Here is a 127,753-nt window from a genome sequence, read left to right on the forward strand (position 1 = left end):
TCATCTCAGCCAAAATTTGTAGTTCAATTGCTACATCGTAGAAGTATACCCACAATTTTTCAAATATATATGATTAATTTTCATTAATTTCCTTTTTGGCATACTTCCCTATAATCTATGAATTTAGGGCGTATGCATTCTTAGTGATAAAGACAGCCATTCTTGAGACATATGATTGAAGTGGCGGTGTGTCTTTAGCGGAAGAGGTTTGGCAGGTGTTGTTTCATTGTAATCGATCGCTTTCTCACCCAATTACAGAACTCAATTTGCATCATAATTTTCTTTGCTTTCTTAAAATTTTAGGATTGAATCCTAACTCAAGTAGCTTAATGGGGTCATCAGGAGCACGGAAGCATCATTCATATTGAGTTTAAGAATAATTATATAAGTGACTCGAATATTATATTTTTATCTAAAATGCACGCACTAACTTGTTGGGAAAAACAGTCATGGAGAAAATAAAAGAAAATAATAATATAATGTGGAAACTCGAAAACCGGAGAAAAAAATCACGGTAGTTGTCAAAACCAACAACCAGAGAATAACACTGTGAAAATTGTTACAACACATAATAGACTACCCTCAACAATCCCACGGCCACCCAGTACACCCACACTCTCCAAAACAAATATCTAACTACATTTCACAACACTCTAATAAAAGAATATAAGAGAAAAATAAAAAAGTCAAATATAAGCTTAAAGTGTTATTGACCGGTGCATCTAAAAACAAAGAACTTAAGTCCAATATATAGTCTTGATTTTCCCCTTGATTCACCACTCTAAGCGATGCGGGACTTCTCCAATAGCTATTTTTCAACCTCTTTCTTTATTCAAGAAACTAGACGATGTGGGACTTGACAATCAAGCCCAACAATCTCCACCTTGATTGTTAGAGTTTCATCTTCAATCTTCATTATTTACACTGACAATCATTATTTTCTGCTTCCATTGTCTATACCGACAATCATTGTCTTCACCGACAGTCATAATTTTCATTGTTTATACTGGCAAATTAAATTATTATACTCTACCATAAAAAGTACACTACACTTGGAACTAAACCATCCCATGAATTTTCTTCACTTAGAATTAAACCATTCCAAGAATTTCAACATCCCGAAACCTTGCTGAAAATTTATGGTGCAACTTCCATGTTGGCTTTTTCAGAAGTTCATCAGTCATCGAGAAGAACTCACCACACACCTTGCATCAATGCCAACCAATGCCCGTGTATTGTTCTGAATCCCTTAGCAATAACTTGTCCTTTTGCATGGTATAGCGAAAATACCATAAAGACACATACTGCTCCACCTGGACAACCTCATGCCCAGAACACTTTGTGTAACCCTGATTGCATTAACACATCATTGACTTGATTTTTCACAAGGCAAACATCAATTTTCTCTAACCTAAACTTCACAGCATAACTCTCTTTCCCTGAATCAAATCAAGAGCTCTGATACCAGTTGTTGAGAAAAACATACATAGAGAAAATAAAATAAAACAATCAACAACACAAAAATTTAACGTGGAAACTCCAAAACCAGAGAAAAAACCACGATCGTGTCAAAACCAGCAAACAGAGAATAACACTATGTGAAAATTGTTACAACACATAATAGACTACCCTTAACCATCCCACGACCCCCAGTACACTCACACTCTCCAAAGCAAATATCTAACTACATCTCACAACACTCTTATAAAAAAGTACACGAGAAAAATAAAAAAGTCACATATAAGCTTAAAGTGCTACTGACTAGTGCATCTAAAAACAAAGAACTTAAGTCCAATATATAACCTTGATTTTCCCATTTGATTCACCACTCTAGGCGATGTGTGACTTCTCCTATAGCGTTATTTTTCAACCTCCTTCTTTATTTAGTAAACTAGACAATGTGAGACTTGACAATCAAGCCCAACATAGCTAGCTATAGCAACCATAGATTCTTTTCATCTATGTTCATCCTTGAATTCGAAACTCACCTACTCTGAAATTGCTCACCACCACATCTACAATTCCTAAACCTACCAATTTTCCGTCAACAAATTCCACACACCACAAACTATGACACAACAACAATGCTAAAAACATCACGAACTAAACCGCTTATTCTTGATCCTTTCTTGTATAACAAATTTTCACAAATTCGAATAACGACTAAAAGACATACCTACATTTAGTGGTTTGAATCAGATTACCATCACTAGAAAGAATCTATTAAAAAATTCATTTAATTTTTGTCAATCTACATAATTGAGGATCAGTTGTTGATTTGAGATCAGACGGTCAAGATTACACAATTGAAGTATAGAGTAAAATGATCTCAACCGTCAATTTAAATCGGACGATTGAGAGCTGCAACTGCGTGACGCTAGAGCTGTCAAAATGGGCCGGCATGCCAAGTCCGATTTTTTTCCGGGCTTGAGCCTTGAAAACTCTAGCCCGAATTGTTTCCGGGCTTTTTAGCCCGACCCGATAAAGCCCATTTAATATATGGGCTAGCCCGAATGGGCCGCGGGCGGCCCGCAAGCCCGAATAAATTAAAATAATTTTTTTTCAAAATAAATACTATAAGTAACTTGTTTTGGATGATTCAAATGTAGATTGTATTATAAGTGTTTCTTTTGTCGTTCTACGAGTGTATCAAATATCATCCGCTACTTAAGTAGCGGACGGTGTTTTTTTTCTCAAATTTATCATTTTTACTACTTAAGTAGCGGATGGGTAAAAATATGGCGCGTCAGAAACTCGTAGGTAGCGGTTGAGTAAAAATAGGGCGCACAAAAACTCGTATGTAGCAGATGAGTAAAAAGTGGGGACGTGAGAAACTCGTAAGTAGCAGATGAGTAAAAATAGGGCGCGCGAGAATTTTTAATCCTATATAGTATATGTATAATATAAGAGTAATGATTAACATAATGTAGTAGTTAATTTGAATGTCCAATTTTGGTATGCACAACACAACGTAATAGTTTTTAGTTATTTATTATGTTGAGTTTAACACTAAAAAGTAAAAAAAAAACATAAAAAAATGGACCGGCCCGAAAGCCCGACAACCCCTACCGGGCCGGGCTCAGGCACTAATTTTTATAGCCCATTTTTTATCCGAGTTTTTTAGTCCGACCTGACAAAACCCGAAGTTCGACCGAGCCGGCCCGAAGCCCTTCGGGCCGGGCCGCCCGTTTTGACAGCTCTACATGACGCGATTACAACAGGAAATCCAATTCCCATAATTCACACCTACAAAATAACAAATAAAACTTAACAAAACAAATAACAAAATGCAAAAATATTGGAGACACTACAACTGTTATCTCTGCTTTCTTCAGCTGCATATTATGGTAACTATTCAAAAAAGTAAAATTGATTAGTCACAAGGTGAATAAGCTAGGGCTTTTATTCATGGGACCATTTTTGTTGGACCATAATGTGTTGTCATATGTATGTAACATGTTAGTTACCTTTCTGACCCTACAGCCCATGCAGTTAATTAGTCAGTTTTTCAGATTATGTCTTAGTACTTGTTCAGAGTCTCTTCCTCTAGTTGCAACTTTTCTTTATTTTTTCTTCAATTTTATTCTTCAACTCTATGTGTTACTAGTATCAACAAGATGAAAACAAAGGAAAAGAAACTTCTGAGACAGATTTTAAAAAAAAATGTATATGATCTATCATTTCTTTTCCTTTTACCTTTCAGAAAGGACTAAGGAGTATTTATGATCTGTTTTTTGTCTTTCTTTCGTCTTCATTCTTTTGCTTTTGTTCATATTATATATTCCTTCTTCTTTTCTTCTTGATTCTTCCCACTTTTGCTGTATTATTTTGTGTTTTATTCAAAGTATATAACACTTAACAAGGTGTACTATAAAATGAATATTCAGCTTTATGGAATGCAAAATTTGATAGCCTTTTATACCCTTAAGCAAAATTATTGGTTTGTGGTTTTTTTTTTTAATTTGTTTATTACTTATTTAATTCTTGAAATTTTCTTTACAATTCATGCAAGAAGTGTTATCATATCATTTTACTTTCTTCTTAGTGTTAGAATTTTTTTTCACATTTAAATATATTTACCACTGGCTTAGAAATGTTTATGCAATCTTAGTGTAGTGATTTAACCTTCAATGGTGTTGATATATTGTTCTTCTTCAACATAAAGCAATATGTTTAGGGTTTTCCGAAAAAGGGCTACTTTCTTCTTTTACTTTTTATGGACCTGAAAGATGCTAGGGTCACTTTTTTTTTCCTTTCATCAAAACAATAGAAAATTGTCTCTTTTGGAATATTATATATTCTAGATATTTTTTTTTGATGGGTTATATTCTAGATATTTTTATTCTATTACTTTTCAAGTTATGCTAAAATGGTGAGAAGTTTTGTTTCTAGCTAGTATTCAAGAATTTCATATACAGTATATAATTGTTTTAAAGTCATTGAACTTACTAACTGTGAGTAAATGTACACCGGTAATACATTTTTTTTAGGTAATCTAGTGACTAGAAATTTCATCTTTAAAGATAGATTAGTGGGATGTTCGGGGTCGAATCCCGACCCCTGAAAATAAAATACGACATTCCTATCAATTCAGAGCTTACAAATGTTAGAAAATAGGTGTAATAATTACAAAGGTTTAAAATCGACAGACTTTTTTACAGCATCAGGCATAGGTGTCCTGACTAGTGTCCACACAACAAAAGGGTGAAATCCCCTTCTCCCACTATTTAAGGTCAATATTCATTGGGTTTTAAATTGTGATTTTTTTATAAGGAGTAATGGACACATCTTGTATCGAGTCACTTATCAATTTACTTGATTTTCCTCTTCATTAATGAAAGTATAAAATATTGGTAAAGTAATTATATAATAGAGAACAAATAAATGGAATAGTATGATCAAAATTTCCTCTTTATCTCAATGAATTGACATGTTCAAATCAACCATATTTATAAGGAGGTTAATAAGGTTGCCGATCCTCTAGCTACGTTGTGTTGCTCTTTAGCTAATTATATTGCTAAGAAACATACTCATACATTAGTCCAAGAGTTGTTGACCACTAATGTTTTGGGAGTTTCCTACTCGTCGTGTTTTTTTTTTGGTCAAATAAAAAAACAAATTTTTTCGATTAGAAATTGAAAATAAAAAAGGAACAAGTTAAATGTTAATTCAGAACTGTTGTTTCTCATATTTTTAAGATGATTTCAATTATTTGTTTGCTCGGTGTGGATCCCCCCGCTAAACAAAAGGAAATAAAGAAAATTTAGATAGTTTTTTCTTCGCTTATATATTCCAAATTGACTGAACAATAGACAATGGTAATTTGAAATTATTAATGAAAAAGGAGAAAGTAAAAGTAAGAAAACAAAAACAGAATGGTAATTATATACATAAGAACAATATAATTTCTCAAATATACTTGCTGTCTTTGCCAAATTAAGAACATAAAAGAAAAATGACGTTTGTGTTGTGTCTGCAACATATACACATGATTTAACTGACTTTGTCTTGAAGAAAGCATATGCATGCGTCATTAATCATGCGATGAAAAACTCTTGTGAGGGAGGGTCAAGCTCACAGTACAAAAGCTTCAAGTTGCCCCCCATGCATATCTCTCTGCAAAAGTTGTGTGGTCCTAATTCTTCTCAGTGGAGAGAAGTTTATTAAAAAAGATAGATACCATAACATAATTGGTCCCTACCCTATTGCTTTCCTTTCTCCATATTGTAGCTATAAAACATTTTTTAATGTTAAAATATGGATATTGTATGTGATTTTTTATATTTTTTTTTATATTTTCTAACATATATATTTTAAAATTAAACAGATAAAAAAAGGAGTGATTATATTTGAAATCAAAATTTTCATCATAATAAAAACATACTGTATTAGTTAATTAATATAATCTTATATAAAATATGAATTGCATAAAAAATATATATAAAATATGAATTTTAACTTCTAAATCCTTTCCATGTGATATCACACCTTTGCGTGTTTTTTATTTTTATCTCTTTCCCCTCTTCGATAGAGGTAAATACTCTAGCTAGATTGTGAAATCGTGAGAACCTCTTAGAGTCTTTGTTTTCTCGAGGAAGTTCCTTCAAACATAGGATTTTGACTCTTCATAACCTCTTTAGACATATAGGGCGTGCTAGTCAATTTGGTTGGGTTAAGGTGCCCGTCAGGTGGTTTCTCTGGGGAGTCATTTGTTCACTTGTTTCTTAGTTGTGTGGTATCGACGTCAGTGTGGTTGAGTATGTCTAGATGGTTAGGGTGGGTGTTTGTATCTTCAAGTGACTTGTTTAGTCATTTTGACGCTTTCATGGGCTTAGGCGATGGTAGGAGAGTTAATTAGGTTTAGTTTAGCTCTAGTTTGACATGATATTGTTTGGTCTATTCGAAAATGCCACAATGATGTTATATTTTTCTCTAGGAGGTTCTTTTCTGTTGAGCAGCCGGTGGATAAATGATAATACTCACTTCGTGGAAATTAAATAATATCTTGGCAAGAACACGAGTCATCTATGCTCTTTTTATCAGTGGGAGGTGGAATCGATTCTATGCTAGAGTCATTCGAGCGTTATATGGAGAAAGTTGTCTGGTATGGCTTTGCCTATGGTTAGTTAACTTTCAGCCTCCGACCTTTTTCTTGTGCATGACAGCTTTCTCTTCACGTTAAGGGTGAATTGGGTCTTGGTTGGGTTCAATGGGTTGTCTTGTGCATGACATCTTATCATTTTATCTATCTACCAAAAAGAGAAAAACTATAGTATAACAAATCCTAAAAAAAAAAAAAATTGTTGCCTTTGCATCTAATTAATGTGACTCCCTCCTAAATACTAATAGTAGTTGACAAAGGGTTTGGTGATCTAAAAGTAAAGGTAGTGTATTTTCTTTGAAAGCATGTGATGCGCTCAGTTGTAGTAAAACCTTTTGTAGATGTTGATAAAGTGTATTCTAGCCGCTTTTCGAAGTGTGTAAAAATGGTCCCCTTTTAAGGGTTGTTTACTGCATGTGTTCATCTGATTTTCACCCCTATGTAACTAATAAGATACTATTAGTGACAGTTTATGAATAACACCCAAACATATACAAGTGGACAACCACATCATACTCTTTCAAATAAAATTGTGTCATGCTAAGATGAGTGCTAGTATAAGATAGTATATTAGTTAAACAACCAAGAGATATTAAATGTCTATTAGCTAGAAAGATCAATTTTCCACTTTTCAAAACATCAAATACCCCAAAAATGTCTTCTATGATCACAACTATTTCATCACATTATTATTATTATTATTATTATTATTATTATTATTATTATTTGGACAATGTCAGTTTATTTTAGTAAACGCATATTGAAAAAGAAAAATATTATTCATGGCGAATGAGAAGCTGACGAATGGGATCGCCACATGTATTCCACTTAGTAACTACTTGTTGACTTTCACATTTTTTTTAACCAGTATCCCATGAATTCCACTAATATCTTAATTTTCATTGGTTAGTTTCTATTTCGTGATCCTTTCGTTAGAAACTTTCTCGCTATACATATATAGCAACATTGTTAAAAGAAGTATACTCCTGATCTTGACTTTTTTTTTTCTCTCTTGTACTTCGTAACCATCGACACCCAACACGACACTCCCAACAAACTCTACCCATTTCAGCATCAATTAGAGTGGATACCCCGCTCGTAATAGAAATAGGGGAAGTCATAGTTTTTATCTAAAAATTACAAGATAAAAGTTTCACCGTATCAAAATGTATCGAGGATGTAATTTTTATTTTCTTGTAAGGTCTCTTGTGGAGCATAGTAAGGTGTTTGAGCGGGAAATGATTACTAGTTAGGAGTGGTCCATGTTTGTACCATGAGTGCAAGTGGTGTATAGAGTCCTTACTATATTTGTCTAAAGATTAGTTCTATTTTTCCTTCTTTTCCTTTTCTCTCATGAGTCATGGGTAAGGTTAGTTTGTCGTTTTACGATTTTTTTTTTCTGTATATGTTTGTACCATTGCTTTTTTTTTTTTTTTTCTTTTCCCTGCTTGCTTAAAAAAGAAGTTTTACATCAAAATAATTGATCATCAAATGTTGGTCAAAGTTGTTTAATTTTCCACACTGCTGCAAATATTGTAATCAAATTTTAAGAGTGTTGCACCATTAAAAAAAATAAGGGTCTTGCTAAGCAGGGTCTTCGGGGCATTCTTTAACCATTCTTTTTTAAAAAATAATTTATTTAAAAAATGAAATATTTTAATTTTCAATGCGTTAACTTCACACATTTTCATAAAATTTTAACAAAAATCTACTATTTAAGATGTTTAAAGAGTGTCTGAGAACACCGTTTAACATTTTTCAAAAAAAACTCTGGGTTTAAATTGGACCCCAGCAAGTGGACGGTGGGATTGAACTCCTTGAATTAATCGGTCCTAGAACCAAATATGAAATTTTTTTAAAAAAATGTCTCTATCATATTTTATCTCTTATCTTATGCAGTTGCTCTTAATGTTCAAAGTGAAATAGGTGCGTTAGTGTTAAGAATTTAAATTGAATGAGATATTATGTTCAACCGGCCAAATTTTAATTATGAATGAAATGATTGCCCATTATGACTGACCATAAAATGATAAGATGTAGACTACCATATTCATTTGACCAATAGGGATATGTGCCATGTGGCAACACATGCACCATTCCTTTATCTTTCAGTGCGGCATGGTTTCATTCAATTCCAGCATCTTCCTTTTCCAACCTTGAAGCCTCAACTCAACTTCATCACCAACAGTTTACATAGCAAACAAATCCAAACTATGCTTGAAAACTTCAAATTTTGCTCTTCTTATCCAAAAGAACCGTGCAAATTTCATCCTTCAAACTTATAAGGTGCATATGGTATCAAATAGTGTTATATATAGTTTCTTCATATATATGAGTTAGGTAGATATATATTATCCTTTCAACTATAATAACTAACTAGGGTTTGTAGTTGTGTTTTTAACTTTAATTAACATGTTTTACTCTAATTTTTGCTAAATAGGTACACAATTGTTAGTTGTTACCCCTATCCCTTTTTTACTTTAATTTTGGTTTTCCCCTATTAAATGAAATTAAAGTTGTTGATGCAAAGTCGTAGCTCAACTGAAAAAATGTCGAAATTGTTAAGCTAAATATCTGCAATGTCTCAGATTTAAACACTAGATCTCTCATTTTTGTATGTGAGTTGTATGTAGCATATAGTTATGTTTCAATGATTTATGCTATTTATTTATTTATTTTTTGAAACATTTATGCTATTTATTTTATGCATTAGATTATTTTATAAGATTTAATGAAGTAGAGTCAATTACCCCCTTTATGTTTTTAAGTAATATTTAATCTTCTCAATGAATTGATAGTTTATTTACATATTTTATAATAATAAATTATATTTATGTTCTAGCTTACTATTTCTTATTATTTTTATTGTTGATGGTGTGTAACAGAAATTGAACAATTAAAAAGTGGAAGGACAAAATTTTCCACCTTGCAACCAACAATGAAAGACATTATAAGATGAATAAGAATTCAAAAGAAGCTGAATTTCCATTGAAACAAGAAGTTCCTCATAATTCAAATGATCAACATGAAAAAGAAAAAGCTTCACCATCATCAAGTTCCTTAGCTTCATCTTCATCACAATGGCCAAGATTGAAAGATCCAAGAATTGTTAGAGTATCAAGAGCCTTTGGTGGAAAAGATAGACATAGCAAAGTTTGCACAATAAGAGGATTAAGAGATAGAAGAGTAAGGCTTTCAGTTCCAACAGCTATTCAACTTTATGATCTACAAGATAGATTAGGGCTTAATCAACCTAGCAAAGTTGTTGATTGGTTACTTAATGCAGCTAAACAAGAAATTGATCAACTTCCACCACTTCCTAATTTTCCACCTATTGGAACAAATTTCAATTTTGGTTTTCCATCTTCTAATGAAACCAGCACCAACACTTCTCATCTTCATCAACAATTGTTGAATTTCAATAGGAACAACAATATTCATTGGGAAGGTTCAACTTCAAGTCAAAATTCTAGTTGGAAATTAAACCCTAAAGAAGTTTCAAGAGAAATGGTTAGTGAAAAACCAAATTATTGGATGAATAGAAGTACTCAAGAAGAGGAAAATAACAAGCAAGGAAGCAATATTGAAGGTACTAGTCCTAGTGCAATTGTTTTGCAAAATAATAATAATTTGTTACAAAGACCAAATCACCCTTCATTTCTTGGTTTGTTAAATACTATGCCACTTGGTACTAATTACAATTGGGGAGGAGCTTCTTCTAATGATGTTGTTAATTCTTCTCAATTGGGAGGTAATATTGGTTTAATTACAAACCAACATGATGGTAATGCAATTACATCTTTGCCACCAATGTTATCTTTATCAACTGGAAATTCTTCTCAAATGTTGTTAGGAACATCTCAATCATATTTTTCTTCAAATGTTAATGCAATGGAGATGGATCATCATCATCAACATCAAAGAGAAATCAACAGTCTTCATTATCATCAGATGTTGAGTTCATCAAATTCTCAAAATCCATTGAATAATTCTCTTAATAATCCTTCCTTTAGTTTGGCTATGATGAGTACTCCCAAGTTTCTACCAAGCAGCAGAGAAAATACATCCAATAAAGAACAAGATTTCAATCCAAAGTGATGTGATACAAAAAGACACAAATTACAAAAGGTTTATCTGAATTCTCCTCTTCTCAAATTTGCATGGTAAAATGAAGGTTGTTGTTACAAAGCTAGGTTCTTTAGTTTACAAGATATATTTGGATTTGAATAATCATTACATTATTTGTTTTGAGAGTGCATGTTTGGATTTTCTATATAGTTTCTTGCAATTTTAGGTAAACACTTTAGTTTGAATCTATGGCCTTTTAAGGGTGATTTAGGAGCTCTTTTTGATTTGATAAATAATTGTTTGATTTAGATAATACATGTGCATGTAATTTACTCTCTAATCTACAATGAGAATTGATCAATTTAGGTGAAATGTGTGCAGAAAAATTTATAATTTATTTATGAGTATTATCCAAATGTTTTATTTCAATTTTAAGACTTTTAATCCCAAACTTGCATTTTGAGACTTTAATTTGTATATTGCCCAAAAAAATATAAAGGTGCTTGCATTTGGATAGACTTTAATTTATATCTTGCACAAGAAAATATAAAGTTGCAAAAATATCAATGTTAAGAGTGTTGAATTCGCAACTTGCTCGGTTAAAAACATAGCTTGTCACTGTCGTAGAGGTGTAAAATGTTAAAAATATGTTATATAGTATCTTAGTGAGAGTTGGACCAAATTCAATCCTACAAAATCGGCTTGTAAGGTGAAGATTGTTTTTACTTTATAAACACATATTCAAGCAAGCTCGCAACCAATGTGAGACTTCTTAACACACCCCTTCGTGTCGAGCGCTACTGCCCTTGGAGCGCGGATATAAATGGTGGATGACCCGATCTGAAACCTGATAGCTGCATATCGTGGAGAGGCTTTGATACCGTTCTTAGAATTGAGACTGATAACTCAACCCTACAAAACCGGCTTGTAAGGTGATGATTATCTCTTCTTTATAAACAAATATTCAAGTCATCTCGCAACCGATGTAAGACTTCTTCACAAGTATTACATTTACTAAAAACAATGGGTATCAGCCATAACTCCTTTGCCACTTAAAAACTCCGCCAATGATGTCAATTGTATCTATAAATGGAAATCCTCGCGAGGATTGTCCCATTTGGGAATCTGATTGCGAATTTTTTTCCACCCCAATAAGGATGATATTTTATCCACCGCCCCACAGAGACTCCATCGCCAAATATTTTATTAAAATAAATTAATATGTGTATATTCTTGTATTATATATATATATATATATATATATATATATATATATATATATATATATATATATATATATTTTGTTTATATGTGATTTTTTTTTTCCACAAGATACACAATAATGTCTTTTTTTAATGGAAAATATACTATTATTAATAATCGGTCTCTGACAAAACGAATAGAGATCGGAAAAAGCTGAACTACAAAATAAAGGTGTCGTTATAAGCGGAACACCAATGAAAAAATCCAAAAACAGATACTACGTAGTGGACGGTTCACTTCTAATCCCATTCTTAGAAGGATACACAATAATGTCTTACTTTTTTATTTGTTTTATATGATTAAAATTTAACATTTTATACAACTAGTTTAGATTGAAAATAATAAAAATTTAATATATTTTTTAATGTTGATAGACACCCAGATAAATAAACTGTGAAGACCTCTGAAAATGGAGATAAAGAAAGATGAGATAAAGAAAGAACAATCCCCAAAATAAGGAATGAGGAGCATTTTTACAGTACTATTTCTTAATTCTTAAAGTAGACTCTTACAATTTTTGATAAAAAATAAAATTTATTAAAAATAATAACGATATTCCTTTTTTTTTTTTTGATAAAGAATAATAAGGATATTCCGCCTGTCTATCGAGAGGTCCCTTTGTTGAGGACTTGTTCCACAGCCTAGAGAAACTCGGTTCGAGACCCGAGCACCAAGAGAATAAGGATATTCCGATTTTAAATCTTATATAGAAGTTCGTATTAGATCTACCTGATAAAAATTCGTGACAAAAAATTAAAATCTCTCTATTTCCCCAATCCCAAATTTTAAAATCTCTCTCTATTTCTATTTATTAATTTATTTTGTTGTTATGATCCACCTTTGAACAATTTTTTGCATAACAATGTTCCAAAATGATATACCAAAATTTAGTCCATATTACATTGATCCTTTCCACCTAATGCATGATATTCTAAAATTATACCTATAATTGGTTCATATTAGATTAGATTTATATCCTTTCTACAAAATATTGGTCCATATATTAGATAGATCCTTTTCACGTAAGAGTATTCCAAATAATGATATCTATACTATAATTGTAAAATGTTAATTTCATGTATTTTATTTGAATATTGTTAATGTAGATAGGGATCTATAAATTAATTTAGTATTTTCTAATTATTTTTTATTTTTACTAAATCTAGTTTATTGCATCATCCATTAATAATCTTTGTTTTGAAGATAGATTCGTACTCATGGTCATGCATGCGCGTTTGGCAGTACATATTAAAAACAGTACATATGTCACTGTATTTTCTGGCAATGACTTATGAAAAAAGCTTACACATGAAAATAACTAAACAAAAATTTCTGTCTAAAGTAACGAAATTCAAAAGTGTTAGGAAACACTTTGACATATTAATCACATTATGGATGGATAGTACTATACGTACTTTTAAAGAAAAGAAAGAAAAGTGAGCAAAGAAAAACAAAAATTCAGAGTACATACACGTTCTGTATACTTTGTCTCTGAATAAAGTTTAGGGCTGTACATGTGTGTAAGAACTTTAGTGAAAACTGTTAATTTACATGGGAAATAAAACAGTAAACTGAAAGAGAAAACAGAATGCAAGAATGTTTTGTTATTTATTTTATTAATGCTAGAATCTTTTGTTATGTTAATTTGAATATATGTATGGTGAAATATTGGTGAAGACATGTAAAGCTTGCAGAAAATTTTACCTTAAGAGTTCAACAAACATTTATTCTCATATTAGTATCTATAAAAAAAACATTTATTCTGAATTCCAGAAGTGGTAATGTATGTAACAGTTATTAGGTGTTTCATATGATTGTTCATTAACATATTGCTCATTTTTATCTTAAAGATACCGTTCAAATATGTCTTGAAATTTTAGTTACAAGAAGTCAGAAAAATTTGTGTAGAATATGTCTGCTGCGCAAGGTGCAGTCTTGTTTTCTGTCTTCAGAAGTCAGGTTCTGCCTCCTGCGCGAGGCGCAGGGAGAGCTGCGTGAGGCGCAAACGCGTGATGCAGTTTTGCCGATTTTTTGTGAATTATCTTTTCTTGGAAGACACTCTGACTTGGATTTGGTTTATTTTAAAACAGATTTGTTTCTAGGATTTAGGCATATATTTTTCTATAAATAGTGAGTGTTTTATTCATAGAAAAATTATAGAGTAAAGATGTAGAGACAAGGATTATGGTTTGCCACCACACAAGGGCTAGGGTTTTAGAGAGGAACAAGAGGAGTTTTCTCTTGGTACAACTCTAGGGTGGACAAACTATCTTTGTGGTACACCTTGGGAAACACTTATCAAATTGAATCTCTTGGCCACGGGAAGAGATTCGGGTTTTGGGTAGAATTAGGATTAATTATTGTAACCCAATTGAGAATTTCTTTGTAAAGTTACTCTTTGATATAGTGGAACGGAAGGACTGCTCTCTCCCCAGACTAGGTCATTGTTGGACCGAACTGGGTAAACAAATATTGTGTTCTTTCTCCTCATTTATCTTGTTTACCGGTTATTATTATTATTGCTTATATTCCGCTTAATTATTGGTTGTCGTTCTATTGCTCCACACATGAAGTTTTCATTTGTGTGATTTTTATCGACGAATTCACAACAGATACCATTCACAAAAAAAAAACTGTGGCTTTTTATTTGGCCTTTTAATTTCAGAGAGAAAAAAAACACTTTGTGGCAATTATGTTATTTGTTCTTCCACATACATCCTTAATTCCTTAGTTTGTTGTCTTAGCGTGTTGGTACTTATTATAATTCTTGATAGATCTATGAGTCTATGAGAGAAGAGTAGTTGAGAAAAGTATAGAAAAGCAATAAGCAAATACTATAGATAATATTATCAATTTAAAATACAATAAATACAAAAAACCATTAAATTTATATATATGAGTCTATGTGAAAATGAAGAAGATAGAAATGATATTAACAGAAATATCTCAAAACTTGGGTTAATATAGGTAGAGACTCTTAACATTGTAGTTTCTATAAAATACAATCTTGTTATTTTAACTAATTAGGTTCAATCTATCAACTTCAATAAAGATTCTTTCTAATTTATGTTAGAATATTTTCTAATATTATGTGGGCTGCAATCAATTGTGGGTTTTGGTTTTAATAAAAACGGGTTGATGTTATTGTGATCCATTTGATGATGCTTAAGCCCGATAATTGTGATCAATAATAATGGGCTTGAACACTAATTCTGATTTGTGTAGAAACAAAGTGTAGGCCCAACTCTAGAGTCCATGATGGGTGGTACTAGGGTTGTGATCTTATATAAGATTGGCTAGGTCCCCTTTGCCGTCACGGACAAACACAGTAAGCTCATTTGTGGTTTTACCCATCAAAGACCTCAAAGACCGGAGTAAGTGATAGGCAAAGGAAGACCTTGTCAACTATATCGGTGATTCCGATATCGGCTATTCCGGTAAACATGATTGTCGATTCAAGTAAGTGTGTTCCACTACAACATTTACGCTTTTAGACAACAGTTCAAAATTGTAGCCTAAACCATGAAAATTGTTGCCTAAAAGTATAGGGAACAGTTTCCACCCGTTTTATAAGCGAGCGTTACCTATTATCTATGGTTACAGTTTTTTCGCGTTTTGGGCACACTTTTAGAAACCGTCGCCAAAGGTATCGGAAATAGGGAACAGTTGTTCAGCAAACTTTAGGCAACAATTTGTACCCGTTGCCGATTTTATTTACAGTTCACAACTGTTACCAAAAGATTAAGCAAAGGGAACAATTTTCAAGTGTTCCTGATACATATAGGCAACATTTTTTTTTTTTTTGGGTACAAAGGCAACATATTTTTAAATATGCATTAATATAGACAATACTTTTAAAAATATTTTGACTAAATTTAATATTCAAATTATACATTTGAAATAAAAATGAGGCAAAAATACATGAACTCCTTTATTCAAATATTTGTATAGTATATTACATATGCAAGGAGTACCTCCACTCTATGGTATGAGTACTAAAAAGTAGCAAACATGTACTGCTACTATAAAACACCTGAAGACTTATTCAAATAAAAAACTATAAAACACCTAAAGTCATGGTTAATGCTCCCATGACTTTTTAATACAAACTAAAACAATATTTTCTCAAAACTATAAATACAACTAAAATTGAGCAAACTGTAAAATAGTAAATTTCCTTTCAATACCCCCACAATCTTGGCTACTTAATCATATGAAGAATCACCTACAACATGCCTTATGTTACTTTCTTTAAATGATCATTATCAATTCCAACCTCTCTTTGATCGTAATTCCTTTTCATCGTATGTCTCCAATGCAAAACCTGCTACACCAACTTAATTAATCAATAGCTGAACAAAAACATAATGAGGACCCAAAACTACATCAATCAAAGATAGCATACTACCACAAACCTACTTATAAACTATTTTTGAACGTTTCAAACCCAATTGAATTGAGTTCTCGAATAATTGATGCATTTGCTCTTATTCTTAACTATACAAGAACAACAAACGATCATATTCACAAGAACAATAAACTAGTATATGTTAAAATATAATTGCCAATCTACCATTTTTTCTTTAAACTATAAATTTTATTGATCGCTAAAACCAAGGTTTTATAGCATTGTAAGGGGGAAGGGAGCACATCGCTAAAACCAATCCAATTATACCTACCAACACCCACACAAGGCCACAAAGGGCGCACACCAGAGAGAAACAGAAGCTAATGGCATCCACACAAAATACAAAATAGCATAAAACCAAATTAAACCAAGGGGAACTTGAACTCAAACACAAAATAGCAGAGCATCCAAGAATACTGTCATAGACATCCAATTATCACTACAACATTTATTGCCTCTGACAACAGCTGAAAATTGTTACCAGTTCTTCTAAAATGAAAGTGCCGCAAAGGGGTTGATCCTCCCTCTTTCATTAAGTAGTATCAGCTTTTGTATATTCTTCCAGTTCTACCAACGTTTATGTTGACCCCTCTCCTCATCATATAGTGAAGCAACTCTTAGCTATTCCTCTGGCTCTACTAAAGTTTATGCAACTCTCTGAAATAATTTCAAAATCAAATGTTAGGAAATAGCATAATATGTGTATGAATTAACTATAGTGTAGTCAAATTTATGATAGCTTCATTTAAAATCTACAAACCATGTAATAATTTTATGAAAACACTAATTGATAATTTTTGAAGTAAACACTATACATGTTTTACTTCTTTTTCTTTACAGGATGAACTTAAAAGTTACCCACATTGCATCTCAGGGTCATAACTACAACATGATGACATCAAATGGCTATGGCCTACACAAAACAAAAACATTCCTAAAAGAGGACTCGCCCATTAAAAAAGTAAAATGCTTAGAAGTAAAAAGAGATTGGAACGAATAGTGAGCATAATACAATTAGTACCTCATGGATAAAACAAATTTCTTAATTTCTTGTACATGCATATTTACAGTGAGCAGGACACGAATAGTACCTCTTGGATAACCCAAGTCAAGCATATTAAAGTAATTGAATATTAAAATGGTAAGTGTAAAAAACATCAAAGTCATCTAGAAAACAATCCAACAACGATAAACTTATTTAACTGTGATTACCTCTCAATCTCAACGGTGATTCAGGTTGTGCCACTGAAGACCATTTTCACCCTGGAACCTGCATAAAACATCTTGCAGCATCACACACCATATGTAAATTCTCCTTGAATCAAAATAATTCACATCATATAATAAGCCTCTACACAGCACATAAGCCGAACCTGCATAATCAACTTTGGTTAATTGTCTATATCGACATTTGCATTTAACCTCTCTACACCACACAAATCTAACTGAAATGCTCATGATAAAAACTTTTCACATTACCCTAAGATAACACCAAATTAGGCTGCATTACACTTAGAACAACCTTACACTTTCTTGACCCCCAATTTAATTTTTCAATGATATCATACTATAACCAAAAACAGTCATTAGGAAATTCTATTTGAAGCACCAGATTGTCCTAGTCTTGCCAATAAGGGTAATAATACCAACACTGTCAAATCCTTCATAATTATCATGCAAATTAGCATTCTTTATCATTCATAATTCAAATAATTTATAATATGTCTGCAAACCAATACCAACACTGTTACAAATATGAACTCAATCATCAATTACATCCACAATACCATTCCATGCCTAATAAACATATATGACCAATCACCAAAATCAAAAGCTCAACTCTAGTGATTTCACAAATAGGGGCTTGGTCATTACTTACATTTACGGTTGTAAAAGGCTTAAAATAAAGGAACATCACCACAATATCAGCATGTTACCTCATTTGTCTTGGTTATCATTGCTGCTTCAATATTCAATCTTCTTTGCCTCCTCCTTAAATTTATACTTCAATTTATAAATCTCTGCAGCTTCATTAATCAAGCAATTCCTTTTGCTGCAACATTCTTCATCCTTTTTGTAACACTTTTTTTATCCTATTAGCTATATACAAAATTGAATCACATTAGGTGAGAGAGATGGAAAAGGGAAATAAAGAAATAAATCAACTAAATAAGCTAATAAGGTAAAATATATCAATTTGGTAGAAACAAATCAACTGAATAAGAAAGTTGGAGTTGAAAGAAGAACACGAACCTTCGATTGGAAGCTGAAAAACCAAATTAGGGTTCATCTAGGTCACGTTTTGTTTCGATTGTAAGTTTAATGCCAGATTCGAGATTTGGGATTAGGGTTCGACGATTAAAAGACTCGAAGCATGCAGAAAGAGGAGGAAACATGTTCTTAGGGGAAACTGAGAATCGTGACTCACGAAGAAGACGACATTGTGGATCGTGACTCTGACTCACGAGTTGAAGCGAGATGAAATTGTGGATCGTGAATCACTATATAAGCAGTGAAACTAAGCAACGTGAGTCACAATCGAAGTAGATGAAATTGTTGATTTCAGATTTTTCTGTTGTTTGAAGAGAAAAGGCGTAAGATGAGGGTCGTCGTCGTGACTCGTGAAATCAGAGTGAGAAGATGTAGGAGATGGTGTAAGGAAAGAAACCTAGAGGAGGGCAAATTCGTGTTTTCAAAATAATGTAAGGATAATTGCGTAATTTGCAAGCTGTGTCTTTAATTCTGTGTTTTAGACAACATATGACAAGCGTAGCCTTTTATCAGAAATAGTGCATCAATTCAAAATCGTACCCTAAAGTGTCTATGGGGACGTTTAACAAATATCGCCAAAACAATATACAATATGTACACTTTATAACCGTCCCTATAGATTTTAGGGAACGATTATGACGAGTTGCAAAAACGTAATTGACAACAAGTATAAAGCGTTGCCAGAAACCACTTTTAGGCAACAATTTTAACGTGTTGCGTAAAAAAGTGTTGCCAGAGACAATAAATGTTGTAGTGTTCTAATTTCATATAATATATCGATCTCTAAATCATTAATTATTACATGTGGTATCAGAGCTTGTTATTATATGATTTAGAACCCTAATCTTTTATCGTGAATCATAACCGTTTTTTATCATTGAGAAACTATTATTCAGCTATGGTGTCTTTTATGCGATTGATGATCTGGGTTTATAACAATTTTCCAGCGATTATTATGGGGTTTTATGTGATTTCAATCTCTCAAATTTTTATAACCTTGCAATTGTTTCGGCTATTGCTACAATATTGTTTTCGTCAAATAAATTTGAGGATATTCTTGTTAATTTAGATACTTTGCAAATTCCGTGTCTTGTTTGCAATTGAGGTAGTAGTAGTTTTTTATTCTGTAATAAGGTTTGATTTATCAATTCTTTTAATTCCGTATCTTTTGTTGCGGTGCTATATTTTTGTGCACCTTATTGAAAATCAAGTTATGCGCTGCTTCGCAAACAAAATTAAAAGGAATTGTACATGTGATTGAATTATCAAGCCTAATCTTAATTTTATTTGTGAAAGTCGATCATATTTGTTTTCCCAAGGTTTAACGATATATGTGAATACAGTCGGCTATAATATATTTTAAACTGTATTTAGCATGTTTAGTTTTTCATGCTTTAATGTTGAGTTTGGCATTTATGCGAGAATGAAGAATCGTTTTTTTGGCCATACCATGTTATGATATTTATTTGTGTTTTGGCCATATCATTATTCTTATGCTGTGCTAAATTTTTATGCACAATATCTCAAATCAGGGGTTATAAATATTTGTTAAAATAAATTGTCTGTGTTTTGAGAGATCAAAGTCGTTTTCTGAAACCATTCTCTTTCGAACTTTTTATATCATACATATAAATTTGAATTGAAATTCATGATTCAAGACTATCATCTTGAATTTTTTTTCTGTCTCGAGGGGTTATCTTCATTGCTATTGTACTGAATATATTGAAATATATCGGTTTATGCAGTCATTACTCTAACCTAAACATAATCAATTTTGTTTTGTGTGACTGCCATGGCTTCCGATGAACTTTGATCCTTTAAATTAATTTCTCATTCATATGAACACTTTATATCCTCTGATGATGATTTGACTTTGAGGCAGTATAGTTAAATCGACCAATCTTAGGAAATTTGTGTTGTTCTATTCTGGATATTAAGTCAGGTTGAACGACCCGTTTTGCAACCTGAGTTTGCACCGTGTGATTTTCAGTAGACCACATGCTGTAGACTTAAAGTAAAATTACTCGCATACTATTTGTTGGGATCACAGTGCACAATATAATTTGTTGGCGCTAGAACAAAACTTTTTCGAATGGTATATGTAAATTTGCTGCGTACCATTGCTGTTCTCCTGTCTATGATTCAAAAAATTTATTCTGCTTTATATTTTGGCAATTGTGATGCTTCCATTTACTCTCGGGTTTTGTTTTAATCAGATTATAAGTTTTACTGAGATAATTCAGCAACTTTGAACCTATGTCATTCAAATGACTTTATTTTGTTCAATTGCCATCATATAAGACAAAATGTGTGAATGAGTTTCACAGTTTCATAATTTATACCTTTTATTTGAGTCGGTTATTATTGAAGTCATTTTATTATGATATAACGGTTTGTCTTTGATTTGTGGCTGTTTGAGATGACACCGTCAAAGATTTTATGGAAAAGTCATTGATGCTTATAGACTCTATTTGCAAGGATGAATGTCACACTCTTAGAGGTGAGTGGTGCAATTATTTATTCTCTTGTGACTTATTATATAATTGCACATAAGGATAAATTCTTTTAAGGATATTATCGACTCCTTTTGAAATAATAAATATGCAATTATATATGAAAGTTTTATTGTTTTTTCAGAATATTCTAAATTAGAAACTCTCTCTATAATGATTAATTGATTTCATGTTATATACTCCAATTTTTAAATTTTACTCTATTGAGTGGGAGTATTTCAAGTTTAATATTTCGAGAGTTTTATTCTGGAAAAATATAAATTTAGTGTGACATTGTTTGACATGTTCATTATGTGATAGAGAAAATAGTTGAATATTTGTTTAAATATTTTAACACTTTTGGATTGGTAAATTCAACTATAATTCTCTATCAAGTGGGAGAGTTCTACATGTCAACTATTTATAAATGTTTATAGAGACTTATATTGAGGAGTCCTATGTTATTTATAAAAGTTCGGGACTATTTGCTTTATATCCTCAATAATATTCAAATAAAGTCTCATATTATTCCGTTGCATAAATTATTTATTTATTATATTGAGTTGACTGTTTCACAGTAATGATCTCTTATGAGTTGACTGTTTCATAGTAATGATCTCTCCCCTCAAATACTATTTTTCCGCATTGAATAATTCAAGACATGTTGAGAATGCAAATTAAAATATAATGAGTGATCAGTTTAGATGCATTTAAATGATGCATATTTTTACTGAGTTGTATTTTGACCAGAGACAAAAGATAATGATTCCTATGCAAGAGATTTCATGCATTAATATAGGCCGTTACCACCAAAGTGGAACCGCTTATATTATTGATTTGATGAAACTTTTCTTTGTAGTTTGAGGAATGTGTTTTTTAATTATTGATTCCTATGCAAGAGAATTTTGTGCGTTGGTATAAACTGTTACCACCAAAGTGGGACCGCTTATATCGTTTGATGAGATTTTCTTTGTAGTTTGAGGAATGTTTTTAATTGTAACATGTAGTTTTTCTGCCCAAAGGTGATTATTATATGTTACGATTAAAAATTAATTTTAGATGAAGTTATTGGAGGATGTATTGATCGGAGGAATTTGCCTGCCTAAAGGTGACAAATTTCAAAGTTCAATGTATACTCATTGATTAACTCATATGAGGTTTTGACTAGGGTTTTTTATCCCTAGTGAGTGCATTCTGCCCAAAGGTGATTGTACTATTATATTGGCCTCTTATGATAATACTAATCCAATTTGGTTTTGATTCAAATGAATTTTTCCAGTTATGTTTCCATTGAAATGTTGAACATCATAGATCACTTGATTAGTGGGAGATAACTTATATTCTCTTGATATGCTTGATTAGTGGGAGTTTGAATTTTATATTAACTCCTTTTAAAAATTTGAAATTATTTGAAATTTGAAATATAAAAATATTTGAGCTCAGTGTTGTTGGGATCACTATGCCGGTGATCAACACTATTTTGGAGCTGAGGCATTATATAAACAAATATTATAGCTCAGTGTTGTTAGGATCACTATGCCGGTGATCAACACTATTTTGGAGCTGAGGCATTATGTGAAAACATAAATAAATAAGCTCAGTGTTGTCGGGATCACTTAGCCGGTGATCAACACTATTTTGGAGCTGAGGCATTATGGTATCTTAAGAACCATGTAATTTCTCTGGCTTTGAGGCATTTGAGAGAAATTATGTCTAAAATACTGGAGCTCGATGTTGATTAGATCATTATACTGCAGTAGTCAACATCATTTGGGAGCTTGGACTTGTGGTATCTTATGGACCATTGAATTTCTCTGGCTTTAATGCATTTGAGAGAAATTGAGGACTGACGAAGAAAATGATAGTATGGTTGAGATCACAGACATATCATTTTCTCGCTACACTCTACACAGATGACTAGTCGACGAAGTTTGGTGGTATTTGTAACCATGGAAGGTGTTGTATCGATAATGATATAATTACCGCTATGATTCGATATCATTTAACTTTTGTTGGACGGAGTCTTAATTAGATGTTGCATCTTGGGATCATTGTGGCCACGTTAAAATATGTTATCAACCCGAGAGTCGTTTTTCAAAATGTTTTATTCAAATTAAATATACACAATTGATTTTGCCCAAGTGGGAGAATGTTAGAATATTTTCTAATATTATGTGGGCTGCAATCAATTGTGGGTTTTGGTTTTAATAAAAACGGGTTGATGTTATTGTGATCCATTTGATGATGCTTAAGCCCGATAATTGTGATCAATAATAATGGGCTTGAACACTAATTCTGATTTGTGTAGAAACAAAGTGTAGGCCCAACTCTAGAGTCCATGATGGGTGGTACTAGGGTTGTGATCTTATATAAGATTGGCTAGGTCCCCTTTGCCGTCACGGACAAACACAGTAAGCTCATTTGTGGTTTTACCCATCAAAGACCTCAAAGACCGGAGTAAGTGATAGGCAAAGGAAGACCTTGTCAACTATATCGGTGATTCCGATATCGGCTATTCCGGTAAACATGATTGTCGATTCAAGTAAGTGTGTTCTAATTTCATATAATATATCGATCTCTAAATCATTAATTATTACAATTTAGACATTTTTTGGTTAATTTGTATATTAGAATTTTATCAAATGGAGAGAAGTGCAATAGAAATTGACTTGTTTATTTTATAGAAGTATTTTGTTTTTGTTGTAAAGTTTTTGAAAGAGTGATTGGTACAAGTCAATTAGCAAATGAAGATTATGGTGAATTTGCTTAAAAATGTGTTAGAATTATGACTCTTTATGCAGCTAGAAGATTGATAATAATATTAGTTTAAAGTTGTATTTACATTGTATTTACATCAATGACTATTTTTCATGTTATTGGTGTTTATTACAATTTTTTTTTGTTATTTACTGTTTAAATAAAAAACGACTCTTTTTTGTATGGGGCCCAACTTTAACATTAGAACAGGGTGGACCTTCAATTATTTGAAACCGTCCTATGATACTTAAGTATGAAATCGTGTGTATATTGAATATAAAATTTTGGGTTAAATCTCAATTTCTGCATATATAATTAATATAATTTTTGTTGGTACATAGTATAATATAATATTTTTATTAATTAAGTTATACCGTACAAAATCAATTTAGTCATCATATCACTCTTAAGAAATTCGTGTATTTAGTTCAAAATTTAGAACAAATAATTTTAAGTTATAATTTAAAATCAAGGGAGTATTTCTTGAGCAATAAATGTTATTTTTCAATTGGCCTGGCTAAGTACAAGAGATATATACCCCAACACTAACAACAACTGAGATTTTGGATGCCTCGCTCTAACTATGAACTTGATGTCCCGTTTTATTAATTATAATATGTTAATTACATATTTTTTTAATTAAATACGCTTGTCTTGTTCAAAAAAAAAATTAATTACGCTTGTCATATGTGGGCAACTATATTGCCTAGGTACGGTACCGGTATCCGGTACGAGTATTGGTACGCGGTACGATATTTTTAGAAAATTTAAGGTACGAGTACGTTAATATAAAAATTAGAAAAAATTATTTTTAAGTGAATTATTATCATCATGCTTTGAAGATTTAATTTTTTTGCTCCACCGTCTCAACTATTTTCATAAAAAATTAGAGATAATTGAAATATAATAAAAAATATAATATTTTAAGAGATTTTTCAACAGCCAATATGTTTTTTCCGTATTCATCATCATAAATCAACAAAATAAAAATGGGTACGAAATCGGTGCGTATCATACGAGTACAATAGAGTATCCGGTACTGGTACGTACCCGGTACGAGTACTTCACCATTTTAGGAGTACCCATGCTACATAGGTGGCAATATATCCTCCTTTGTATTGTATGTTAGTGTATGCCTTTTCTTTTTAGAGTTTATGCTTATTCTATAAAATATTTATATTACTAAGTGCCCCTAAAAGCTTGGTGCCCTGTCCGACCGCACCTCCCGAACACCCTCTGGAACCCCCTGAACTGAGGTCCAAACTCCCCCTCAATATTATATTATAGTAGAAAATAATTATCAACCTTTTATATTCAAAGGATTTGGATCCTCTCATGCTTTTTGGGTGCTGTCCTTTCTTCTTTTCCTTATCTAAGGGTGATGATTTTGTTAAAGAAGTTCCACATCGCTTGCGAGAAGGCATGGATAAGTGTTTATAAACTAAAGGCAATCATCACCTTACAATCCGATTTTGTAGGGTTGAGTTAAGCCAAATACTCAATTCTAAGATGGTATCAGAGCCTATCAATGATTCGCTTGACCACTTCGTCGGGATGCCTGCAATCAGGTTTCTGATCGGGCCCTCCACCATTTATATCCGCGCAACAAGCCCACAGTGCTGAAGGCGAGGGGGTGTGTTAAAGAAGTCTCACATCGCTTGCGAGAATGCCTGAATAAGTGTTTATAAATTAGAGGCAATTCTCACCTTACAAGCGGATTTTGTAAGGATGAGTTAGGCCCAAGAGAGGGAGAGAAAAAAAATAAATGAATGGTTGAGATTGGTGCTGAATGAAAGCATGAGAGAAATAACATGAGAAGATCTAAACTCATATTCAAAGCCTATAGAAGATCCGATCGTCAAATTATATATATTGCTTTTCTATTGGGATTTTAATCGGTGGAAATGGTACATGTAGGAAAGTAAATTCTTTAAGTTAGACTTTCTTCAATCATTTTGAATTGTTACACATTCATCATTCAATTCAATCTCCTGTAATTTTATAATTGTATTTATCTTTTTCTCTCTCATATTTGATGGTAGATATGTAACAATTGAGAAAAATTCCAATGGAGAGAATCCACTCTCATACACGTAGTATTCTCTTGTTATATTATTTGTTTATTTAAATCGATATGTAACAAAAGTATTTGACTCTAGTGATTAGTTTCGACTCTTTTTCAGTAGATCAATAGGCGAGAAGCTCACATCCGATCCATAGAAGACATAAATATTTATGATGGTTGTAAAACAGAAAAAAAAAAAACGAATAAAATGCGGTGAGCGTGGATCGAACACGCGACCTTCAGATCTTCAGTCTGACGCTCTCCCAACTGAGCTATCCCCGCCACATGTTTATTATTTTTATTTGTTTGAGTATTACTACTGATGTTGTTGATTATATATTAAATGTTTGGCATTTTTTTTTGACCGTAAGTGTTTGGCATATATAATAACCTTTTAAATGCTTCCTTCATTCCATGTTGAAATTTGGATTTTTATGAGGAATTATTTTTATAGGTGGATTCTAGGGTGAGGGCTCAATTAAGTCCCTCACCGGTGAGGCAGATAAAATACACCATCAGATTTGTTTAATGGTCGAGATTCATTAAAAATTAACATTAGAACATCTGCATATTCCCACACACAATCATGTGTATTCCTCTCTCTAATTTTGTAACTGTCTTCTCTCCCATGATACTTCAATGGTGAAATTTCACAAACTCCACCAAATTTTTCTCTATAATAAAAACCATATTTTCCCAAACTCTCTCACTGGCATCTTATAATCAGTGAGTGGGAACTCATTTTCCCCAAACATTGACACCAAAAGAGAAACATGTTAGCATTTATTATCCTTCGAACTTAATTAAAGCAATTGTAATAAGTTGGGAAGCAATATTTATAAACTACCAATTCAATCAAACGATTGTAGTGTTTTTTTATATATGTAGCAAGTTGGTCACAAAAACTAAATTCCAACTTCGCATGGCCAAAAAGATCATTAAGAGTACCGTGTATGCAATGGAGATAGAGAAACATAGAAACTGAAAAAAAAAGTTCAAGTGATAGAGAGAAAGAAATTGGATCTAGTGTGGTGATGAAATATTAGATCAAGTAGATTCATTTGATCTAACGGTGAAATTAAATGGTACACCGGTGAAGGACTTGATAGAGCCCTCACCCTAGAATCCACCATTTTTATAAGCCCTTTTTTTTATATATTATTAATTGCCTTTAACAACTCTTGTTTTATGTTGTTATTTTATATATATTGGTCTTGCTAACGTAGCGAGTGCCCTCTAGAGATTTTTTAAGCATTCTATTGAAATAAATTTTTTATTCAAAAAATTAAACACTATAATTTTTAATGCGTTAATTTTACGCATTCACATAAAAATTTTATAAAAAAAAAACTTATTACAAGGTTTTCAAGAGTGCCCTAGAGACACTATATGTGCTACGGGTCACAACATTATTATAAGGGAATATCGAAGGGAACATCTCCTAAACTTTTTTTTTTTGGAGCAAACAATTCATAGATCTTTGAAACATTTGTTTTGACGAATATTTTTTAAATATAAATTTTTTAAATAAGATATTGTTCAATTTATTTCGACAAATATTTTTTAAATATAAAATTTCATAATTATTTATAATAAATAATTAAAAGTATTAATTATCAAAGTTATATATATCGAAATGTGTGGGTCATAAAAAAGAGATTTAAAAAGGAACGGAGGGAAGGAGTAACTTATAAGTAATTGAAAATATTTGGCCCCCGGATTGTTCGCTCATAAGAACACTTTGTCAACCTCAGAAAAACAAAGAAACAAAAACACCATCTTCAATCTTTCTTCAACCAATTTCCATCAAAATGACCAAAATCATAGAAATTTTCAATGTATCACCATCTTCACAAGAACAATTACCATCACAAACATCACTTCCTCTCACCTTTTTTGACATACTATGGTTAAGATTACCACCTGTTCAAAGAATTTTCTTCTATGAATTTCCAAACCAACCCTCACTTTTCTTCAATACCCTTCTTCCAAAACTCAAAAAATCACTTTCTGTTACTCTTTATCACTTTTATCCTCTTTTGGGTCATCTCATTTGGCCTCGTGATTCTCACAAACCTATTATCAAACATGTTATAGGCAACACACTTTTGCTTACAGTAGCTGAATCTGATGCTGATTTCAATCATTTATCTGGTAATAATCTTAATGAAGCTTCACAAATTCATGATCTCTTACCTAGCTTGAATATTTCTCATGATCAAGCTTCTGTTTTGGCTCTTCAAGTTACCCTTTTTCCAAACTATGGTATTTCTATTGGTATTACTTCACATCATGCTGTTTTAGATGGTAAAACTTCAACTTCTTTTATCAAATCTTGGGCTTATTTATGTAATAAGCTTGAAATTGGAGAATCTGAATCACCCCTTTTGCCGGATGAATTTGTTCCTTTCTTTGATAGAAAAGTAATCAATGATCCAAATGGATTAGAGGCAAAATATGTGGGTGATTGGTTAAATCAAGGTGGAACAAACAATAGAAGCTTAATGGTTTGGGACCTTGAAGTTCCTGAAGGGTCAACTAGAGGATTGTTTCGGTTAACTCGGTTGGATATTGAAAAGCTTAAGGAATTTGTAGTGTCTAAACAAAAGGATAGGAATGAAAATAAGAAACTTCATTTGTCAACTTTTGTGGTATCTATTGCATATGCATGGGTATGCAGTCTGAAAGCAGGGGAAATTGAGAACAAAAATGTTATGCTGGCTGTGAATATTGATTGCAGGAATCGGTTGGATCAACCAATTCCTGCAACATATTTTGGAAATTGTATTGGAGCAAGAATGGCAACTGTTGAAACAAGTAGGTTATTGGGAGAAGATGGACTAATTGTGGCTATTGAAGTGATTAGTGAAGCTTTGGAAACTCTCAAAGATGGAGTTTTGAATGGAGCTGAAAATTGGTCTTCATGGTTACTTGAAGGTGTTGCCATTTCTGATGTCAAAACAATTGGTGCTGCTGGTTCACCTAAATTTGAGGTTTATAGTACTGATTTTGGTTTTGGAAAACCAAAGAAAGTTGAAATGGCTTCTATAGATAGAACTGGAGCTTTTTGTATTTCTGATACTAGAAATGGTGATGGTGTTGAGATAGGTTTTGTGTCTAAGAGAAAAGCAATTGAGGCATTTGCTGCTATTTTTTTCAAAGGCATTGCATATTGAGTCTTTTATATAGCGTCGTCACTTCAGATTAAATGCATGTTTGTTGTCGATTATTCTATTTTCTCAATTATTACTGGTGTCCATATGTTAATATCATGTCCGGTGGACGCGTCAGTGTTAGGACTTAATAAATTTGATGTGTATTGTACATTCAGTTGCTTAGCAGGAATAAAATTCTGTTGTGTTTCATTCTATATTTTCTTTTCTAGATTGTTTGTTGAAGTGGAATAATTTAGAGTTATTTGGTAATCATATTTTGCTGTTAGATTTTTGTGTTATGGATTATTGGTTATGAGTGAATCTGTTGGTTTTCAAGGGGATTTCTTTCCATTTTCCAGTGCCTAATTTATGTAATTCGAAAGCATGTAATAGTAGTACCTTATTTTCTAAAAGGATTTGATGTGAGTACATGAATCATTCTAAAAACTCAAGGCATAATGTGTCACCCTAATATAGTTTCAATATCATATTCTTTGATGACCCCTAGTATAATTAATCAAAGTTCAATATCTCATGTTAACTTATTTCTGCGTGGTCACACACTTCACAGTCATACTAGATCATCTAGGGTCCCCATACACATTACCCATGTTATGCAGGAGGGAATATGTGCAGAGATAATTGAACGAGCAGGCATGATCTCATACAAACCATCAACAACGCCAGTGGATATGAAACCCAAACTAAGTAACTCCTTAGGATCTCCATACATGATCCTACACCTTATCAGAAATTAGCAAGTAAATTACAATAACTCACATTCACAAGACCAAATATCTCATGGAAGGTTGGTAATATTGAGTCGATGGTTGATTTATGTAAGTGCTCCAATTTATTTAAGGTTAGTTCCTTATGTACTATGCACATGATAATAAAAAGCACATGATTCATTTTCGAGATCTGCTAAAACAAAAAATTAAGTGCATACTTGGTGCGACACAATTCACTATGATATCAAACATAAGATAAGAACTAAACTCGTATATAGTCTATAGTCTAAATCAAAGAGATAAAATGTAATTAATTTTATGTGGCTAAATGATCCAAAGAAGACAGTCTAGTAAAAAAACAAGGTGTAAACTGTAAACAAAGAGCATAACCTATAACAAATACTAAGATAATCATACCAAGTGTGATATGACATAGTCAAAATTTAAATACAAAGGTCTAAAATAAGTTGTTTCAAGTGGTAAAAAAATGAAAAAAAAAACATGCCTGCAAGTTCTGTTAAAGAAAATAACACTACATATCCCCCAAAATCCTGCTGCAAATCCAACTCCCATTCCTACATAGAAATCTGATATGTCAAAGAAACTTCCATCAAAATTTCCATTCTCCAACACTTGTTCTACTTTTGTACAGTTATTCATCAAAGGAGGACCACAAAGCTCCGGATTACCTGTATAACTAAGTGCTTCAAAGCTTTGAAGTTGAGCGCTAGTTGGAATTTTTCCTGATAAGTTATTGTATGACAGATTCAGGAAACTTAAAAAGGACAAGTCAGACAAACTTTGAGGTATTTCACCTGAAATCTTGTTCAATCAAAGATCAAGTGATTCCAACAATTTCATATTCCCCATGTCATTTGGTATCTCTCCATTAAGACGGTTTCGAGACAAGTTCAAAAACCGAAGCGCGGTTAGCTTTGAAATTTCAAAGGGAATAGTTCCAGAAAGATTATTACTTGAAAGATCAATCATTCTTACAAGCATCAAGTTGTCTCTATACTCTAACTCGTCTCCTTTCGGAACTAAGACGAGATTTTCTTTGTAGTTGTTATAGTTGAAGCTGGAACCGTAGTAATACTTTAAAGGGTTAGCAAAGAAATCATCTTCAGTACATACCCTAATACACAATTCCCAAAATAGTTATTTGGTATCAGTGGTTCTAACCTTGCTCTACAATCTACGTTGAATCTAAAAGCAAACTTCTCTTTCTCCTTTTCAACTCCTTGAATAGCTTTTGCAATACAAACACTCAAATAAGCACAAGCGAGAACAAACGATGATAATTTGTTTGGCTTTGATTCTTCTGTATCGAATAATTCCGATTTGGATAACACCCTTTGCTTGATTTTATCCAAGTCCCCACATGTGAACTCTAAGTCTCTAACGTAGCACGAACATACTCTTTCAGTTTTGGTTCAATGTAAATAATTTTTACACCGTCAATCAATTATAGCCATTAAATAATTAAAAATATTTGAATTTAATTAATAATAAATATTTCTAATATTATACAGTGAGTTAGTGATTTCTTTTGTCAACTAGTCAAATGACTAGATTCATACACGATAAATGTAAAAAAAATGAAGAATCATGTGCTCAAATTAGACCCTTTGTAATTATCTGTTAATTGAATTGTACTAATAGAACAAACAACTGTTATAATTTTTTATTTTTATTTTTGGTTACAAACAAACTGTTATAATTTACTTCCTTTAAAATACTTATACCGACTTTATCAAAAATAAAAATACTTATACCGACAATATTAATTAGTTTATTCAAACATGAATTATTTTATATTAAATTGCTGACCAAAATTAATTTATTCGAAATTAATATATTTGGTACCACTAAAACAAATTACAAACTAAAATTTATTTAAAAATAATATCTCTTTTTATTCGAATTACAAACCAAAATTCTTATGGCATGTTTTCAATTTGGTCACATCACATCCATATGAAAAATATTAATCACTATAGCTGCACTTGCTCTCTACAATCAATTAACACAAAGTCCTTCAAAAAACAACGTGCTAAAGAGATCCATTACATGTTCATTCAAAACAAGGCCAACTTCAACACCACCTTTCCCATTTTTGCTATCAGCCAAACCAATGGTTAAACCTCTATCAACTGACACTATTTCCACCTTTTCCGGCCTTCCCCAACCAAAATCAATCTCATAAACACCAAATCTATTAGACCCCGCTAATCCCATAATTTGAAATCCTTCACTTATTATAGATATAAAATCATCAAATAAATTTTCAGCTCCTTCTAGAACACCCTTTTCATTAATCATCTTTATTTTCTCATGAATACTCCTAGCAACCAAAAATACTGCATCTTCTTTTATGAAATCGAATGGTTTTGTATCAACTATATGTCCCCATACACAATTTCCAAAATAATTATTTGGTATTCGTGGCTCTAACCTTGCTCTACAATCTACATTGAACCCCATAACAAACTTCTCTTTCTCTTTTTCAACTCCATTAATTGCTTTTGCAAAACAAACGAGCGAATAAGCACAAGCGAGAACAAAAGTTGATAGTGTTTGAGGCTTTGTTTCATTTGTTTCGGATATTTCCCATTTCGATAAAACCATTTGCTTTATCTTGTTCAAATCTTCACGTCCGAGCTCAAAAGTAGCTCGGACATAGTCTTTGAGTTTTGGTTCAAAAGGGAAAATCTTCAAGCTTTGTTTGTTTCTTTTTTCATTTGGGAACATTTTGGCATTGATCTCGAACCATTTATTTGTGAATGCATCACCAAGTCCATTTTGATCTTTGATGATTTCCCTCTCGAATAAAGGTTCTAACTCTGGCAACAAACTTGGCAATTCTTCGGTTTCAATGATTTTGCTGCATAGATAAGCCCAAGCTTTGATGAACATAGTTGATGATTTTCCATCGAGAACAGCATGGTGTGTGCTTATTCCAATGGAAAAACCACTTTTTGGAAAAAGGGTTACTTGAATTGAGATAATAGAAGCAAAAGAATCTGTTGATTCTAAGTTAGGTACAAATAATTGAGACAAAGAAGCTTCATGGGGTGAGTTTTCAATGACATGATTGAAATCTGAATCAGACTCTACAATGAGGAAAGAGACACCGTCGTCATCATTGGGATTGAATTGGATGAATGGTTTGGGAGAATCGGAAGGCCAAATAATTTTACCGGCTAAAGGGAGAAAGTGTTGAAGGGTTAAAGAAAGTGATGTTTTGAGTTTTGGAACAATGTTTTGAAAGAAGAAAGAAGGGTGTGATTGTGAATTTGGGAGGGTGTAGAAGAAGATTCTTTCTACCGGATGAAACGTTAGCCAAAATATGTCAAAGAAAGTGAGAGGTAGTGTTTTTGTTGTTTGAGTTGATGGTGGGGGAACAACTTTGACGTGTTCATGGATTTTAATGTTATTGTTGTTGGAAGCCATGTGACACAGAGGAAGTCTTTGAATATATTTCTTAGCTATGAAAAATGAGGGGGAATGAAGCTTTTATAGAGAAAGTTCAAAGTGTTAAAAGGGAAAAGAATGAATATCATGATAATTAATTTTAGGAATAGAAACAAAATTATCAAGTTATTTCAAAAGTATTTAGGAATATTTATTTTAGAGTTAAATAAGTTTTGGTCCCTATAAATATATTATATTTTATTTTTATTTACTCTAAATTTTTCTTCAAAAAAAAAATTGTCGTTAACCTTTTTTGTGTTTGCTTTGTAGTCAATCAATCAAATTATTATGTTAATAATTTATAGATTTTTGTGGGAGATATTCTTATAATATTATAAAATATTTACTAAAAACTTTTAAAAAGGATTATTATTTGAAAACAAGAAGATAACTATTGAGTACGAAAAATATTTGAAGGACTCTTATTTGAAATTTTTTTGACTTATTTAACCTTTTTTTACGTTTGTTCATTCAAAACTCTTCAAAGGAACACTTGTGCAAGTTGTATAATGCAGCGTTATCTTCCTTTCAAGATTTTTTAATACTTTGATTTTGTGGTAAAAAAATGTTTTAAATCACCGATCGTTAGTTGGTTCAGTGGTGATTGGTGCTGAACTTGGTAGGGAGGACCGCGGTTCGATCCCCCACAACTGCGATCGGGAGGAGGCTGGAACCACTTGATGCCAGAACTGACCCCCGAACCAGATTCAACTGGTGGTGAAAACCCGAAAAAAAAAATGTTTTAAATCTGCTCTCTTTAGAATATAAGAAATATAAGAAAAAAAACATTTGAAAAGTTGATGCATCGATTTATTTGGTTCTAGATGGAGCAAGAAAGAATTAAACACTTTTGGTCATAAATAAACATTCTGCTGCGGCAGTTGTTTTTTGATGCAAAGGAAAAATCAACATGGTTCAAGAAATGCTTAGAAAAGTAAAAAGTTTTTGAAAAGTCTTTTGTTTTGAAAAGTATATACGACTTTAGCCTTTGATTAATTGATTTATATATTTTTTTGAAGATCTTCTTTTGTAGTGTAGGCGTGTAGCCATCTAATTGCAAATATCTTCAATTGGTTCAAAGTCAGTTAGGGGCCGGGCATTTCCAATTACCAAATAAAGAAACTGAATTATTTAGTTAAGAAAAAAGTGAATTATGATTTTATTCAGGTTAAATAAAATTTTGTGCTTATAAAAAAAAATAAAAAAAATAAAATTTTGTCCTTAAAAATATAGTGAATCTTGATTTTAATTCTCAACATGTCAATGTTATGTTCAAAAAATGAGAAGGAAATGTAAAAAAAAAAAAAAAACAAAGAGCCATGAGTTTAAATATATTGAAAAGAGAAAATAAATTCAAAGGAAGTGGGATATACAACAGAAACCTTTAAAGCTTAAACAAATCTTAGGAAAACCTAGTTTGTTTCTAGCAAGTGCCGATTCAAGCTGAGGAGGTTAAGATGACCACCAAATATATGAAGATAAAGATAATCTTATACTTGTCAAAATGTCAGCACACACATTCCCCTGTTTCTCTAAAGATGTGTAACCGACATGATAAGAATTTTCATTATTACCGGTGGCCTTGAGCCTAGGGATGTTGAGGCAAAATGCAAAATCCCAATTTGATGTTTTAAAGATAACAAACATCTTAATTATATTTTAAATGTAATTCTGATCTCATTGTTATCTAACAAGTGCTCTTGAGTGTTTTAATTAGTCAGGAACAATTAAGCTTCTAATCTCAATGATATTCATTATGTTTTGGCAAAAAGAGAAGCTTCAGGATCAGTCTGAGAATGATCTCTGGTTTAATTGCAACATTCTCCTCATGAACAAGAATAAATGCAAAAGCACTTATTTCATTAAGTCAACCATATACAAGACAAAGAAGCACTTATTTCTCATGAACAATTAAGGCAAGGAATAAGTTGGAAAGAAAGTGACTTTCCTCTTTGGACAAAGTTAATGATCAAGCATGTGCAACATGATAATTTCTCAAGGCATCATCTAATCAGGTGTATCAAGAGTGTTTGGACAAGAATTACATAGACCAATAAGGATGAGACAACACACATTCAACTCATAGTTGTCATGTACCTTCAATGTCATTATTTAATGAACATTCTCCAAGAGATTAATTTTTAATCAAGAAAAGGAAGTACATGGAAAGGACAAGTGAATAGTTATGCAAGGACATCACAGCTGCATTCCCTTCACACTACAGCTGGCCACAGTTCTGCATCATTCTCCATTTGAAGATCATGTGTAAAATTCGCCCAGATTGGAGAACAATCTCAGAATGATGCTGAGAATGACTGTCCTTTGCTTTTGAAGTTGCAAGCTCATCTACAACTGTCCAAAACGTGCCTAAATGGTCTATAACGGATATACTTGGTGAGGAAGCAAGGAACAACTATCTACAGCCCATTGCAAGCTGTCATTATGCCCTTTTATTTGAAAACATGAAGAACAGCAGGGAGAACGTTCTGAGAAAGATCAGTTTGAGCTTATCCACTCAACAATTCAGCATGAGCTGTCTATTTTGAATCAACTAGCCGTTGGAGAACTTCCTTTGGGACCAAGGAACTGAAGACTCAAGGTTCAACTATAAAAGGAAGGCTTTGACAACATTGAAGAGCAAGAATTCAATTTACAACAATCAATCTACTTGTCTTTGTGACACAAGTTTTTAAGCTCTTCTTTAAAGATCTCTTTCACTCCATATTTTGTAATTATCATACTAGGATCAGTATCCATTTTGAGTGAACAAAGAGAGATTTTATTGTAACTAGCTTTTCAACTTAGTTTGAGTGAGAAAGCTTTAGATCCAAACCATTATCAAAATTGTGAAGATTGACTCAATTCAATACGTAACTATTGATTGAGTGACACCTCATAAAGTCTAGGAAAGACTTAGGTAGATCAAGCAAGTGAAGCTTGGAAGATTGTGATCTTGGATTAGATCAAAGAAGAAGTGTATCTTGAGATCGGTAGAATCTCTTAGTGGACAATCTCACAGGAGCGTGGGGACTGGAGTAGCCCATACTATTAAGGGGTGAACCAGGATAAAATTATTGTGTCTCTTCTCTCCCAACTCATATTAATTTTATGCAAACACAAACACACACAAATCACTTATTGTTTTGTTTGCAGCTCAGAGATCGTTCTAAGATCATTCTCCTAACTTATACTATTTATTCTGAGATCATTCTAACGTATGTTTTGATATCTAATTTTTAAAAGGACAATTTTTAAAGGTTCACAATTCAAACCCCCCTTTCTTGTGAAAAACTTTGCTACTTCAAGGGAAAATTTTCTACCGGCTTTTGGTCATTTGCGACAGAAAAATCCAAAACAGAATTAAAAAAAAATATAGTTTGCAAATATATGCGGAAAAATTTTCAAATGGAGGAATTTGCGTAGATTTCAAGACCGCCACAAATTTAGGCTTTTTTATATCTATATATATAATTCCTAGATAGTTCTCCTACTATCCATCTTAACCCTAATCCACATCACCCACTTACATCCAATTAAATCACACAATAATGCCACATCACTTCCTTATATTATATCATTTTCATCTCTATTTTTTTTTGTTTCCACATCACTTCCTTATATTATATCATTCTCATCTCTATTTTTTTTTATATTATATCAATCTCATAATAAATAATAAAGAATTATGTTTCTCCAATTATCCAAAAATTAATGTCACAAGATGTTACAATTTTCTACATTATTATTGAATTTTACCTCTCCAATTATCCAAAAATTGATGTCACAAGATGTTACACTTTTCTACATTATTATAACATTTCTTAGTGACAATGAAGATGAACATAGTTGGATTCTCTTTCAACATTTATCCCATTTAAATGTCAACCGTTTTCATAGAAACAACAAAGAGTTTATAATTTAGTCACACAAAAAAATACGAAGAGTGTATACATTATTGACTTAATTACATTATAATTTTAGAGAAGAGTGAAGGTTATGCAAAAAATTAGGTTATGGGATTGAAATATATAATAACCATTATCATTATCATATTTCATTCAATTTTAGTGTGTCGCCTATGCGTTGCACTATTGCATTGGCTGGCGCACCCCACAAAAAAAAAATTCATTCAATTTTGATAGTCCGTACTCATTCTCTATACATATAGGTATATATATTGGTTGGAGGAAATGATAAGTACATCACTTTTATATTATTATTATTATTATTATTATTATTATTATTATTATTTTCATTTTATAATACTTATTGTTACAATTTATACGAATAATTTTTCAACATTATAATATAAAATACCACATAACACCTGTGCATCGCACGGGTGTGGGACTAGTTTGAAAAAAGCCGCTGCAACATTTTAAGAAACCGCTGCAAATAATAGGTGAAAAAAATTCAAAAAGAGTATTTTGCGGCGGTTTCAAAACCAAAATAGGTTACACACTGTTTCCTTATGATAATTCTTGATGTTTTAATTGGTTTTAGTTTTCAGGACTAATCATTTATAAAAATTGAAAGAGAGGTCAAAAAATATGTGACTAAAGGGCAGATTAGGGAAAAAAATGAAGCAAGCTGAAAATTGGTGATGCGGATTATGTACATAATTAAATTTGGAAAATGCTAACTAGTGTCCCCGGGGCACTAGTTAAAGATACTAATTATAGTAAAATCACATTGAAACTTGTGTAGTCAATGTTTATAAAGTATAAAAAGTGTCATTTCCAATGCAAAAATTACTTTTTTTGTATCCTTAACTAGTGCCCCGGGGGCACTAGTTAGCATGACACATTAAATTTTCTATATTTATTTTTTTTCGAAGTTATAACTGACATAAATTTTAATTATCATATACAGTATAAACTATTACTGATAAAAAATTCAAAATAATTTTTTGAACAAAAAATTCAAAATAATTATCATATGTACAGAAAAAACTATTTTACACGGCATAACTTATAACTGATGACACAAATTTCCAAATAACCATCATATACAGGACAAATTATCATTGATAAAAATTTCGAAAAAACTATTTTACACAGGATATGATATAATTGACATAAATTTTAACTATCATATACGGGATAACTTTAATATCAAAATTTACATTAATCTATACTTAAATTAGAATTTAGAACTATTAGAAAAACCTTAACTAACGTTACTTTACGAAATAGTATTTAAAAAACCTTAACTAATGTAGCGTTACTAGTTGAAAGAAAAAATTTAAACTACAAACTTATAAGCTATATGAAATAGTATTTAAAAAATAGACTATAAATTAGTAAAATACGCTAAGCTCTTTTAAAACATTGTTATCAAACGCTAAAACATATCTTCCTATCGATAACAATAATAGTCAATAGTCTATTTCAATTTTTTCATATCTTTTACTAAAACGCTAAAATATATGATGACATGCGTCATTACATGAAAATAAAGACCAATTGCAAGTGTTTTTAGAAGAATTTTGACCTATTTCATGGAGGAATAATGCATTAGTTTGAGAATATTTGCAAAGGAAAAAAGTAGCTGAAGATTGATAAAAAAAAAGAGCCAAAGTTCCTGTTTTTTTGTCTGGGGCGAAATTCTTCGTGCCCGGGGTGAAAAGTGTATCAAAAATCTGGTCAAGTTATTGTTTTTTTGCCTGGGGCAAAATTTTCTGTGACTGTGGCGAAAATCTCATTTATTGGCCTCAGCTATAAAAGGAAGTAGTAGATCTGAAATTGGGGATCGAAGATTGACCGGAAAAACATCATTTTGAAGTGTGGAAAGACATCAAGATCAACTTGTATAATCATGCTTTCTCTTACTCTTTTGATTGTAATTTCTCTTTTTACTATGTGTAACTAAATTTCCATGGTTGGTCCTTTAGGAGATTCTAATTGTTATTTTTCTTGAACAATGTGATTATCATATGATATGATCAATGAATTACGAAGTTAGTTTATTTGATTATTCCTGGTACTTAATGCTTTGTATGAATTCACGACTTATATGATGATTTCAATGATTTGTTTTACTATGACGATAGGAATGAATCATCGATCTAGGGATAATTAATCAATTAACTTTCACTTAAGACATTTTGGATTGTTAATGGAGATTTTAAGGATTAATGTTTTTATTCCTCAATTGATCATCGAGTCACCTAAGACATTAGGGATTGATGATCAAGAGAGAGGATTATGTTACCAAGACATTGAGCATAATCAATTTAGATTTAATCTAATCATGAAACTACATGGAGTAATTTTTAATCATACATGAAATTATCAAGAAAAATAGTAATTAGATGAACCAATAAGGACCAATCGATTCTCTTCATCAATTTGAATTCTAAGTCATTTTTAAGTTTATGATAAAAATCCAAACGAAGTTAAACTCTCCCCTTTGCATTTGAATTATTAATCCTAAATTAATTTAATTATTTTGTTGAGATTAAAACAATCTTTATAGATACGAACTTTGATTTTATTACTTGACGACAATTTAATACACTTGCTAAATTTTTATCAATATACTACACACATTTTTAAAAGATAAACACACCCTTAGTACTCAACCGCAATTGGATAGTAGGCAGTCCATCCTTTGCCACACCTTCAAAATATCAATTCCATTTGTCACCAAACGAAATTGTCATTGTTTTGTCACAGGCTGCATGTTATTTGCTCCATGTCTTTTTTCTTGGTGAATTTTATTTGCTCCATGTCTCTTTCTTTCAATTGAGTCATGGAAAATATAGACCGAATTAAGATTCCATATGGCAAGTTGGCAACAAGAAGAATTGAAATAGCAAAATAAAATAAAATACTAATAAATATTTGTTTGTGAAATTTTTAATAGAACAATTGTATGTTCAAATTCACTTTTATGAAATGCAAAGTAATTTAAAAAGTATAAAATATGTTTTGGTAATTAATTGATTTAATAAAAAAATGTTTAGAAATCTTTCAAAGTTTGAAATTTTAAAATTCAAACTTATTATGCAATTCACTTCTACATAATTGTATTAAAATATGAATCACTTTAAATTAAATTGTTAAGTAAACTTAATTTTATAAAATCAATTCATTCAAAATAAATATCTACAACCACTAAAATAAATAAGAAAACTCACTATCTCTAATTATATTCGACATACAAATAAAAAAATTCTTCGGACATGTTATCTATCTAATCCGATCTATATGAAGAGATTAATCACTACAATTGTGTTTGCTCTTCGGTCAACTAATGCAAACCTTCAAGAAACAAAGTGCTAAAGAGATCCATGACATGCTTATTAAGAACCAACCCAACTTCAATTCCACCTTTGCCATTTTTGCCCTCAGCCAGACCAATGGTTAAACCTCTATCAATTGATACTATCTCCACCTTTTCTGGCCTTCCCCAACCAAAATCAATTTCATAAACACCAAATCTATTAGACCCTGCCACTCCAATAATTTCAATTCCTTCACTTGTCATAGAAATATATTTATCAAATGCATCATTAGTTCCTTGAAGAGCACCCTTTTCGTTTATCATCACTATTTTCTCATGAATGCTTTTAGCAACTAAAAACAATCCATCTTCTTTTATGAAATCAGATGGTTTTGCATCAACAAAGTGTCCCCATACACAATTTCCAAAATAGTTATTTGGTATTGGTGGCTCTAACCTTGCTCTACAATCTACACTAAATGCAAAAGCAAACTTTTCTTTCTCCTTTTCATATTTGTGAATCGCTTTTGCAACACAAACGAGCGAATAAGCACAAGTGAGAATAAAAGATGATAGTGTTTGAGGCTTTGATTCATTTGTATCAAATATTTCCCATTTGGATAACACCATTTGCTTTATCTCACTCAAATTTTCTCGTGTGAGCTCGAATGTAGCACGAACATAGTCATCTAGTTTTGGTTGAAAAGGTAAAATCTTCAAGCATCGTTCGTTACCTTTTTCATTTGGGAACATTTTGGTCATGATTTCGATCCAGTTATTTGTGAATGTATCAGCAAGCTCATTTTGATCTTTGATGATTTCTCTGTCGAATACTGGTTCAAACTTTGACAGCAAAATGAGTTTGTTGCATAGATAAGCCCAAGCTTTGATGAACATAGTGGAAGATTTTCCATCAAAAACAGCATGGTGTGTGCTTATTCCAATAGAAAAACCACTTTTTGGAAAAAGGGTTATTTGACATGAGATAACAGAAGCAAAAGAATCTGTTGAATCTAAGTGAGGTACAAAAGAACGAGACAAAGAAGTTTCATGGGGTGAGTTTTCAATGACATGGTTGAAATCTGAATCAGACTCTGCAATGAGCAATGAAACACCGTCATCATCATTGGGGTTGAATTGAATGAATGGTTTGGGAGAATCAGAAGGCCAAATGATTTTACCGGCTAAAGGTAGAAAGTGTTGGAGGGTTAAAGAAAGTGAGGTTTTGAGTCTTGGAACAATATTTTGGTAGAAAAAAGTAGGGTGTGATTGTGAATTTGGGAGGGTGTAGAAGAAGATTCTTTCTACTGGATGAAATCTTAGCCAATATATGTCAAAGAAAGTGAGAGGTGTTGTTGATGTTTGGGTTGATGATGGTAGAGGAACAACTTTGAATTGTTGATGGATTTTAATGTTGTTGGAAGCCATGAAAGATTAGAGATAAATTTCTTAGCTATGCAAGAATAGAGGTATGGTTAGAGTCGTGTGGATTGGAGGAGATTTAGAGTTATGATAACTAATGTTAGGAAGTCGATATTTTCACATATCAAATAAGAGTATAATTGTTGTGCACTGTCAGTGTAAAGATTCTTTACACATACATCCAATGATATGTTGCCACATCATTTAATGAATTTGACACATCATGTGTTTTTAAATAACATACATGATGTGTCAGTATATTATTGGATGCATGTGTAAAATAACTTTACACTGACGGTGTATATAAATTAAATTCATCGAGTAATCAATGACCATGTTGTCTTAAATGTGTATCATACATCGACACGTGACACTGGTTCTCTCTTTCACAGACACACCCAATTTTATTTTTTGAGAAGGCCTTCACCCACCTCTCCAAAGGACATATTTTATATATCGAAAAATGTTATTCCAATGTGAATGGTAAAAAAGTGTGTTAATTTTGTGTCCCCAAATTTTGTGTTTAGATAACACTTCTCTTTATTTAATGTACTTACCACTAAATATAAGTAAAATTCACATTTTTATATTTAGAATAATTAATATATTTAGTTTATATTATGTATAATATATATTAATTCGATAATGAATGTGAATTTTGTTTATATTTTATTACGGATGATGAGTTGATTAATTTACAAATTTTGTGAACCTCACACATCAAAATCAATGTAACTTTGTAAAACTTTGAGGAGAAGGTTTAAGTGAAATCGACTTTAAGTGAAATCGACCGCAGTGATAGAAGATAGAATTATATTAAATAAATAATTTAGAAATTTAAGTAGTTTAGAATTTATATAATTAATTGGTCGTTATTTGAATTATTATTTAGTTTGACTCCTTCCTTAACCTTTTAGGCCATTTTGGTATATTCATTGCTAGTTATTATATATATATATTTGAAGGCACCCGTAAAATAAAATGAAAATGGTTTACTGTGCTGAAATATAAACAATTGTTGGATATTGAGGTGATGATGGAAATAGGGGTATTCAATCTTGAAAATGAATGAAAAATTGATAACCAATCACCAGAAGCAGATTTGCTGTAGTAATAGTTTCCACAATTTTGATGCTTTTTTTAATTTAGAGTCATTGGATTTAAAATATGTGGCTGACATTATTGTAAATGATTTTATAACTTTATTAATCTGAACTATTTGATCAATTATTATGTTCGAGATTAAAAACAGTACGAAAACTTTGTGTTTTATTTACGGCAAAACTTTCAATCCCAATAATAAGCAAATTACATCTTTTTAAATTCATTGCATAATTAATTTATTTGGTATATATTATTGTTCAAATACATTAAATATGCAATAAATCTAAAAAGATGAAATTTGTTTATAAAATATCATGGAGGGATTACTCCCTCCTCCACAATTATAAAAAAAAAAAAAAAAAACAACTTTCTTGTTCCAAATAATAAGCAAAAAAGACAATTTTTTTTATCATTTTCAAAATTTACTTTTATTTATTCTCATAAAATGCAATTTTTACACTCTTCTTTTCCCCATAAAATTTATTTTTTTTAAAAAAAAACACAAAGGTTTCTTACTTTAAAGTATTAGGGTCTGTTTGGTTCAAAAGAGTAGAAGGGGAGGAGATGGATTTTTATAGAGGGGAGGGAAGGGGAGGGGAGGGAAAAATTTTAATTGCAGATGTGTTTGGTTCAAAAGAGGGAAGGTGAGGGGGAGGAGAGAGATTTTAATTGCAAATATGTTTAGTTCACGAGGGGAGGGGAGGGATGATATAATTAAATCACTTTTTTATCCTTATAATTTATAAGAGTCTCATAATTTTAAAATTATTCACTTTATAAATATTTAAATATAAGAACTCAATAGACTCGAAACTCCACAAATGTAATTATTTGTTGATGTTAATTTTTTTTTATCTTGATGGTTGATTGAATCTAATAAATAATTTATAAAAATTAAACTGCACACAAAAATTTTAAGTTTAATCTTATAAAAAAAATTATATATATACATTTAACGTAATAGGCAAAGACAAAAAGTTATATAAAACAAATTAATCACATGTAACAAAATATAAACGTAGGCAAAACAATTATATGACAAAATTGTATATTCGATGCAACAGATTGAAAATTGTGTTGAAATAAGAAATATCAACGAATCCAAAAAAAAAATTGAAAAAAAATTATATATGTCTGTGTGAGTGAATAATAATTAACGTAAGCAAAAACCTAAATAAATAGCAAGTTCTCACTTTTTATAATAAAAAAGAGTTTAATTGTTGTACACCGTCGGTGTAAATTTTTTTTACACATACATCCAATGACGTGTTGCCACATCATTTAATGAATGTGACACATCATGTGTTTTTAATTACCATACATGATGTGTCGGTATATTATGGGACGCATGTGCAAAATAACTTTACACCGACGGTGCATATAAATTAAATTCAATAAAAAAGTACCAAGTCTTTTTTTTTACACAAAAAAATAGCAAGTTAACAACATTAAAAATGCAAGTAAAGATGATTTTGGTATTTAAAAATAAATATAAGGATAATTATGTCAACATAATTAAAATTGTAATAACATTTAATGTCTCTCCACCCCTCCCCTCCAAATCCCCCCAATTTGGGGGGAAGTAAACACTCGTCTAAAATGTGTTTTGAATCCCTCCCCTTCCCTCACCTCCCCTTCTAAAAAATTGAACCAAACATAAAAAATTGAAAATATCATCTCACCTCCCCTCCAAAACCCCCGAACCAAACGGACCCTTATACTTTTCTTAACAAGTGAAACAAGTAAGATTCCTTTGGTATATTCATGTATCAGTCACTCTATATGACATTGTTAACTAAAATTCATTTAAGACATAACTCAAATAACAAAACTCACTAACTCTTCAACTAAGGACCAAAAATTCTTCAGGCATGTTATCCATCTAGTTCGATATAATATGAAGAGATGAATCACTAGCTCTTCAATTAATTAATGCAAACCTTCAAGAAACAAAGTGCTAAAGAGATCCATGGCATGTCTATTAAGAACCAACCCAACTTCAATTCCACCTTTGCCATTTTTGCTCTCAGCCAAACCAATGGTTGAACCTCTATCAACTGATACTATCTCCACCTTTTCCGGCCTTCCCCAACCAAAATCAATTTCATAAACACCAAATCTGTTAGACCCCGCCACTCCGATAATTTCAATTCCTTCACTTGCCATAGACATATATTTATCAAACGCACCATTAGTTCCTTCAAGAGGACCTTTTTCGTTTATCGTCACTATTTTCTCATGAATGCTCTTAGCAACTAAAAACACTCCATCTTCATTTATGAAATCATATGGTTTTGTATCAACAAAATTTCCCCATACACAATTTCCAAAATAGTTATTTGGTATTGGTGGCTCTAACCTTGCTCTACAATCTACGGTGAAAGCAAAAGCAAATTTTTCTTTCTCGTTTTCAACTCCATGAATTGCTTTTGCAAGACAAACAAGCGAATAAGCACAAGTGAGAACAAAAGATGATAGTGTTTGAGGCTTTGATTCATTTGTATCAAATATTTCCCATTTGGATAACACCATTTGCTTTATCGTACTCAAATTTTCTCGTGTAAGCTCGAATGTAGCACGAACATAGTCATCTAGTTTTGGTTGAAAAGGTAAAATCTTCAAGCATCGTTCGTTTCCTTTTTCATTTGGGAACATTTTGGCCATGATCTCGATCCAGTTACTTGTGAATGAATCACCAAGTCCGTTTTGATCTTTGATGATTTCCCTGTCGAATGAAGGTTGTAACTTTGGCAACAAAATTGGCGATTCTTCGGTTTCGATGATTTTGTTGCATAGATAAGCCCAAGCTTTGATGAACAAAGTTGAAGATTTTCCATCAAGAACAGCATGGTGTGTGCTTAATCCAATGGAAAAACCACTTTTTGGAAAAAAGGTTATTTGAAATGAGATAATAGAAGCAAAAGAATCTGTTGATTCTAAGTGAGGTACAAAAGAATGAGACAAAGAAGCTTCATGGGGTGAATTTTCAATGACATGGTTGAAATCTGAATCAGACTCTGCTATGAGCAATGAAACACCGTCATCATCATTGGGATTGAATTGAATGAATGGCTTGGGAGAATCAGAAGGCCAAATGATTTTACCGGCTAAAGGTAGAAAGTGTTGGAGGGTTAAAGAAAGTGAGGTTTTGAGTTTTGGAACAATATTTTGGTAGAAAAAAGAAGGGTGTGATTGTGAATTTGGGAGGGTGTAGTAGAAGATTCTTTCTACCGGATGAAACCTTAGCCAAAATATGTCAAAGAAAGTGAGAGGTGTTGTTGATGTTTGGGTTGATGATGGTGGAGGAACAACTTTGAAGTGTTCATGGATTTTAATGTTTTTGTTGTTGGAAGCCATGAAAGATTAGAGGGAGGAAGTGTTGTTTGAATAAATATCTTAGCTATTAGAGGTAAGGTTTAATAGACAGAGGGTCGTGTGGAATGGAAGAGATCTAGTAAGAGTTGAAAGTTATAAGCGGGGAAAAAATGAAAATTATGATAACTAATGTTAGGAATAAAACCTAAATTATTTGCTTATGGACAAGAAAATTCCAACCCATATCAAACAAACAAACAAAAAACTTGTCGACAATTCCAAATATCAAAATATTGACCAAGTATTTCATATGAATTTATGAAAAAATAACCAAAATGACCTTTGCAAGATAAGTAATTGGATATAAATCTTCTTTTTTGCTTTTGTTGTTTGCTACTTTTTTTTTAGAACGGCAAAGGAAAGTCGTTATCAAAACATGGTACAAAGAAGTGTTTTCAAAAGGTTTAAAATAAATTGCTATAGAAAATTCGTTCATTTTGGCGGAGAACTCTATGATTAGCATGGGTGACAAAAGCAAAGATATATACGGCTTTTGCATTTGTTTTGTGTTTTCTAAAGAACATTTGTTTCTTGCGCCTTGTTTCTTTTTATGTTTCTAGAAGAAAATATACTTTTGTAGTCAATCGGATTTGGATTTCCTGCTGTACAGAAAGCACGCAGTTTCACGTTGTACTGCATCCTGACCGTTCAATCACGATCCACCATATCAAATATATAGTGGTTGCTGGATCGTAATCAAACGATCAGGATACAGTTCATCATGAAACTACGTGTATTTTATACAACAAACAAGAAATCCAATTCATCTACATCTACAATCTACAATATAAACAAATCAATCCTTTTATATTCTCAAGTACGTACACATGGCATGCTAATTGCCTTAGTTACATATACCTTATTGTCATTCAAAATGCATTCATGTGGATTCTAATATTAAAATGCTAAAAAACAACATCAAATCTGATCTTTTTTCTTAATAAAATAAAATAGAAATCTTTCGTTCAATAAATACTAGCTAAAATAATAACTACAATTTGGTTAGTGCTGGTCACTTTTGATTTTCTTTATGCAAAATGCTAAACAGTGCCCCCGGGCACTGGTTAAGCATGCTAAAATAAAAATTTTGTCTCGAAATGCGTGCATTCAATGTCTCAAAAGTACAAAAAGTTATCTTTTCAATATAAATTTTATTTTTTATTTCCCTTTTAGGTATACTTAACAAGTACCCGGGGCACTGTTTAGCATGACCCTTTCTTTATTTATCCCATGTATGAAGATGTTTTCCTAACATGCGCGCATCCGTACAATAAGAAAGTTACCCACTATGCATGTGATCATTTATTGTTTTTATTGACACAATGATCACTTATTGTTGGACTTATTATAATCAATACTCCGTACCTCAATGTATGTCGTTTTCACATTTTTAAGAAATGTAATTAATGTTGTATGTAAAATAGAGATTATGAGTTGATTTACAAAATTGTCTTTCATTTGTAATATGGAAAAAATAAATTAAAGAATTGAAAGAAGAGAGAGTAATAAATAATTAAGGTTATAATAGAAAAAATAACATTAAATGTTTGATATTTACTTTGTAAATAACTAAATACGATAAAATTTACTTTGTATATATAGACACCGTATAACATTTTACTTTGTTAAATTCTTGTATATATCTAAAATAATTATTAATGTAAATAATATTTACTTTATTACTGTTAAGTAGTGGATACAGCTGTAGAGTTTATCACATTGGTTAACACAGCTGTACAATTTATTTACATTGATTAGATTACTATTAATATTTATTTTTATTATATATTTTATATAACAGAGCAGTGCTAATCCTATGTAATTACATACTCATTCCTTCATCTTATATAATGAAAACCATGCTTCCTATATTGAAGGCTGAGTGTGTCGACATGGTATCAGAGCCTCTCTACGATCCGTTGGGCCACCTGTTATCAGGTTTTCGCTATCGGGCCACCTATCGTTTATATCCACGCACCAAGCCCAATAGTGCTGGGCGTGAGGGGGTGTGTTAAGAGTCCCACATCGATTGAGAGATGGTCTGACTAAGTGTTTATATACTAGAGACAATCCTTACATTAATATAATACTTCCCATTTGGCTAACACCATTTTGATTTATCTTATTCAAATCTTCACATGTGAGCTTGAACGTGGCACGAACTGAGTCTTCGAGTTTTGGCTCAAGAGCAAAAATCTTCAAGTTTTTTTTGTTTACTTTTTCATTTGGGAACTTCTTAGATATGATCTCGATCCATTTATTTGTGAATGTAACACCTAGTTGATTTGGATCTTTGATGATTTCCCTATTGAACGAAGGTTCTAACTCTGGCAATAAAGTTGGTGATTCTTCTTCGGTTTCAATTGTTTTTTTGCACATATAAGCCCAAGCTTTGATGAACATGGTTGAAGATTTTCCATCGAGAATAGCATGATGTGCGCTAATTCCGATGCTAAGACCACTATTTGGGAAAAGAGTGACTTGGATTGAGATAATAGAAGCAAAAGAATCCGTTGATTCTAAGTGAGGTATTAAAGATCGAGACAAAGAAGCTTCATGGGGCGACTTTTCGATGACACGGATGAGTTCAGATGACTTCCGCTAAAAAATAACATTCAGATGAGTTCAATTCTTCTTTTGGATTACTATAAAGAAAGTATAATGAATTTAGCGAAATAATTTATAAATATATCGCTATATGTATGAATTATTTCGAAGTAGCGGATGTGTAAAAATAGGGCGCGCGAGTAACCAATAGGGTGGCAAAAATAGCTCCTTTTTCTAATAGTAGTCATTTGGGCTTCAATTATAATCACACATCCTTTTGGGTAACACAATGCTTAATCCGGTTCATGTTTTACTTCAATTCGTATCATGGTAAGCAGCCGGTAAGCAGTCGATGCCCACGTATGGAACCTCTCAAACATGGAAAATTAGAAGCTAGAATTTGGCGTGTCAAGGCACATTTGCAGTACGGCTCTTTGGACGTGAAAACAAACACTCACCAAGTTCTCTTATCTTTCCTAAAATCTCAGTTTTTTCGTGGAAATAAAGTTCAGAACGTAGATTTCGAACTTGCTTAAATTTTAATAAAAGTCCATAACGTCATGTCCCGTTAAATCACACTAAAAGAAGTTTAGAATCTATGTTCCGAACTTTATTTCCATGGACAAAAATAGAATTTTAGAAGAGATAATAGAGAATGATTGGGGAAGGGAGAAAAACCTTCCTAACTGAGCATGTTCTCCCTCAGAGTTAAACTCAAACTTTTTTGTCCACATATATTTGCATCAATGTTGACACCCACTACATTATTGTCGATAGACTTTCAACTTAAGGAGTCGTTCATTTTGTAATCATTTTTCTGATATATTTGTTGGATCATGAGAAAAGTCCAGAAAATTATCATATTTGAGTTAAAAACAATTACACAAGTTAACTGGACGCAACATTTTCACCTAAAACTTTGCAGTGTGTATATGAGTTATCTCACTTATATATGTATAATATCTAACATCAACTCATATATTTCTTACTTTGACACGTACTAGTATTTGATTTATATTTTCTTTAAACAATGCCTATAGAACACTATCATGACCTTTTTAAAATACTGACTTTGTTATGTAAAGTTGACAAGTCAATGAGCCATGACTCTTAATGTATAATTTAGATGACTGGAGTTCAAACATCGATCTCCACTACTAGAAAAAGTTTAAATAGCTACGAAATTTAGAGATAGAATTTATTTTTTCTCTTTTAGAGACAAAATTAGAGATAGAAAAAAAACAATCAGAGACAAAAATTAAAATATATGTATTAGAGACAGATGTTCCTTCTCTAAATCTGTCTCTACTTGATTATTTTTTTAATTATAAATAGAAAATAATAGTTTGAGACGGATTTTAGAGACGGACTTTAACCGTGTCTAATATTTTTTGTCTCTATATCCGTCTCTAACAAGTCAAATTGTTATTAAAATAGTCAAACTTTTGTTAGAGACAGAAAAGATCCATCTCTGAGTATTTCCGCCTCTATTGTTCGTCTCTAAATATTCCCTTAAATACTTATAAGAATAATTTTAGATTGTTGCTCAGGGTCGGTCCGGAGCCAGGGCAAGCAGACCCATAACCCTGGGTCTCAAAAATTTGAGGACTCAATATTTGTTTTCAAGCCCAACAAGAAAGCATTACTCATGTATTATTGCTGAGATATAAGTTACAAAAGAAGTTAAATCGCGTAGTGGTTTGTGTTAAGTTCCTAGTGTCTTGGGTGCATGAGTTCTACTCTCACCTATGGTTGTTTTTTAAATTTCATATAAAGATATTTGATAATTTTAATAATATACATAAAATAATAAGTTTGTTCTATTAATCTATATCTATTTTATACTATACTAGCGGTTAGACAGGCGCGTTCCACGCCACGTTGTGTCTGTTATGCAAATTTATGTCAAAAAAACAGACATGAGTTATGTTATGGTGAATTTGTTAATAAAAGATTTTTGCTATTCAAATAAAAAAAAGTTAAAGGTATTGTTGATATTATGAAAAGTTCACACCAAAAGTTTTTGTATCCTCTGTATATATAAGTATAGATATTAAGAGAATACATGAGTTTTGGTATGGACTTTTCATAATACTAACAATACTTTTGAATTTTTTTAGTAACAACAAAAATCTTTTATTAACAAACTCACCATAACATAAAACACATTTTTTTTGTTAGCAATGTCCTATCAATTGAGTTAAGTTCACGACACAAATTAAATTTAGATTTATTATCATTAATAATTATTGTTCGTTCTAGGAGCAAAAATAAAAGGCCAAAGTTAAATATTATATTAAACTATTAAATTTATATTATATATATCTATACATCACAGCAGCCATTCCAGATATGTCTCAGTGGTATGGCTGGCAAGGACCAGAAAGGTTTAGGCCACCACCGTACACCATGAATAATGACTTGACTTATAACTTATAAGCCATCAACTTTGAAAGTTTGAAATAGTTAAAGTAAATTATTGAGGGAGTAATATTATAATTTTGGAACCAGAGTAGTCCATAAATTTTAAATATACTACTCCGTCTCAAATTATAAGGAAAAAAAATCACACTTATTAAGAAAAAATAAAACATGATAATTTGAAATATATTTTTGTGTGTTTTTCTTAGAATAAGTTGTATGGGAAAATGTAAAAACAAATTATTATTTTTTGTTTTCACCATCAGTGTAATCTGGTTCGTGGGTCAATTCTGGCATCAAGTGGTTCAAGCCCCTCCCGATCGTAGTTGCAGGGGATCGAACCGTGGTACTCCCTACCAAGTTCAGCGTCAATCACCACTGAGCCAATTTTTATTGGTTGTTGTTTATTGAGAAAACGGGATATAGAGAAAATTAAATACAATTTGCATTTAATTTTATGAGATAAAGATAAAAAAACATTCTTAAAAATAGTTTTTCCCTTATAATTTGAGACAAAAAAAATTAAATTTTTTCTCTTATAATTTGAGACGGACGGAGTAAAAAACATTAGTTTCAATGCAAAATTTATGTTTTATGATTTCTTAACTAGTGCCCGAAACAAGGCATCACCCTAAAAATTAACCAACCATAACTTTTTATTGAAAACACGTGTTTCTCATTCTCTATCAAGATGCATGCATACATAATGAAATATTGAAAATGCTAACCAGTGTGTCATAGACATTAGTTAAAAAAAATAATAAAATAATTTTAAACTTGTGTAATTAATCTAATTATTTTAGTTTTATTAATTAGTGTTTCAAAAATAATAGTTAGACTCATAAATTATATTCCCTCCGTCCGAATTTAATTTATAAGAAAAAAATTATCCCAAATTATACAGAAAAAAAATCAATTTTTATCATTTTTAAGATTCGCTGTTATTTATTCTCATATATTAAATGCAAAATTTACGCGCTCTATTTTTTTTATAATCAATAATCAATAAAAATTATTTTAACATTTTTCCTTAAAACTTATTTTTTTTAAAAAAAACACAAAAAATCATATTACAATCAATTATTATATTTTAGGTTTCTTAACAAATAAATAAAAATGCTTATAACTTGAGACTGAGTGTACACACCATACACCACACATTTCACTTGGACTAGTAAACAGTCATAGCAAACAATAATTGAGTTTCAATTCAATTCTCACAACCAATTCTATTTATTGAAAGTCAAACCTACTACTTTATACTTGACCAAAAAAAGTATATAAATTACATCAACATAACGAAATTCTAAAACATAACCAAATTAAACACAAACCAAAAAATCACTTTCAACAATGTCTTCATTAATCAATGGTCGCAAACCAAGTGAAATCTACAAAGCACAAGCTTTATTATACAAACACATATATGCTTTCATAGATTCCATGTCTCTAAAATGGACAGTTGAAATGAACATACCAAACATTATCCACAATCATGGCAAACCAATTTCACTATCAAACTTACTCTCAATTCTTAAAGTTCCATCATCGAAATGCGGTAACGTGCAACGTATCATGCGTTACCTCGCGCACAACGGATTCTTCGAGATAATAAAAACTCAAGAATTTGAAAATGATGAAGAAGCCTATGCTCTAACTGTTGCTTCAGAGCTTCTTGTTAAAGGAAGTGAACTTTGTTTAGCTCCAATGGTTGAATGTGTTCTTGATTCACTCTTTCGGGTTCGTATCATGAGATGAAAAAGTGGATTTATGAGGAAGATCTTACACTCTTTGGTGTTACTTTAGGAGCTGGATTTTGGGATTTTCTTGAAAAAAATCCTGGTTATAATAAATCATTTAATGAAGCTATGGCTAGTGATTCTAAAATGATAAATTTAGCATTGAGAGATTGTGATTTTGTGTTTGAAGGGTTAGAATCAATTGTTGATGTTGGTGGTGGAACAGGAACAACTGCTAAGATTATTTGTGAGAGATTTCCTAAGTTGAAATGTGTTGTGTTTGATAAACCAATGTTAGGGAAAGTTTGATGATTTGTCCACTTCTAATCACATTGTTGCCAAATCATCATTAAAAAATATTATATCTTTACCATATTTATCTTTGGTGCCAACTTGGTTGTTTGAGTTGGAAGAAAATTCAAACTTTTGAATTTTCCCCCTTCTTTTGGCTGAAGATGCAACTTGGGCCTTTCACTACACAGTTAGATTCAGCCCACCACATCTTTCTATTTTGGGAAAAAAAAAACCTCACAAAACAAAACAAACCTACAAAAGTGGAATCCAAAGAAACAAAACTTCTCCTTTCACGCGTAAAGACATTTTTGGAAATCTCTTTGTCCCTCCAAGCAATTGATCCAGAAAAACCCACACAAATTGATGCAAATCTCTGCACCCTCTCAATACAATAACCTTTCTCTGTCTCACATGTGAACAACACTGCATGTTCAGAGTTCAGACAATGAAAGCAACATCACATTCCTGATTCCATTCTCCAACCTCTCTCTTTGGTTTCAAATTCTCCCACAATTCTTCTTTGGTTTCATCTTCCACACTCTCTCTGTCTCTCCATCTCTCTTTATCTATCTAATTTGCTTCCAATTCCATTTCTCAAAGCACCAAAACCCTTAGTTCAAATATGACTGAGATTCCAAAACCCTATGTTGTTCATTCTCAATGTTTGAATCTATGAACTTTCTTTACTTTGCTGAATGGTAAATTGATTTTGAATCTATTATTTTGATTTTGATTGCTGACAATTAATTCTCTAAGTGAGGATAAAAGTGAACTATAGTTTATTGGTAAATTGAATGTTGTGTTTTCATGTCTTACTTAAAAGTCTACTTTATTTAGAGCCTTGGGCATTTTGTATTTGTATGAACCTTAAGTGTCTCATTCTTTATTGAAATGTTCATAATGTGCAAGGTATCTGCAAGAAAGCAAGACCATCAATTATAAAACCGGGACTTGGAGAATTAAATGAATGGTTTGTCTTTGAAGGCATGAATTCAGGGACATATGTAGTCATGAAGATGAATAATTTGGCAAGTCATATATTAGTTTTTTTTTTTTTTTTTACATTTATGTGAAATATATAAATTGTATTTAATTTAATGTGATATCAAAATAGTAAGTTAGCCAATAATTTTGATGTCATAGGTCCATAAAAAATTAATTTCAATGTCATACTTCATTTGTAACTTCTTTTAATATTAATTTTATGCTGAGAAACTAAGTATACTTCCGTCAAAATAATAAAAAATTCTAATTCTATACTTTTTACTAAGGATATATTTATTTACAATAACATTTTGACAATACATTTATTTATTGTATGAAACTACTACAAGACGGTGTTTCCCGTGCGTTAACTGATCAAAGTGACAATTTGACTTATGTTGGTGGAGACATGTTCCAATCTATTCCTAATGGTGATTCTGTTCTTCTTAAGGTATACTTTTCTAAACCATGTTCAAAGTAAATTGCAAATTTAGTTAATTTCACTAGTACAAAAAGTTAAATTACTAACATGAAGGGGATGGGATCTAGTAAGTTGAAGTTGGCCTAGGAGATAGTTAAATTCTAATCAATAATTATTTTAGTGAAATTCGTAGTTAGTTCATCCAAAATAATTTGTCTTTAACTGAAACTAACTAAAAGTCAATAATTATTTTAGCTCAATCACTTGATTAACTAAGAGCATGTATATCAGATGGCGCAGATGTCTTAGCTTAATTAACCAAGGTCGTAGGTTTGATTCCTGGGTTAGGCATGCATCAGTGTTAGCGCAGAATACTTGGTTTATGCTAAAAAAATCTAATTCTTATATTTGCTAAAATTAGAGATTAAAGTAATTTTTCTTTTTAGTTTGTAATAGTTTATTTTTTACATGAAGTTATTGAGAGAATTTATTAATTTATTTATTTTATATTTTTAGTCATTAACTCTCTTCTTAAATATGTAGCACTTACATTCCAGATTCAAAATGTGTCTGATGTCCGACATGACAATGACATATGCAGCTACATTCAATTATTTTCATTTTTTTTAATTATTATCGACGTCTAGGACTAGGTGTATATATTTTGTCCGAGTGTTTGCCTATGTTCGTCGTAGTTTCTCAATGATTTACTAAAGAAACATCTAATCCTCCGTTTCTTTTTCTTATTCTGCAGTGGATTTTACACAATTGGATTGATAAGGATTGCATAAGGATACTGAAAAAATGTAAAGAAGCTGTTACAAGTGATGGGAAAAAAGGAAAAGTGATTATTATAGATATGGTGATAAACGAAAAGAAAGATGAGAACCAAATTACTCAAGTAAAGCTTCTTATGGATGTAAACATGGCTTCTCTTAATGGAAAAGAGAGAAATGAGGATGAATGGAAGAAACTCTTCAAAGAAGCAGGATTTCAAGACTATAAAATATCTCCTTTGACTGGATATTTGTCTCTTATTGAGATCTATCCCTAAACACTTTTGTTGTGTTATCCATTCTATTGTTTACATGTTCTAAATCAATGTTTTGGTCTATTTTAATATTGCATTAATGTTGTATTAATGTATTACGTATTTATTTGATTTTTTTTTGGTAAAGAAAAAGGGTCAAAGCTCTATTTATTTGATATGTTATGTCATATTAAAGATAGTTTAATTTTTGCGCCTTTATTATCTAGAAGTAAATTTATCCCTGCGTTGTTTGACTCTTGATGTCTAATCTTACCCTGATAAATTATTGGTCCCAACTCACCTAACAAAAGGATACTCTAACCTTTACAACCAATAAAATCAGAATCCAGCATCATAGCATGGATTAACTAACTACGCACCTTTTATGAAGGATCATAACTGATGATAAATTTCGCAAGTGCACGAAAATCACGTAGTAATAAAAAATATCGATCCACAGGGATTGTGTGATCAAACTAGTCGCATTGTGTTCATAGACATTATACAGAAAATACACATAAATTGGGGGTATGTTGAGTAATGAATGCTAGAAAAAGTGCTTGATAATATGGAAAAGCGAGGTAGAATCATCGGAATCATCTAGTCTATAGCTAACCGCATGCAACCTACAATGTATAAGAACTACTCAAGTATTCACAACTAGATCGACAAAATAGTGAATCGCAATCTCTTGTCAAAATCCACTCTATTCGTTGTCGATACTCCCCCGATCTCTCGGGCGGAAGCTACCTACAACGAATGATATTAACGCGCGTCAATCGTTCGCTACACTCTATGCCTCAATCTCTCGACCGGAGACACTCGAGTGCTCAATACAATTCAGTTCAGACATTAAATCAATACTCTCGCACGTGACTTAACTCAAAATCATTACAACACTAATGAAGGATTGTAAAGCATTAGAAACAGACTTGAATTGAATGAATACTATAAAGAGAGTATGATCTTACACAATTGCAGGTTACATTCAATGAACTACATCCTAAACTACCTAGATTCTACCTCCGAGGGAGTTTAGCTCCTCATCGTTCTTCGTACGCTTCCTCGCTTCATCGCCACGGCTTGTGAATCCATGATCTGATGCGCTTGGAGTTCTCCACTGGAGTGTTGAATCACGATCTTCAAGTTCCAAGACCAGAATGTAGTGAAAAGATGCAGAATTTTCCAACCCGAAAACAGAATTATGCAGAAAATATATATACAGAAGGCAACCACGCCGCGCGTCAGATCTACCCCGCCGCGCGTGGTTGCAAATCCATCACTATGCCGCGCGTGATAACAGAATCACGCGGCGCGTGCTCAAGTCAGAGGCAATCTTCTTCTTCAATCAAGACTTCACGCCGCGCGTGATCGGAGTTACGCCGCGCGTGATGGAGTCAGAGAGCAATCCAGTTCCTGAACAAAGATTCACGCCGCGCGTGGTCAGATATCACGCCGCGCGTGATCAGAGTGAAAATCTTGGCTCCCTGTGAGCTCCATCACGCGGCGCGTGATGGGCTACGCCCCCAGCGTAGTGAAAATCCTTCAAATCCTGCAGTTTTTCCTGTTTTCTTGCAAATCAAGTAATCAAGCTAATGGTTAGATTTCTCTCATATTTATTGCTAAAAAGCTATTAAAATGTATCTAATGTTGCTAAAATAGGCATGGAATAGAGAGTGTGACGATTTGTCATCACAACCCCAAACTTAAACCTTTCCTTGTCCTCAAGGAAACAACTTTTACCTCAAGCTTTTGTGTCAAGACCTTGGCATTTTCCTTAAATTCACTCGAATCATACATACGTGAGACTCACCTGATGATCAATGATCCACCTGCAAACAATGCTCAATTGCACAACCGTTCCCGCAAGACATTTTCAAGTAGTTCACACTTTTTGACCAAAGCTCTATGATTTCATCACACTACTCACATGCACTCTTCAGTTTTTGGTAATTCACTCAAATCAACACATCAATGCAAGTCAACAATAATTTTGCAAGTAGTCTAAGAATTCATTCGGTTCACTTTGTGCACACACATTAGAGGTCTTTTAGGGTTATAACGTGGCTTGGCTAGGGTGGATGGTGACATTTTGGATAAGTAGTAGAAAAACTTGGAGTTAGATCCCCCTAAGGTCAAAATAATTCATAAACCAAACCCCCGTTTCCTTTGAACTATAGTGGACTAGAGAACTTTTTTCAATCTTCAAACAAAGTTTTGCAATTCTTTTGAATTCAAGGCTATCACATCTTTTTTTTTTTTTTTTTTTTTTTTTTTTGTACTTCTTTTCTATTTTCCTTTCACATTCATTCATCTTTTTTTCTTTTTCTCTTCTTTGCAAATTTTTGAAATTTTCTCAATTTTTCAAATCAAAACTTTTTGTAAGTTCTCTAGTACCCTCACCCCAAACTTTATTTGTTGCTAATTCCAAAGAGCAACCCCAAACTTAGTAGTGAGCAATGCGCATCAACCACTAATTAGGTGCCTAACCTCCAAGAAAGTCATTCCTTTTTTTATCAAAAATTTCTTAAGGTTTTGCAAAAATAACATTTTCTTTTTCAGCTCAAATTGGTTAAGCAAAGGATAAGTATAAGTAAGGGTGGATAGAAAGGCTCAAAGGTACCAAGAAACATGCCTCGTGTGTGCTACAAAATTACCAATCAAATAAAGAGACGACAAGCAAAATCGAGAGACAATACACGAGTGGATATCACACATAGAAAGGATGAGAGGTGTTTGGCTCAATACCTCACGGTTGGGTCGAATCAAAGGACCGGTCAAAAAGTGTGCGTTCCCTTCCTTTGCCTCTTGATCGCATGAGTGCAACAAGCTATTGCACTGCAAGTTTCACATATCACACACGGAGAAAATCAAGTAATTGATACTCAAGTGACTAGAAAGAACATGCCAAGATGTCGAAATAAACTCTAGAGGTAAAAATCATTCCACAATTAACAAAGGAGGATTCAAATTTAGAGTACACAATTAAAATATCCAGCCAATATCCAAGCAACATCAAATATTATTACAAACCAAACAATTAAAAGACAAAAAGTAAAGATAGAGATAGAGTAGTAGAGTAGTGGCAGCAGCAGTAGTAGATCAGAACCAACAACATCAAACCGCATCATCCGGCTGGCCAGTGAAGTAGTTTGTGAACGGGCTATTCAAATTCAAATTCAGCCCATCCACATCCAGCATTTCCCTTTCCATTGCAGCAGCCTCATCCTGCTCAACCCGGCGTCGCCTCTCGATCTCAGCCAACTCAGAAGCTCTCAAACCAGAATTGTATGCTTGTCTGGCCTGAAAGGAGTTCAGCTCCCTCGCCTGATGCGCCTCCCAATCAGTATCAATGGGATACAAGGTCCCAAAAGTAGGAGGAGGGAAGGTGGACCGATAAGTCATCGCCTCGGTGTACATGGAAGAGGCGGTATCAAAGTAGAGATTCGGCAGCCCGGAATATTGAGAAATTTCCATTTGATGCAACATCGATGCAAGCTGATTTATATCATGAGAGTACCGAGGAGGGTCTTGAGCTGGTATATCATGATATTCATTTGCCGGATCCCCTTGTTGATCCGGATGATTACCTTCTTCAAAACGATTAATCTCTTCCTCCTCCCTCAAAGCTTCCTCTCTCGCAGCATTCCCCTCACCTCGGGGCACAATAGGTCCTCTCTCAAACTTTTTGATGAAATATGATAAAGACAGAGGTCGGACGGGATGAAGATCACCTTCTTGCACATTCATGGGAACATTATTCGCCCTACACAAAGCAGCGATAAGATTACAATGTCCCAAAGTAAAGGTCGGATTCGGATGATTGGCTATCTCATGAAGATCTTTTTGTAACCAATATCCAAGATTAATAAATTTCCCTTCTACCAACAATCGGACCGCGTGCGCGTTGTCCAGCTGAATTTCGGAATTGTTGCCTACAACCCTCACATTTTTCAACCAAAATTCACCCCAAGCTCGGTGAACCGGATTGAAACTTGTTAAGCTCAACCTTCTAGGAAGAGAAGCTGCAGAATGGGGTAGCCACATTGCTCCCGGACGACACACAATATTCTTTAGTTCCTCCCTAACTTCAATCCCACTTTTGTCAATCCTTTCTCTATCACGCAAGAGTTCACACACTCCTCCAGCAGCACAACCAAGCAGATTATTTATAGTTTCAAAAGAATAGCTCACTTTAACACCCCTAACCACAGAAACATATTCCGGAAACATAGGTTGATCCGGTAAATAAGCATTTGCAAAGAACTCCCTAGCCCACATCTGATTTCCAGGATTCATTTCATCTTTAATCATCAAATTATTAAATCTCTCCCATCCCCTAGACCTTATCTCATTCCCTAACTCAGCTACTCCTTTCAACAAATCCTCACCAAAACCCTTCTCTTGATTAATAGTAAAGGTTCGAATTTGGGAGTACCTTTTTTCATGAATTTCACTGATGAAGTGGGGATGGACCTGTGGCCGAGTCACATTGCTCCGGCGAGGAGGGGATGCTTGAGCAGACCGAGAAGATTGGCCCTTGCTTGCACTCATCTTCGTTCTTGGTTTCTTCGGAGGCTCTTGTGGTGGGTTAGCATCACTCTTCTTCTTTCCCTTTCCGGTTAGCCTAGTCAACATGGTGATATTGTAAAGATTGAAATGGGTAAATTGGGAAGTTGGAGAAATGTGGGATGAAATGAGGGATTTGGAGTGGAATTAGGAGTGGGTGATATGGGTGTAATGTGAATGTGAAGGAGACGGATGATTGGAGGTGATTAGAAGTGAAATTGGAGGAGTTTGGAGAGTGAAAATGGGTTGTCAATGGAGTTTTCTGTGTGGGAAACCGTGTGAATTGATGATGGGACGGATGGAGTGGTTGAGAAGATGAAGAAATTCAAATTTGACACGCTTTCCTGTGTAACCACGCCGCGCGTGGTCCATCTACGCCGCGCGTAGTAGCAATTGTAACGGTCAAGAACTTCTTTCAAACAGGCCACGCCGCGCGTAATCACCGTCACGCGGCGCGTAATCACTTAGTCAGAGACTCCATATTCCTCCAATCTTCGCGCAGCGCGTGATATACCCCTACGCCGCGCGTAATGACTTCTGAAAACTTCCTCCTCTGTGATGAAGGATCACGCCGCGCGTGATTGTACTGCGCCCCCGGCGTGGTAGAATTCTGTTCTGCCCTGTTTTGCTTCCGTCCTTGCTTCTGCTGCACACCTACCTACATACCTCAAAAGAAAACACACTAAAACATTAAAAACCGTTGGGTTGCCTCCCAACCAGCGCTTGTTTAACGTCCCGATGCTTGACGTTCCATGCCCCTAAGGGTCACGGAGAAGAAGCGCCATCATGTGGCAAGTAGTGTGCATTCCAAGGCAATTTCAAAGCATGTTTAACCATATGATCATAAACCTGGATTTTAAAACACTGTGGGTCTCCATCGTCACACTCCATCTTATCAAAAACATTAAATGTTACCTGTTGATCATCGGTCCTTAGCATGAGTTCGCCCATCTCTACATCGATTAGGGCACGGCTAGTTGCTAAAAAGGGTCTACCAAGTAGCAACGGTTCCCACTCCCTAGTTTCTTCTATGTCTAAGACCACAAAATCCGCGGGAAACACAAATCCGCCAACCTTGACCAACACATCATGGAGAATACCTTCCGGATGCACAACCGATCTATCCGCCAAAGAGAGACTCATCTTTGTCGGCTTTGCTACAGCTCCCGGTATCTTCTTCATCATTGATAACGGCATCAAATTAATGCTAGCACCCAAATCACACAAAGCTTTTTCAATGGTGAGCGTTCCAATGGAACATGGAATTGTAAAGCTCCCCGGATCTTTCTTTTTCTGCGGTAGCTTCCGTTGAATGAGGGCGCTGCACTCTTCCGTCATACTCACCATTTCATCATCCAATGGTTTTCTTTTCTTTGTGAGCAGCTCCTTCAAAAACTTTGCATAACTCGGCATTTGCTCCAAAGCCTCAACTAAAGGTATAGCCATCTCAAGCTTGTTCAACACCTTCATGAACTTCTTGAACTCCTTCTCCCGCTCAAGATTCTTCACTTTCTTTCTCCTAGGAAAAGGCATCCTAGCATATGGTGATTCGTCAACTCCTTTACCTTTCTCAACCTTCTTACCCTCTTTTTCTTTTATCTCCCTCTGTTTTTCAACTTCTTTCTCATCCTCACTAATCTCAACTTCTTTAGACACATTTTCCTTTTCTACTTCTCCCTCATATCTCTCTTTTTCAACTACGACCTCTTGCTTATTTTCAACTTCTTCCTCAATGACCTTCTTTTTCAAGGGCTTCTCCACAGCTGGCCTTTCCGGTATCTCTCTACTCCTCAAAGTGATTCCATTGCAAGTTTCATTTTTCGGATTATCATGAGTGTTTCCACCGAAACCTCCTTGGTTTTGCAACATAGAAAACTGTCTTGACAGCTGACCCATTTGCACCTCAAGATTCTTTATAGAAGCTTCATGATTCTTATTAGAGGTTGCTTGACTCGATTTCATCGCTTCAAAGTTGCTTTGGGTCATGAGCATGAACTGATTTAGAGTCTCTTCCATCCTTGATGGAGGCCTTTGCTGCTGTTGCTGTGCACCTTGACCTTGCATACCATTCCCCCACCCGGAACCGTTGTTATTATTGTTGTACGGCTTCCGAAAATTGGCCAAGTAGCGAGCCTCCTCTGAACCCTCCGGGAAGCATCCGCCATTAGGATGGTCCTGCAAACAAAAATCACAGCGCACATTGTCAATTTTACCTATTGGAGAAGTTTGGACTTGCGGATTGGACAGCAGCTTCATCATTGCTTCCATTTGGCTAGTCATGAGCTTTTGCTGCGCCAATAGAGCTGTTTGAGTATCCAATTCCAACACTCCGCCTTTCTTTTTGGCTCCCCTATCATTAGTAGCTCTATACTCGTTTTGAGCCATGCTTTCCACCAACTCTCTTGCTTCAGTTTCGTCACGGTTTTTCAACGAACCACCGGCTGATGCGTCAAGTATCATTCGCGTTTGAGCCCTCAAACCTTGGGTAAACATTTGCATCTGATTGTGGCCATCGAAACCGTGATTCGGACACCTTTTAAGACAGACTTTGAACCTTTCCCAAGCATCATACAACGTCTCACCATCCGCTTGTTCGAAGTTGCTAATTTCAGCCCTTCTTTCTAGAAACTTATGAATCGGAAAGTAACGATCTAAGAACTTCCGCTCTAGCTGTCTCCAAGTCTCAATTGTTCCGGCGGGTATCGTGTCTAACCAATCTTTAGCTCGGCCGGTGAGAGAATGCTTGAATAACCTCAGCCTTTTGTCCGATTCGCTCACCCCCGGTGGATCAGTATAGTCGCATGCTTCATAGAAGTGAGACAAGTGTAAATTCGGGCATTGAGCTTCCGAACCTGAATACGGATTCTCTTTTAAGGCTGAAAGGACCGTGTTCTTGATGTCGAATGAGACAGGATTCGCCGGCTGAAAGCCTTGGTTTGCCAACGCGTCATTGTCTCTCCTCCCATAATCACCAAGGGTACGCCTTGGCGGTTGAGGAACCGGTGGAACCTGTTCTTCCTCCATTGTTGCTGCAGTCCTTCCTTGACAGTCCGGTGTATCCCTTAGCAAAGCTGTTCCCCTTGAAGCTTGAGCTTCCCTTGTTGCCTTTCGAATTGCGCGAGCTGTCTTTTCAATCTCCGGATCAAATTGCAGCTCTTGAGGACCTGTTCTCCGCATGCACAATGAAACACACAAGTAGAACGCTCCGGGAGAAAAATACACAACAGAAAGTAATAAAGAAAAACACAGAAAATATGAACACTAACGCCTAATTGAATCAATCACAATCCCCGGCAACGGCGCCAAAAACTTGATGATAAATTTCGCAAGTGCACGAAAATCACGTAGTAATAAAAAATATCGATCCACAGGGATTGTGTGATCAAACTAGTCGCATTGTGTTCATAGACATTATACAGAAAATACACATAAATTGGGGGTATGTTGAGTAATGAATGCTAGAAAAAGTGCTTGATAATATGGAAAAGCGAGGTAGAATCATCGGAATCATCTAGTCTATAGCTAACCGCATGCAACCTACAATGTATAAGAACTACTCAAGTATTCACAACTAGATCGACAAAATAGTGAATCGCAATCTCTTGTCAAAATCCACTCTATTCGTTGTCGATACTCCCCCGATCTCTCGGGCGGAAGCTACCTACAACGAATGATATTAACGCGCGTCAATCGTTCGCTACACTCTATGCCTCAATCTCTCGACCGGAGACACTCGAGTGCTCAATACAATTCAGTTCAGACATTAAATCAATACTCTCGCACGTGACTTAACTCAAAATCATTACAACACTAATGAAGGATTGTAAAGCATTAGAAACAGACTTGAATTGAATGAATACTATAAAGAGAGTATGATCTTACACAATTGCAGGTTACATTCAATGAACTACATCCTAAACTACCTAGATTCTACCTCCGAGGGAGTTTAGCTCCTCATCGTTCTTCGTACGCTTCCTCGCTTCATCGCCACGGCTTGTGAATCCATGATCTGATGCGCTTGGAGTTCTCCACTGGAGTGTTGAATCACGATCTTCAAGTTCCAAGACCAGAATGTAGTGAAAAGATGCAGAATTTTCCAACCCGAAAACAGAATTATGCAGAAAATATATATACAGAAGGCAACCACGCCGCGCGTCAGATCTACCCCGCCGCGCGTGGTTGCAAATCCATCACTATGCCGCGCGTGATAACAGAATCACGCGGCGCGTGCTCAAGTCAGAGGCAATCTTCTTCTTCAATCAAGACTTCACGCCGCGCGTGATCGGAGTTACGCCGCGCGTGGTGGAGTCAGAGAGCAATCCAGTTCCTGAACAAAGATTCACGCCGCGCGTGGTCAGATATCACGCCGCGCGTGATCAGAGTGAAAATCTTGGCTCCCTGTGAGCTCCATCACGCGGCGCGTGATGGGCTACGCCCCCAGCGTAGTGAAAATCCTTCAAATCCTGCAGTTTTTCCTGTTTTCTTGCAAATCAAGTAATCAAGCTAATGGTTAGATTTCTCTCATATTTATTGCTAAAAAGCTATTAAAATGTATCTAATGTTGCTAAAATAGGCATGGAATAGAGAGTGTGACGATTTGTCATCAATAACAATCCGTCAAATCATGTGCTCGAGAGTCGGGAAAAATTCAAAACAATAATATCCTGCTAATACAACAAAACCAGCTTGACAACTCCCACAATATAATACAAACTAAACATGGCAGAACTTATTAAGAAGGTACCATGACAGCAAGGGATGCCCCACTATGAATGTTACCACCCCAACATCAACATCTAACAGTTCTTAAACATTGAGAAGAAATGCACCAAGTTTACCCTACCACCAAAGAAAAATGCCAGAAGCCCAAAATCAGCATATACATTAATTATACAATGAACTTAGAAAAGAAGAATTTTGCTTATATAGTGTCACGGACGGAGTAAGTAAAATAAACTATTAAATGGACCACAGCATTAGTGTTTTAAGGAAATATCTCAATTAGAGACAGTAATTCAGTACAAGGAGAGATTTTGTAGTCTTGAAAACCTGCTTCTATGAAGAGTTTCTTCCATTCTTTCTCAGTTCTCTCTTTTCCATTAAGACATGAAATTGATACATTCATAAGGAGCTTTATTTCTGTAAGTTGCTTATCTTCTTTCTTTTCATTTATCACCATATCTATCACAATCACTTTTCCTCTTTTTCCATCACTTGTAACAGCTTCTTTACATTTTTTCAGTATCCTTATACAATCCTTAGAAGTCCAATCATGTAAGATCCACTGCAGAGAGACAAATAAATAAAGATGAAGCATTAGAAATTTCCTTAATAATAACTTTTTTGAGAAATGAGTTAATCACTCAAATAAATAAATTTTCAAAATTGCCTCAAAAAATGATTAGTCGTAGTTTTGGTTCTCCTATTTTTATTATCTCTCACCAATATATTGTCCGTCTTTTTAAAATTCAATTCTTTGGATCAAATAGTGGTGACGTGACAAACTTTTTTATTAATGCGTCATAAACTTCGAGTGAATTTATAATGTATCATTTTTATTTCATGTGAATAAACTTGTCACATTACTATTTTTGGTTCTAAATCTAAGGGACAAAATACTGAATCTTAAAAAGGGGTCAAAACATAATATAATTGAAGTAAAATATCTTCGATTAACCAACATGAATCGAATATAGCTAAAAAAATTAGAGTCTTACAATATAGCAAATTAATGTTTGAATTTCGATTGAAATAAATAACCACATTTAATATCAACACGCTTCAATTGATTCCTCAAGTTGAGGAAACTGTGGGAAAATCAAAGAAAAATAAAGGGAAAAAAAAAATCTTGGTTTAGATTTTAGAAAAGCATACCTTAAGCAAAACAGCATCAGCTTTAGGAACATATGTGAACATGTCCCCATCAACATAAGTCAAATTACCACTTTGAGATAAATTCTCAACTACCTTTGGTCTATCAAACACAACACATTTCAACTTAGGAAATTTGTCACAAATAATCTTAGCTGTTGTTCCATTTCCACCACCAACATCAACAATTGATTCCAACCCTTCAAACACAAAATCACAATCTTTCAATGCCAAATTTATCATTTTGGAATCACTAGCCATTGCATCATTGAACATTGTATTATATTTAGGATTTTCATTAAGAAATTCCCAAAAATCCGATCCTAAATTAACACCAAAGAGTGTAAGATCTTCTTCATAAATCCATTTCTTGAACTTATGAAATGAAGATGAAAATGTTGGATCAAGAGCACACTCAACCATTGGAGCTAAACAAAGTTCACTTCCTTTAACAAGAAGCTCTGAAACAATAGTGAGAGCATAAGCCTCTTCTTCTTTTTCATCTTCATTTTCCAATTCTTGATTTTTTATTATCTCGAAGAATCCGTTGTGCGCAAGGTAACGCATGAGACGTTGCACGTTATCGATTTTCGATGATGGAATTTGAAGAATTGAAACTAAGTTTGAAAGAGAAATTGGTTTGCCATGATTGTGGATTATGTTTGGTATGTTCATTTCAATTGACCATTTAAGAGTCATGGAATCTATGTGGGCATACATGTGTTTGTATAATTGGGCTTGTGCTTTGAAAATTTCACTTGGTTTGCGGTTATTGATTGATGATGATGCCATTCTTGCAAGTGAAATTTTGGTTTGTGTTTTGGTGCTAATTTGATACACTATAATTATAAGGTCAACACATTATGTATCACTCAAATCTCAATAAGAGTATTAAACTATGATTATTGACTTTTATTTAAAAAAGAGTTTGTTTAACATGTGTAATATTCGGTATTAAACATGTTAAATCAACTAAAAGTAGTAATTTTTTATTAGAAAATTATATATTTAATATAAAAAACACAATACGTCCCGAAATTTGTACTTGAACTTGGTACAAAATTATTATATTAAACTTTTTAACATGCGTAAATTTGCACATAATGGAAACACTCATTTTAAAAATACACATTCAATTATGTTTTCTTTTTTCAAATATGTGTGAACGTACAAATGGTGCGGTCAAATATTATTTGATATTAACCCTCTTATTTTTTGGGGAATAGAGTTTCACGACATAATCTTAAGTTAAACTGTGAGATAAATAAAGTCTGATTAAAATTATTTTCACTAAGAATCGAATTCGAGTTTTCCAAACAAATCATTTTAAAAAAACTCATTAATCAGATAATTAATCAGCACATTAACTCTTAGGTGTCACGTATATCACCCAATTATATATGCACACCAATATATCCCACTTGTATTCATCTCTCATACATACAGCTCTATTTTTAATTTGGGTCTTGTTAACATGTGTATTAAGACACTTGTTAAGGTATTTTAATATAGAAATTCAACATTTAATAATATAAAAAATTCAATGCTTAAGAAATTAAAATGCACAAATTTTAAATCATAATTTCTATTTTTAATTCCTTAACATGTGTCAGGCCATATGTACACGTGTTAACATTCTCCTTTTAATTTTTTTTTTTAAGAAAACAATATTGAGGATATTAAACCCTTATTTAAAGCCCATCATCATTTATATAATAATAGTAATATTGTTAATATATAAAACAGCCATATGTCCCCACTCAGCTTATAATAATGTGTATAGATCCAAATAGTGTCACCCTACACTTATCTTAAACCACTAAATGAAACAAATCTTCATTTCCATAAAAAAAATCTTCATTTCCATACAAATAATATGTACTTAGGGCTTAGTATATTTATATTTGTCATAATTACAGTTTAGGTTTTTTATTTTCACTCACTGATAATATTCCCTATACTGGAACCACTTGATGCTAGAACTCGCCCCGAACTCTGAACTATTAAAGCTCCATTCCCCTAGGAACCAAAGGGTGAAAACCCAAAAAAAAAAATCAATATCCTCTATTTAAAAGTCACTCGATTTTTATCTCTTTGTTTAATTTCTGTATTTAAAATTGGTGATTTAACATATTTTAAATGATGTAATACAACCTAATGATATTAAATGATAAAAACATACAATTACATCAGAATTTATTAAAAACTTCGGTTTCAATTTCAAAAATTATTCATTTATGTAATTTAAGTAATGAAATGTAAATAATTAATTCACCTAAATAAATCTATATCATCAAGTCGTATGTTATGTCATTTAAAATATATTAAATCATCCTTTTTAACTATAAAATATGATAAATAGACCAAAACTGAGTGATTTCAAAATATGGAAACTAATTTAGTGATCGAGTGAGTAAAAATAGAGAACTAAAATTGTCATTAAAAATTGGGAATATCTCATGCCGGCCTATAGGGGCCTACGGTGTAGCCTAGATAGGCTCAGACCAGGACTATTTATTTAAATAGAGCAGACCAAAACTTTTTTATAAGTCTATTATTTAGCTAAAAAAGTCGGGTTGTGGGACATTAAAAAAGTCTTTTAAACCAACTAAACCGGTTTATTTAAGTAAATATGAATAATATTTTTGCCACTACTATTATTATATATTAAATTTTTTACTTTGATTAAATTATAAATATATTAATTTTTTCGGTAGTTTAAATTTATTAATCTACATTAATTTTTTACATATATAAATGTATTATTATAAACTAGAATTAGAATATGATGTCATATATAGTCAAATTCTTAGAAATATCATGTTAAATATCAAAAAGTTTAATCTCATTGGTTTAGTAGTTTTTTATTATATTTAAAAATAAATATAATTATTTATTTAAATATGTTAACGTGAAATAGGATTTTAAACACACTAACATGTCATATCAACTTTCAAAAGGCCAGACACATAACTAAAAAATAATATTATGACAGACCAAATGTCAGGCTTATGCCAATATTTTTACAGACAAAGTTTAGGTTTGACAAAGTCTATCTCGACCTAACCTATTTCCAACTACATATATATATATAGGCCTCATATAGGGATGTGGATTGGATTCACTCAACACTAGTGACTATATACAGTCGGAACAATCACAGCCTTCCAATCTTAATCGGACAATCCAAATTTACAAATTATATTTTTTATATTTAAACAATTGAGAGCTAGTGACCGCAGCTTAACAGGAAAAAAAAGTATTTAGGCTGAATCTATTTCGAGAAGCATTCAACTTTGTAGGTTAGTCCACTAGTGTGTTAGATTTTTTATTTTAAAATAAAATAACCATACGCGTGTATAGCGAGGGTGATACTTCCAAGTTCCAACTTTATTTTAGAATTTTCCTTTCATAGATGTTCATCATTGGCCAACAGAGCACGTTCTTATTATATTTTAATTTTTTTTTTAAAATTTGGCATCCGACCCTTGGACCGACTAATTCAGGGAACCAATCTCACCGCTCACTTGCGATGGTCCATTTAAAGCCAAAGTTTTTTTTTTCTCTGTATGGACTTGGCCCACCAAAATTAGCACGACAGAGAATTGAATTTGAGACATTGAAAAAAACATACTCCAAAGATTCAAGCCAACACTACTAAACTAACCAAAGTGAGTTTTTTTTATTCTCATAATAGATCATCTCACGTTCTTAGCGAGCGCAATAGAAAATGTGAGTGATTGGTTGTTAATTACTACATCTAATATTTATATTTACGCACTAATTCTTTTAATATAATTATTATTTTTTATACAGTATATTATGCAAAATAATTACACATAAATAAAAGATAAATCGACGGTATTTCAACTTCGATTACGCTCCAATATAGAAAATATATGAGAAAACAAAAGATTTAAACATTATAAACTAGAACAAGTATATAAATATAGCACTAGCAAATATTTCATAGAACACACATCATCTTTCAAATGGCTTCTCTAAACAATCACATCAAAATCCATGAACAATGCAAAGTTGCTCCTCATTCTTCAACCCAATTATCTCTTCCTCTCACTTTCTTTGACTTGATTTGGCTAAGGTTCCATCCAGTAGAACGCATCTTCTTCTACACCCTCCCAAATTCCGAATCACACCCTTCTTTCTTCTTCCATAATCTTGTTCCAAAACTCAAAACCTCACTCTCTTTAACCCTCCAACACTTCCTTCCTTTAGCCGGTAATATCGTTTGGCCTTCTGATTCTCCGAAACCATTCATCCAATTCAATCCAAACGACGATGGAGTTTCTTTGCTCTTAGCTCAGTCTGATGATGATATAGACTTTAATAAAATCTTGGAGCACAATTCACCACATGAAGCTTCTTTGTCTCGTTCTTTTGTACCAAACTTAGAATCAACTGATTCTTTTGCTTCTATTATCTCAATTCAAATAACTCTTTTCCCCAAAAGTGGTTTTTCTATTGGAATAAGCACACACCATGCTGTTCTTGATGGAAAATCTTCAACCATGTTCGTCAAAGCTTGGGCTTCTATAAGTAAATCACTTGAAGAAACAAAAGCACCAACTTTGGAACCTTTTTTAGAACCCTTTTTGGAAAGGGAAGTAATCAAAGATCCAAAGGATCTTGAGAATGTTTTCATAAATACTTGGAACAGAATCTCATCACATTTTGATAGGAGCAATGTAAGAAGCATAAAGATTATGTCAAACATGTTTCAACCAATCATTAAGGATTCCGTTCGAGCCACGTTCGAGCTCACACGCACGGATTTGGAGAAATTAAACAAAAGTATATTGTCCAAATGGAACAATGTTGTAGAAGAAGCACAAGAACAAGAACAAGAACATCCAAAGAAATTATCAAGTTTTGTTCTTACATGTTCTTATGTGTCTGTTTGCATAGCAAAAGCGATACAACAATCCGAAAGCGATAAAAGGCAGAAATTTTCATTTGGTTTTCCTGTTGATTGTAGAGATAGATTAGATCATCCAATTCCCGAAAACTATTTCGGAAATTGTGTAACTAATCATATAGTTGATACTGAGCCAGAGGATTTTACAAAAGAAGATGGTATGGTGATTGTTGCTAAGAAAATTTATGATAAAATAAAAAAAATGGATAAGGGTAGTGTTCTTGATGGATTAGATACATTGATGTTTAAATTAATGGCTATGTTTGGGGAAGGAGTTAAAGGAATGGGAGTTGCTGGTTCAACAAGATTTGGAGTATATGAGATTGATTTTGGTTTTGGAAAGCCTGAAAAAGTGGAGATTACTTCAATTGATAGAGGATTAACAATTGGATTAACAGAAAGAAAGGATTTGAAAGGTGGTGTTGAAGTTGGACTTGTTCTTGATAAGAATGTGATGGATTTGTTTCATACCATTTTTCATGAAGGCATATGTTTTGATTCATGAGGCAGCAGCATGTATGGATTAATGGACTTGTATCTTTTTTAATAAGCAAATATTTGCATAGTTATAAGTTTAACATTAGTTTGTGTTTGTATTTCAATGATTTATATTTCATTTCTTTTGGCAAGTTCATTTGCTTAAGATATCTCTAATGAAATTATGGATGATCTATATAACATAAACTTTTAATCTAATAGTAAATTTTATAAAATTTATATTCGTGATAATAATGTTCATTAGACTTCGTCTTATATTATAATAACTCATCAATACAGTACTTCGTGACTGTGTTGTTATACTTATAAGAAAAAATTGCACATAAATTTTCACTTACGGATATCATACTAGTTCAAATACATGCAAATCCTTACTTTTTGTTAATCCAATTGTTAAAAATAACATTTTATGACGGTGCATAAAACATAACAAGAGTTTCTTAAAAATAACCATTATATATTAAGCTAATGAACTTGCTAAAAGAAATGAAATAGAAAAAGTTCAAATACAAACACAAAATAAGGTTTAACTTCACTTTGCTACTAACATAAAAATACAAACAGATAATATTTTCTTTTTATTTAATGGCAAATATATAAATATGAAAATACGAAAATGATACAAAAGAAAGTTCATAAAAATAAAGAGGTACCAGAAGTACACTCCACCAAAATATAAAAATACAAAGAAATAAGGAGACAAACCACCACCAAACTAAAGTCCCGTGAGCATAATTCAGTTGGTTGGAACATTGCACTAAAGTTCGAACTTGGAATTCCCCACTTATTCGTCTCAATAGATGTTTTTAGTCGCTAGACTACTTGACAAAAAAAATTGCTTATTTAAAAGAAATACAAGTACATTATTCCATCCTTGCTGCCTCATACATCAAAGCATAACCCTTCATGAAAAATGGTATGAAACAAACCCATCACATGCTTATCAAGAACAAGTCCAACTTACTTTCTGGAAATTTCTACATTCTGTTATTCCAATTGTTATTCCTCTATCAATTGAAGTAACCTCAACTTTTTTAGGCCTTCCAAAACCAAAATCAATCTCATATAGCCCAAACCTTGTTGACCCAGCAACTCCTAATGTAACTCCTTCATCAATCATAGCCCTATATCTTAACATCAATGTCTCCAATCCATCAAGAACACATTTATCCAATTTTTTAATTTTATCATAAATCTTCTTAGTAACAATTACTAATTCATCTTCCTTGGTAAAATCCTTAGGCTCAATACCAACTATATGATTACATACACAATTTCCAAAATAGTTTACACTTCCAATTACAAAAATATATTTAATCAACTTTTTTTTTAAAAAATTACAAAAAATGTCTCTTTTTTTTTTTCCGTTACCACTATTCTTTTATATCAAACAAATCATAATTCAATTAGACCCATACATCGCATGAATCAAAATTCTAGCTTTTTTATATTTTACAAACATTAACTATACAATTTAGGTTTCATTAATCCGTCTGTCACGAGCCATTAGATAGCATTATGCATTTGTAATTAACAATGAATCACTTGCTAAGAACGTGAGATGATACTTTTATGGCAAATGCTAAATAGTGCCCCCGACACTCTTTAAGCCCTTAAATAGTAAGTTTTTTATAGAATTTTTATCGGAATGCGTAAAGTCAATGCATTGGAAATTGTGATGTTTAACTTTTTAAATAAAAAATTTCTTTAAATAAAATGCTTAGAGAGTACCCCAGAGACACTCGTTAGCAAAACCCTACTTTTCTTAAAATAAAAAAGAACGTGCTCTAAACTTGGCCAATGGCTTTTTTAAGGCAATTATTTGGCCAATGATGAACATTTTTGGCCAATTATTTGTCACCACCTTACCATCAAAACCTCATGGTGCAGGGATCAAAAGTGACGTGACAATTTTTATCATGGTTTAAATCATTCAAAAATTTTACAAAATATTCACAAGTTAACTTAATACTGGCAAAAAATGCTAAAAAAGTAAATTAAAAAATATATTTGAAGGATTATTGCTTCAAGAAAAACCATTTGGTCGATGTTAGTCAAAAGACTCTGTTTATAAAATAAATAAAAAAAAAATAGTCATTTTTATCCCACAATGTAACTCACTGTCATTCTGGTTTCTCATTGAGGAAAAACTACTATATAGTCTTTGAATTTGCATTCGGTTAGTCAGTTTAGTCTCTGCTGTTAAGTTTGACCGTTAACTCAACAAAAAAAACTGACGTGACATTTTTTTGGGCAAACATCAGCTTGCTAAGTTGGCACTAAGGACGTGGAAATAACCATTTTGGTCCTTGAATATACAACTCTCTATCATTATAGTCCTTGACTCAAGAAAAAATACAAAATAATCTTTAACTCTGCAATCCGTTAGTGACTTTGGTCCCTGCATTAAAAAATACCGAAAGAATGATTTTATCATAAAATATAACTTTAATAAAATTTATATTAATTTATTTTTATTTAAAACAATACACTATTTAGAATTTCGCTTATAAAAAAAAAAAAACACTATTTAGATTTTCTGTTTTGTTTGTTCCAGCCGCCCGCACTCTTGTTCCTCGCCGCTACTCAGCCGCACGCATCACCACTGGTATGTTGTGTCGTCTCTTGCATTTCCCTTCTTTCATTCTTGTTTCTCTCTTCAAAAAATCATTCTCCAAAACCAAAACCATTCACTACAACAAAAAATTCAACTTTTCTTCTTCCACTTCTCTTGCACTTTCTTCCTCACAAACCCATTTCACAAAACCCTCAAATTTCTCATCTTTTGATCCTAACACTTTCAAAGTCCTCCAAAAACTTTACCTTTATCGTAACAACCCTTCACTTGCACTCTCTTACTTTACCCAACTCAACCAACATGGTTTCACACACAACATTCAAACCTATGCTTCTTTTATTAGAATACTATGTTATTGGAATTGGAATACAAGTTTGGATAATCTTTATTGCGATATAATTACTCGTTGTTCTGAACAAAACCCATTATTTGAAATTCATGAATTGTTTGAGAAACTTGTAGAAAGTGTTGATTTCGATAATAAAAATTGTTACTTTGTTAGAGCTTTTGATGGGTTTGTTAAAGCTTATGTTGGTCTTAATATGTTTGATGAAAGTGTTGAGTTCTTGTTTCAATTTCAAATTGAGAGGTTTAGGATTTTTCCAAGTATGTTTGCTTGTAATTTTCTTATTAACCGTTTGGTTAATTATGATAAAATCGATATGGCTTTGGACGTTTATGGTCGAATTAAGAGGCTTGGTTTGTGTCCTAACCTTCACACTTATGGCATTGTTATCAAGGCATTGTGTAAGAAGGTTGATTCTTTGAAATATGTTGTTCGTGTGTTTGATGAAATGAAGGATGCCGGGGTGACTCCGAATTCGTATTGTTATGAAGCTTATATCGACGGGTTGTGTAATAATCGTATGTCTGATTTGGGATATCACGTACTTCAATATCATAGAAAGAGGAACGCTCCTATTGAGGTTTATGCCTATGCTACGGTTATTCGCGGGTTTTGTAATGAAATGAAATTAGATAAAGCCGAGGATGTGTTTTATGACATGAAATGGGAGGGACTTGTTCTTGATTTTCATGTTTATTCTTCGTTGATCCGTGGATACTGTAAGAGCAATGATTTGGGTAAAGCTTTCAAATTACACGATGACATGATTTCGAAGGGTATAGAGACGAATTATGTGATTGCTAGTTGTATCCTTCATTGCACGGGTGAGATGGGTATGGATTCAGAAGTTGTAGATACATTTAAAGAATTAAAGCGATCGGGTGTGTTTCTCGATGGGGTTGCTTACAATATTGTATTTAATTCTTTGTGTAAATTGGGTAAGGTGGATGAAGCAGTAGGTATGTTGGAGGAGTTGAAATCTATGCATATCAATGTAGATATCAAACACTACACAACCTTTATTAGTGGTTACTGTCTTCAAGGTAAACCCGATGTAGCCTATAGTACTTTCAAAGAAATGGAAGAAAATGGACTTAAACCTGATGTTGTTGCTTATAATGTACTACTTGCCGGTTTGTTCAGAAATCGTCGTGATTGTGAGGCAGTTGACCTTTTGAGTCATATGGATAGTCAAGGTGTGAAGCCGAACTCTACTACACATAAGATTACCATTGAAGGTTTGTGTTCAGCAGGCAAGGTTGAAGATGCTGAGGCATATTTTAACTGTCGGAAAGATGAAGGTGTCGAAATCTATACTGCCATGGTTAACGGCTATTGTCAAGCTGGCCATATTGAAAACTCATATGAACTTTTCTGTGAAATTTCAAACCAAGGAGATATTGCAAAAGAAGGTTCCGGTTTTAAGCAACTTAGCAAAGTAATGTATTCTAAAGTATTAAGTGCATTGTGCCAAGAGATTCAAAAAAAAGAAAAAGAAAAAGAAAGTGCATTGTGCCAAGAGATTCAAAAAAAAGAAAAAGAAAGTGCATTGTGCCAAGAGATTAAAAAAAATATAAAGGAAATTGCATTGTGCCAAGCAAGGAATATGAAAAATGCTCGCTCTTTGTTTGATTTTTTTCTCGAGAAAGGATTTACGCCTGACGTTGTAACTTACACAATTATGATAAAAAGTTATTGTATAATGAATTGCTCGCAAGAGGCTCATCACCTCTTCCAGGATATGGAGATCAGAGGGATCAAACCTGATGTCATTACCTACACAGTTCTACTCGATGAGGGACTAAAACAATTCTATTATGGACACAGAAAAGGAAAGGATGCAAAGTACAATGTTTTGACTATCTGGGGAGACATGAAGCAAATGGGAATTAGTCCAGATGTTGTTACTTACACTGTTATGATTGATGGACACATGAAGATTCATAACCTTGAAAACGCAATTATATTCTTTAAAGAAATGATTGCCTTACGACTAGAACCAGATATTGTAACATACACTGCTCTAGTTTTTGGCTTGTTAAACGAAGGGTACACGGAGAATGCGGTTATGAAGGAAATAACACCACCCTTGCATATCATCTCAGAGTTAAAACGTCAAATTATAAAATTTAGAAAAAGGTGCAATTTCTAAAGTAGTGACTCAGTTTTGAAACTCTATCTGGTTGCTACCTAAAGGTGAAAATTGTTCTTATCGTTATTTTGTTAAGACTTCAAACTAAAAATTGTTTTTGGAGTTTTTTACGAAAATATTTTGGTTGCTTCTTGTACAGATTTGAAAGGGAAGAGAGGCACAGATCTATTACCAGAATGTCATTGTATGTAGGTATGTATCTTCATTATACTGAATTAGAATGATATGTAATTATGAATGTGTAAGCAATGTAAATGAGACGGATTCAAAAAGGTTGTTCTTGCTGCTACTTGTTTAATATAACATGAATATTGTATTTGAATTTTAGAAGTTTAAGTTTGTTGCAATTTAAATTTGGATGTCTTTTCTTTTTACTTCTTTTGGGTTACCTGGAAACAAAACAAGAATATATGTTCTACAAAATACAGTAAAATACAGTAGCAGAAGTACCTGCATTGAGTTATAAAAACAATAGTTTGTAAAGTCATTGAATAATTCTTATAAAATAGATGTTGTAATTCTTAGTTACAGGCAATTCTTGATTATCACAATTGTTGAATTACATTATGTAGTACGTAACTTACTAACTCTTTTGCTTAAGAGTTAAGACTAGTACAATGAGCATTTGTTCCCAACATTATCATTAAACGTATCATTAGTTTTCTTACATTTACTTGGTGCTTCCGTCTTTACAATACAAAATTTCTGTTAGTTCTGAATAAAAAAATTATCATTGTAGATATTAATGACACAAAAGAAGCTTGGAAGCTTGTATTTTGAGTAACAAATCTTTGGCATGTCCAGAATCCTCCTGTACTCACTAAATGACAATGCTTTTGATGGATGCCAAGGTATCATTACTTAACTTTACTTTTTGTGTCTCTTAGAGAGAAGCCTAATTTGAGGGTGGACAGCTGCTAAGTTCTCCAGAGTTTGCAATTTAAATTTAATATGGCCAACGCCTCGTTGACAATCAATCACCAATGAACTACGACCACGGCCGCCCAAAACAAGTATTAGAATTAGGGTTACTCAACCCTACAAAACTGGTTTGCAGGGTGAGGAGATGCCACTCACTTGTAAACATATTTTCAGACTATATCTTATCCAATGTGGGACTCTCAACCCACACACACACTTAGGACTGGACATCAGTAGTGTGACCCGATAACAGATGGCTGAACAGAACTTGGTTAAGTTCTGATACCATCTTAGGATTTTGGTTGAGTCAAACTCAACTCTACAAAACTAGATATTATGTATTACCAGCCTGAAGCAACACTAGAAAATGTTATATTTTCCTTTGAAGATCATAGGTAAGTAAGTGCATGCAACATCTGTGTTTCACATGTGTTCCATTTCTTAATTATGGCTGTTGGAGCACCTCGTTGAAAATGAGTTTATGTAAGATCAGGAGCGATTAAAAGATTGTAACTCGAGAATCGTAGCACGGATCGTAAGTGCTCTAACAGCCAACCACTTTTAGGCCGTAGAAAGGCAATCAGACCATATCTCGGGACTCTTTAACACCCCCTCACACATAAAATTGAACATATGGAGTGTGGCTCAATAGTGGGTGGCCCAACAGATCTTGGATAACTTTGATACCATCTTAGAATTTGGGTTGGGTTTAACTCAACCCTTACAAAACTTGCTTATAAGGTGATGATTACCGGCACTTAGATAAACACATTTTCAGGTCATATTTCATCTGATGTGAGACTCTTAACATGAACTAATGGTTGTATGAGGGACACTATGATTACTGCATCTTTCTATAACAAAATATAAAATGAATGACTAACTAAATATAAAATGAATGACCTACAACAAGAAGCTGCATTTATTTTGTATTTTAGTAGTTTTATGCTTCTTTGCAGTGTCATGGATAGACGTCAGAATTCAAAAGATGCAGAAGGTGCTCACATGTAAAGAGACGAAGGGTTCTAATGGAAAAACGTGCATACAAGGTAAGAAGTATGAGTGAAAATCAACCCTCACATAAGCAATCCCATAATGGTAACATTAGGACTCAAAATGAATTATAAACTGACACTAATTACATATTTTGCTCACTGATTTCACACAAAGGTAAGAAAACTGTTCAAGGGGTAAAATATGAATGACTTGATGCTTTTCAAGTTTTTATTTACTTTTATTTGTCAACTACGTATCTCAACAATGTTGTTTGTAACTTTAAAACAGTCTAAAAAACTTGGTTTTGAGGCTTTTGCTGATGCACTTCTTGTGGTGCCTAAGACACTCGCTGAAAAAAAGACACTCGCTGAAAAAAAGGACATTCAAGATGTGATTATTGCCCTTACGGTATGTTTCCTCTGAATTTATTATATGTCTTCACGCCTTATATGTGATTGTATACATGTGTTCATATAAAGTAGAAGATAGATTGGCATTAACAGTACACTTGCTGAATGCTTTTTCAGGGAGAGCATGATAGAGGGAATGTTGTTGGATTGAGTCAAAACACTGGAGAACATATAGACCCTCAAATGGAGGGTATTTTTGACAACTACTCTGTGAATCGCCAAGTCATCAACTCAGGGTATGGTTGAACACTGACTATTTGACACCATCAATGTGCTTCTTTTACCCCATGTCATATTTTCCTCATTTTTCGTTGGGTTTTGGAAGTGGGATCATGAAAATGGTAGTACCAATGGTGGATGGGCTGTGGACAGATTTTGGAGTTTTTTCCAGCTGAAACTAACAATACTGAATCGAGCATTCATAAAAATAATCCACTTGCAAAAATAATAACAGATAACAAAATTAACGTATATAACAAAACCTCAAATTTAATAAATACATGTTGCGAATGTAAGCAACATAACTGCCAAAGTCTAAATTGATTTATGGCGTACTGAGTGGTACTCTGCATGTCCTTTTCCCCAACCATGATAGCTTAGACACACCTTGCATGTTGGGTTAAAACTCATGGTGACCCAAACCCTCAAGTTGTACATGTGTTGGTTTGGTTCAATTATTAAGTTATGTTTTTTACTTTCAATGCTATACAGGAAAGGTATAGCATCACAATTGCTATTGGTGGATGAAGTAATTCGTGTCGGGCGTCCTGTAAGGGCCCCAAACCTCAATGACAATATTCAGGAAGGGAAGGGCTAATGAATCAAATGAGGGACTATATGCAGAAGCCAACTTAGATGTTCTTTCTCACCTGAAGTCCCTCTTTTGAATAGGGTTTGCCATGAGCTTTATTTTGAGTTGACATCTCAACAATGAGGATTGTTATGAATTGTTTGCTTACTTTGAAAATGAAGCATTTGTATTTTGTTTTCTTTTCTTTTTGAAGGACATATTAGTATGATGTCTATCATGACCGAATTTTGGGCTGCTTTACAAGTTTTTTAAGCATAATTTGTTATAGATGTTGGAAATGTGGTTCATCTTCGAAAGTTGATTTGTTTTAGTTCATGAGGAGCAGGTGTAACTTTCACCCGTAATGTATGACTCGTGTGATTTTAGTGGATACATTTTTACCAGCATCAATCTGGAAATTAAAATGATATTATATCATGCAAGTAGAAAAACCGTAGTTTAATTTGATTCCTGTTTGATTGATTTGTGAACTACTATTAACGTTGCTTTTAAATTTTATATTTTAGTGGAAGTATATAAGCATATGTCAAAATATCATTTATTAAATTATGGTGGTTATTGGTTAACTTAACATATCATTTTTTAAGCGTTAGTTTCTCTCTTGTGGAAGTAATTAACGCTTAATTGTTATTGATAGAATAATTTTTACTAACAATAGTTTGAAAAGAGTACAACAGATGATGAAGAATGAGAAACCCTCCATAGCTGTGGCACAGCAAAGATATATCAAAAGATGGAAAACATTGATAATTAAATTTGTAACTGATTAGCCAAAAACACGTACCCTTCATTTCATTATTATGCAAAATACTAATTTCTTTGTGATTTGGCCATCAATTTATAGAAGTGGAATTCATTAGGAAACAATGCAAAATAGTTAGGGTAGATCAATGTATGTCGCATGTGGTCTATGGTAGACCATCTTTCTTTAATCATCATTAGATCCGGTAGTCCTCTTTGGTACGTACCATTTTCTTTCCACATCAAATCTCTCTACTGCTGTCACTAAGCCTTTAATTTGAAAATTCTGTCTTTTTGTTTGTATCATAATATTTATCCATATTTTGAGATGGAATGAAAACCGATTAAAACCTCAAAGTAATTTAGACCACAAGGTGTGTAATGAATGAATAGGTGCCAGTGCCAGAACTGATTCAGAGACCCATATTTTGCAGTTTTTTCACTCTGGTCCTTATACTAGATAATAACATAAGAATTGTTATTTGTGCAGTTCAATGCTTGCTTGATTTTCTATACTAATATGTAGTAATGTGTTACAACCAGGCTTCCCAGATTAGTATTTGAGGTTTCAAAGAAAATGCTCATAGAATATATAGTCGCAATCCGTTGACAGCGACAGTTGAAAAAGAAGCTGGGTGGTTGCTTTTATCATCGTTATTGGTTTCTTTACCAAAGGAGGTATTAAGTTGTTGATATTCAGGGTTTTTCTTAAGCTATAATTGTTATGAAACTAATATGACTTGATAATATGAATTGTGAAAATTATTATTAGGACTGCATTTGGTGTTTTTGGTAACTTCTGTAGCTCTCTATAATTATTTTAAGCAAAAGTCTCATGTCTTAGTGTTTTTCCTTTGCCTGCAGGAGCTTAAAGAGGACGTCTTTGATATCCTTGCATTGTGGGCTACACTCTTTGCTGGGAATCCAGAAAATGAAGTTACCAAAACTGATGACTTAATGTCAAGGATATAGTAAGTACATCTTAACAATATTAACCTTTATTGTTCCTGCAATGTTTATTGTTATCTAGTATGGTTTCCGTAATCAAATTGTTTAAACTTTTTTTCCTATTGACCGAACTATTTGCATTCCTGTGTCGTATATCACTGTTAAAAGAACAGAAAATTGTTTTTATTCTAATGCATGATACCAAAGCGATACAGCTCATAATATAGGAGCAGAATTGGTTCTGGAAACCAATCTGCAGGAATAAAAGAAAAATGATCCTAGATTCTGGTTAGATATGAGTAACGATATTGATACAAATTTGATACAATCCTGATTAATACAAAGGAAAATTAGGCCTAACTCATCCTTACAAAACCGGCTATGTAAGGATGAGTTAGGCCCAAAACTCAATTCTAAGATGGTATCAGAGCCTATCCACGATTCGCTGGGCCACTTCGTCGGGCCGCCTGCAATCAGGTTTCAGATCGGGCCCTCCACCATTTATATCCGCGCAACAAGACCAACGCTGAGCGCGATAGGGTGTGTTAAAAAGTCTCACATCGCTTGTGAGATGGCCTGAATAAGTGTTTATAAAGTAGAGGCAATCCTCACCTTACTAGCTGGTTTTGTAAGGATGAGTTAGACCCAAAACTCAATCCTAAGAGGAAACAAGTAAATAGGAAATATAATAAAAGGAAAGGAAATCAGATATTTGGAGTCCCCAAAACAGGGCTATATAGCATCATCCCCCTGCAGTTGTTCCACAAATATCTCCATGCGCAACATGCTAACAAGAAACTCGAATATTGGACAACCCTTTTGTGAGTATATGTATATCTACACTTGCTGAGGTGTTGGGAAAAATGGCATGCAAACAGTCATGATGTGTGTCATCTATTTCTATCACCGTGATAAATAATTCAAAAAATCATTATTTGATTCTATTATCAGGAGATTCTAGTCATTGTACGTTCTCCAAAATACGTCTATATAATAATGGAAGAAATGGAAATAATTGGAAATGGAGAGGATCCTAACTCGTTCTTTTTATATTTGACTAGATTAAGATTTGATTCTTTCAGATTTAACGAGTCTTGATATTCTTGATAATGCTCGTTCATTGCATCATGGAAATTCATCTTCTGGCAGAAGTGGGCATCCTGACTGCTTTCTTAAGATGGTACTGGATAAGACACTTTATCTTTGGTAGTTTTACTGCTGACAGACAGTTACCTCTCGATAGCAGTGATCAAATGTCTTATTCTTTATTTCATGCTGATCATGCAGGTGAAGAATCTTCCATTGACCAGACCAAACTTTGGAAAAGATGTTCGTCATTTTGAATTTGAATTCGTTTCACATGTAAGGCCTATGATGAAATTTGTACGTATTACACAGTAGAGCTCTTCATATATTCACACACACACACACACACACACACACACACTGTGATTTGGATTCTATTTTACTTGCATCATCTTCGTTCTTTGAATGAATGTATGCATCTTGGGTTCCTTAGGCTATTGAGTATGACACTGGTGATGTTCTTGAAATTCTCCCTGGTCAAGATTCCGCTGCAGCTGATGCTTTCATACGACGTTGTAATTTGGATCGTTCATCAGCATAAGTCTTTTAAGATTAGTTAATGTTTGATTATATTAAAAATATATTGATCTTATCATATAAAATTTTATATTAATCCTAAGGATTAGCTTTCATATTTGCTTATATTTCATGATTTCTTTCCTTATTTATTAGGATTAGAAGTTTGGTGATTTCGTGGTTAGTTTCAGTATTTGATTAGTATTAGGATTCACATATATTAGAATAAGTAAGGGTTAGTTCACATCGTATCGTATCAATATAATTATACTTTAAGGATTAAACCCTATAACTTCAACAGTTAACATTAATGTGGTTTGTTGACCCTAGGGGTGTCAAAATGGAATGGATGGATTGGATAGATTTGGATTGGATTGCTAATGGATTGATCAAAGTAATCCATTAATCCATGAAAATTGCTTTTTTCGCCCCCCGTGTTCCTCTTAAACCTCCCAAAAATCCCAAAATAACCTTGGATTTGGGGGGTTTAGGATGCTATGGATTCTAGGATCCGAAATCCATTAGGTGCGGTTCGTGGGATCCGAAACAAGCCAAATATAGATGGGAACACATTTTGTGCCTACCAAAAAAATCGCCCTAGCTCCAAAGCTCCCAATTGAGTCTCCAAGTGGTTATGAAAGTGCAACTTCTGTCATATAGGCTATATAGACTATATTCGGATCCTACGAACTGAATATCAGCGTTTCCGGTTGGTAGAATCCGAAATGATGCAAAATTTTAAAAAGCAAAGAATATCGGATTGTACAGTCCAAAATTATGTTTTCCTGGGCAAACAATCAACGATGTACAAGCCAGGCATAGCCAGCCAATGGCTTGTTTAAACTGGTTTCGGATTGTGTGGTCCATATCAAACAAGTTTCGGATTCTATACTCCAAACACGTTAAAAATAAGGACGTTCGGATTGTACAGTCCAAACCCATGTTTTCCTGGGCAAAACATCACGTACAAGGCAGACATAACCAGTCAATTGCTTGTTTAAACTGATTTTCGGATTCTATGGTCCATAACAAACAAATTTCGGATTCTAGAGTCCAAACGCATTTATAGGGTCAAAATGGTCACTTTGGGGGGCCTTGGAGGAAACAATGGGGGAAAAAAGCAATTTTCTTAATCCATTAACAATCCATTAAAACTCATTGAAAAAAATCCAATCTAATCCATCTATTAGAGATTAAATTCAATCCAATCCATCCATTATGGTATTTTAATGGATGGATATCCGTCTATTAAAATATATGACTTTTAAAAATAATTAAAATATATTTATTAATTGAAAAACAGTTTTTTTTTGACAAATAAAAAAAAAAAACTGATTTATTAATCATAACAAAAACATGATTTTTTTTGTAAAAAAAAAAAAACATTATATTTATCTTATTTTATGATTTAATTGGGTAAAATCAACCAAAAACCATATTTTTAACTAGTAGGCCAAAAAAAAATAGTTTGTTTCTAAGCCCAAAATAATTGTTTACTAAGCCCAAATCTTGACCAAAAAATAAAAAATAATAAGAGATGTGGTGGTCAACAAAGTCAACGACCACCACAGGAGGCGGTCAACAGTGGTGCTCCGGTCACCGGTACGGCTGCACAACGACGGTTAGTGGTGGAGTTTCGGTTGCCGGTACGGCGGTGGGCGGCGGAGCTCTGACGTTGGCTGGTGGCTCCGGTGTTGACCACCACCCTTGTTATTTTAATAATATATTTTATTAAAATATTAAGGCTTAATTAATCTTTTGGTCCCTTAAAGATATTTTAGGTTTCACAATGGTCCCTTAAAGAAAAAATGTCAGGATTGGTCCCTTAAAGACACATTTGTTTCTCACTTGGTCCTTTCCGTCAATTTTTTACAAAAAACGTTAGTTTTAGTAGACTGACTTGTGGATGTCATTAAGTGTAAGTGGTCCACCAAAAACCTTATTAATTTTTAAAATTTTAACCATTGAAATTTTTTGTTATATTTGGAGTTAAAATTTAACGGAAATGACCAATATGGCAAAAATATATGTCTTAAATGGACCAATCCGAGCATTTTTTTCTTTAAGGACCAATCCAGACCTTTTTTTTTTTAAGGGGCCATTGTAAAATCTAAAATATCTTTAAGGGACCAATAGACTAATTAAGCCAAATATAAAATTATGGGAAGGGATCAAATTACACCGGTGTAACATTTGAGTAATGTTACACCGCTCAATAACGCTTTAACGAATACAAATTTTACAAAATCCACCGTTGGATTGAAAGCTTATATCGTATAGATCATCCATGTTGAATTTTACAAAAATCTAAAATCGTTTGATAGGTTATTGAGATCGATGAAGATTAATGGTTTATGTGTTTTTATTGAATACCGTTAATCTTGATCTATCTCAAAAACATATCAAACGATTTAGATTTTTATACAATTCAACATAGATGATCTATACGATATAAGCTTTCAATCCAACGGTGGATTTTGTAAAATTTGTATTCGTTAAAGCGTTATTGAGCGGTGTAACATTACTCAAATATTACACCGGTGGAATTTGATCCCTCCCCTTAAATTATAATATATTTTAAAGATATGTTGAATTTTATAAAAATCTAAAATCGTTTGATATGTTTTTGAGATAGGTTAAGATTAACGGTATTTAATAAAAACGTATAAACCATTAATCTTCATCGGTCTCAATAACATATCAAACAATTTTAGATTTTAATGCTTATATCGTATATATTCTACGTCTTTTTTACAAAATTTTTAAAAAAAGTTTTCTACAAAATAGAAAAACGAATTTTCTTTTTTTTTCGCCAAAATTAAAAAAAAATCCTACAGATAATTCTTTTTCCTGCAAAAATTTTAAAAAAAATCCTACAATTTTTTTTCCCTACACAATTTACTCCAAAAATAAAGATTTATTTTCAAATCTTTTTGAATTAAAAAAAATCAGAATCTTTATTTTTTTAAAAAACAAAACTTTGTTTGTAAAAAAAAAAACTTTATTTTTTTAATCTTTTTTAATTAAATAAAAAAATAGAAAAAGAAGTTACAGGTGTCTGAGACATAATCTGTGTTCCATATCCTTCTTAAACTGAAAGATATAAACATGAATGAAACTTCTTTTTCTATTTTTTTAATTCAAAGAGATTTACAAAAAAAATAAAGTTTTTTTTTTAACAAATAAAGTTTTGTTTTTAAAAAATAAAGATTCTTTTTTTTTATTATTCAAAAAGATTTAAAAAAAATTGGTGTTTTTTTATTTCGGGAAAAAAAAATTGTAGGAAAAAAAATATATTATTTGTACAATTTTTTTTTAATAAATTCTACGTCTTTTTTACAAACTTTTGATTCATTACAACTTTTTACAGCAAACGAAACGAATTTTTTTCGTCACATTCATCTGCTTCTATTTCCCATCAATGGTGGTGGTGGTGACCTTTTTATTGGTGATTAGAAACATATACGTAAAAAAAAGTAAGGGTTTTTTATTTTTTTGTTTAAATATTTGCATTCCCAAAAAATATAATTTCTTTTATTAAAATTTATTGATTCTTTTAAAAATTTTCAAATAAAAAAAAGTTTCATAATATATAAAGTATTATGAAATCTTGATTGTAAAAATCTTTTGAGAAAAATCTCTCAAAATCGTTATAAAAAAAAAAAAATCTCTCAAAATCCATTCAAATCATGTGTTAAAAATCTTGATTGTAAAAAAGTCTTTTAAAAAAAAATCTTTAAAATCTCACAAAATCAATATAGTCCAACAAAATCTCATAAAATCATCAAGATTTTTTTTTGCCAAAATTGCCTCATAAAATCTCAATCCAATACACCATCCTAATATTACAACAAACACAGTGGGATCTAACCTTCCCAATTTTCGAAATGTTATTCATAAAGGTTGGATTAGAAATACAGTTTAGTTAGATTTAGTTCGGGTGACTATTAAATTAATTTGTATAGGTGCATATATATTTGACGTAGGAGGATTTATTCTGTATATTATTATTTTAGTTAGATTTAGTTTTATTATATTTTAGATTGATTTCTTATGTCAGTTATTTTTATAATTTAGGTAGATTTGTAATTTTTATTTAGTTAGGTTTGTTGTTTTTATTTTTACAATCTTTTAGGAGATTTGTTAATTTTATTTTTCACTCCTAGTTAATGTTTTTATTTTTATAATCTTTTAGGAGATTTGTTAATTTTATTTTTCACTTCTATTTAAGCTAAATTATTGTAGCCGCTTACTTTTCCTTCCGCTTGTACTGCGTCAATATTTATAATAAATCCATTGCGACAATTTGTGTATACCTTTGTTTGTGTGCTTCTCGTTCCATTCTTATATATTTTATATGTAGATAGATATAGTTCATGTGTCTGACTTTTTGTTTGTGTCTTCCATAATTTTGCCTCCAGATATCAAAATGGATGGACCAGCTGGGCAAGGTGGTGTTGGTTCAAGTATAGACTCGTTACTGCAACATTATAAATTGGGAAAAACACTTGGTATTGGAACCTTTGCCACGGTGAAAATTGCTGAACATGTACTCACTCGTCATAAGGTTGCCATCAAAATCCTTAACCGTTGCAAGATGAAGAACAAGGATATGGAAGAAATAGGTTTGTTTTTTATTACCTTTTCTATTGACGTGGACTTTGAGGGAAATATTGCCTTGCCTTATTCTTCTGCTTACCATCTTTTGTTTGTTTCTTTTGCAGTCAAAAGAGAAATAAAAATTTTAAGACTATGCATGCATCCTCACATCGTACGGCTGTATGAGGTGATAGAGACGGAAACTGACATATATATTGTCATGGAGTATATGAAATCTGGGGAGCTATATTATTATATTTCAGAAAAGGGCAGGTTAAAAGAAGACGAAGCTCGTAATTTCTTTCAGCAGGTAGTAGGATATTATTTATTACTTCGGTTACTTGATAAACTTTTGCCAGTAACAGATTATTTAAGCTAACTTGTGTTCTCGAAGCAGATAATATCTGGTGTCGAATACTGTCACAGAAATATGGTTGTTCATAGGGATCTGAAGCTAGAGAATTTGCTCTTAGACTCTAAATGCAATGTCGTCAAGATAGCTGATTTTGGTTTAAGCAGCATAATGCGTGACGGACACTTTCTTAAGACAAGTTGTGGCAGCCCGGCCTATGCAGCTCCCGAGGTTTGGAAATTCTTTGATTTGTAATGGAATGCATGATAATAATGTTTATTATTAGTATTTTTATCATCATCATCATCATTATGTTTATTATATATTTGTGTGTGGCGTGGCGTGCATATTTTCTATCTCTTTGATTGGTATTTCTGGGTTAAACATTTTCTTCTCCACAGGTTATGTCTGGGAGATTGTATGCTGGACCTGAAGTAGATGTCTGGAGCTGTGGTGTTATTTTATATGCTCTTCTTTGTCGAACTCTTCCTTTTATTGATGTAAACATTTCAGATCTCGTAGAGAAAATGAAGGTATTGCTGATATTAATTTTATTTATGCAATATTAATTAATTATAGAATTGGATATTATAATATAATACTAGTTATACATCCTCTAGGGATACTTTACTTTGAATCAAACCATTCTGTATCCGTAAAATAGTACGTACTTTTTTAGAACCACATATTCCAAATCAGATTTTTCTTTCACTGATGGTACTGTTAGAGAGATTTAATCATCACATATTATTTCATATAGGGAGGAAGATACACTCTTCCTAGTCATCTGTCACCGGGTGCTAGAGATTTGATACAAAGGATGCTGCTAGCTGACCCTATGAAGAGGATCACCATACCTGAGATTCGTCAACATCCATGGTTCAAACTCAGACTTCCGCGTTATTTAGCTGTGCCACCGCCCAATACAATGCAACAGGCTAACAAGGTTTATTTCAACATCCCTATTTCACTCTTCTGCAAATTACTCTTCAGTTAATGTGAAAGGTTTTTTTTTTGTTCTTCATAGTTAAAAACTGATTAACATTATGTAAAACTTCTTGGTTTCAAACCTCGAGTAACTACACAAATCACAAGTCTTCAGGGTTATCGTATCTTTCAGCTACTTTTTTTGTCTTATCAATCTTTTACATTTTAAAAACAGAGAAACATACTGTGGATAATAAAGTGATTTTTCCTTGATATTATACATTATAATCAATCCAAACTGTCAAACTGAACTAAAAGTTATTATGGTTTTGTAGATTGATGAGGATATCCTTCTGGAAGTGATAAAAATGGGATTTGACAGCGATCAATTGATTGAATCTCTTCGGCACAGGATACAGAATGAGGTTTGCAACTTTCATTTTTTTCCTCGTTTATCTGCTGAATTTTCTCTAATTACTGCCCATATGTTCCAGGGTACCGTGGCATACTATATAATATTAGACAACCGGTTCCGTGTTTCCAGTGGCTGTCTTGGAGCTGAGTATCAAGAGTCCATGGTAGGTTTCTTTTTGCTTAACTTCTGAAGATTTCATTAGTAGTGTGTCTCTAGTGAAAGTGTCTTAGCCTATCCAAAACTCATTAGTTTTTTTTGTTTTATAATGTTACCTAGGACTCTAGTCTTAGCCAAATGCGTGAAGTTTCTTCTTCTGTTGCTGGACATAGCATTCCGGGCTATATGGATCCAAGAGCTGGATTGAGACCACAGCTCCCTGTTGAAAGAAAATGGAATCTTGGGCTTCAGGTAAGTGACCATGTAATTATCTTAGCTGTTTGAGAGAATTAATTGTTGGATGTCTTCATAATTTTGTCTGAATTGTTCCTTCTCTTCTATGAAAGTTTGAGGCGTTGAGTTTCTTGCTCATGTATTTACTTCCTTTCCTCGTTGGACACATGCACTTCTGATATTCCTGTTGTCCAAACCCAGCTTTTCCAAAAAATCTTAGTGTTGTTAGGCAAAGATGACTAACTTTACATATGAGAGCTTGTAAATTGTTAAATATATGCCACAAGAAAATTGTAGTTATAATGTCTTTGTTGGTAGTTAAATTTCCTGTTTGTTAACTTGTGACAGTCTCGAGCTCATCCTCATCTAATAATGACCGTGGTCCTTAATGCTCTCCGAGAATTAAATGTTTGTTGGAAGAAGATTGGGCACTACAACATCAAGTGCAGGTGGGTTGCTGGCATTCTCAGTCATAATGAAGGAACGATGAACAATGCTGCGCATAATAATCATTACTTTAGTGATGATTCCAGCATTATTGAGAATGTAGCTGTCTCGAATTCAAATGAAGTCAAATTTGAACTGCAGGTAATATACCTTTAGAACTGTAATCTTTATTACTGCATTTGGACAAACTGTCTTCTCAAGTGTGTGTAGTTCCTGTGTGCTTTCTTTTCCATAATATTCTCTAATTATTATGTTCACATTTCTAACAGCTTTATGAAACTCGGGAACAGAAGTATCTTCTTGATCTTCAAAGGGTGCATGGTCCGGAGTTTCTTTTCTTGGATCTTTGTGCCGCTTTCCTTTCACAGCTTCGTGTCTTCTAGAGGAAAGAGCTTAGGCGCGCAAAATACTCGACTTGTCTTACTTTGCATGTAAATATGCTTACATTGTACATATAACCGTCTTCAGTCTCGACCTATTATTGGTTTTTCTACCCCGGTATTTCAATAGGTATATTATTAGCCAATCCTGAATATGGATAGGATTTACTTTATAACAATTATATTTGACTAGGTGCTATTGCAGATTAACCTTTATTTAACTTGATCATTTTGATGAAAATTTCTGGGGAAGTTATGGATGAATTAGCTTTGGTTGCTATTACATATTATTAGCCTTTGTTTTAGTGATAATGTAATTTCAGATTACTCATGTATGAACTATGAATGCTGCATAACTATGGTCATCTTCTACTGAGCAAAATTTATATTTGCAAAAAAACATTGTGCGCTTGGTTTAATTTTTTTTGGGTAAATGATCGTTTACCCTCGTAAAATAATCAAATTTTCGTTTACCACCTACGCAGATTTTTTTTCTAATTACCCCCCCTGCAAAAAATAGATCCCCTCGTTTTGCCTCCTAGTTGGTACAGCAGATATGTGACTGCTGACGTGGCTTGTACACAAGGAAAAAAACCATTTATATTTTTTTTTTAAATTCCATGTTCGATAATATTTTTTAAAAAAAAAATTCCTACAAAATAAAAAAACGAATTTTCTTTTTTTCCCCAAAGTTTAAAAAAAATTCCTACACATTTTTCCTACAAAATTTTTAAAAAAAAGTTTTCTACAAAATAAAAAAACGATTTTTTTTCGCCAAAATTATAAAAACAAAAATTCCTACAGATAATTTTTTTTCCTGCAAAATTTAAAAAAAAAATCCTACAATTTTTTTTCCTACAAAATTTACTCCCAAAATAAAGATTTATTTTCAAATCTTTTTGAATTAAAGAAAAATCAGAATCTTTATTTTTTTAAAAACAAAACTTTGTTTGTCAAAAAAAAATAAATTTATTTTTTTTAATCTCTTTTAATTAAATAAAAAATAGAAAAAGAAGTTATAGGTGTCTGAGACATAATTTGTGCTTCATATCCTTCTTAAACTGAAAGGTATAAACATGAATAAAACTTCTTTTTCTATTTTTTTAATTCAAAGAGATTAACAAAAAAAATAAAGTTTTTTTTTTTTTACAAATAAAGTTTTGTTTTTAAAAAATAAAGATTCTTTTTTTTTATTATTCAAAAAGATTTGAAAATAAATTTTTAAAATATTTATTTTGGAAATAAGAAAATTGGTGTTTTTTTATTTCGGGAAAAAAAAATTATTTGTATGAATTTTTTTTTAAAAAAATTATAGGAAATTTTTTTAAAACTTTTACGATAAGAAAACTCGTTTTTTTATTTTGTAGGTAAAAAAATAATATTATCTAACGTGAAATTTTAAAAAATAAATATAAATGATTTTTTTCACGTATACAAGCCACGTCAGCAGATTTGCACAGTCACGTGTCCTGTTGTACACCTAGGGGCAAAATGAATGGATCTATTTTTTGCAGGGGTCAACAGAAAAAAAAAAAAAGAAAATATGTGTAGGGGGTAAACGAAAATTCGTTTATTTTGCAGGGAGTAGATCATTTACCTTTTATTTTTAATGGTTCTTTTTTTTTATTACATTTTTTTATTTTTTTAATGGTTCTAAAATCACTTTTGGCCACAACCAATAAAATAATTACACTTCACTTAATTATTTTTAGAAAAATTGTTTCTTTCATCTTCAACCTCCCTCCACTCCACGGTGTTGAAACTGTTACTATCTCTCCTAACCCCACTCATCCATCCACTCATTTTCAGTATCCTCTTACTTTCTAAGTTATTTACATTAATTCTTCTAGCTATAACATTTCGTACTTATACCAATATCAAATACTTTAAGGAATTAGTTTCTACAGTGAAAAATTTTATGTTGGTTATCACTTATCAGAAAACAAAAATTGTTCACGTTGAATAAATCATTCTATTAATTATTTTTTCAATAGTTTTAGTTTATTAGACAAGCGAATTAATAAAAGCAAAATGTTAAACAATGCACCGGTGTACTAGTTAAACACATAAATAAGGAAATTTTGTCTTGAAATTCGTGCACTCAATACATATAAAATGTAAAAAGTTATTTTTATCAATATTAACTTTATATTTTATTTTTATTTTTGATATGTTTAACAAGTGCACCGAGTGCACGGTTTGTTTAACATGACCCTTAATAAAATGATAGTAGTGTTAATGAATCAAAATGTAAAAAATGTGAGGTGATCACAATAACCAATACAGTCCGATACTACTCCCTCCGACCTCATTTATAAGCAAAAGTCAACAAAAAATTGTGGCTTTAAATATAAGCAAAATTTGCCAAAATTAACTTTATTCAATGTTATTCTTCCAAAAATATCCTCATTAATTGTTCTACTTTTTTAACATTGTAGAGTTCCAATGCAAATTATAAGATCATTTTATGAATTTCAATAGAAATATCACATTAAATTACGACAAAAAAGTTACTCCTTAATAAGTGTGTAAAAGAGAATTTTTGCTTCCAAAAGAGGCCGGAGGGAGTATATTATTAGGCGAAATTATTTAACAAAACAAAATATTCTGTGGATTCTTCCTTGAGAATAAAAAATACAAGGTGTAGCGTCAAATATTATCATAATATTATCAATATTTTAATGTTTTTTTTTTAAGACATCAATATTTTAATGTTGTCTGGTCTCCATTGAATATTTGATTTGTGGGCATGTGATGTGATGAATTGACATTGAATTGAGATTGTGAGTAATGTTCAAGAGTCAAAGTATGAACTGGTCCCCATATTTGAGTGGCTAGTATATGGAATTAGAATATATTAAGGGTATGTTTCGCAATTCAAAAAAAATTAATTTTTAGCTTTTGTCTTATGGCTTACAAGCTAAAAGATTTGTTTGGTAACAGTCTTTTTAGAAAGAGTTTTTACCTTATTTTACTGACTTTTAGTTTCTTTTTCAGAAGCTACTTGAAATAGCTTCTGAGCTTATAGCTTCTAGCTTTTCATTTTTTCTTTCTCTTTTACCCTTATTATTTTAACTAAAATCATTTACCCTTTATAATTTATTATCATTAGAATTTAAAATAATATAAGTAAATACATATTTTAACGTTGCTTCTTTTAAAATCACATGTATATATTATGTTTTAACGTTGTCTTATTATCTATTTTCAAATATGAAGGCAAGCATATTATATTTTTTATCAATTCATAAGTATGTACCTTACTATAATTTTTTTTTTAAACAATGTACCTTACTATAATTAACCATTATACTATATTGTGAATATATTTTGTTGTTAATTATGTTTTCATAAAGTATATCAAGTGAAATGAAAATAATTTTTTTAAAAACAATTAGCATATAAAAATTAGTTTAATAATAATATTTGAAAAATATATTTATTGAATTAATAAACTTAAAATATTGTACCAAAAAAATAAAATAAACTTAAAATATTAAATTCTAAGTTTTTTTTTTGACAAAAAATCCTTAAATAGTATTAATTTGATAAAAAAATTATTGAATTAAAGATGTCCTTTTATGTCATTTTACATTTATCAGTCAGTTGAACCACTAATTTTACCAAACACTTCAATCAGCTAGAAGCTAGAAGCTAGAAGCCATCAGTCATCAGTCATCAGCCATAAACCATAAGCTATCAGCTAGCTTATCAGCCATAAGCTATTTTTGTTAAACAGAGCCTACTTTTGAAGCTTCATAGAAAAGTAATGAAGTGAATGTTTTAAAAAGTAGCTACTTTTGCAAAAATAATAATTCGAATCACACAAGAAATGTTTGAACTTTTAAAATCCTACTATAATAAAATTAAGTCAAACTCATTAAAAGTTTTTCCCATAGATTTCATTGCAACTTGGGTATCACTTCTCTTCTTGTTGAACTTGATTTTCTCATCAATATTGTGTAGATTATCCATGGTAAAAAGACTCATAATTTATATCCGTAACCCCTTCATCATGAAGCTAGTGAGGCTAATAGGTGCGCTTACAAATCTTGCTAAAAACTAAGAGACTGAACATGACAATTTCAGTCGTAATGTGTTTGATTTTAAAACTGTTTTTAAAATTGAACAAAAACTAAATTTTTTTGTCACTGACTAAACTACAAAACAATTTTTCCAATTCCTCAAAAAAGATACACCGTATAACGTACTGCCAAACCATTTAAAAGAAATACAAAGGAACCTACCAAAAGACAAGATGGCCATCCATTTTAGGAAACAAAAATAATTATTTGACATTTCTCAATTTTAGAGAATCGACATCTCACTATCCCCATGCAAGATCTTGTAGCTTAGCAACTAGAAATTCCACCCTTATGGTGGATAAGTGAGATGATCAGGGTTCGAACCTCGATCCCTTGCATATATAATGTAATGTCCCTACCAACTGAACTAAACTCACGGGAATAAATAGTTACATTCATTTTAGTTCTAGTCATTATAACATCAAAAGTTCATAAATAATTTTTTTTTTTTCGGCTTTTCACCACCAGTTGAATCTGGTTCGGGGGTCAGTTCTGGCATCAAGTGGTTCCAGCCCCCTCCCGATCGCAGTTGTGGGGGATCGAACCGCGGTCCTCCCTACCAAGTTCAGCACCAATCACCACTGAACCAACTAACGATTGGTAAAGTTCATAAATAATTTTCAAATGTTTAAAAGTTAAAATAAATAATAATTTTATTTTTTATTTTTTTACATTTCATGTCATTTGTCTATTATACATGTTAATCACCCTTTTAATTATTTTTTTTACCTTAATGTACATTTGAATATAAGTATATGACTACAGAAGTTTGCATATCCAACATAAAAACATTAAACTCCCACTTTTTCCTCAGCTAATTTAATTAAATGAATTACTATTATTACATGTATTAATTAGTTTGTATATTGTTGAATGCTATAATTCTCACAATATATTCATGAAAACCCTTAGCTTTCACCATCAAAAGTCATTAGCATTGGTATTTGGCCATTGTCAGCAAGATCAACCTTGTTCAATCTAATGCAGCATAGCACTTTTTCTGGAAGCTCTTCTTGTTTCTGTGCCTGTTATATAAAAAAATTAAGAGAAATAGTTACAATCTTAGTTGAAGGATAACTAAACAGTACTACAAAAATGGTTGTAAATTCACTTCATTCAAATAAATTTGTACCTGAATGGTTAGGCCAAGATCAAGAATGCCTTCTTTTAGCCGATCTCGAAATGCATCGAGTCCTTTTCTTGATATGTAGCTAAACCGATGAATGTCAAGATCAATCTCAAAGTAGTTTGGTCCCTGTTAAGAACAGAATAAACAAGATCATTTCTTTGTTATATGTAACAAGGTGGTGAAAACATTTACATGTTATTAGTAAGGTATATCATGTAAGCTGATTTTTATGTAGCTTGCCGAGGAAGCAACAATCAATCATCTTTTTTCCGTCTTTCAAGCCAGTAATTAGTTAATCACCTATATAGCACTGACACAAACACCCGACATATCACTCTGATACGTGGACGTAAAAACTAATTGAGTATAAGCACATGTTGGTGTCGTATCGGTGTCTGACACCAATATGTCCCGACACCAAACACACATTCAATCTAACATATCAGTGCTACATAGTTAATCACAATCCAGCTTATAATTTGGAAGGACAATGCATATATCTATGAACTTTATTTTTACCTTGTAGAAGTTAATCACCTATATAGCACTGACACAAACACCAGACATATCACTCTGATACGTAGACGTAAAAACTAATTGAGTATAAGCACATGTTGGTGTTGTACTGGTGGGTGACACCAATATGTGCCGACACCAAACACACATTCAATCTAAAATATCAATGCTACATAGTTAATCACAATCTAGCTTATAATTTGGAAGGACAATGCATATATCTATGAACTTTATTTTTACCTTGTAGAAGTTATGTTGTGGTCTTGAGAGTACAGGTTTTCCATTATAAGCTTGAACTAGCTTCTTCTCAGTAGAGCTCAAGTGCATATCCTCAGGATTAACAAGTCCTACCATAATCTTTAGTCTTTCTCTAAAAGCAACATTAGAATCTTTTGCAAATCCTTTTACCTTTTCCACCTCATCATCAATGAGTTTCTGTATCATGAAATGGAATCCAAGTTAAGTTTTAAACTTCAAGCACATATCACACCAAATATTCAACAAGAGAAACTAATATAATTTCAATAACACTTCTGTTGAGAGTCCAACATCGGATGAGCTATGACTTAAAAATTTGTATATAAGTGCGACTGTGCGAGACTTCCCTCACCTTAAAGGCCGGTTGTAGGGTTGAAATATGTTTAACCTAAATTTTAATCTGGTATCAGAGTCTAATACAAAATCCACTAGGATACCTCAATCGGGCCACTCAGATGATACTCTAGATGTCCGGTCTTAGGCGTGAGGAGGAGATATGACCTATAAAAGTGTCTATAAGTGGGAGGCATATCTCACCTTACACGCCGATTTTATAGGATTGAGTTAGACTCGACTCAAAATTTAAGTAGCTTTTAGAGCCTAACGTAAGATCTGCTAGACTGTCCGTTATCAAGCCACTAATAAGGTCATGCTCTAGATGTCCAGACCTAGACATAAGGGTACGTGTTGAGAGTCTCACATTTGATGAGATAAGTGTGAGACATCGATCCCTCACCTTACAAGTGATTTGGTAGGGTTGAGTTAAGTTCAATCCAAATTTTAATTACTTCTAAACATAGTCATGGATTGATTAAAATGAGTACAAAAAATTGATGGACCAATTGATGTACCTTTATGCTTTCCTGAAACTGAGAAGAGATGTGATCATCTAGAGACTCAGAAACTTTGAAATACAATACAAGACTCATCCCTTCTCCATCACTGTCACCAAGGAACATTGCAGCTGGATATGTAGGTAACTGCAACAAATCATATAATATAAACACAATGTAGAGAAAGATTTAAGAATGATACATATTTCAATCCTAGTACTATATAAAGATATAAGAATGTTGAAACAATGAAGGAAAAAAATTTAATTTATACCTGAATATTTACAATAAGAAGTTGGGGGATTTTTCCATTGGATTTCAAATTTGGAAGCTCAATGTGTCTAGCAATATGATCTATCTTTTTTGGACAAACAAATAGATCAACACCAATTGGAATGTATGGACTATTATTTGGTGCAGGAGTCTTTTTCTTGTCCCTGGAAAAAGTTAATATTATTACATAATTTTATTTCCATGAATATACAATTGGCGATATCTATTTTCTAACTCTAGCGTGCAGACATGTACTAATGTGTCCGTCTTTTGTATGGAAGTTTCAAAATGTTCTATGATAATTTAAAAAAACCGGTTATTTGATTCAGTAATGAAGAGCAAAATTGCAACATACTTGAAATAGTTTTCACCGCGGAGTTGAAATGTTGAAGGCGGAATTTCAGACCAACATCCAGGAGACAGTTTCTCTCCATTCTGACATGAAATTGTATATCCTGCTCGTGGACGGATCAGATATCTTGTTGATTGACCTTTACATAACATGATCAAGGAGCTTAATCAGCATAATAATATGTTAATGCTACATTAATCTGTATAATAAGTTAAAATTATACTTCAATTATGTTTCTACAATTTCCATTATGCTACAATGTGAAAGCCTAAACAAATGCAAATATAAAAAGTGCTTATTGTTCTATGTAACTTTTTTTCCAAGGAATGAGAATTAAAGTGATTCAAACACTTACTAAGCTCAGGTGATTCCTCTACATCACAAGATTTTCGCTTGAACGAAAGCCTGAAAATCGTTGACAGCTTTTTGCTCGGCCGATTATTGAAACTAACGGACGGTGCTAACCGATTCACGCTTGATTTCTTTGTGTTCTCTTGAGTATTTTCTTCAGCATTATTTTTACTTTCTTTTAAACCTTTGAAGCTTCCTTGATTCTTTCCTAAGCGAGGAAGTCCATAACCATGTTGTGCATTGATTAGGCCAAAGCTATTTTCATCTCTTCCTTTTAACTTATCTGTGTTATTCCCTCCATCAACCTTAACATAACTTTCATGATATTCTTCATATTGACAGTTATTTTCCACAACACATGTTGATCTTCCTTCATATTGGAGCACTTGGCCACATGACATGCTTCCACCTGTGCTTCCTGCCATCGGAAAACCATCTGCAAAGAAAGAAACAGCAATAAGAATGGTCCAAAATGGTAATATGAATACAGTTTTGTCGATCGCAGATCATAGAAAATATAGAGGTTTTGTTCAAATTCTACTATGCTACAATGTTATAGCGCTGATATAGCTGTTATTTGATAACACTTTGTACTAAATCGCGTTTCATTGTTCAAAGTCATCTATGCTGAGCTATAGACTGTAGCGCCGCTATAGTCGCTATTTAAAAACTGTACTAATAGACAAAGTAAGAGTTATTTCACATACTAAAATTATATATGAAAGGGTGTCCTAGAAGATGGACTTTATGTTCGATGGTAAATAATGGTACATTCCCAGCAGATAAGCTCAAATAAGTCAATCAAAACAGCATATGGACACGTCGTAAACTGTTTCAGTAAGTTCTACCAAACAGTCTCACAAGTGTTTATGCCGGTCGATAAGCTCAAATAAGTCAATCCAAACAGCATATCAACATGTCATAAACTGTTTAAGTAAGTTCTACCAAACAGTCACACGAGTGTTTATGTCAGTGTTTATGTCAGTAGATAAGCATAAATAAGTCAATCCAAACAAGCTCTTAGTGGTATCTGAACTCAAGTGCCACATTGTTATGATGTTAAAAAGGGATGCTTAATTCATTACCTCCATGAACACTATTAAACTCATCCTCTGAATCAGAATCCAGAATACTAACTGAATCAAAGTAATTCTCTTCTTGACACATTACTGCAAACAAGTAATGAAAAAACAAAGTTCACTATTATTAATTTCTCAAAGTTCAAAATGAAAAAGTCAAAAGATGTAACTAAGTTATGAAAAAATATATCTATACATACAGTTTGCATCAGCATCATATTGACTATGATGCCATTCAAGTTGAGTAAGATGGTATGCTGAATTACAAACTTCAGATCTTTTACATTTAGTAGTTGCACCATTTTCGAAGTCCCTACGAACAAATTCACTTACAGAATAATCTGTTACGCCGCGTCCTCCTGCATTGCTATTCTTCTTCTTGATATCCTTAGTAACTGAATTTGATATCTTTCGTCGACGGCGTCTTATTATCCTTCTTTGAAGCTTCTTTGGTGCTTTTATTGCCTTAGAAGGTACTGACGCACAACCACCCATTGTATCAGAGATTGAAGTACCTCAGAATCTGCATCAGCATATATCAAAGATAAGTGCTTATGTATAAGCTATGTCTATAACAAACGATAAAATAAAGTCAAACTGTTTTTATCTAAGCTATAAGTTGTTTTCATAAGCTATCCTGGAAAGAGCCAATGGACATGTCATGAGTTGTTTTCACAATCTCTCCAAACGGTCGCACAAGTGTTTATGCAGGTAGATAAATTCAAATAAGTCAATCCAAACAAGTCCTGAAATTTACAACTAATCGAAAACAAATGAACAAGGAACCAAGTAAAAACAATGTTAAAGTAGATTGTACACTATTTGACAACACTTTGTATTAAACCGTGCATTGCAGAACAACAACGATTTGTTTAAATTCTGCTACATTATACCGCTATAGACTATAGTGCTGCTACTTGACAATGCTGATATGATGAAGGTAGATTGTACCTTTCAAATGAAGTTCAATTCAACCCTTGGAAAAGAAAGACTTATAAACCAACATATATATAAATTTCCATAAGCAGAAAAACATATATATAGAAAGAGGTTATGTTTTGAGGTTGTTTCAAGGAAGCTACATCAATTGTTGTGTGCATGTGTTTGGAAAAAAAAGCTAAAGAAGCAAAAGAATCCACAAGTGTTGTGACATGAAATAAGCCAAAAGCGTGTAAAGAATAGAAAAGAGAATGACACATTAATAACAACCTTGAAAAGGGAAAAGAAATAATTATGTTTGTGTTCAATGCATTTGTTGATTCTGTTTGTAGTAACATTAAAAAGTTGATTTTGTTGATTCTGTTTTTAATTGGTGGTTGTGGTTACGCATTGAACTTTGATGTTGCAACAAAATGCGAAAAAATGTAGTAAATAAGTGTGCAAATGCGGTTTTAATGTTGTTGCAGATACCTCTAAAACTTTTATATTACAACCGCAATTGCAATTGCAGGATACAATTGCAGTTACGGACCACAATTTAGAAATGCGAAAATAGCAAAAAAAAAAAAATTGGAACACATGAATCAAGATAATGGCTAAGGCAAAAGAATATATAGGATTCACAACAAATAAGAAGAAGTCAAGAAAAAAAAGACACAAAATTTGGAACAATTTTATTTGATCTGAGAAATACAAACAAAACATTCCAAAATCCTTTTTTATATTATTTTTATCACTTTGAAATGAATAAAAAATATAAAAAAAATGTAAGAAATAATGGCATTTTTTCGATAAAAATAACATACCTGAAAATTATTGGAATATTCTCTCCCTCCTCTACGGAACAACAATATGAAGGAGAGAAGAAGAAAGTGTGCATGTGGGTCCGACAGAAAACAATATCGGATCCAAATGCCACAAAAACCACAACACCTTCTTTGTGTTTTCCTTTTGCAAAAATTGTATTGTTTATGGGAACAATCAAATTAATCAATAATGGATTATGTTGAAGAAAGAAAAAAATGATGAAAATAATTGAAAATAATGGTCACATTAATTCATCAAGAGAGGTTTTTGATAAGAAGAATTTGTTGTTTGGTTGTGATAATCTGGCTTGAAATCTTAGGCCTCTTAATGCATGAGATTTAGCTGGCTCTATACAAAGGAAAGAAGCAAGAAACATATCTTACATGTTAGCAACCATATGGCATGCTGTGCTTTGTAGGATCTCATCATAATATGTTTTTCTAATCTGAATCTGTATCATAATCTGTTTTTCTAATCTGAATCTGTATTTGGATGCTATTAATATTCCTCCTTATATTTGTAATTTTTTATTATTATTCTAGTAATTGCATTGTAGTATTGTACTAACTATATTGGAATTTCTATTATTATATCATTTTTTAATTTAAAAATAGAATTATATACTAAAAGAATTAAAATAGTGACAAAAATTAAGAGAAAAATATGTTAAAATATGTCTTTATGTGTCTACCGTAAAAGTATTTTCAAATATGCCAACCCTTAAATAAACCGATCATCAAAAGAAAAATTATCTTTATAATCAAAGACGCCTTATTTTTTAAAATAAAATAATTATATATTTCATAATATAAATAAATTTAAAGAGGATGTTAACATGCCTCTTAAAAATTATATGTTAAGAATTTAATATAAAAATATTTGTTTTAAAATTCGTTTAAAAAAATTAAAAATATTCATCTTAAAATTAGTGGTATCCTTAAAACACAAATTTTTTTAAAATATTAGTAGTATCTTAAAGCACAAGTTAGCTTTTAATGCATAATTTATAAAGAAACTTTGTATTTTGAATGCATAGTACTAGGAAGTTATGTAGCATATGCATCATCATATAAGCATAACCCAAAATCTGAAAGTTTGAGATGAGGTCACTACTATGATGAAAGACAGAAAACAAGTACCAAAAAGAAATCAGAGAGACGTTCATATCCAAATCGAAGAACGAGGCAGAACACGTGAAAAACAGAATCTGTCTTCACATGCAAGTGCAGTATACGCACGTGTGTACACTACCACTAAGCAAATATATTCATATACATGCTAGTACTTTTTTTCACCACTAGTTAGAATTTGGTTCGGAGGTCAGCTCTGACATCAAGTGATTTCAGTCCCCTTTTAATCGCAGTTGCGGAAAATCGAACCGCGGTCCTCCCACATGGTAGTAGTACTTTACATTATAGGTAAATGGATTTAGATTTTATGTTAGAGTCTCATAGCTTGCAGGCCAAGTCATTGTATAGTTGGCCTTAGTGGCACGCGCGCTAGTAGGGATGGCAGAAAAACCCAAACTCGTGAGACCCACCCGAACCCAAACCCAAGTCAACGGGCGAAACCCGAATTGACTGGGTTTGGGTTTGGGTTTGGGTGACACCCGAAAATATGGGTGTGGGTTTGGTATCACTCAAACCCACACCCGAAACCCATACACCCACCCGAAACATGTTAAAATTACCTAAATACCCCTATATATATATATATATATATATAAGTGTAAAAGTAAAATTAGGTTTTTCACAAACCACAATCTCTTAGTAAAATTAAGTTGGAAGAACTTAATTTTAGTTTAGCTGTAATTTAATTTCTTGAAAGACTATTTTGTAATTTTAAATTCCCTTGTAATTTTAAACCTATGTTTTTGCTAAGTGATTGACAATATGTTTAAATTCCATTGTTTTTGCTTAAATTTACCTTGTTTTGCTTAAATTTGCAAAGTAGTACAAAATGCGTTGTGGGTTTGGGTTTGGGTGTAAAAAACCCGAACCCAATGGGTATGGGTGTGGGCGTGGGTGTGGTTTTGCCACCCGAACAGATTTGGGTTTGGGTTTGGGTTTGGGTGTTGATTTCGGGTGTGGGTTTGGTATCACTCAAACCCGCACCCGTGGGCGCCCGTTGCCATCCCTACGCGCTAGTGGGCTTGCCTTGACAATGGGCCAAGTCTGCTAGGCCTGTGTATGTGTATCTCCCTATATAAGGAGAGCTTGTATTGTTGGAATCATCAATGAGAATACAAAACCCTTGTTTACAACATTTTATACGTACATTACTCCTTCATGTTACTAGGAGTCTAGATTAAACGCAGCACGTGTGATGCAGTTACTGTTTTTAATAGTTCAATTTAAAATTGATGTTTGAAATCGTTTATAGTTAATTTTATTAATAAGTAATATAAGCTGTTTCATTATCAAAAAAAAAAAAAGCCGTTTGATTATAAATCAATGACACTCCTCTCACCTCTCATTTTTATTAGAAAAAAAATTACGATAGATTCAAAGTTTATGATTGGATTGGTGATTTTTTAAAGATTTGTTGGGTTGTCCTTCGATTGTAATTTCAATATTGAACTGAGATCCATTTAAGGGGTTGTCCTCTCCCAACAAATGTTTTTTCATATGCATCGGCCGAAGATGGACCTAGGACCAAATGGTTAAGGAACTCAATTATCTACCACTTGTGCCACAATATGTTGGTAAAATCCAGCCACTTTTATTATGGCACAATCTTTGATGGTAAAACGAGCGTTATTTATCTCATGTTTTATATTTTGAGTGACAAAAAAAAAAAAAATTGATTTTTGTGTATTATTTTTTGTTACCATGTTATAGATACAAAGTTTTCGCTACTGTTTAGCAAATTAATCAGCGGTTGGAGAACCTCTTCGGCATACAATGTGGGTTGTCCCTTTTCAATCGAATTTTCTCTATAGGTAAGAGGCAGAAATCGAACTTCTAACCACTTTTTTAATGTACTCAAATCTCTTATCACTTGGACCAATTTATTATCGGTTGTTTTGTTTTTTTGTTATAATATTAAGATGATAGTGTTTATACCACAATATATTATTGTTCACTTGTAACCACTTCTAACACAATTCTTGCATCATTTTTATCAAGAGTTGTACAAACTGATTGTTTAGTTTAGAAATTTTACTCAATTGAATTAGAATGTCAAAGAATGAAATTGAGCCATATGAGGTAATCAAACTATTAATTATGTTACAAGTTAATGCAAAAAAGTTACTTTGATCTAATTTTTTCTGCTCCCTATTTATGTATATATTGTGGTTGGTTTTGCAAGTAGTAAGAACACTCTGATATATATATATAGGGGGCTGCTAACTTAGACCCAGTTGGGTCTAAGTTAGCAAGGTGCACCTTTTGAGTTGGACAAAAATACCCATTTTTTTAATTTTTGAAAGAATAGAGTAACAGGGGCATTTCTGTAATTTTACCCAACAGTACACGCGCCCCCCACTTCTTTTCCCCCCCAGGACACGTGTCACGCTATTATTGCATAAAATCCACGCGCGTGCATCACACGCGCCGACAAGCGCGCGTGGTCTGAAGGATGGGCGGAGAGAGAAAACTTTTTGAAAAGGTAAGGCCACGTGTCACACAATGGTTGGCTGCGTTAATTTTTTTTCATTTAATACTTTAAACTCGATTATTTCGTCGTAAATTAATTTTTTATTTTTTATTTTTTATTTTTTATACCAAAATTCATAATTTTTTTTTCTCTACAAATAGAGACTTGGTTCGTTTGATTTGGACACAGAAAAAAAAACCCAATTTTTCACTACCTTAATCTCATTTTTCACTACCTTAAATCAACTCACTGAAACCATTCTACCAGGAAAATGGTTTCAGAGTGCAAATCTCCGAAACCATTCTACAAGCTAAATGGTTTCAGAAGCAAATAACTAATAATCAACTTACTGAAACCATTCTACCAGCAAAATGGTTTCAGATTACAACTCTCTGAAACCATTGTACCAGATAAATGGTTTCAGAAGCAAACACAATTAATAAATTACTCACTGAAACCATTCTACCAGTAAAATGGTTTCAGAATGCAACTATGTGCAACCATTCTACAAGCTAAATGGTTTCAGAAGCAAATAACTAATAATCAACTTACTGAAACCATTCTACCAGCAAAATGGTTTCAGATTACAACTCTCTGAAACCATTGTACCAGATAAATGGTTTCAGAAGCAAACACAATTAATAAATTACTCACTGAAACCATTCTACCAGTAAAATGGTTTCAGAATGCAACTATGTGCAACCATTCTACAAGCTAAATGGTTTCAGAAGCAAATAACTAATAATCAACTTACTGAAACCATTCTACCAGCAAAATGGTTTCAGATTACAACTCTCTGAAACCATTGTACCAGATAAATGGTTTCAGAAGCAAACACAATTAATAAATTACTCATTGAAACCATTCTACCAGTAAAATGGTTTCAGAATACAACTATGTGCAACCATTCTACCAGTAAAATGGTTTCAGAAGCAAACATTAGTTTTTTATTACCGTTTTATCTCATTTAATTAACTAAAAATAGTTTCAGGTCTCCAAAAATTTAATAAAATATACCAAAAGTTCCAGAATATTATCTACTATTTTCCTGGTATAATGGTTTCAGTGAGTTGGTTGAGTGGTGCGTGTTAAATTACAACACACAAGTAACGTATTTAGTAAACAATAAATGAGATTAAGGTAGTGAAAAATTGCGTTTTTTTTTCGGTGTCCAAATCAAACGAACCAAGTCTCTATTTGTAGAGAAAAAAAATTATGAATTTTGGTATAAAAATAAAAAAATAAAAAATTAATTTACAACGAAATAGTTGAGTTCAAAGTAAAAAATGAACAAAAATCACGCCCAGCCAACCATTGTGTGACACGTGTCCTACTTTTAAAAAGCAAATTTTTCTCTCTCCAGGTTGTAATCCAGTGTGACGCAGGCGCTTGAATCTGATGGATCAGGATGATCTGGGCTGTCTGATTGATCAGACAGTCTTGATGAGATCAGATTTTGGCTGTCTGATGGAAATCAACGGTCTGTAACCATGGACCTTCGGTACGCGCGCGACACTGGATCCGCGTCTATTAATGGTTTAAGAAGGTGGGGCGCGTGTATATGGTTGGCAAAATTGCAGAAAATTACAGAAATGCCCCTGTTGCTCTATTCTTTCAAAAATTAAAAGAATGGGTATTTTGGTCCAACTCAAAAGGTGCACCTTGCTAACTTAGACCTAACTAGGGTCTAAGTTAGAAAACCCCTATATATATATATATATATATATATATATATATATATATATATATATATATATATATAATAGATTTCTTTTTATAGTAACTTTTTTCTGATTTGTTTTCACCATCAGGTTTATTGAACCGTCTAATCTAATGGTAAAAAAAAAAAAGTTTAATTTGACAAACACATATAAGAAAGAAAGTTCTCATTATAGAAAAGGAAAGAATCCTATTATTCATCTGGCAGTTAACCGTTAATTTTGCATTTCACCGTTTTAGTTCACTACACCTCTTATCATATCACTTGTCGTTTTGATTCTCTTTCTTCTTCGTTCCCATGCAAACCCTAAATTAATCCTCTTTGTTCTTCAATTCCAAATTCAACCAAATTGAGAGAACATTTCACTATCACAATGTTCAATTCAATTCTTCTTCTCATTGCTATTATCCCTACATTGATGTGTAGCTTTGTGAATTCAATGCGGTTTGACCTTAAATCGGGTGAACCTAAATGTATTACCGACGAAATCAAAGGCAATGCCTTGACCGTCGGTAATTACTCTGTCGTTAATCCGATTGAAGGTTATCCGCTTCCTGATTCTTACAAGATAAATGTTAGGGTATGCTTATGAATTTTGATGATTCAATCATAAAACTTTAGGTTCTTATTGCATGCATTTAAATTTAAAATTTGGAAGCTTTTTCTTTTAATCAGTGTTAGACGGGAAAATGGATTTTAGGGATGATTTGGATGAATTTCTAGGGATTCTAAATATTTAGAATAGAATCCAATACGAAGAAGCAATTAGTAGGAGACAGTGGCGGAGCTAGAAAATTTATAAAGTTCGGGCAAAATCTCAATTTTAAACTAAAATTTCAGTTTTGCACTGAAAAATCTCAGTTTTGAACCAAAAACATCTCAATTTTGCCCTGAATTAACCCCTAAAATACCAAATTTTTTTAACAGAGCCCGACAAGTGTTCAGGTTGGCCGGGCTGTAGATCCGCCCATGAGAATGAGAAACATTGATACCTGTAATAACAAGGAGGATCATATACTTCTATTTCCTGAGACTGACGTCATTCGTTGTTAGAGTTTCGGACAATTTTCAAGTATTTGTCCATGGTGATCGACTGTTGAACTTGTTGTCAAATGGCTCATATTTTGTAATGGCTTTGTAAAATGTGACTGGTTGTCAGGTTCGTTCACCTTATGGGAACATTTACCATTTTGGTGATCATGTGGCTTCTGGTAATTTTGCATTTAATACAGTTGAAGCTGGTGACCACACGGCTTGTTTTTCGATGCTGGATCACACTCCCTCGATAACCGTGACCGTTGATTTCGAGTGGAGAACTGGGGTGGCTGCCAAAGACTGGCATAAGATTGCCAAAAAAAGAGGATATTGATGTAAGTTTGAGTAGTATAGAATTGTAATGTTTGTTGAGGTAGCATTTAGATGTGTATGATTTGTGTCCCTAGAAGAGGATTTTGGTGTCTTTGGATTACGAATTCGCCACAATTTAACCTTTCTGAGTTCTGATATTGTGAGTTTGTGACTGTGATTGATTAATCTAAAAGGGATTTGTATTTTTCATTTTCTAAACTGAATGCTTGATAACGTAATGCTACTGTTATTTCAGTCTTTCATTTTTATTTTAACTTGTCTAATGCAATGCCTGAAAGTTTGTTAGTAATGAAGTTTATAAATAGGAATGATTATGAGTAAACTGATTCTAAAGTTTAAACCATTTTTTCTTTTTCACGTTTGTTATAGGGATTTCTGTTTACAAAAGTACTTATTTATTCGATCATGTGTGTTTTCTAAAGTGATGTTTTTTTTTCCATCTTAGGTAATGGAATCTGAATTACACAAGTTGTATGACACTGTCACATTCATCCACGACGAGATGTTTTATCTTCGCGGAAGGTATAAATGTTATGACATCATTTAATCTTATAGCAACAAAAGTACATTCAAAATTTCTTTTATATGCAAGAAATATGGAATATATAGTTGTTAGCTTAGAGGAAATTGGACTATCTTTCATTGATGAATCTCTCTGTGTATGGCTGTGGCTTATGGCGATGCAACTCCCAGCATTTCCTTATTACACACTATGACTACAACAATTCATTGTATCAACTCTTGCTATTCCCTATGTTGTTCAAGAGTGATCTGATTCGTGTTGCCCTGCAAAACTGATATTCTATTATTTGTCATATGACCAATAGGGAAATAGCGATAAAATCATAACCTATGTTGTCCATAGCGGCTTGGGAAGGCACCGTAGGGGCGGCACAGAACAGTGCCTAGCCTCCCCTACATGCGGCGAGGCAATGCAAAATGGTGCTATATCTTTGGCGGCTACATTCTCATCTGAGAAGAGTGTGACATGTTTTGCCAATGGTTCACCGCTAAAAGACCACATTCCCCGTTGCAGCCATCCCAATTTTTTATTCGATTGTTCTGCCCCACAACTCGGGATGCGATCATTACTGACTAAACCTAATGCCTAACCAATAAAACAGAAATAACAAAAGAATATAGAAAATTTGTGACATCATTTTTTTTTTGTTCTTGTAGTATAGCAAAGATTATTCTGTGACGGGAAATTTTCCATCTTTATGTTGCCGGCATCTTTCTATATATATTTTGCTCAACCTTTATGAGTAGTAACTTGTTTACTACGTTATTCTGTATGGCTCATGAATGTGACAAGTGAAGGGTGCAATAGGTAGATGACAAATTCCATTTCTATTTCAAAAAACAATTCTCAAGGTATTGAAGAAAATTTTCTACTCATTCTAATGAGAATTTTTGTTGTATTTTGATTTCCTTAATACAGGGAGGAAGAGATGCAAGATCTTAACAGAGCGACTGATAATAAGATGTTTACCTTCATTTTTCTTTCAATCATAGTTTGCTTGTCTGTTTCTGGTTTACAAATATGGAATTTGAAGACATTCTTTGAGAGGAAGAAGCTCCTCTAAGATCCTTCACACCAATTTTATCTACTTGGTTAGCTTGGATCTCAATTTTGGATGACAGAATGTTCCTATATTGTATCAAAATTATTGATATTATATTTCTTATTTTTTATGATGTATAGTGATAATTAGAAATGACAAATGATTCTTGTATATCAAAATTTTGATGTCAAATACGGTATCCTAACTTTTGTGTATTTTTAAAATATGTGTAAATTGCAGCATTTCCAGTTTTTTGTTAAGTTATCATTAATTAAACGAAAAGTAATTGAACATCTACATAACAAGAAAAATGAAAGTAAAATAGTCTTGTAATAATGAAAGTAATATAGTGCAAAGGTCTCAGACGTCGATTTAAATGGTAATTGGAATGTTGATGCTTTGTCTATGTTACCTTCAGAATTTTTGAATAAAATCATGGCTATGCCTATACCTCCGCAACATGATCTAGGCCGTGATAAGGACTCGTGGCCTGGTGATGCGCATAGCAAGTTTACAGTGGCTAGCACGTATAAGATTTTGTGTTAGTAGTTTTGGACTAAGGAATCCGCTTTGGTCTAAGATTTGGAAGGTGGACGTGTATGAACTGAGTCTGATTTTTTTTCTTTTTTGGTTAGTTCTCCATGGTAGATTTATGACTAATCAACAAAGGAGCTGAGTCTGATTTGTTTTTTCTTTTTTGGTTAGTTCTCCATGGTAGATTTATGTAACAAGTGTAAAATTGAAAGGATAAAGACAAGGGAAATTGTATTGAATTTTCTGGAAATTAAATCCAACTCTAGTGAGTGGAAGGATACAAGATGTGAACATAGAGAGTTCACAGGGAGAGAATAACAAACTTCACAATTCACATAACTCACAAAATACTCCTATTACACTATTAATAGTAACTCATTTCTCCACATAGTCCCATTATTTGGGCTGAAGTTAACTAACTCCTATTTGGGCCTACCCAATATGGTGGGTTCATTACAATACCTTCCCCTTTAAAATCAACCTTGTCCTCAAGGTTGTAAAAATTGCTCATAACACAAATTTTACCCGGATCCCATTGTTTGAATGGTGACCACATAACTGCTGTATAGTTTCTCAAATGTCCACCATCTATCCTCATCAACATGATGGAAAAAACAATGGCAAGATTGCCAAGAAACAAATCAGTAAAATGATTTTTGTGAATAACTAGCTGATCCTTAGGTGTGTAATATATTGCTGGAAGATATGCCTCACTAATACCCTGTTCATGACCATTCCAAAGTGCGGTGCATTTATGATTAAAACAAAACCAAGTATTTGCAAACATCTCAAGAATCCACTCCTGCACAAGTAGCAAACTCTCATAGTCTGAAGCATATTCACTGACTAAAGATATGAGTGGACTTATCCATGTTGTGAAAGTAAGAATGTTGTGAGTAGTAACATAATCACCTTGGCAAATTTGCTGTTGTTCTAAGTCCCTGCGAGTCTTTTCAACAACAATACAATAGTTTCCTTTTATAAACCATTCACCACATGCATATTGATAAGTGTATCCCAAAAACCATTTCACACCACTTCGAGAAATGTTAGATCCACAACTGTGACACTTTGTGCATTTTGGGAACAAATAGAACCCAATATTAACATTCTTATGACAAGGTAGAAGTTGCAGACAATAACAAATATGATATGTCCCTTTCTCTGTACCACTAGCAAGAGACAACAAGTTATGGGTATATGTAAACCACGCAAGAAAGCCATAAACCCAATTTCCATTCCGGAGTTTAAAGGGAAACTTCACTCCACAAATGTGAGAAAATTCAAGATATTTATCAGCAACAACACACTGATATATTTGAAAAATTCCACAGTGTGATTTTGGCGGCACTCTCTTATTATGCATAAACACATGGCTTCTACAATGTGGTGAAGTAGAAAACAAATTACAAGGATTCGACTGTTTCATGTCATAATCCTTGCCCTCATCTATGAGAGGAGGCCCAAGCAGAGGTAGCATACTAATAACATAGTCTGGTGATGGCATATTCGTTTCCAAAGCAACCCGAGCAGCAAACACATCCTCGCGTGGTTTCAGCAGTAGACTCATTGTGACATTGCGAGAAAGTGAGAGCATCATTTGTGTTGTGACCTTCAGACCAACAGAGCAAGTAAGAGCATAACTAGCATCTGACAGTAACTTCATTGTTGATAAGATGGAAACCATGGTATAAAGATTGTTGTCAAAAACATTAATAACCACAAGTTGAGACAAGATGCTCAAGCTCACAGATATCAAACCAGTCACACTATATCTATTTCGATAAAAGCTCCTAAAGCCAATCAATTTGGGAAATGTAAGTGTAACAAATTCCTGCAAAACCACCATTATGTGTTCTATGTCGGGAGGCTCAGGAGGTGGTGGAAGAACAGCGGTTGCTCGCTTCACTTGCAATTCCCCTTGGGTCGATTGAAATTTGTGACCACCAGGTTTTGGCGACGGTGGAAACATTAAGTGGTTCTCAACGGCTACACCATTAGGTGGTTCAAGTGATAGTTGAGGGTTCAATAATGCACAATCTGGTGGTTTTGGTGGTGGTGAATGTGTTGGGACATTTTGTCGAACATAAGATAGGCATGTTTGAATTGAGGCAGTCAATGACACCACTGTGTTCTCCTCCAAAATTTTATCACAGTGCAATTGAAACTTAGGTTCCAGACAACTAGCTTGTTTATTCCCTATACTCATAAAATGCAACGCAGGAGGAATTTCACAGTGCAAAGACAAACCTTGATTTCTCACAACATCCTTGTTGATGGCATCGGCATGCTCTGAGTCAGATATTGCAGAGTCTTCATTAGGGAAGAAATGCGTGGAAATCAAGTCCTGGGAAGAGGAAAAGATTGTCGTAACTGGAAGAGCTTTGTTCAACGGCGATTCTACGATTTTCCCGATGCAATCACCGATTGTATTCACCATGGATTTTGGTTCACTTTGAACCATAAACTCATTTGCTCGTGGGATTTCTTTATTCCTCTGCGCATTAGCAGTAGATGATTTGTCGATATCGGCAGCAATTATAGGCAAATTTGCAACCAAGCTGTCCAAATATGGCGTCGACGGTTTTGCAATTGGATTTTCTCGTGACAATTCTGCCATGCGCTGTTTAAATTTTCTTGACGATTCAGCAACATGGGATATGTGATTAGAACGGAATGGTTGTCGTAGGGTCTCCTGAGATGAGTTCATCGCACCACGGAAAGAGCTCTTCGAATCATTTTGCTTTTGGAGTAACGCTTCCAATAAGAAATCAATTCGATCTAATCGCTTATTGCGGCGTTCTACCCTTTCTTTAAATTGAGCATCACTCATCAATCTATGCTCTGCCATGGTGACAATGAAAGCACCAATGTAACAAGTGTAAAATTGAAAGGATAAAGACAAGGGAAATTGTATTGAATTTTCTGGAAATTAAATCCAACTCTAGTGAGTGGAAGGATACAAGATGTGAACATAGAGAGTTCAGAGGGAGAGAATAACAAACTTCACAATTCACATAACTCACAAAATACTCCTATTACACTATTAATAGTAACTCATTTCTCCACATAGTCCCATTATTTGGGCTGAAGTTAACTAACTCCTATTTGGGCCTACCCAATATGGTGGGTTCATTACAATTTATGACTAATCAACAAAGGAGGCTTTGCTTGTATCTTGTGTAGAGATGAGGATGAGACAAGTTCACATGTCTTAAGAGACTGTCATTTAGTCATGACTCTTTGTAACTAGTATCTCCAGCTATGTAATACGTTCTTTTCAGCAAATTTAATGCAATGGATTCATGTTAAGTTAACATTACTTTTTTATACGGATTGGAATTATGATGTTAAGTAGAACACTTTTTGGGCTATGGCGCGTTATTATCTTTTGGCCCCCATTTTTTTGTGAGCATGTTGTCAAACTTTACTAAGAACTATGCCCAGGCTAATAAGGAGATTGGTAACGTGCATTTGATTCATAAATCTCAGGTTTTGGTGTGTTGGATTCGTCCTCCGGGTTTAAGTAAGTACGGATGGTGCTAGTAGAAGTGCCATGATATTAATATCATGTCAAATATGACATACTATATATAACATCAAGATACATAACAATACATGACTCTTTTCTTCCTTTCTAAAACTATCATTTACTTCAGCTATATCCTAATCATGTACATCTGTATTATTCACCTTACATTGCTTCAAACTACTACAATGATCAAACATTACAGAATCATTGATTGCTTGATTGCTTCTAGCTTTTTATCTTAAATTATTTGCATTTACAGAATCATTGATTGCTTCTAGCTTTTTATCTTAAATTATTTGCATTGCATAGCCCGATGATTTGGTTTTTCTCATTCACTCTCGAGTCTTGGTTCCGAAGAAATTCACTGCAGAAGAAGCAGGTTTGTCAATAGGTTCCTCTAATCTTACACCGTTACTGCACACTGAAACATCTTCATGCCATCTTGGATGATTTGTTCAAAAACTCATCCTTTTCTCAACATTGACACTGCAATGGAAACATTATGCTATGAACATTAAATAACATATATACAACAACTGGCATTCTAAGCTAAAACGATGTTTTGGTACCTATATTTTGCTGTATCTAAGCCTTGAACCACGACAACATATCTAGCAGATAAGTATTGAAGCATAATCAAAATCAAATACTTTCATATAAATGTTATGACCTTCCTTCCGTGTGTGCACACATTCATATCATCATTAAGTTAAACTTAAGACCTATAGCACAACAGTAATATTTATCCACAGTTACCTTTCCAAAGATTTTATTTGCGCCATTGTGAATATCAAAGTTATAAATTGCGGAATTTACTTACCTCGGGCTGATGCTGCCGTCGATATAAAAGTCATACTGGTATCATGAAGCTGCTGGCGACTACTGCTGTCTCAGTTTTATAATTGCTGCAGCAAACACTTCCTTTTATCTTTTTAAGTCAATTCGCCAAAGATCTGGTATACGGATACATGGCAGCATTTCTTTTTGTCTCTTTCACAATGATGCTAGCAAGATTCCTGTATTGAGTGAATAGAAGATCTACAGAACCATCTCTTAGAGATTGTTTTTCAGAACCATCTCTTAGACTATCAAAAGAAGTGCCAACACTGAAAAATGTACCAAACCAGGAGAGAGAAATGGATTTAGTATATACTCATTTTCTAAATAACAAACATTAGACCAGGGCAAGTAAAAAACAACAGAGAAGCAATTAAGGTGAAAATAGAAGATGCATGAAAATAAGTTGTTTGTTTCCAGGTAATCCAAAGAAGCAAAGAAAGGCATTCAAACTTCAATCGCAACAAACTTAAAACTCCTCAAGTTCAAGTAAACAAGTATTCAAGGCATATAAAAACAAACAAGTAGCAGCATGAAAAAAAATTGAATCTGTCTCACTCTCACCTATTGATTAGCATCCGAGCTCGTAGAGAATCCTCCTTTAAAAGCTAGCAAACAAGGGGGAAGAACCAAGCCACTTAAATACTCTCCACTGGACACCGCATACTACTTGATGTGGGACTTGGGCACACTAAAATACCCAAGTCCGTACCATAGCACCACCCTAGAGAGTTGACATCCCAGCCGTTGCACTCTACGATGCTTTACTCTGCCTTTCCAGTCAGCCCCTTCGTAGGTAACCCTTTCTGAGCCACCGACAATCAGCTATGATACCAATTGATAAGTTTCCAAGCATGGGAATCCTCCCTTAAAAGCTACCTACCAAAGGGAAAGAATCAAGCCACTTAAATACTCCGCCGGATATCCCATAATACTTGATGTGGAATTTAGGCATCACATAATACCCAAGTCCCTATCACTTACAATCCATATACAATCATAATTGCATATCATTTTACTAATAATTAAGTATAAAAAAGATCCATATTCCATACCTATGTACAATGGCATCGTGGTAATCGATTTGTGCCTCTCGTCACTTTCCAATCTGTAAAAACAAGAACAATCTTTCTAATGAAAAAATTAAACAAGTTTCAGTTGTAAGTCTAAGAAAAATAGTCAAAAACACGTGGTGGTATTATGCTTCACCTTTAGGTATCAACCAGATAGACTTTCAAATATGGGACAAATCCAAGCACTGGCAGTAAAACTGACTAGCTACTGATGAAATTGCACCCTTGTAGCTTCTTTAATACGACGATTTAATGTTGCACCTGGTCTCATTCCCTTCAAAGACATTTCATTATACAAATCCAGAGCAATCTTGTTCTTCCTTTCATTCAATAAACTGTTAAGTAAAACTTCGTAAGCAATGACATCAGGTTTAATCCCTCTTATATTCATATCCTGAAAGAGATCATAGGCCTCTGGCAACCGACCCATCTTAACATAAATATTAATCATAACTGTGTAAGTTTTAACATCAGGTGTAATCCCTCTTATCTTCATATCCTGAAAGAGATCAAAGGCCTCTCGCAACCGACCCATCTTACAATAACTATTAATCATAATTGTGTAAATTTGAACAGAAGGTGTAATCCCTCTTATATTCATATCCTGAAAGAGATCATAGGCCTCTGGCAACCGATCCTTCTTACAATAATTGTAAATCATACTAGTGTAAATTACAACATCAGGTGTAATCCCTCTTATATTCATATCCTGAAAGAGATGATAGGCCTCTCGCAACCGATCCTTCTTACAATAACTATTAATCATAACTGTGTAAATTACAACATCAGGTGTAATCCCTCTTATCTTCATATCCTGAAAGAGATCATAGGCCTCTCGCAACCAAACAATCTTACAATAACTATTAATCATAATTGTGTAAATTTGAACAGAAGGTGTAATCCCTCTTATCTTCATATCCTGAAAGAGATCACAGGCCTCTCGCAACCGATCCTTCTTACAATAACTATTAATCATAACTGTGTAAATTACAACATCAGGTGTAATCCCTCTTATCTTCATATCCTGAAAGAGATGACAGGCCTCTCGCAACCGATCCATCTTACAATAACTATTAATCATAATTGTGTAAATTACAACATCAGGTGTACATTTTATCTCGATGAACGAATTGAACAAAGATAGGGCACATTTCATATTCTCCGTGTGGCACAATGCAGTAAATATTTTAGAATACACTTCTTTGTTAGGTTTCATATTCATCTCCAACATTCTATGTAGCAACATAACAGTTTTCTTAAGTTCGTAGGATTTCTCAACGAGGTCAGATTTACAATATCCATTAACCATGGCGGAATAGATTTCAACATCTTTCGAACCTTCAAAATATGCCTCAGCTTTTTCAACCTTGCCAGCTGAACGCCAAACCTTCAATGATAATCTTATGTGTAGCAGATTTCAACCTTGCCAGCTGAACACAAACCTTCAATGATAATCTTATGTGTAGCAGAGTTCCGCTTCACACCTTGACTATCCATATAACCCAAAAGGTCAATTGCCTCACAATCACGGAGATTTCTAAACAGACCTTTGGCTAGTACATTATAAGCAACAACATCAGGTTTAAACCCTTGTTCCTGCATTTCTTTGAAATAACTGCAGGCTACATCGGGTTTATCTTGAAGACAGTAACCTTTAATAAGGTTTGTGTAGTGTTTGATATCTAAATCGATATGCAAAGATTTCAACTCCTCCAGCATACCTACTGCTTCATCAAACTTACCCAATTTACACAAAGAGTCAAACACAATATTGTAAGCTTTCCCATCAAGAAACAAGCCCGATTGCTTGTATTCTTCAAAGATAGCTACCACTTCCGAAGCCCTTCCCATCTCATTCAAGCAGTGGAGGATGCAACTAACAATGACACAATTTGTCTTTATACCCCTTGAAATCATGCTATCATGTATGGCTATAGCTTTATCCACATTACGGCTCTTACAATAACCATGGACAAATGCACAATAAATATACACATCAGGAACAAGACCTTGCGTTTCCATCTCTGAAAACACACTCTCAGCTTTATCTAATTCCATTTCATTACAAAATCCACGAATAACCGTGGTGTAGGCATAAACATCTACAGGGACACTCCTTGTTCTAAAATCTTGAAGCAAGCCATATCCAATATCAGACCTGTTATTGTTGCACAGACCCTCTATCAAAGCCGCATAGCAATACGGATCTGGATCCACCCCAACTTCCTCCATTTCTTCAAACACACCATATGCCTGTTCCAAATCACCCTTCCTACACCGTGCCTTGATGACAATGGCATATGTATAACAGTTGAAAATCAATCCGAAACTTTTAAATTGTTCATATAAATCCAAAGCCTTATCGATTTTATCATGTATAACCAACCGGTTGATAAGAAAGTTAAAAGAAAGTATATTTGGCAAAATGAAACTCCTCCTAGTTTGTAACAAGAAATCAATAGCTTCATCAAACATGTTACAACTAACACAAGCTTTAACAAACCCATCAAAAGCTCTAAGCAAGTAATGATTTTGATTAACATCAACAACAACATCTTCATCAAACAATGAATCAAACAAGTCATTGATTTTAAATGATGGGTCATGTTTAGAATGAGCAATAATATCAAGAAACAAAGAATCCAACTTTCTAATCCAATTCCAATAACACATTATCTTAATAATTGATACATAGGTTTGAATATTGTAAGAGAAACCATGTTGCTTGAGTTGAGTGAAGTAAGAGAGTGCAACTGAAGGGTTGTTACGATAAAGGTCGAGTCTTTGGAGGATTTTGGAGGTGTTAGGATCAAAAGATGAGGAATCTTAGAAATGGATATTGGGCCTAACTCATCCTTACAAAACCGGCTTGTAAGGTGAGGATTGCCTCTAGTTTATAAACACTTAGTCAGGCCATCTCTCAACCGATGTGGGACTTCTTAACACACCCCCTCGCGTCCAGCGCTATTGGGCTTGGTACGCGGATATAAATGGTAGGTGGCCCGATATCGGGTGGCCCAACGGATCTTGGAGAGGCTCTGATACCATCTTAGAAATGAGTATTGAGCCTAACTCATCCTTACAAAACCGGCTTGTAAGGTGAGGATTGCCTCTAGTTTATAAACACTTAGTCAGGTCATCTCTCAACCGATGTGGGACTTCTTAACAAGGAATTTGAGGGTTTTGTGAAATGGGTTTGTGAGGAAGAAAGTGCAAGAGAAGTGGAAGAAGAAAAGTTGAATTTTTTGTTGTAGTGAATGGTTTTGGTTTTTGAGAATGGTTTTTTGAAGAGAGGAAGAAGAATGAGAGAAGAGAAATTCAAGGGACGGAACAACATACCATACCGGCGGTGGTGGTGGTGGTGTTGGTGAAGGATGACTGACTGCTTGCGGCGGAGGTTGGCGGCGGCTGGTTGCTCTTTCTCACCTCACCTTGCTTTCACGGCTGGTTACATTATAGACACTTTGATTTTAGATTGGTCGTTTAAAGAAAAAAAAAAGTCTAAATAGGTTCCTTAAAGAAAAAAAAAAGTCCGAATAGGTTCCTTAAAGACATCTTCGTTAATCAGTTTGGTCTCTAAAAAGAGGTCTAAATAGGATCAAACTGATTAACAGAGATGTCTTTAAGGGACTTATTCGGACTTTTTTTTCTTTAAGGACCTATTTGGACCTTTTTTTCTTTAAGGGACCAATCTGAAATAAAAAATGTCTTTAAGGGACCATTTTACTAATTAAGCCTTATTTTTTTAAGTCAAACTTTGTCGTCTGAGTGCAGCTTTGTGTTTCGTCGTTATTGTTACAACATTTGTTTGCACGTCTTGCTGCAGTGTTCGATAATTTCATATTGAAGACCAACTTCAATCAATTGCGGATGTAATCAATGATTTGGACATTATCGTTGCAGATCCGGAAGCATGGACATTCCGGTGACTTTAGTTTTATCATATTGTTTGTAGATATTTTGCGGCTGTATGCTATTAACTTGGATGTTATGAGTTTGTTCACAATTCATCCTTTTTGTTTTTAGTTATGTTGAATTTATACTTGAATCTGATGTACTCTATTGATTATTGGAATGAATGAATATCGTTATTTTCTTGTGTAAAAAAAAATTAAATAATTTAAAGGTTAAATATTTCATTTTAGTCTATAAAAATTTTCGGTAAGTTTTGGTCCCTCAAATATTTCTTATTATGATTATGATTTTTAGTCCATCTTTTTTTTTTGGCTTAGATGAAGTGGTAATCCATTGAAATTAAACTCCATATAATTAAACTCATATATAATTGTGAGATCCCGAGTTCAAATCCAGTCACGACGTCTGGCCTAACAATTTCAGCATTTTTGTCGGTTGAGCTAGAACTTATGAGACTATGGTATATTATTCAAAAAAAAATTTAAAAAAATCTATATATTATATGAATCTGTCCAACAAAAGTTTAAATTTTTGTTATCAATAGATGAATTAAATATGAATTTTTAAATTTTTATGCATAAAAATTCATAAATAATTCATCTTATTTTAAAAAAGTCTAAATTTTTGTGTGAGAGTTTATTGTAATATTATAAATATGAATATAAAAAAAAATTCAAAGGTGTGAAAATACACAAGAGTTTGATTAAAAGTATGGACCAAAAGTTGTGACAAAAAAAAATTCGAGGGATCAATAGTTGATGAAATTTTTTATAGGAACTAAAAATAAAATCCAAAATATTTATAAGGATCAAAAGCTTATTTAATCCATCATTTAATTTAATGGAAAATTTATTTAATGTTAAAGTTGATTTAAACTGTATCCAAAAAAAAAAGTTGAATTTAAACTAATTTTTATTTTGAATTTCCAAATTGACGATAAACACTCTCATTCATTTTTAATTGCATGAGTGTGTAATCCTACTCTTGATATATATCGTGTTTGCCTTAAAGGGGAGTGGTGGTATTAAAATTTGAAGTTGAGTAACTTAATGTATAAAATTGATTTGTAAGGTGAAGATTGTCTTTACATTATCAATTTATATTTTATATTCGATGTGAGACTTCTTAACACATCTCTCATGCCCAACACTGTTGTTTTTTTCTTCCTTGGTTATGTTTTTGTTCCTCTAATATTTGATTTTTTTTATTACAACTTTTAGCTTATAAAGAAATAATAACCACTTAAATAAATAAGATTTTAATGAATTGCATATATATTCACATTACTTACATAGAGATGATTTGGAGAATAGAGGAAGGAAGTGAGAAGAAGAGGAAGAGTAAAATGAAAAAGAGAAAGAAGGAAGGTGGTAGTGAGTAGACATGATGTGTGAATTGAAGACGGAAGTAAGTACTATTGTTTAGTTGATTGTGATAATGAAATAAGGAGAATGTTAACTTGTGTCTTTAAGAGCATATTTTAAGGAAATAAATGTAGAAAAAATTTATCGAACTTATGATGTATTCAATTTTCTAAACATTAAATTCTTTATATTATTAAATGTTATATTTCTATTTTTTGGTAGTTTAACACGTGTTCTTAAAGTACAAATTAACATAACCCGTAAAAGAAAGGTAATTATTATAAGTAGGAGTAATTGTTTTCTTTTTTAACACAAGTAGGAATATCTCAAATCCTTACTTGAAGATTCCTCTTTTCATGTATTTTTTTTTTCTGTTCACTCCAATATATGTATTAACACTTAGATTATGTGTGGTGAAAAATCTACTTTATAGCAGATAAACTTATAGCGAATAATTTATAAGCTAGGTTTTAGCTTATACTCCCTCCGTCTCAAAATATAAGCAAAAGTGGGTCAACAAAAGTGAATGTATCTGGACTAAATTTTAAACCAAATTCATCAACTTTTGTTGACCTATTTTTGCTTATATTTTGGGACGGAGAGAGTAGTAGATAAATTAGTTGATTTAATATACTTAATACTTATTTAACCATATATATACGCCACCAAAGAAATTCACTATAAGTTTATCCAAATATTACCCACAAGATGTAGATCAGAATAGTTAGCTGATTTAATACTTAATAATTATATAAAACTCAAGGATAAAGTTGTAAAGCGGAATAATTATTCTAATATGCAAAGTTATAGCAAATAAATTAGCTTATTTAATTTTTAATTTTTTTATAAGAAAAATTTAGGGTGAGGGGATGGTGCCTTAGTCCAAGGCAGGAAAGACCTTAAGGCTCAAATAACACTTACAAAGATAATTACATTTACTTCCTTCCAAAGACACTAGCGGGATTCGAACTCGGGACCTCTTGAATTCAAAACCTATCTTTTTACCAATAGAAGAAGCCTTTGGAATAGCTGAATTAATACTTAATACTTATTTAAAACTCAAGGACAAATATATTGTTTCTCTATAAATAAAAGTCCAAATAATCATGAACTAGTAAACAAACATATATACTAAGCCTTAACATGAAGAAACAAAACCTTATACTATCACTAATAGTAATAGTAATAGGATTAAAAACGACAAATTGGTTCTCCTCCAAACCAAATAAGTCAGCCAAAATATTACTTTTTATTTTACAAAAGCCAAACATATAGGAAAGTGAGATATTAAATTCCGATTTTTCTAAACGATCTATTTTAGGAGAATCTTAATAACCACTTAAACTTAATTTGGTTTAATTTTTTTCTTTTAATTACCTTAAATAATGGATGGTAGTTTACCCAATAATATTCGATGAAAATTATCCATATAAATAAATTGATAATGTGGAGCAAAATTTAACTTGTGGGTATTATTCCTATCTACAACTTTGGTTTATAGTAGCGATGGCGAATCAATGGAAGATAGTTTCGTACTTTTTGACGATGGTTTTCGGCCGGATTTCACGTCTTCAGCCATATCGGTCAAGAGTGTACCTGTTGTTGGGTCACGAAAGGGCAACCGGGAGATCATTCACATTAAGCTTAAGAACAACTTCACAAGTGTTGGACATCACACTTTAACCCAAAACCTTAAGGTGTTAGGTTTATAGGTCATCTCACTTATAAAATGTTCAACTTCCACTTCACAACAATATGCCACACCAATCTCCCCCTCAAGTGTGAGTCATTCAATTCTTTATGCTCCCCCTCAAACGGAAGCTTTTTGAGCTACACTACACTTGCACCGCCGTTGCCGCTGCTCAATGGGACACGCCTCCTGATCACCTTTGTCAGGAAGACTTTCGATACAAGGAGCCGGTCGAACCCTTCGTCGAACCATCGGCTTTGATATCACTGTTGGGTCACGAGAGGGCAGCCGGAGGATCATCCACATTGGGTTTAAGAACAACTTCACAAGTGAGCTGGACACTACACTTTAACCCAAAACCTTAAAGTGTTAGGCTTATGGATCATCTCACTTATAAAGTGTTCAACCTCCACTTTTCTAAATAATATGGGACTTTAACTCACACTTTCCAACCACATGCAAATTATATATCCAAATCTCAAGTTAATTAGTATGTGATTAAGGTGGGGGTTTAGTTTAGAATGAAGTATATCTTGAGAGGTGGTGATCATACATTGTCCTCTTTCTTCTTTTTTTATTTGCAGCAGATGATCAGTTACTAAGAATGACCCCAGAAAGCATATAGTGTAGTCATTTAATTTCTTGGACTCCTAGATGTGTACCGACAAATTTAATTTTTAAAATGCCAAAACGTTACATAATTAACTTTTGGTTTAACTAGACACTTAGTTCCTTACGTTTATTTTAGGTTTTAATTTGATCCCTTACATTTAAAAATTATCAATTTGGTCCCTTACGTTTATTTTAGATTTCAAGTTAGTCATTTCCGTTAGATTTGTCACTAACACCGTTTGAACAGTACACGTGTCAGTGTGTACAAGTGTCATGTGTCTATCCACATATGCAAATTGGCTGCCACATGTGACAAAATTGACGGAAAATGACCAACTTGAAACCTAAAATAAATGTAAGGGACCAAATTGATACTTTTTAAATGTAAGGGACCAAATTGAAACCTAAAATAAACATAAGGGACCAAATATGTACTTGTGGAGTGGAAAGAGACTTGTCTTGAATGTGTTAAGCGTAAATTTGGATTAACATCATCGGAGGTAGAGCATTTTATGTGTGTGATCAAGAAATTGGTCCAAACTTTTGTATTTTTCGTATTAATACATACATATAAAAATTAACTTTATAAATGTCATTTACTTTGAGACAATGTTTTGTCACCAAAATATTGATTTTCATTTAAAAAAAATAAGTCATGGACATAATTTATTTCTTACTATAATTACTTGAAGAAAAAGAAATCCCCAAAAGCTATTAATCAATACATCTGCTAACTTTCAAATTCAACAACAAATACGATAATGATATTTCTCATGATAATGATATTTTAATATAATTGGGATGGGACCTTGTAAAATACCTATCAAGCATGATGTTTGATATTTCTTATGTCGGTTTAGAAGACTTATCTGTTGGGACCAATGACTTAGAACCAAACATTAGGCGTGATTTGAGAATCTTGTACTAGAAAGCATCTATGTGTAGATATATACCATAAAATAGCTTTCTTTCTTAGGTAATGAAGCCATACACAAAAATCTAAAAATTTCACATTAAGCTAATCATTAACTACTACTATTAAAAGTATTTACATGCAACTCATCCATCAATGACACAACTGACAAGGCTATGATTTAAGATTTTTTCTGGGCATATTTGTTATATTGTTTATATGTTGCTTTCCATTTTTCTTGTTTGAATTAATTAAGAAGATTGTTTTGTTTTATGTATTATTTTAATTTTCATTGATTTTCACCTCTCAAATTTGTCTATGATCGGTGTTATATCTAAGCAAACGCTATTCTAAATTTGAATATTTAGTTTAGTTTAACTGTATACAGTTAACACGTCTGATTAATTTAAATTTTAAATTTTAATTTAAAATTTATATCGTCTGATTTTAATTGAATGATATAAATGTAAGTGACTATTGCAATCACTTGATTGTGACTAAAAAACACATCCAACAATTATTTGTGATAAAGGGTTATCAACAATCATATATATGGATAACCTCTTGCTGGTCATTGTTAGATATCAAAACTTGGAAAATCTTTTGGTCACGAAGAACATTTAGTAGCTTTTTCCATGATTTGAAAGAAGTGTAGTTTGGAAAAGTATATCCACACCTTTCCTCTTGTATTTAACAAAATTGTCAATTGGTGAATGTTCAAGATTTTTTAAACATCATTTAGTTATATTTGTGTGTAAGTTTTACGGAAAAAATAGTTTTACTCAAAAATCTATTTTAATTAGCTTTTGTAAAAAAAAAAAAATCATTTTTTATAGCAAAGAGAAAAAATCATAGTTTATTGTATATCTAATTATCTATATTTTCTCAACCATATTATTAATGAAAATATATTTTAACAGTGATGTAATCTTTTCTTAAAAATCTCTAAAGAATAATTGTAGTGTAAGAAACGAACCCTATTTATTCACTCGGAAAAGAGGTATTATTATTAGGGTATATGATCATTTAACCCCCGCAAAATAAGCGAATTTTCGTTTACCCCCTATGCAAAAAAAAATTCTGTTTACCCCCCTACAAAAAATAGATTCCCTCATTTTACCCTCTGAATGTACAACATAACATGTGACTGTGCAATTCTGCTGACGTGACTTGTACACGTGGAAAAAATTATTTATATTTATTTTTTAAATTCCACGTCAGATAATGTATATTTTTTAAAAACAAAAATAAAAAAAATTCTCACGAAATAAAAAAACTAATTTTGTTATTTTTTTCCCCAAAATTAAAAAAAAAAATCCTTGTTTGGCCAAACCTTGTACAACACTCTTATTATTTAGAAATGGAGTGATTAGTTTGTACCAAAAAAAAAATGGAGTGATTAGTAAGATATCCTCCATCTCATTTAAAACTTTGCTACAAATGATATGTTTGAGTAGTTAATTTAAGGATAATTAATGATTATGCATGGTTTTCTATGAACCTTATTTCTTCTTACTTTACCACCCACCTTTGCCAAATGATTGAGACAAACACAAACAGCACAAAATTTCATCTTAACAGCGTGGCTTTTAAGCGGGCTTTTCTTTCTTGGGCCTGTGTGATGATGCTCAGATTTTTAACTAAAGAGACGTGTTATGATAAGTTTTAGGATTAATTAGGATCTGGATTTGGTGCTGTCAAAAAGCACGCAGTTTCTCAACACTGTCGTATTGTATCCTAATCATTCGATCACGATCAAACAGCTTAGATTAAATACAGTAAAAAGTAACCACTATAGATCTGATCCGTTGGATTGTGATCAGACGGTCAGGATGCAGTACAGCGTGAAACTGCGTGCTTTTTGGACAGCACCAAATCCAGATCTGTAGAATTACACGCCATCACAACCTATAGTAAGATAACAAAACAAACAAACAAATAAAATTTTATATTTTATTGTTGCAGGATAAAATTTCTAACTCAGGTTATAGTTGGGATAAATTTTTAACTAAAGAAACATGTTATGATAAGTTTTAGGATTAATTTATCATATTTTATTATTTCATCAAACAATGAATTGTAACAAAATATGATACATTTATTTATCATATCTTGACAATCAAACAAGCTCTTAGTTTTTTTCTTGATCAGGTTAAAAGACTGTTGGTAGCATTTAGTTGAAAATTTCTCTTTACCCCTACGATTCTCTAAGACTCCTCAAATTTCCTTTTTTACCCTTAGATATATCTTCAAAGGTCTTGCATCAAATAGTTTTTTTTTTTTTTTTTTTAAGGAAATATCAAATAGTTATAAAAACCTCAAAATAGTTATTTGATTGACATTCTAAGATCTTGCATCGAATAGAATAAAATTATTATAATCTATTGACAACAACCAGCATCATAAGAAAGCATCATTAAAAGTTTGAAGAAATGCTCATATCACATCTAAAAAATTAATTTTGAAAGAGTATCGTCAATATTTGATTGATGGTCGCATCTAATTAATGGGTTTTCTCTAAGGTTAAATGAAGCTAATACAACAATCTAGAGGATAAACCTACATATGAAAATGACAACTCGAATAATTAATGGAACAATGCTATGGGAAAATAATAGGAGAAGTGATGAAACGAAACCGAAAGACATACAGTGAAGGAATATTATGAAGGTTTGACAATATAAATGAGACCCAATCTTTAAATTATATGGAAAACCATATAAACATTTGAGATTAATTATTACTCTTTTTACATATATATTATGCTACATTAATTACCTTTGTTGGTTTATCCTTCATACAATTATAGACCATTTTTGGTTAATAGTTAATTTTTTTTTTGTTAAATTGTATTTTTAGCACTTTAATTTTCACAAACTTGCGATTTTAGCCTCTTAATTTTCATAATAGCACTTTAGGCCCCTAACTTTCACAAACTTATAATTTTAACCCCCTAACTTTAGCCTCCACTCTACTGATTTTGATCAAGTCAACACGCATGTAACAAGTGTCTTACATGTCACATCAGCTTGTCTTGCCACATGGACAATGTCTCACATGCCATTTCAAAATGACTTGTCAGACATGTTGATGTGGCATGTGAGTCATTGTCCACGTGACAAGACTTCGTCGGGGCATGATATTTGCCACATGAATGATGGCAAAGTTATGAAAATTATAGGCCAAGAGTTTATGAAAGTTTTCTTTTAAACAGGCAAAGCCAATATTTTTAAAGCTAGACAAACTTTAAAATATCTTTACAAATATCTATAGAATAAAATGAGATGGCATGCATTTGTAAAAAAATTATTGGATACAAATTAAATCCTAAACTTGCATATTCCATGTACTATTCCATATGTAAGTATCGGTGTATAAATGATATTCATATAAAAGTGAACAGTCAATAAAGGACAAGAATAAAGGTATGAAATAAGGAAAAGGACATGAGTGCCCTCAAGTAATGAGTTTGAGATGATGCCATGCATCCATTAGTGGGAATCTCAAGAGAAGTCATTTCTGTCTCTTTGCCTCTCTTTTGGCTTTTAAGTGTATGGTTGGTTTCAATTCTGGAGCATCCAGAATTGATTCTAGACGTGTAAAATTGATTCTGACTTGTTTGGTTTCTCAAAAGTAGAATTGATTCTGCCTCCAGAATTGATTCTACTTG

General features: G+C 32.8%; 12 protein-coding genes, 1 long non-coding RNA gene, 1 other non-coding gene and 1 pseudogene across 34 annotated transcripts; 7 read left to right on the forward strand and 8 right to left on the reverse strand.

Annotated features, from left to right (window-relative positions):
- The first annotated feature begins 8,525 nt into the window (after window positions 1–8,525).
- Window positions 8,526–11,041, forward strand: LOC123892568 (transcription factor TCP17-like). 2 transcript variants are annotated; one of them, XM_045942378.1, is made up of 2 exons: window positions 8,526–8,887; window positions 9,487–11,041. In XM_045942378.1, the coding sequence occupies exon 2, from the start codon at window positions 9,557–9,559 to the stop codon at window positions 10,697–10,699; it is 1,143 nt and encodes a 380-aa protein (XP_045798334.1). In that variant the 5' UTR covers window positions 8,526–8,887; window positions 9,487–9,556; the 3' UTR covers window positions 10,700–11,041. The 2 variants fall into 2 exon arrangements, with proteins under 2 accessions (XP_045798334.1, XP_045798335.1); XM_045942379.1 differs by having other exon boundaries at window positions 8,585–8,941.
- Window positions 11,042–15,839: 4,798 nt separating this feature from the next.
- Window positions 15,840–19,174, reverse strand: LOC123893227. Of its 2 annotated transcripts, none has more exons than XR_006803370.1 (5): window positions 18,594–19,174; window positions 18,278–18,440; window positions 17,553–17,610; window positions 16,822–16,997; window positions 15,840–16,259 (listed from the first exon to the last, which is right to left on the reverse strand). It is a non-coding gene; the product is annotated as an uncharacterized LOC123893227 (long non-coding RNA). The 2 variants fall into 2 exon arrangements; XR_006803369.1 differs by having other exon boundaries at window positions 15,840–16,256; window positions 18,594–19,055.
- A 6,960-nt stretch (window positions 19,175–26,134) lies between these two features.
- TRNAF-GAA lies at window positions 26,135–26,207 on the reverse strand. Its single transcript has one exon. It is a non-coding gene; the product is annotated as a tRNA-Phe (tRNA).
- Window positions 26,208–27,593: 1,386 nt separating this feature from the next.
- LOC123892626 (phenolic glucoside malonyltransferase 1-like) lies at window positions 27,594–29,290 on the forward strand. Its single transcript, XM_045942473.1, has one exon. It carries the CDS (start codon window positions 27,737–27,739, stop codon window positions 29,099–29,101), a length of 1,365 nt encoding a protein of 454 aa, XP_045798429.1. The 5' UTR covers window positions 27,594–27,736; the 3' UTR covers window positions 29,102–29,290.
- A 2,333-nt stretch (window positions 29,291–31,623) lies between these two features.
- LOC123889238 lies at window positions 31,624–42,437 on the reverse strand. Its single transcript, XM_045938482.1, has 2 exons — window positions 40,569–42,437; window positions 31,624–33,299 (listed from the first exon to the last, which is right to left on the reverse strand). The coding sequence occupies exons 1-2, from the start codon at window positions 41,938–41,940 to the stop codon at window positions 31,831–31,833; spliced, it is 2,841 nt and encodes a 946-aa protein (XP_045794438.1). The 5' UTR covers window positions 41,941–42,437; the 3' UTR covers window positions 31,624–31,830.
- A 2,335-nt stretch (window positions 42,438–44,772) lies between these two features.
- Window positions 44,773–46,523, reverse strand: LOC123889237 (phenolic glucoside malonyltransferase 1-like). Of its 4 annotated transcripts, none has more exons than XM_045938480.1 (2): window positions 44,966–46,523; window positions 44,773–44,841 (listed from the first exon to the last, which is right to left on the reverse strand). In XM_045938480.1, the coding sequence occupies exon 1, from the start codon at window positions 46,393–46,395 to the stop codon at window positions 44,968–44,970; it is 1,428 nt and encodes a 475-aa protein (XP_045794436.1). In that variant the 5' UTR covers window positions 46,396–46,523; the 3' UTR covers window positions 44,773–44,841; window positions 44,966–44,967. The 4 variants fall into 4 exon arrangements, with proteins under 4 accessions (XP_045794436.1, XP_045794437.1, XP_045794434.1 ...); XM_045938481.1 differs by having other exon boundaries at window positions 44,773–44,837; window positions 44,962–46,523; XM_045938478.1 differs by having other exon boundaries at window positions 44,773–44,843; window positions 44,952–46,523.
- Window positions 46,524–52,649: 6,126 nt separating this feature from the next.
- On the forward strand, window positions 52,650–55,965 carry LOC123893209 (isoflavone-7-O-methyltransferase 9-like). The gene is given in 4 exon segments (XM_045943142.1): window positions 52,650–53,119; window positions 53,122–53,428; window positions 54,771–54,849; window positions 55,574–55,965. Coding segments are annotated over 4 exon segments (1,071 nt in total). The 5' UTR covers window positions 52,650–52,734; the 3' UTR covers window positions 55,874–55,965.
- A 9,128-nt stretch (window positions 55,966–65,093) lies between these two features.
- LOC123889968 (isoflavone-7-O-methyltransferase 9-like) lies at window positions 65,094–67,124 on the reverse strand. 2 transcript variants are annotated; one of them, XM_045939502.1, is made up of 3 exons: window positions 66,293–67,124; window positions 65,468–65,702; window positions 65,094–65,257 (listed from the first exon to the last, which is right to left on the reverse strand). In XM_045939502.1, the coding sequence occupies exons 1-3, from the start codon at window positions 67,079–67,081 to the stop codon at window positions 65,253–65,255; spliced, it is 1,029 nt and encodes a 342-aa protein (XP_045795458.1). In that variant the 5' UTR covers window positions 67,082–67,124; the 3' UTR covers window positions 65,094–65,252. The 2 variants fall into 2 exon arrangements, with proteins under 2 accessions (XP_045795458.1, XP_045795457.1); XM_045939501.1 differs by lacking the exon at window positions 65,094–65,257 and having other exon boundaries at window positions 65,366–65,702.
- A 3,034-nt stretch (window positions 67,125–70,158) lies between these two features.
- Window positions 70,159–71,948, forward strand: LOC123893166 (phenolic glucoside malonyltransferase 1-like). The gene has a single exon (XM_045943091.1). It carries the CDS (start codon window positions 70,282–70,284, stop codon window positions 71,728–71,730), a length of 1,449 nt encoding a protein of 482 aa, XP_045799047.1. The 5' UTR covers window positions 70,159–70,281; the 3' UTR covers window positions 71,731–71,948.
- Window positions 71,949–74,257: 2,309 nt separating this feature from the next.
- LOC123890203 (pentatricopeptide repeat-containing protein At2g26790, mitochondrial-like) lies at window positions 74,258–83,344 on the forward strand. 5 transcript variants are annotated; one of them, XM_045939758.1, is made up of 12 exons: window positions 74,258–76,843; window positions 76,939–76,991; window positions 77,539–77,650; window positions 78,680–78,769; window positions 79,005–79,124; window positions 79,244–79,362; window positions 79,838–81,052; window positions 81,292–81,356; window positions 81,543–81,649; window positions 82,709–82,806; window positions 82,914–82,988; window positions 83,146–83,344. In XM_045939758.1, exon 1 carries the CDS (start codon window positions 74,334–74,336, stop codon window positions 76,797–76,799), a length of 2,466 nt encoding a protein of 821 aa, XP_045795714.1. In that variant the 5' UTR covers window positions 74,258–74,333; the 3' UTR covers window positions 76,800–76,843; window positions 76,939–76,991; window positions 77,539–77,650; window positions 78,680–78,769; window positions 79,005–79,124; window positions 79,244–79,362; window positions 79,838–81,052; window positions 81,292–81,356; window positions 81,543–81,649; window positions 82,709–82,806; window positions 82,914–82,988; window positions 83,146–83,344. The 5 variants fall into 5 exon arrangements, with proteins under 5 accessions (XP_045795714.1, XP_045795715.1, XP_045795712.1 ...); XM_045939759.1 differs by having other exon boundaries at window positions 82,694–82,806; window positions 82,914–83,344; XM_045939756.1 differs by having other exon boundaries at window positions 82,914–83,344.
- Window positions 83,345–87,610: 4,266 nt separating this feature from the next.
- On the forward strand, window positions 87,611–91,138 carry LOC123890207 (SNF1-related protein kinase catalytic subunit alpha KIN10-like). 2 transcript variants are annotated; one of them, XM_045939773.1, is made up of 10 exons: window positions 87,616–87,853; window positions 87,953–88,137; window positions 88,225–88,410; window positions 88,581–88,712; window positions 88,940–89,125; window positions 89,442–89,531; window positions 89,601–89,684; window positions 89,798–89,929; window positions 90,260–90,499; window positions 90,628–91,138. In XM_045939773.1, the coding sequence occupies exons 1-10, from the start codon at window positions 87,658–87,660 to the stop codon at window positions 90,739–90,741; spliced, it is 1,545 nt and encodes a 514-aa protein (XP_045795729.1). In that variant the 5' UTR covers window positions 87,616–87,657; the 3' UTR covers window positions 90,742–91,138. The 2 variants fall into 2 exon arrangements, with proteins under 2 accessions (XP_045795728.1, XP_045795729.1); XM_045939772.1 differs by having other exon boundaries at window positions 87,611–87,853; window positions 89,442–89,684; window positions 90,628–91,130.
- A 4,336-nt stretch (window positions 91,139–95,474) lies between these two features.
- Window positions 95,475–100,703, reverse strand: LOC123890243. 2 transcript variants are annotated; one of them, XM_045939808.1, is made up of 10 exons: window positions 100,508–100,589; window positions 99,815–100,137; window positions 99,621–99,704; window positions 98,540–98,971; window positions 98,188–98,323; window positions 97,834–97,996; window positions 97,578–97,706; window positions 96,709–96,903; window positions 95,956–96,078; window positions 95,475–95,848 (listed from the first exon to the last, which is right to left on the reverse strand). In XM_045939808.1, exons 2-10 carry the CDS (start codon window positions 100,107–100,109, stop codon window positions 95,732–95,734), a joined length of 1,674 nt encoding a protein of 557 aa, XP_045795764.1. In that variant the 5' UTR covers window positions 100,110–100,137; window positions 100,508–100,589; the 3' UTR covers window positions 95,475–95,731. The 2 variants fall into 2 exon arrangements, with proteins under 2 accessions (XP_045795764.1, XP_045795765.1); XM_045939809.1 differs by having other exon boundaries at window positions 95,717–95,848; window positions 100,566–100,703.
- A 6,299-nt stretch (window positions 100,704–107,002) lies between these two features.
- Window positions 107,003–109,809, forward strand: LOC123889682 (annotated as a pseudogene).
- A 540-nt stretch (window positions 109,810–110,349) lies between these two features.
- LOC123889681 lies at window positions 110,350–113,278 on the reverse strand. Its single transcript, XM_045939129.1, has 2 exons — window positions 111,060–113,278; window positions 110,350–110,949 (listed from the first exon to the last, which is right to left on the reverse strand). The coding sequence occupies exons 1-2, from the start codon at window positions 112,996–112,998 to the stop codon at window positions 110,936–110,938; spliced, it is 1,953 nt and encodes a 650-aa protein (XP_045795085.1). The 5' UTR covers window positions 112,999–113,278; the 3' UTR covers window positions 110,350–110,935.
- Window positions 113,279–113,692: 414 nt separating this feature from the next.
- Window positions 113,693–119,032, reverse strand: LOC123889680 (pentatricopeptide repeat-containing protein At2g26790, mitochondrial-like). Of its 9 annotated transcripts, none has more exons than XM_045939126.1 (7): window positions 118,764–119,032; window positions 117,012–118,414; window positions 115,726–116,955; window positions 115,572–115,647; window positions 115,081–115,395; window positions 114,500–114,785; window positions 113,693–114,165 (listed from the first exon to the last, which is right to left on the reverse strand). In XM_045939126.1, exons 1-3 carry the CDS (start codon window positions 118,924–118,926, stop codon window positions 115,795–115,797), a joined length of 2,727 nt encoding a protein of 908 aa, XP_045795082.1. In that variant the 5' UTR covers window positions 118,927–119,032; the 3' UTR covers window positions 113,693–114,165; window positions 114,500–114,785; window positions 115,081–115,395; window positions 115,572–115,647; window positions 115,726–115,794. The 9 variants fall into 9 exon arrangements, with proteins under 9 accessions (XP_045795082.1, XP_045795080.1, XP_045795077.1 ...); XM_045939124.1 differs by having other exon boundaries at window positions 113,693–114,401; XM_045939121.1 differs by having other exon boundaries at window positions 114,249–114,785.
- Window positions 119,033–127,753: the final 8,721 nt, after the last annotated feature.

The sequence above is a fragment of the Trifolium pratense genome, linkage group LG6, assembly GCF_020283565.1.
Source record: "Trifolium pratense cultivar HEN17-A07 linkage group LG6, ARS_RC_1.1, whole genome shotgun sequence".
In the NCBI taxonomy this organism is placed as follows: domain Eukaryota; kingdom Viridiplantae; phylum Streptophyta; class Magnoliopsida; order Fabales; family Fabaceae; genus Trifolium; species Trifolium pratense.

Bases quoted from the DNA above. Each gene is read 5' to 3' on its own strand.
- LOC123892568 (XM_045942378.1), top strand. From the start codon at position 9,557: ATGAATAAGAATTCAAAAGAAGCTGAATTTCCATTGAAACAAGAAGTT.
- LOC123892626 (XM_045942473.1), top strand. From the start codon at position 27,737: ATGACCAAAATCATAGAAATTTTCAATGTATCACCATCTTCACAAGAA.
- LOC123889238 (XM_045938482.1), bottom strand. From the start codon at position 41,940: ATGGCTTCCAACAACATTAAAATCCATCAACAATTCAAAGTTGTTCCT. The intron at 33,300-40,568 runs GCACTTTGTTTC...CATTTTTCATAG, and splicing joins GCATGTCATGGATCTCTTTA to CTAAGAAATATATTCAAAGA.
- LOC123889237 (XM_045938480.1), bottom strand. From the start codon at position 46,395: ATGGCTTCCAACAACAAAAACATTAAAATCCATGAACACTTCAAAGTT.
- LOC123889968 (XM_045939501.1), bottom strand. From the start codon at position 67,081: ATGGCATCATCATCAATCAATAACCGCAAACCAAGTGAAATTTTCAAA. The intron at 65,703-66,292 runs GTATGCTTTTCT...GTCTCTCTGCAG, and splicing joins CTGATGCTGTTTTGCTTAAG to TGGATCTTACATGATTGGAC.
- LOC123893166 (XM_045943091.1), top strand. From the start codon at position 70,282: ATGGCTTCTCTAAACAATCACATCAAAATCCATGAACAATGCAAAGTT.
- LOC123890203 (XM_045939759.1), top strand. From the start codon at position 74,334: ATGTTGTGTCGTCTCTTGCATTTCCCTTCTTTCATTCTTGTTTCTCTC.
- LOC123890207 (XM_045939772.1), top strand. From the start codon at position 87,658: ATGGATGGACCAGCTGGGCAAGGTGGTGTTGGTTCAAGTATAGACTCG. The intron at 88,411-88,580 runs GTTTGGAAATTC...TCTTCTCCACAG, and splicing joins CGGCCTATGCAGCTCCCGAG to GTTATGTCTGGGAGATTGTA. The intron at 90,500-90,627 runs GTAATATACCTT...CATTTCTAACAG, and splicing joins AAGTCAAATTTGAACTGCAG to CTTTATGAAACTCGGGAACA.
- LOC123890243 (XM_045939808.1), bottom strand. From the start codon at position 100,109: ATGGGTGGTTGTGCGTCAGTACCTTCTAAGGCAATAAAAGCACCAAAG. The intron at 98,972-99,620 runs GTAATGAATTAA...CTTTCTTTGCAG, and splicing joins GTTTAATAGTGTTCATGGAG to ATGGTTTTCCGATGGCAGGA. The intron at 97,707-97,833 runs GTATAAATTAAA...GATTTGTTGCAG, and splicing joins TTCTTATTGTAAATATTCAG to TTACCTACATATCCAGCTGC.
- LOC123889681 (XM_045939129.1), bottom strand. From the start codon at position 112,998: ATGGCAGAGCATAGATTGATGAGTGATGCTCAATTTAAAGAAAGGGTA.
- LOC123889680 (XM_045939127.1), bottom strand. From the start codon at position 118,926: ATGTTGTTCCGTCCCTTGAATTTCTCTTCTCTCATTCTTCTTCCTCTC. The intron at 118,415-118,763 runs ATTCCTTGTTAA...TCCATTTCTAAG, and splicing joins CCATTTCACAAAACCCTCAA to ATTCCTCATCTTTTGATCCT. The intron at 116,956-117,011 runs GTTGAAATCTGC...TCAGCTGGCAAG, and splicing joins GTTTGTGTTCAGCTGGCAAG to GTTGAAAAAGCTGAGGCATA.